This window comes from Odontesthes bonariensis, chromosome 12 (genome assembly GCF_027942865.1).
Source record: "Odontesthes bonariensis isolate fOdoBon6 chromosome 12, fOdoBon6.hap1, whole genome shotgun sequence".
Classification (NCBI taxonomy): domain Eukaryota; kingdom Metazoa; phylum Chordata; class Actinopteri; order Atheriniformes; family Atherinopsidae; genus Odontesthes; species Odontesthes bonariensis.
Genome location: NC_134517.1, coordinates 363,004 through 484,119, shown reverse-complemented (window position 1 = coordinate 484,119; position 121,116 = coordinate 363,004). Strand labels below are relative to the sequence as shown.

Genomic DNA, 121,116 nt, shown 5'->3' with positions numbered 1-121,116 from the left:
ATTCCTGGGAGCAAACGTTCTTCAACAGTCACGAGTGTTCTCAGGATCCCTGCAGTTGGGTTTAGTTTGGACTGATTGTAATGAATTTGTGGTTCTTTGGACCAAAAGAGTGTTTGTTCATTTGTAGGTTGTTAAATGTGTCCTATAAAGCAAGAGAAAAAGGGATTTCCTGAGAAATTAGTTTGGTTTTCTCGTCTATAACAATACTCAGCAAAGCTCAGTTATTTTTATTTTTTAAAAAACGAGGTTTTCCAAGATAATTTTTCCATTTTTATTTCTGTTCGACAGCAGTGGGAACAAATGTTTTCTGGGTCATTTTTTAATATTTTTCTTCTTCACTGATAGCTGCTGTTTTTTTGTAATACTGGGACTGCACCTGAGACCAGAGATGAAGCCAAACCTGGTGACATAACGCAGCCTTGTTAAAAAACAGGCAGAGGCAGGAGACTTTGGAAATAATCTTTTTATTTTTCTTAGTAAATACCAGAGGTTTAAAAAATCTGTACATGTGTAAAACAACACATCTGAAATAAACAATGCAAGATATGTGTCTGTGTAATGTTCACCGAAGGAGTCTGAGCTTTACCATTCCCTGAAAATGGCTTTGAATGTTCCCTCTTTAGTCCCTCAGTAGCCTGTAAACTGCTCTCACAGCTGCTGTCTGGGACACAGTCCGTCTCCTAAGGACAGGACATCTACCTGAAGTGGTCCTGTGCCCCACAGCAGACTGACCTGATGGAGGCTTCCACATCACTCTGCTGTTCTGCGCTTCCTGAAACACAAACACTCAGAGTCCATCCATCCAAGTATTCATACAGAGTATAAGATCAGAAACGTGGCTGCACCCTGAAAGCAAATATTTGGCTCCTACCTCATCAAAGCTTTATTTCTGTCTTTCCATGGTTAAATTCTCAGTTTTCTTCTTCTGAACCTGAGGAAAGCGGTTCTTTGTATCAGGATCAACATGTAATGATAAAACACACGAACACACACAGACTTGCTGATATTTCCAACCTTATTCACTGCTTCATCAGTCTGTTTGCGTTCTTCATATTGGTCTCTTGACTCCCGAAGTGGCTGCACCATTGTCTGCTCTATCTGTGGGAAAAGCTTGTTCAAAAACACATACACACAGTGATAATTATTATTTCAAAGCATCGCTTTTAATCTTAAGTGTGATTCATTCCCCCTGTCCTTAACATCCATGGCACACTTCATTTAATAAGAAAAGACCAGCAGAACCAGAACCAAGAAGGGCAGCCATCTGCCAAGCCAGGGATACAAAGAAGAAAGAGAAACAGCAAATTAAAGTAATACTAGGTTTGTGTACTTCTGGTTTATTCTGAAGTACACTGAGGTGTATTTTCCACTTTCCCAGACCTGTAACTGCCCTGGGGTGGCCGGAATAACAGATACCACAGTTCACAGCTTTGGTATCCAGCCCTGCACTAAAATATTTTGCTTTACAGTTGATTTATATTTTTATGGGATATTGATGTCATCTTTGTGGCCTCTTCAACATGACACAAAGTCATGTGGATGGCTGTACATGTGCAGGGTTCACCCAGAGATTTACTGTATTTCTGTGGTGGAACTTCCCTCGGACTGTAGAGAAAACCAAAGAGGAAATCAAATTCTCTAGTTTTACTTTAACTTTTACTTTGACAACAATGATGTCACATGTACATGGAGAGGAAAGAGAGCAGAGGGAGGAGAGGTGCATCATGGGAGCTCCCCCAGCAGTCTAGGCCTATAGCAGCTTAACTATGGGATGTTTCAGGATCACCTGAGCCATCCCTAAGTATAAGCTTTATAAAAAGGAAAGTTTTAAGCCTGGTCTTAAAAGTGGAAAGGGTGTCTGCTTCCCGGACATTTACTGGCAGCTGGTTCCACAGAGAGGGGCCTGATAACTGAAGGCTCTGCCTCCCAAACTGGCAGCTTATTCCACAAGAGAGGGGCCTGATAACTGAAGGCTCTGCCTCCCAAACTGGCAGCTTATTCCACAAGAGAGGGGCCTGATAACTGAAGGCTCTGCCTCCCAAACTGGCAGCTGCTTCCACAGAGAGGGGCCTGATAACTGAAGGCTCTGCCTCCCAAACTGGCAGCTGGTTCCACAGAGAGGGGCCTGATAACTGAAGGCTCTGCCTCCCAAACTGGCAGCTGCTTCCACAGAGAGGGGCCTGATAACTGAAGGCTCTGCCTCCCAAACTGGCAGCTGGTTCCACAGAGAGGGGCCCGATAACTGAAGGCTCTGCCTCCCAAACTGGCAGCTGGTTCCACAGAGAGGGGCCCGATAACTGAAGGCTCTGCCTCCCAAACTGGCAGCTGCTTCCACAGAGAGGGGCCCGATAACTGAAGGCTCTGCCTCCCAAAGTGGCAGCTGGTTCCACAGAGAGGGGCCTGATAACTGAAGGCTCTGCCTCCCAAACTGGCAGCTGGTTCCACAGAGAGGGGCCTGATAACTGAAGGCTCTGCCTCCCAAACTGGCAGCTGGTTCCACAGAGAGGGGCCTGATAACTGAAGGCTCTGCCTCCCAAACTGGCAGCTGCTTCCACAGAGAGGGGCCTGATAACTGAAGGCTCTGCCTCCCAAACTGGCAGCTGGTTCCACAGAGAGGGGCCTGATAACTGAAGGCTCTGCCTCCCAAACTGGCAGATTGTTACACAGAGAGGGGCCTGATAACTGAAGGCTCTGCCTCCCAAAGTGGCAGCTGCTTCCACAGAGAGGGGCCCGATAACTGAAGGCTCTGCCTCCCAAACTGGCAGCTGCTTCCACAGAGAGGGGCCTGATAACTGAAGGCTCTGCTGTGTCTCGGTGTGACTTGTTGAGTTTCTTCTCTTCCTTCCTGCAGCATGTCTGCCTGCTCTATCCTCCACTCATCACCAGTTTGTCAGTTTTCCTCACACTTGTTGTTCATTCATGTCCACGTCTCTTATGGGATTCCCTCAGTACTCCTTTGACCCTGCTCTGGTCTTGGAGGTGTAATAACTCTGCCTCATGGAGAATCTAATGCAACATAAACATGTGTTTAGATGTGCTCCAGATACCATTAGAGAGGAGCTTCAGCCCTTTTTTTGCATTCTTTTGCCTCCACAATTATCCAACAACTTTTTATTGTGTAAACTGGGTTCAATATCTTGCCCAAGGATACTTTGACATGTGGCCCGGGAAGCTGGGAGTGGAACCTTCAACCTTCCAGCAGACGACTGCCCTTCCTGTGAGCTACAGTCGCCTCCTGGGGGATCTCTCTTGTCCTGCGGCCATGTTCTCTCCATGTATCATCTCCTGGCTGGACCGCTCGCCTTTGTCCCTTTTGTTTCTAATTTCTTCCGGTCTGCATTTACTTTTGTCATCTCCGTGAACACAGTCTGGTGACTGCTGCTTATTTTTCCTTATTCACCCTTTCCAGCATGGCCTCAATCAGTCCATCTAAATTTAACAAGCACTCCCTACCTGATGAGAGAAAGTTTTATTTTGGTGTCACGGCCCGAGATTGATGAGCAACCATGTGCAGAACCACAGCTTTTTCCTCGTAAACCTGGAGCAGAAAGGCCACCATCCACATCCCATCCCAGTGGTGTGGTCCAAAGAGTTAATGTGGGAACCAACACAGGATCCAGCCACTCAGTCCACTGCCAGAACCAGAAGAGACCCACCTAAACCTGGTCTGTGTCCGCCTCACTGCAACCCAGAAGACGTTGAGTTCAAGCCACCGCATCCCAGTGGGACAAATGGCCTCTTGGAGCTGATGCTGTCACCACAGAGCTCATGATGTAAAAATCTCATTAGTTTAATTAATTATTTTTTCATAAAGTCAAATATTTCAATTTCTCGTTTAATTCAAGACACACAGCCTGACAGTTGATGTCCTGATTGATCACATTCATATCCTTTTTTGCATTTATGTGTATATATATATATACATACAAATACACTATATTGCCAGAAGCATCGGCTCATCTGCCTTTACATGAACGTCAGTAACATCCCATCCTTAATCCAGAGGGTTTAATGTGACGTCGGCCCACCCTTTGCGGTTATAACAGCTTCAGCTCTTCTGGACAAGCTTTCCACAAGCTTTAGGAGTGTTTATGGGAGTTTCTGACCATTCTTCAAGCTTTAGGAGTGTTTATGGGAGTTTCTGACCATTCTTCAAGGTTTAGGAGTGTTTATGGGAGTTTCTGACCATTCTTCGAGGTTTAGGAGTGTTTATGGGAGTTTCTGACCATTCTTCAAGGTTTAGGAGTGTTTATGGGAGTTTCTGACCATTCTTCGAGGTTTAGGAGTGTTTATGGGAGTTTCTGACCATTCTTCGAGGTTTAGGAGTGTTTATGGGAGTTTCTGACCATTCTTCGAGGTTTAGGAGTGTTTATGGGAGTTTCCGACCATTCTTCAAGGTTTAGGAGTGTTTATGGGAGTTTCTGACCATTCTTCAAGCTTTAGGAGTGTTTATGGGAGTTTCCGACCATTCTTCAAGGTTTAGGAGTGTTTATGGGAGTTTCCGACCATTCTTCAAGGTTTAGGAGTGTTTATGGGAGGTTCTGACCATTCTTCAAGGTTTAGGAGTGTTTATGGGAGTTTCTGACCATTCTTCGAGGTTTAGGAGTGTTTATGTGAGCTTCTGACCATTCTTCCAGCTTTAGGAGTGTTTATGGGAGTTTCTGACCATTCTTCCAGCTTTAGGAGTGTTTATGGGAGTTTCTGACCATTCTTCAAGGTTTAGGACTGTTTATGGGAGTTTCTGACCATTTTTCAAGCTTTAGGAGTGTTTATAGAATAGAATAGAAAAATACTTTATTTATCCCCCAATGGGGGAAATTCAAATTCGTCAAGTAGCTCAACATTTTTTTAAATATTTACAATGATTGAATTAACAACAATAAAAATTCTACTACTAACTAAATAATAATAAATGACTAAATGGCAAAATAAATAAATAAATAAAAATCAATCAATCAATTTGAGAAGAACTCAGCAGTCACTGTTATAAAGCCTTCTGGCTGTGGGAACAAAGGCCCTCCTGAAGCTCTCAGTCCTGCAGCCTCTCACTGCAGCTGCTCCTCTGTCCTGCAGGATGCTGTGGAGAGGATGTTTATTGTTCTCCATCACAGAATCTAACTTCCTCCTCATCCGCTGCTCCACCACAGCACTGAGAGGGTCCAGCCTTCTGCCTACAATAGAACCAGCCTTTTTCACCAGTTAGTCCAGGCGCCTACAGTTTGTGTCTGTAGTGCAACTCCCCCAGCAGACAGCAGCATAGAACAGTGCACTCTCAGTGATAGTGTGATAAAACATACACATCATATCACTGCAGACATTGAAGGACCTGAGCCGTCTCAGGAAGAAGAGACGGCTCTGGCCCCTCCTGTACACTGCGTCTATGTTGGCAGACCACTCCAGTTTATTATCCAGCACCACCCCCAGGTATCTGCAGGTCTGAACAGTCTCTATATCCCCTCCATCAATGCAGACTGACTGGTATGGGGTTTTAGATCTCCTGAAGTCCACCACCAGCTCTTTGGTCTTGGTGGTGTTCAGGAGCAAACCGTTCTTTTTGCTCCAGTCAGTAAAGGCCTCCACAAGGTCCCTGTACTCCTTCTCCTGTCCACCATGCACACATGCCACAACAGCCGTATCATCAGAATACTTCTGAATGTGGCAGGACTCTGAGTTGTACCTGAAGTCTGATGTGTACAGGGTGAAAAGAAAAGGAGCCAAAACAGTGCCCTGCGGAGCCCCAGTACTGCATTCCAGTGTTCCAGAAACACATTTCCCCATCCTGACATACTGTGGTCTGGCAGCCAGATAGTCTATAATCCATGATGTCAGGGAGGGGGCCACACCCATACCGAGCAGCTTGTCTTTCAGTATGGGAGGCCGTATGGTGTTGAAGGCACTGGAGAAGTCAAAGAACATGACTCATATGACACATATGAACCAGGCACATCCAGATAAGCATATGCCCGATGCAGAATGTGCAGAATCGCGTCTTCCACTCCTGTGTTTCTGGTAGGCAAACTGGAGGGGGTCAAGAGCCTCAGCAACCTGCAATCTCATGCGACGAACAAGGAGTCTCTCCAAGGTCTTCATGATATGAGATGTCAGAGCCACCGGTCTGTAGTCATTCAGCTCCACCGGTTGCCCTAATTTGGGCACCGATATGAGACAAGAAGTTTTCCACAGTACTGGGACTTTTTCCATCTGAATGCTCATATTGAAGAGCCTCTGAAGAGGGACTGCTAGTTGACCAGCACAGTCCCTCAGAAGCCTTGGACAGACTCCATCTGGGCCTGAAGCCCTCCCTGGCTTAAGTCTCCTGAGCTCAGCTCCAACCTCCTCTATATTTAGACACAGAGGTTGTAGCGGAGGGATGGCGACAGGAGTGATGTTGCTATCAACCATAGAGATGGGGGTGGGGGTGCAGCTGGACAGAGGGCTAGTGGTGGGAGCAGCCACAGATGTGGAGATGCAGCTGGGCTCTGGATGCCTGGTGGTGGAAGCTGACGCAGAGGTGGAGGTGCAGTTATGGGAGTTTCTGACCATTTTTCAAGCTTTAGGAGTGTTTATGGGAGTTTCTGACCATTTTTCAAGCTTTAGGAGTGTTTATGGGAGTTTCTGACCATTCTTCCAGAAGCTCGTCTGTGAGGTCAGACACTGATGTTGGACAGAAGGCCTGGCTCACAGTCTCTGCTCCGATTCATCCCAAAGGTGTTCTATCGGGTTGAGGTCAGGACTCTGTGCAGGCCAGTCAGGTTCTTCCACACCAAACTGGCTCCTCCATGTCTTTATGGACCTTGCTTTGTGCTCTGGTGCGCAGTCATGTTGGAACAGGAAGGGGCCGTCCCCAAACTGTTTCCACAGAGCTGGGAGCATGAAATAGTCCAAAATCTCTTGGTCTGCTGAAGCATTCAGAGTTCCTTTCACTGGAACTAAGGGGCAAAGCCCAGCTCCTAAAGAACAATCCCACACCATAATCCCCCCTCCACCAAACTTTATACTTGGCACAATGCAGTCAGACAAGTAGCGTTCCCCTGGCAACCGCCAAACCCAGACTCCTCCATCATATTGCCAGATGGAGAAGCCTGATTGGTCCCTCCAGAGAAGGCGTCTCCACTGCTCTACAGTCCAGTGGCGGCGTGCTTTACACCGCTCCATCCGACGCTTTGCATTGCACTTGGCTTGGATGCAGTTGCCATGGAAAACCCATTCCATGAAGCTCTCTGTTCTTGAGCTAATCTGAAGGCCACAGTTGGAGGTCTGTAGAGACTGACTCTGCAGAAAGTTGGCGACCTCTGAGCACTATGAGCCTCAGTATCCTCTGACCCCGCTCTGTCATTTTACCTGGCCCACCACTTCCTGGCTGAGCTGCTGTCGGTCCCAATGGCTTCCACTTTGTTATAACACCACTGACAGCTGACTGTGGAATATTTTACAGAGAGGACATTTCACCACTGGACTTGTTGCACAGGTGGCATCCTATTATGGTACCATGCTGGAGTTCACTGAGCTCCTGAGAGCGAAACATTCTCTCACAGATGTTTGTAGAAGCAGTCTGCATGCCGAGGGGGTTGGATTTATACACCTGTGACCACGGAAGTGACTGGAACACCTGAGTTTAATTATTTGGATGGGTGAGAGAATACTTTGGGCAATATAGTGTATATATTAATATATGTCTGTAATCCGCTACACACCCTCAGGTCTGAAATAGCTCATCCTTTTGCACACAGTCACACCTTCACTGATTTAACCTGTTTCATGCTTTGCATGTTTTAAGTTGTGTCTTCTAAAGCCGTTAGTCCATAAAAGGTTTGATATTACTGTCGCACTCTGTGTTCACACTGCAGTGACTTGACTGATCAAAAAAACTTTCATTAATAAAATTCCCTCTTGTGAATAAGTTATTCCACATGATTAAATATTGAAATAATTCTGAAAGGATTTATACTTTATACTCCCAAACCTTAATTGAAGCTATGCTGCTTCTTCAAAAAAATATTTGTCCTCTTTATTCATTAATTAGTTTCCAAGCTCTGTGGAATATAACTGCTCAACTCTGCTCACGTATGTAGACTCTGTTTAAGAATCTGTTGCCAAGGGGCGGTCGGTGGCGTAGTGGGTTAAGCAGCCGCCCCATGTACAGAGGCTACAGTCCTCGCTGCAGCGGGCCCCGGTTCCAGTCCTGCACCAGACGGCCCTTTGCTGCATGTCTTCCCCCTCTCTCTGCCCCCTGTCTCTCTCCAACTGTCCTATCATTAAAGCCCCAAAAAATATTTAAAAAAAGAATCTGTTGCCAATATTTAGTATATTTATCATCCTGCTCCGTCAGCTTCCTTTAACGACCCTTCTTAACGCTTTGGGAACTGAGGACACTGATTGTTACAGTTTTTCAGAGGAATCTAGGCCATTCCTGCTGAATCCCAGATTCCAGCTGCTCCCTGGTTGTTGTTGTCTGGTTCTCCTCTTCATGATGCTCCAACATGTTCAGCAGGAGACAGATGTGGACAGATGTGGGCTGCAGGCAGGCCGGTGGAGCTCACACACTCTGTGAGGATGAAGATGCTGGAAGTCCTGCAGGAGGTCTGGCGGCGTCCTGCTGAAATAACCACGGAGCTCCCGGGAACAGACGTCACCCTGATGGCAGAACTCCAACTCCAACCCTAACCCTTCACACAGATGAGTGTGTTGCTGCATCAGATTCTATATCTGTTTGTTTCCTAAATATCATGAAGTATTGTAGGGGCTGACCCTGAAACATCCCATAGTTGTGCTGCTTTTGTTTCTCTCTCCTGTCCTCTACACCCCAGCCAGTGGAGGGCAGATGGCCACCCTTCCTGCTGCTTCTTCAGGGTTCTTCCTGTTAGAAAGCAGTTAATTCACTTCACGGTCACCCATTGTCGGACTAAAGAATGAGACTGAAGATTCAATGCAATTCTTTCCTCAGCTACACTACCTTTTATGATTGGCAGTAGAACACAAATAAATCAACTACACCATCATGTGTGAAAATCAACAGATATAAAAGTTCTGTCACAACACAGTGAACACGACGACGCATAGAATGTGTGTTAGATTATGGGATGCAGACATGTAGTGTTACAATGCAAACAATAAAAAGATCATAAAAATGAATCCCAAAGCAGAAACACACTGTTGGTTCTCTGATCAGTGAAATGTATTTCGGTTGGTGGATCCTAAACCTGTGACACATGTCTGACACTGTGTTTCTGACACTATCACCTGGGAATTTCACTATATTTCTCCTGTACTGTTTTGTTAAGACTAAAAAAAGCATAAAACCTCGGTGTTTTCTGTGAATTTCAGTCTCATTCTCATCATTTCTTAAACTAGCCATTTAAAATGACTATTTTGGAGTCTTGCTACACTTGGACACATCGGATGGTCACAGATTGTAAGACCAACAGAAATAAAAGTTCATTTTGTTTTATGAAGTTTGTAGCATCATTAAATAAATAAACTATCATCACTGACAAAGCAGTGCTAACGTTTAAATGAAAGAGAAATAAGACAACCCAACAAATGTGTCAGGTTAAATCACCTTTGTCCTCCTCTTCCTCTCCTCTCCACCTTCTCTTTCTTTTATTTGCTACATACTCAAAGGCCTCATGGTGTAATCATGGCACTGCTGATAGATGATGTGCACAGTCAGAAAACTTTCAGCCTGAAGGAGAAGCTAGCTTACTTTGTACAACCAGAGACATGCTCACCTTCATCACAGTCTCAAACATGGGGATGAGGACCAATGTGATGAATCCAATCTGGGCTGATGGCTTGGTGACCTTTTCTCTGTCCATGAATGGAGCCACAGGAAGCCCCTCAGCCTTCTCCCTGTCACTCTGAGCAGCACAGTCATGTTAAACTCCACAATTCATTTCCAATCGGAGGGAAGAAAATCTTATTCATTGTTCAACTGAAGCAGAACAAGCTACAGCACGAGACTACAGTTCCTGACCCACCTGTGTGAAGTATTCCTCCAGCAGACAGTCCACCCAGGGCTCAGCCACCTCCAGGGGCCGCACCTCGTTGGAGATGTCACAACACTTGATGAGCACCATCTTCAGCTGCACAGAGGCAGTGAACACATGAACAGAGCATGAATGGATGAAAAAATGTGAAGAAAAGGGTTCATTTGTGCACCGTCAAGGGGTGCTGGCTCCTCTGAACCCTCTTACTCTCAAAGGAAAGGAAATAGTTCTGAAAACTGAATCTATGGATTCATGTCCACAGAAACTATTTATGTGTTTCCCATTTTAATAGTAACTCCACCCAGTAACACAGTGTCACATGTCACAAAAACAACAACTGTTGCCTCACATTAACCAGTGAAAAATATCTGGAGATCAGAGGAATTTGATGGTAGAGGTTCACTGCCAGGCTGGACTGTCTGTCCAGTGCATTTCTACCATCTTTACTTTGAGATTTAATTGTTGCCCTCAGTCACTATTTTACATCTACAAACTACTTGGTTATGGTTTCAAACGTTTAATCAACTTAATCCAACCCTGAGTAGGATCTCAGTGACAGTGTGATAAAACATGCGCATCATGTCACTGCAGACATTGAACGACCTGAGCAGTTCTTTTTGGTCCAGTCAGTAAAGGCCTCCACAAGGTCCCTGTACTCCTTCTCCTGTCCACCATGCACACATGCCACAACAGCCGTATCATCAGAATACTTCTGAATGTGGCAGGACTCTGAGTTGTACCTGAAGTCTGATGTGTACAGGGTGAAAAGAAAAGGAGCCAAAACAGTACCCTGCGGAGCCCCAGTACTGCATTCCAGTGTTCCAGAAACACATTTCCCCATCCTGACATACTGTGGTCTGGCAGACAAATAGTCTATAATCCATGATGTCAGGGAGGGGGCCACACCCATACCGAGCAGCTTGTCTTTCAGTATGGGAGGCCGTATGGTGTTGAAGGCACTGAAGAAGTCAAAGAACATGACTCTCACATATGAACCAGGCACATCCAGATAAGCATATGCCCGATGCAACATGTACAGAATCACGTCTTCCACTCCTATGTGTTTCTGGTAGGCAAACTGGAGGGGGTCAAGAGCCTCAGCAACCTGCAATCTCATGCGACGAACAAGAAGTCTCTCCAAGGTCTTCATGATATGAGATGTCAGAGCCACCGGTCTGTAGTCATTCAGCTCCACCGGTTGCCCTAATTTGGGCACCGATATGAGACAAGAAGTTTTCCACAGTACTGGGACTTTTTCCATCTGAATGCTCATATTGAAGAGCCTCTGAAGAGGGACTGCTATAGTTGACCAGCACAGTCCCTCAGAAGCCTTGGACAGACTCCATCTGGGTCTACAGCCTTCCCTTACCCTTTGTTTTTTTTTTTTTTTTTTTTATATATATATATTCAAGATTCAAGAGGGTTTATTGTCATTCCAGCCATATACACAGTACACAGTGCAATGAAATAACGTTTCTCGAGAAGTTTTCAGTGCAAACAAACAGCAACAACAACAAAGAACAGCTGGGACAACAAAGACAATACTAAAATGCTACAAGTAACTGCAAGTGTGGTGCAAAAAAAAATGTTTGTAAAGTGTAAAAGTGTAAAGTGACTGTATAAGTATTTACATGAGGTGCAGTAGTGCATCAGACAAGTACCAAAAAGTGGCTCAGGACAGTATACAACAGAGGTGATCAGATCAGTCTCTGAGCGTTGAGGAGTCGTATGGCCTGGGGGAAGAAGCTGTTTTGTAGTCTGGTGGTGACAGACCGTATGCTGCGGTACCTTCTGCCAGATGGGAGGGGTGAGAAAAGTCTATGTGAGGGGTGGGTGGGGTCTTTAAGAATCCTGGTTGCCTTGCGGATGCAGCGTGTGGTGTAGATGTCTGAGACGGAGGGAGGTGGGCTCTCTTCAGCCTTCTCAGGAAGTGGAGACGCTGCTGACTGGCTGCAGCAGGAGGATCATGTTAGCATCATGTTAGCATTAATGAAGCAACTCCCTGTGACTGTTTAAATGTTCACGTTCCTGGAACCACAGGCAGAGGAGGAGGAGTGGCAGCTATCTTCAGATCAGGGTTACTCATCAGTCCCAGACCCAAGATTAGTTTGAGCTCTTTTGAATCTGTGATTCTCAGTTTTTCCCACGCAAAGTGGAAATCCCAGAAACCTCTTGTGTTTGTTGTTGTGTATCGTCCACCTGGCCCTTATTCTGAGTTTCTGTCTGAATTCTCAGAGTTTTTATCCCAGTTAGTGCTGAGTACAGATAAAGTCATTGTAGTGGGTGACTTTAATATTCATGTAGATGTTGAAAATGACAGCCTGAATATGAACTTTAATTCTATATTGGACTCTATTGGATTTTCTCAGAGTGTTCACAGACCGACTCACTGCCTTAATCACACCCTTGATCTTGTGCTGACTTATGGCATTGAGAGTGAACAGTTAACAGTGTTCCCTCATAACTCTGTCTTATCTGACCATTTTCTGATAACCTTTGAGTTTACATTACTTGACTATACAGTTTCTGAGAAGAAATTTACGTATAGAAGGTGTCTATCAGAGGATGCTGTAACCAGATTTAAAGAATTAATTCCATCATCCTTTTCTTCACTGCCATGTGCAGATATGACAGAGGACGACTACCTAAACTTTACTCCAGCAACACTTGACTCTCTTGTTGACAGCACTATAGTTTCAATGCGTACAGCACTGGACAATGTTGCCCCTCTGAAAAGGAAGGTAATCAGTCAGAAGAGGCTGGCTCCTTGGTATAATTCACAGCTGCGTGCTTTAAAGCAGACTGCAAGAAAGCTGGAGAGACAGTGGCGTTCCTCTAATTTAGAAGAGTCTCAGTTAGTCTGGAAAGATAGTTTAATAACGGATAAGAAAGCCCTTCGTAAAGCTAGAACTGCTTATTATTCATCATTGATAGAAGAGAATAAGAATAATCCCAGGTTTCTTTTCAGCACTGTAGCCAGTCTGACTAAGAGTCCGAGCTCTGCTGAGCCAGGTATTCCTTTAACTCTCAGCAGTGATGATTTCATGAGCTTCTTTATTAATAAAATTGTTTCTATCAGAGAGAAGATTGATGGAGTCCTTCCCACTATTAGTCAGTGATGTATCATCAAGTACAGCAGCTTTAGAAGTATCTTTAGAACCTGATTTATATTTAGACGGCTTCTGCCCAGTTGATCTCTCTGAACTAACAACAGCAATAGTCTCTTCTAAACCATCAACTTGTGTTTTAGACCCAATCCCAACCAGACTGTTCAAGGAGGTTTTCCCATTAATTGACACTTCCATATTGGATTTGATCAATCTGTCTTTGTTGACAGGATATGTACCTCAGCCTTTTAAGGTTGCTGTAATTAAACCTTTACTTAAAAAACCTACTCTTGATTCAGAAGTGTTGGCTCATTATAGACCTATATCCAATCTCCCTTTTATGTCTAAAGTTCTTGGAAAAATAGTTGCAGCTCAGCTTTGTGATCACTTACACAGAAATAATCTGTTTGAAGAGTTTCAGTCAGGATTCAGAGTGCATCATAGCACAGAAACTGCACTGCTGAAAGTTACCAATGATCTCCTCTTAGCCTCTGATAGCGGACTTGTGTCTGTGCTTGTCCTGTTGGATCTCAGGGCTGCATTTGATACGGTCGATCACAGTATCTTATTACAGAGACTTGAACATGTTATTGGGATTAAAGGAACTGCTTTAGGCTGGTTTAAGTCATATTTATCTGATAGATTTCAGTTTGTTCTTGTAAATGAAGAATCTTCCTCACACACCAGAGTAAGTCATGGAGTTCCCCAGGGTTCTGTGCTTGGACCGATTCTTTTTACTTTATACATGCTTCCATTAGGTAACATTATTAGACAGCATGGCATAAATTTCCATTGCTATGCTGATGATACTCAGCTGTACTTATCTATAAAACCAGATGAACCCAATAGGTTGGTCAGACTACAAGCATGTCTTAAAGACATAAAGACCTGGATGACTCAGAACTGTCTGCTTCTAAATTCAGACAAAACTGAAGTCGTTATCTTTGGACCTGAGCGCTTCAGGGAGAAATTGTCTAGCTATATAGTTACTCTAGATGGTATTTCCTTGGCTTCTAGTTCTACAGTGAGGAACCTTGGAGTTATTTTTGACCAGAACTTATCATTTGACTCGCATATAAAACAGGTTTCTAGGACTGCCTTCTTTCACCTTCGTAATATTGTTAAAATCAGGAACATCTTGTCTCAGAGTGATGCAGAAAAACTAATTCATGCATTTGTTACTTCAAGATTGGACTACTGTAATTCTTTATTATTGGGCTGTCCCACATATTCTCTGAAAAGCCTTCAGTTGATCCAAAATGCTGCAGCCAGAGTTTTGATGAGAACTAACAGGAGAGATCATATTTCTCCAGTTTTAGCTTCTCTTCATTGGCTCCCTGTTAAATTCAGAATAGAATTTAAGATTCTTCTCCTTACATATAAAGCTCTTAATGACCGAGCTCCATCATATCTTAAAGATCTCATTGTAAGATATTTTCCTAACAGAGCACTTCGTTCCCAAACTGCAGGTTTACTTGAGGTTCCCAGAGTTTCTAAAAGTAGAATGGGAGGCAGAGCCTTCAGTTATCAGGCCCCTCTCTTGTGGAATAAGCTGCCAGTAAATGTCCGGGAAGCAGACACCCTTTCCACTTTTAAGACCAGGCTTAAAACTTTCCTTTTTGATAAAGCTTATTGTTAGGTCTGTTGAATCTGATAGTGTATCTGCTAGTGTGTCTTGTTCTGCCTCCACCTCTGGCACCCTCTATACTTTCATTACCCCCTACCCAAACCAGGGTTTGAATCCCATTCCCGCTTATCTTACCTCTTTTATTTCTCCCCCTACCCGAACCAGGGTTTGCATCCCCACCCCGCTGTGACTGGTGTGCAGTTGGTGAGAGTGAGTTGTATGGCTTTGTTTTTGCTGGTATTTTTAGTGAATATAGGACTGTTTAGGTGAGTTTGTCTGCTGTATCTGCTAGTGTGTCTTGTCCTGCCTCCACCTCTGGCACCTTCTATACTTTCATTACCCCCTACCCGAACCAGGGTTTGAATCCCCACCCCGCTTATCTTACTTACCTCTTTTATTTCTCCCCCTACCCGAACCAGGGTTTGCATCCCCACCCCGCTGTGACTGGTGTGCAGTTGGTGAGAGGCTGAGGTAGCTTGTGGCTGTAAAAAGATGGTTGTTGTGGTGTGAGGAGCAGATCTATATAGGGAGTATAGGGAATTACTCACTGAGTCTGCTCCTTTATTTTATTATTTATTTTTTCGTTAGCACAAGTTTCTTGTGTTTACCTTGAATAGGGATGGCTCAGGTAATCCTGAAACATCCCATAGTTAAGCTGCTATAGGCCTAGACTGCTGGGGGGCCTCATCTGTCACACTTTTCCTCACTTTACTCTCTTTATGTATATGTGATATTATTTTGGTCATTAACTCGTGTTTCCCTGTTCCAACAGATATCCTTTGAATGGTGTTACAGTGCCGCCACCGCCGCGGCCCTCCGCGCCCCCCCCCCCCCCCCCCCTTCCAATTCTATATGAATGAATTGGATTATTTTATGAATTATGATTATTATTAATTAATTGAATTCCAATTGGCTTGAATTGGACTTACTATCTAAGTGCCTTGAGATGACATTTGTTGTATTTGGCGCTATATAAATAAAAATGAATTGAATTGAATTGCTGAGCCTTCTTCATGGTGGAGCCGGTGTTGAGGGACCAGGTGAAGTTCTCCGCCAGATGGACACCAAGGAATTTGGTGTTCTCCACAATCTCCACCGGGGAGTCTTCGATGTGCAGAGGCTCGTGGTCCCTCTGTGCTCTGCGGAAGTCAACAACCATCTCTTTAGTTTTGTCCACATTCAGAGACAGGTTGTTGGCTTTGCACCAGGTGATCAGCTTTTCCACCTCCTCCCTGTATGATGACTCGTCGTTCTTTTCGATGAGACCCACCACGGTCGTATCGTCAGCGAACTTGATTATGTGGTTCGAGTCATGTAGTGCTGTGCAGTCGTGGGTTAGGAGTGTGAACAGCAGTGGACTGAGCACGCAGCCTTGAGGTGCCCCTGTGCTCAGTGTGGTGGTGCTGGAGGTGTTGTTTCCGATCCGGACTGACTGGGGTCTCACCGTAAGAAAGTCCAGGATCCAGTTGCAGAGGGTAGTGTTCAGGCCAAGCAAGCTCAGCTTCCTAGTCAGGTGCTGTGGGATGATAGTGTTGAATGCTGAACTGAAGTCTGTGAACAGCATTCTGACGTAAGTGTCTTTTTTGTCCAGGTGGGTGAGTGCTAGGTGGAGGGTGGTGTTGATGGCGTCGTCGGTGGAGCGGTTGGCTCGGTACGCGAACTGCAGGGGGTCTAGGGTGGGAGGCTGATGGTTCTTGATGTGCTTCAGGATCCACCTCTCAAAGCACTTCATGATGGTAGGGGTGAGTGCGATGGGGCGGTGGTCATTGAGGCATGACACAGGCGACTTCTTGGGCACAGGGACGATGGTGGTGGTTTTGAAGCACGATGGGACGATGGCACTGCTCAGGGAGATGTTGAAGATGTCCGTGAAGACATCTGCCAGTTGGTCTGCACATCCCCTGAGCACACTCCCGGGAATGTTGTCTGGGCCAGCAGCCTTACGTGGGTTGACTCTTTGCAGAGTCTTTCTCACTTCAGCTGTGGTCAGGCATAGCACGTGTTCGCCAGGAGGGGGGGTGTTCTTCCTTGCCACCACGTCATTCTCTGCATAAAAACGACTGTAGAACACGTTCAGCGCATCGGGCAGGGAGGCATCACTGTCGCAGGCCGGTCTTGTTGTCCTGAAGATAGTGATGGCTTGGATTCCCTGCCACAGCTGCCGTGTGTCTCCACTGTCTCTGAAGTGGCCGTGGATTTTCTGGGCATGCGCTCGCTTTGCATCCCTGATAGCCTGGGCCAGTGTTGCCCGCGCTCTGCTCAGGGTCTCCTTTTCTCCTGTTCTGAATGCTGTGTCTCTGGCTCTCAGCAGTGCACGCACCTCAGCAGTCATCCATGGCTTCTGGTTAGAGCGCGTGGTGATGGATTTGATGACCGTGACATCATCAGTGCACTTACTGATGAAACCAGTGACTGAAGCCGTGTACTCCTCTAGGTCAGTGGAGCCGTTGGTGGTTGCTGCTTCCCTAAACATTTGCCAGTCAGTGCACTCAAAACAGTCCTGGAGGGTAGAGATGGCTCCTTCCGGCCAGGTCTTTACCTGCTTGTTGACTGGTCCGGAGCGTCTGACCAGCGGTCTGTATGCTGGGATCAGCTTGACGGAGATGTGGTCAGAATATCCCAGATGGGGGCGGGGCTCGGCACGATATGCACCGAGTATGGTGGTGTAAACAAGATCCAGCGTGTTCGCGCCTCTCGTTGCAAAATCCACATGTTGGTAGAATTTTGGAAGCACTGTTTTTAGATTTGCCTGATTGAAGTCTCCGGCGACAAAAAGCAGTCCTTCTGGATGTTTGTTTTGGAGATCACTGATGGCCCCGTACAGTGCGGTTAGCGCTTCCTTAGCGTTAGCGCTGGGATGAATGTACACAGCTACAATGTGCAGGGAGGAGATCTCTCTCGGTAAGTAGAATGGTCTGCATCTCACGACCGCGTATTCCACCAGCGATGAACAGGACTTGGAGACTAGGACAGAGTTGTTGCACCAGTCCGTGTTGATGTAAACACACAGTCCCACTCCTCGTGTCTTACCGCACAGCGGGTCTCTGTCGGCTCGATGCGAGGCTAGTCCGTCTAGCTGAATGGCCGCCTCCGGGACGTGGTCGCTGAGCCATGTTTCTGTGAAAACATACACACAGCAGTCCCTAGTGTCCCGTTGAGTAGTCCGTTGTAGTTTGATGTAGTCCAGTTTATTTTCAAGTGAGCGGACGTTAGAGAGCAGGATGGACGGGAGACCGGTCGGCTAGCATTAGCCATCAGCCTAGCACGGACACCGGCTCTCTTGCCCCTCTTCAGTCTTCTCTCACACCGCTTTCGGCGCCTCCTCACCCGGCCCTCGTCTTCAGGCGAGCTCGTATGGAGAGAGATTAGTCTCAAAACCGCTGACAAATGTGTAAATGACTATCCACCAGTTCCACATACATCACAAATACGTTTCATTATTTACAAATAAATATATTTCATTTTGTGTCTCACAGTCTGCGTTTTATACAAATACTGTTAAACTCATTAATACTCATTTTGGTTTTTATATATACATCATGATTTGGATGTGAAAGTGAACGCATTTGTTTCAAATTTTGTTGCATATATTTGTAAAATCAAAGTTACAAAATTAGAATGTATTTATAAATTGGTGCATCTGCATTTGTGGATAAGTCACAAGCCTGTTTTCTGTGCCGTATTTTTGTTCAGTTTCTCTCGTGTTTTTTTGGATTTTGAGACTTTCCTTTCGCCTTTTTGCACCTGATCCACACACAAATGCAGCACCATTCACAAATGTGCCAAGCAAGCGAACGAGCTGCCGCTAGGGGCCGCTGTTGCTAAGTTTCACTGTGGTTGTGGATGGCGGTGCTCAGCCCTGCTGCCAGCAACCAGAGCTATAGATGACAGTAGCAAATTAGGCCACGCCCCCATTCCGGTGAAAACAAAGTGCCGGCTTTGACTGGCGGTAAATACAAATCCCGCCATAGTCTGTCTTCATCTCGCTATCTAACGATAACCAGCCTGAAAACCTCCTGCAATGGCTAACGTTAGCTATATTACGACGTTGTCGAGCGATGATCGGCGACGTTATATAGAAAAAATTAACGATCTAGGGGATGTATGTCCATACAGCTTACCGGAGGAGAAGTGGGTAAACGACCCCACCCAATGGCCAGAGGTGACATACCCAGACATATACTCCTACCTCATTGAATCACCAGGTAGGCTAATGTAGGCTTATGACAACTATTTTTAAATGAAAATTTACAATAACAAAAAAGAAAAGAAAGATAAATGCATAATTTATGTCCACTGAACACATTACTGAAGAAAGCAAATTTAACACTACTGATCCACCCTTCTTTAGGGATTTACACAGCAACCCTGATGAAGAATTGGAGGTCCCTGGATGCTCAGAAATTTAATGATGATGGCTGGGTGGATGAGGTGCTACACCACAGACCCTGTGTTCAGACAATAATTTTGAAAACAAAGGTCAAGCCATCATGGAGGGTGACTGACAAGCCGTACCACCCTTGGGTTGCAGTAAAGATGACTGGGGAAATTGCATGTGCACACTGCAATTGCATGGCAGGGTAAACCGATTGCATTAATACATTAATAGTATCATTACACTGACACACACATAATTCTATCACAAGAGAAGAAATTATCTTCCTAATTGATGACAAAAAACTGTATTCCCTTCTATTTTAATCTAGACTGGGAGAAAGTTGCTCTCATGTAGCAGCTCTACTTTTTAAGGTGGAGAAATTTGTTCGCCTTGGCTACACCAGTGTGACACCAACAAGCATTGCCTGTACCTGGAATAAGGCATGCACTAAAAAGGTTGAGGCTGCCTCAGTGAAGGAAATTCAGTTCTACACAGAGAAGACTAAATGCAAGCAAGCAGTGAGGAGAAAGGAGAGGGCCATTCAGAAGGCAAACCATGACCAGCAACAGCAGTTCCTAGAAATGTTGTCTGCCACTGAGAAAATGCCAATTGGTCTAAGTACTTTTAAAAATTTTGCAGAGCCCTTTAAGCCAAAGTCATGGTTTCAAAATCTGTCAGAATTCTCTGATGACCAAGTGTTGGCAATAGAGCAAAAAACGAGAGAGCAGGCAGCATGTGCAAGGTGGCATGAGGAAAGAGTGGGGAGAGTGACAGGTTCATCTGCACACAAGGTGCTCCACACCTCTCTTGAGAATCCCTCCAAAGCCCTGCTGAGAGAAATAATGAAGAAAGGATCCCCAAAAGACAAACTGAATGCAGATCCGATCATTTGGGGCAGGAATCATGAAAAGGATGCTATTGACACCTACAAATTTGTCCTAGGCCTAACAACCACAGGTATATCACACACTTCCATCACAGTATCAAATGAAATATATAAACCTCACCAGAGACTCAAGATTAAACAGGCAGGCTTCCGAGTTTGTAAGGACAAGCCGTACATTGGTGTAAGCTGTGATGCCTACATCTCTTGCGCCTGCTGTGGGAATGGTGTCATTGAAGCAAAGTGCCCCTGGAGGTGGTCTGAACATGTCTCACCTGCTAACTGGCCAGCAGACAAGACAGGTCATCTTGAGACATTATCATCACTGAGGACAACCCACAAATACTACACCCAGGTAAGACTGTAGGTAGCTAAGTAACACCTCACAAGAAATGTAATTTATGTTTTAGAAATTGTGTAGTGATAGTGAAAGGAGGCTGTGCTGAACTTTTTCTTCAGGTACAGATGGAGATGTATGTCTGCAAAACAGAATATGCTGATTTCATCACCTGGACCCCAAGGCAAACAGTGATTTTCCGAGTGAAAAGAGATGAGGGTTTCATCTCTCGGGCCCTTGACACCATCAGCCGTTTCTGGGCCAGACATGTGTACCCCAAGCTGGCAGGAGTCCCATCAGAGCTGGAGCATCAGGTATGCCTACATTTTGCTCAGAGAATGCAGTATTGTCATTTTTTTTTAAATCGCATCTAAGGATAGAGGGTAGCACTCACAAACTTGAAAAAAGGAAAGGGACAGTGCCTCATGTCTAGCTTTTTTCAGTTTGCGAAGGTGCATCCAATGCCTCATTAATAATAGTCATGTAGTATGTAATAAATATATACCACTGTAATATAGAGAAACACAATTCCAATTAATAACAAATAATTTATTTGTGATATCAGGAGTCCACAGACACCGCTTCAGAACAGGAGTTTCAGGTAAAACACAAAATATAGAAAACACTCCATTACAGATGAACAATGTTCTAAACACTACTTTACAGTTATATAGAAAATTCATGTATTCAGGGTCCTATACTTTCTTAAACATCAAATTAGATTCAATATTGTGTAAGAATGAAAATGTAAAATATAAATAGAAATTAGGTTTATGGCAAGAAGATTTGTAACACAGTTTATCTACATTTACAGGACACCTCCACTGTCAGTTCAGGGTGAAGCGCAGTACAGTAACGTAGATTTGGGAAAGGGAAAGTCACGTAAACACCGAAGAGAGCAAGACTTGACTGACCTTCACATGAGAGTAAAGACTTGACTCAAGATTGACTTGAGTCAAGACAAGACTGACTTGACCTACACATCCCCCTCTCTGTTTTTATTGAACACAACGCTACCTGACATGTTGACTAAGGCAGCACAGACATGTACTATCTTATCAATGGTAACCACATCCCTTTCCTTCACCTCATCCCACAGGGTCTTGACAAAGCAGCGAGGGAGTGGCCCATCCAGTATGCGGAATCTCCGTTTCAGCACACCTATCACCCGTTCTGTAAAATAACACAAAGAGGTTTTAGAGTGTTTTTTAGCATGAAAGTTAATACTGTTATTTTACATGTCTTGTGTTACTTATATTCAAGTACTGAGATCTATGATAGGAATTTCAATTCCAGTGTGTTATTGGTTGTTAACTGGAACAGCTTCTCAATACCTATTCATTGTTATTCTTTGAGCTGCATTGTTGGATATTAATTTATGAGTTTCAATGAAATATTAAGTGCAATCAGATTGATGTATGGAATAGTTTGCTAATCTGTGGAAAATAAATGTACTTGCCAACATGAATCCGAACTTTTGACTTGATTCTGGATTCTTCATTGTCTTTGCCTGTGAGCTGTTTCTTGCCACGAGTGAAGGCTGGGGTTATGAGACTGACACCGAGCACAGAAAAGTCATCCTTCAGGGTAAAGCCCCGATCAGCCAAAATCTGAAACAAGTAATACATTAGATGTACATACATTGTAATACATTTTAATGTTTGTGGTGAAACACATTTACAGTACTTGTCCATAATGACTACAAAAATACAAAACAATACGATACAAAAGCTGTTACATTATAGATTGTTTACATATAGATCTGAAATTTCCCCATTGTGGAACTCATGAAGGAGTACCTTAACTTATATCATCTTAGATTATATATGTACTAGCATAAATGCAAGGTGTAGAGGATTGAATTACCTGGTCCCCACGATGGTGATAGCAGGGTGAAATGAAGCCACATTCCCTTGTTATCTTTACATCTGATGCTCTGCCCCCCCAGGCCTGAGACAAAAAGGTGATGCTGCCTGCAGGACTACATGCAATAAGGTATTTCACTGTAGTCCACTTCTTATAGCTGGAGTATGATTTAGCTCTGTGGGGGTAAACAAAAACACAATAAAACAGGGTTTAAAATGGAACTAGAATTGTTTTGGATATTTAGTCAGGTGTTCAATATGATTAAAATAGTTAATGTTCAGTTTATATTCAAGATCTGTGCAGAAACTGTATTAAAAGCTGCCTGGCTAAGTAGTCATAACTTCCACATTTTTGTGACCTTTACCTAGCTTTGAGGCCCTTTGGATATTCAATTCGAATTTCAAAGCAATCAATAATTGCTGTGAGACGGGGAAAGTTGACCATCATCACTGGGGGTATTGTTTCTCTGATGCACTCCCTGTCAGGCCAGTGGATGAGGAAGGTGATTTTGGCATACAGAATATTCAGCCAACGTCGGAACATGTAGCGGATGGTGGGTTCTGGTCGGTCCAGTACGTGGCTCAGCAAAGCATTGGATGGGTTTTGCCGTAGCTTCAGCAAACAAAGGAAAAGCTGGTCCTCTGTTGAGAACCCAGAAACCTTGGGTGACTTACTGAACTGAGCAAGGTAACGGTGGAGACAATTGAACACCGTCCAACTGAGCCCAGTCAAAGCACAGCATAGACGGTCGTTACCCCGAACAGCATGTGCAGACAAGCGCTCTTTTGTCCAGTTCTGCAGCTTGCTTCTTGCCTCATCTCTTTCCGTCCTTGCCTGGTCTCTCTCTCTTCTGAGATTGGCAACCTCTATGGCAACGGCAACCTGTTCGCTGCGGGACAGAGGCCTGTCACCTGGTGAGCAATCCCCGGGGGGCTCAATGGAAGAGGCTTCAGGAGGAGCAGGTGAAAAGCCTTCAGTGGGCTCTGCCAGTTGATCGTCACAAGAAGAAACCTCAGGGGGTGCAGTAGGCAGCCTTGTTTGTGCACATTTGGGTGGCAGAACCTGATGATGAGCACCAACCTCTCGCTTCCTGGCATTATTGTAACGCCTTAACTTTACCGTGCCCTCCGCCTGCCGCCGCTGCGGAAAGATAGTTGGGACATAGTCCGGATGCTGGCAGTCATTCACATGGTATCCTGAGGCCAGAAAAATACTTGTCAGTTATGGGTGAAAAGAATTTAAGACAGCTTTGGTTAAATTCTCTCATCAAATATGTATGTCATGTTATTTGTGTATTAAGAATACAACAATAATGTACTGTACACACAGAATAGTTTGTGATAATTACTTGGAGCTTAATTCAATCAATAATCATTCCATAATGTTGTATTAAAGGCGCTATACAAGTACAGTCCATTTACATTTACTATATCGTGACATGAATGTATTTGATTACATAAAAAAGGTTTTCGATAACGTTAATCAATAACTTACTCTGTTGTTAGCTAGTGTCATTTCAGTTCAGCATCACTACTTTTACTCTTTAACATTAAATAATAACTTTGACGACTGACATTAGCTAAATTTAGCATCATGATTTAACGTACCTGTGATGAAGTGTTTACCACACACGTAAACATATGGGCCCTCATTTATCAAACTTGCGTAAGACAAAAAACATGCGTAGGTCGTGTGTACGTTCTTTTCTGCGCAAAGGTTGGCATTTATCAAATCCATCGTGAGCGCAGGAAAGATGAAATCGCCACGACAGGTCTGAGGCCGTGTACGCACTTTTCCATTTTGACTTGCGGTGACTGCAATAGCATACATAAACAGCAGCGTCACTAGTGCGTGCTCAGGAGTCGCAACAAATCCCTAGGTTAAAATTACAGACTTATCACTTTAAAGAAGGCCCATGTTTTATTTGACTTCAACATAAATATAAACATAAACGCAAATTAAATAAATTAAACAAGTACAACTCCGTAATTGGAAGAGTGATGGCTCATTATTCAACCGTGCACCCTCACACCGAACAGGAGAGGCGCTTTAACACTGCGCATTCGCGCACGCGTGCCACTGTGGAGAGGTGTATAGGGCTCCTAAAGCTGGATCTGTCTCTCGGCTGCGGGGGGAACCCTATCCGCCCGAAAAGGTATGCAATATTATTATTTCATGCGGGGATCTCCATAACATTGCCCAAAAAAATGGAGTGCCATTTCCAGATGTACATCCAGAGGACCCCGTACCCAGAGATCCCTACCACCTGCCTGCACAGCCAAGAGCGCTCAGGAGGAGAGAGGAACTTATTCAGCGATTCTGACTTTTGGTAAGCATTCTGTTATTCAAGGAAAAAAGAAAGGAGAACAACGATTTCTTTCAGCATTTATTCTGTGACTTCAGTGTTTCATTTATGTCTTTCAGTGTACTGTCGATAGATTGCATGGTGTGTGTTAAAGCCATCATCCACTTCACGATCTCTGTTTGTCTTTCTAGGACCTCTGTGGTTAACACGGCTGGCCGGTGTGACGCTGCAGACCGGGGGGCAGAGGCAGAGGCAGAGGCAGAGGCTTCGGATGTTGAACGCGTATTCGTCGCGCGGGTCAGGTTGCCCGGATGCCACTTCGGATTCATCTGTGAATGAAAAATATTAGTTTGATTAGGAACCTCATTTGTGTTGAAAATTAAAGCAACTGTTTTATTTAAACGTCTTGGGTGTGCAGTCATTCTTACCATTCTCGAGCTCTAGCATGGGCCCATCAGTGTCAAGTTTCCCTGGCACGCCTGATGACGACGTGGCTCCGATCACGCCAGCCACCCTCTCCTCCAAGGCACTCAAATCCAAACCTGGACCCCCCCCCGTTTGTGACATGCTGCGTCGGAGAGCTGCGACCTTCTTTTTTGGCCAATTTCATATCGGACCACTTCTTCCTGATCTTACTGGAGAAAGATTTCATTTAATCTGGAGTTTATCACATTTTATTGACCATCACAGTAGGGGAAAATACATAACTCGTCCGGTCTGCGATTTACATCGCCAACAGCGTTGACAGCCGTTCCAGCTGTCAACGCTGTTGGCAGTGTTTCTTTGCCGCCTTTCGTCTATCCATGTCGCAAACTCTAGAGGTGCGGCCTCTCAACCCCCTTTTGTAGAAGGCGTGGTTAGGATCATTACGATGGATTTCAGCCACCGGATTTATCAACAGCCGCTCGGTCTTACGATGGGATTGGTGTGGTACGCATATTCTGTAAATCTCACTTGAGCCTCTGCGTACGACGAGTTCTCCGCTCAGATCTACGATGCTTTCTACGACGGCTTGATAAATGAGGGCCATGGACTCGCCGGGTCCCACGGCTTGCCATTTCGGTCCATTCGTCGTATGGCCTGAAGCCATAAATCTCTCCGTTTGCTGTCCCGCTGTCTTGAGGGCAGCAGAGAAAATCTGAGTTTGGGTTCTTTAAAGTTGTTCGACGAACAATAAACAACACAGCAACTCTTCGGCATTTTGGTTTTCGTTTTGGCGCCTATAGAACACACCCCTTTGTTTTCACCGGCAAGGGGGCGTGGCCGTTTGAGTGACGCGGGGTTGCGGTCTTGTATAGAACCAGGCATCGCTCCAGGAGAGCGGCATGGCGGGTCAACCGGCGTCATCCTCACATGGAAATTCGTCTACAGTGAGTAAAAATATAAGGATCTGTGGTCATTAAAGTTGTGCAATAAACCACAGATTTTACCGTGAAAATTGTATAATATTTCAGTGAGCCTAATTGTTAGCTAACCCCATCGTTTAGCTAGCTAGTCATCACAGTGAAGACTTACTTTGTGTGAATGAACACACTAGTGTTTTAGCGTTAGTTCTGTGGATGTGTCCTAAACTTGTACTGTACATTCATGTGTTATTATTATTATTGCAAAAAAGACACACACACAATTACGAATTTGTATAATATTGTTTATTAATAATGCATTATTATTAATTAGTTAGATATGCTAGCTAGTTAGGTCTGATGTTAGTAACTAAAGTTAAGCCAGTCTATGCTCAAAATATTATTTTAAGATGATGGTGTTCCAAGAAGTTGAATGTAGGTGGCTCTAATTAAATCAGTTGTACAAACATTTTCCAGTTATATTTGTATTATAGCTATACATATAAAACTTTTTAACAGTGTAATGTACATTTCAGAATATGGTGGAGACTATGGCTCAGGCCCTAGTTACAGCCCTTTCAAGAGAGCTTTCGTCCAACCGTAACACCTCCGTAACTACACCAGTCAGGCCTCCATGTCTCTCAGCTAATACCACCGTGCCTACCACTAACATCACTAGTTCTACTTCTGGAATCAACCAGGCTTTAAAGAGGTAAGACCAAATTTGCAAACAATATACAGTATGGTTTTCCAGATTATTTACTGTACCCAACAACACCAATCAAGTTCAATGACGTACTCTCTTGTCTTTGTTTTAGACAATTTCCTAATATGTTTAAGTCAAAAACAGAAGCAAAAAAGGGTAAAGGCCGGTTTTGTACCTCTTCCCGGACCATTTCATCCAAGCATACAGACCTCACAGTATATGTCCTGCCATCCCCTTCTTCTGTGACACCTAAGGCTTCAAAAGAACTAGAACTTGCCTGTGCAGGTTTAGGGAAAAGGGTGGTTTCAGTTCCAGAAGAATTCAGTCATAAAGAGGTAATGTAATCATCATTATGATAAGATTTCATTTGCTATTCTTGAAGAAGGTATTTCCACTTTGGATTCTGATCTGATTGTATATTTTTGAACACCACATTAGATTATTGAGCCTTTATTTTTGTATGTGTTGTTAGATTGTTACACTGTTGGAGGAGGAGTTCCTCAAACTTCGCCCACTTCAAGGAAGGTGGATGTTCTACAAAGCAACAGGTAAAAAATATTTTCTTAAAAGATGTAAAACTGGTTTCAATTCAATTCAATTCATTTTTATTTATATAGCGCCAAATACAACAAATGTCATCTCAAGGCACTTAGATAGTAAGTCCAATTCAAGCCAATTGGAATTCAATTAATTAATAATAATCATAATTCATAAAATAATCCAATTCGTTCATATAGAGCCAATTCAAAAACAATTTCCTAGCTAAGAAAACCAACAGATTGCACTGAAAACTTTTTGTTTTTCGGTCCAATCTCCCGGCCTGAGCGTGCCTGAGGCGACTGTGGAGAGAAACGACTCCCTTTGAACAGGAAGAAACCTCTGGCAGAAGCAGAACCAGGAAGGGTGGCCATCCGCCTCGACCAGCTGGGGTTTGAGAAGACAGAAAAGAGGGGACAACAAACACTGTAACACCATTCAAAGGATATCTGTTGGAACAGGGAAACACGAGTTAATGACCATAATAATGTCACATATACATAAAGAGAGTAAAGTGAGGAAAGGTGTGACAGATGAGGCCCCCCAGCAGTCTAGGCCTATAGCAGCTTAACTATGGGATGTTTCAGGATCACCTGAGCCATCCCTAACTATAAGCTTTATCAAAAAGGAAAGTTTTAAGCCTGATCTTAAAAGTGGAAAGGGTGTCTGTTTCCCGGACATTTACTGGCAGCTTATTCCACAATAGAGGGGCCTGATAACTGAAGGCTCTGCCTCCCATTCTACTTTTAGAAACTCTGGGAACCTCAAGTAAACCTGCAGTTTGGGAACGAAGTGCTCTGTTAGGAAAATATCTTACAATGAGATCTTTAAGATATGATGGAGCTCGGTCATTAAGAGCTTTATATGTAAGGAGAAGAATCTTAAATTCTATTCTGAATTTAACAGGGAGCCAATGAAGAGAAGCTAAAACTGGAGAAATATGATATCTGCTGTTAGTTCTCATCAGAACTGTTGCTGCAGCATTTTCAATTGTCAAGTTACTGTCCTTGGCGGTGTTATCAATATGTCTTATATTCTAGGAGGAAGTGGCCAAAGGAAGCTTTCAATAATTCCTATGGACACAGAAGGCTATTCTGGTCGGCAGCTCCGGTCTGTTTCAAACAGTGGCAAGAATGTTTTGTTTTTGGCGCCCCTACAAGAGGAGATGGACACTGAGCCTCTTCCATATGATGCAGCAGAATTTGCAAAAATGCCACAGGTTCCTTGCATTACCTGTAAAAGCACCATGCCACTGCAAATGCTGGCTCTACATGCCGAAGAATGTCAGCAAACAACAAATGTTAGTTAAGTTTTGTTATTGACTTAATTTCTTACTTTTTTCCCAACTGTTTCTTACAGTTTCATTAAGGGGGAAAAATTCACACATCTAAAAAAAATGTAGACCAACCTGTTTATCTAAAGTTGGAGTATTTAGGAGTGTACTTTAGTTTTTTTTGTAGCCTGTTGTGGGGTGCGTGGCATAAATCTGTTTTCATTATTAACGCAGGCATTTACTGCAGTTGAAGGTGAACATTTTAACACTATGAACATAATTTGTTAAAGGATCAGACTGATGTTATTGTGGAGGACAGTGACGTGCATGAGACCTCAGAAGAGCTGGAGGGAAATTCCACAGAAACAGAGCTTACAAATGAGGTAATATTTTTTAATTATTCATGGTGTTTATTTGAATGTGTTTTCATTGTCAATGTCCCTTGTGTGTCTTTTTATATTGTTTCTGTTTCTGCACAGATATGTCCTATATGCCAGAAGGAGTTCCCTATATCAATACTCCTTTACCATGGCAGTGTTTGTGCAGAAAGGTAATATTATTGTGTTCAAGTATTTGCTTAGGTATAAAAGGGATAACAGCAATGAAGGTGCATTGTTCTACAGAATTATTGAACAGCCAATCAGAAAAGAGTTGTTTTTTCTCCATGGCATGGATTTATTTTCCGAGCTTATCTTATGATACGCTGATAATCCAGCACTACATTGTAGTACTTTTTTAGTGCTAGTAATTGTGCAGCAGATACACTAAAGAAGCCTAACTTTAATAAAAGAACATTAAAACCACAGATAACAGGAGGAACATCTAAGAATGTTTTGCTTAATATTGTACTCTTCAATGCTTTTTGAACAGTGCCTTATTTTTATGTTTCAAGTTATTTCACTGTCAACACGGAACAACCAGGACCATCATCTGCAGCTCCTTCACCTTCTTCTCCGTCAGAAGCTCTTACAGGTCAAGGAGTAGATTGTAAGTATTGTGATTTTCAGTGTTACTGTATACAGCAACATAGGGTAGATAAAAAATAATGTGTTAAAATCACATAAAACATGCTGTCATCGTAGTAGTTGACTGAAAAGAAGTTGTTAATGAGAAATGTGTCCAGTTTAACTGTAGACAGGTTTTTTGCATCAAAAACACATTACTTGCTTTTGTTCTGAACACAGAAAATAGCTATATTTAAAGAATTTTAAATACACCTTTTGTCAAAGGCTTAAAAGTGTACTGGTATATTGCAGTCCAATTATGTCTAAATTCTGTCTCCTATATTTTTTTATTAGGTCTGTCAGTATAAAAAAATGCTTTTATTGCAGGCCAGCTTTTGCAAAAACAAATTACTGGGCCTTGAAACAGAAGAATTGACATATAGTAAAAAAGACAAAAGTTTAAGACTAATAAACTTGTTTTTATGTTGCTTAAGTATGGAAATCAGTTCAAGACCAAAAGGAAGCTGTTCACCTGTTTCTTGAGCAACTGAAGCAACAAGGAGAAAGCCAGCCATCTCTGTTACTGATATTGGATTCCAGGCATAATGATGAAGAGCGGGATAGTTCCCTGATTTCTTTTTACAAAGAAAGTCATCAAAAGAGCAGATGGGCAGCACCTTTTCGTTGTCGCATTCAAGGTATTAATTTAAATATAACATTATAGATTTAACTTCTTGAACTGAACAATGCATTTTATATCACAGCTTTCTATGAACTCCAGTGTTGGTGTTTACTGTGAAGATCACAAAACACTTTTTGTGTTTTTGTTTTTTTTTCTTTTTCAAACCAGAATACTGAAAGACACAACTGTACAAAGAAAATAATTCCAGGTGATTTGCACAATAAACGTTTTATACCATTTTATAATCTTATAGGGGATGCTGCAATTGGTTCTGGAGTTACAAGACATATCCTGTCATCTGCCATCACCAAATTAAAACATGGATTTAAACTTAATTTGGGTTTGTATTTTTTTATATAACATTTTGCCATGAACTTCAGTTATTACTGTTTCTGTTTTCAGGTATTCGTGTATTGTAAGTCAATAAAATGTTATGGTCTAACAAGTAAGATATGCAGTGTACTGAAACAAATGTGTTGATGACCTTCTCACTACACTCTGCACAACCTCAGCTAATATTATAATACTTGGTGACTTTAACATCCATGTCGACACTCCCTCCTGCCACCTTGCTGCTGAGTTTTTGCATCTCCTTGACTGCCTCACCCTGACACAACATGTTGTTGTCCCAACACACATCAGGGGGCACACTCTGGACCTAGTCATCACCAACTCCACTCTCATAAGCAACCTTTTGGTGTCCAATCTGGGCGTGTCTGACCACAAGGCCATCTCAATGGAGCTTCCAATATTGTTTCCCGCTGACAAACCCAAACGCCAGATCAGCTTCAGGAACTTAAAAAATATCGACCCAGACTCCCTAACCTTTGACCTACAGCAACTCTCTTCTGTTCATTTCCAAACAGCCACTGACTCTGTAAATTTCTACAACGCATCACTGAGCAGCCTCCTGGATCTCCATGCCCCTGTCAAAACTAGAACAGTCACCTTCCCCCACTCAGCCCCCTGGTACACCAGCGAGCTGCGGGCAATGAAGAGAGCAGGACGTGTCCTCGAACGGCGTATCAAAGCTTCAGACCTCACAGTGCACAAATTAGCCTATCGGGAACATCAGAAGGCCTACTCAAAATCCCTCGGCGATGCACGGTCTCACTTCTACTCAAGACTCATCAATAATAACCCTGGAAACTCCAAAAGACTTTTCTCCACTGTTCATAACCTTCTCAAATCTCATATCCCCCCGAAACTGGACACCACACAGGAGCAGTGCAATAAATTCATCTCCTTCTTCAAGACAGGACCCCACAAAGGTAAATAACATCCGTTCCATCCTCTCCACCCCCTCTGCCCCCCCAACCCCTACTGACAGCCCTCAGCTTGGGATGGTCCAGCCTCTCGGCTGCTTCGTGAGCATCACACAGTGTGAGGTTGAGGAAATCATGAGGAAGATGAAACTCTCTACCTGTGCCTTGGATCCTTTTCCCTCAGCCTTGATTAAAACTCACACCTCTGCCATTAGCCCCATGGTTACTAAAATCATAAACTGCTCCCTTCAATCTGGCCACATCCCATCTGCCCTGAAGGTTGCCGTCATAAAACCACTCCTTAAAAAACCCAGCCTCGACCCGGAAGTGCTTGCCAACTACAGACCAATTTCAAACCTTCCATTCCTCTCAAAAGTGTTGGAAAAGGTAGTTGCTGCCCAACTTCATGACCATCTCAAACCAAACAACATGTTTGAAAAATTTCAGTCTGGTTTCCGCCCTGGCCACAGCACTGAAACTGCTCTGGCCAGGGTCACTAATGACTTACTGATGTCAGCTGATGCTGGCTCACCATCCCTGCTCATTCTCCTTGACCTCACTGCAGCCTTTGATACGGTTGACCACCACATCCTCCTTCACCGCCTACACTCCACCATCGGACTCTCTGACTCAACTCTAAACTGGTTCACCTCCTATCTCACCAACAGAACTGAATACGTCTCCCTGGGAGAAGCCAAGTCTGACACTCTCCCTGTCTCCTGTGGTGTCCCCCAAGGGTCAGTCCTTGGCCCCACCCTTTTCACTATATACATGCTTCCCCTTGGCCGTGTCATCAGCCGGCATGGAATATCTTTCCATTGCTATGCTGATGACACCCAACTTTATTTTAAAATCAACCCAGTATCCTCTGAAACTCTGCCCTCGTCCACACTCACCATCTGCCTGGAGGAGATAAAGGCGTGGATGAAGGAAAACTTTCTGCAGCTAAACAGTTCAAAAACTGAAGCAATTCTCGTTGGCACCCCACATCAGACCCGGTCATCCTCCATTACCAGTATCACCTTCGCCGGCCACAACATCCACCTTTCCTCATCAGTCACCAACCTCGGAGTAATAATGGACCCTCACTTGACCTACGACCTCCACATCAAACAGCTTTGCAAAAACTCTTTTTACCACCTTAGAAACATTGCAAAACTCCGCCCATCACTCTCTCTCCCAGATGCCCTTCTCATCGGGGTCCCAAATAAAAACATTCAGAAGCTCCAATACATCCAAAACTGTGCTGCCCGGATCCTCACAAGGACAAGAAAATTCGAGCACATCACACCAGTCCTCAAATCCCTCCACTGGCTTCCTGTTTCCCTCAGGATCACATACAAGATTTCGTTACTGACCCAGTGCCTCCATGGTACTGCCCCAACCTACCTGAAGGAGCTACTCACCCCTCTACCCTCTCCACGACACCTCCGCTCCGGTCAGGCAAACCTCCTCCAGATCCCAAGGACCAAGCTCCAAACCATGGGAGACAGAGCCTTTTGCCACGCCGCTCCCTGTCTTTGGAATGCTCTCCCTGACCACCTGAGAGCTCCACTGACCCTGGACACTTTTAAAAAAGGCCTAAAAACCTACCTTTTTAAAAAAGCCTTCGATTAGGCCATTTTATTATTATTTTTTTTTTCTCTGGAGACGCTCGCTCTCCATGTTCATATTTTTAATGTAGCACTTTGAGACTGTTCATTCAGTGTAAGTGCTCTACAAATAAAATGTATTATTATTATTATTATGTAAAATGCTTGTAATTATTCAGGGAATGCAGCAGAAACTGTGATGTTTGAAGGAGAAATCGACCACCTTGTCCCCAACACGTCAGCAGTGCTGGTTGAGTGTGAACTTTTTCTCATGGCTGGTAGGATGATAGGCCACTCAATCATTAATAATGGTCCTACCCTGTCCGGGCTCAGCCTTGCAGTAGTAAATGCTTTGACAGGAGGGACTAAAGAAACAGCGACGTCGAACCTCAGCCTAGAAGACTGCTCTGACTTAGACCACAGAGAGACCATTCGTCTGGTTAGTATAGCAGGCCTTCTATATTACTTGATTCAGCATATATGAAGATTTAGCCTTTTGTAACGTTTCCTGCCTTTTACTGATTTTGACAGGTAATTGATGAATCAGATCAATTCATGAACGTATAATGTTAAATTCATTAAATATGAATATTTACATTCTGTTAATCAGTGAAGATTACAATACATTTAATTATGAATTGTAATGTATTAAATAATGACAATCTCTTGTTACTAATAGCTACTGAAAGAAGAATGGACTGAAGATGAGGCCTCAAGAGTGACCAACTTATGTTTGGAGTCGTCTTACCCATTTCCTACAAAGGAGACAAACAGACTGCTACTGTTCCAACAGTTACTCTCCCACACTGTAATATTTTATTTAGTATTTATTCTGTTTGTATACAAACACACCAAATATTATCTGTTTTATCTACAATGGGCAAGCATGTGTACAGGCTGTCATTTTACCAAAACATGAGAACATGTGACTAACTCTTTTATGGCTGACGTTTAGGATATCATTACATTATTTTACTGTTCTTCTGACAGATAGATTTAGAAATGCAAAACCAAAAAAAACAAAGTAATTGGATTTTTTTTACTGCACAGGTCCTTGGTCGAGTTAATGCACAAATAAAGCAGCTGAGGAAGGGATTGAAGGAGACTGGAATTTGGCATCTCATTACCTGTAGGCCTGATGTGGTGCCCCTGTTGTTTCCCAGAGAGTCAGATGTTGAACTCACCTCTCAGGTGAGTCAACAGACAAAAGTCTAAAATCAGCCAGGTGGGCTATCAGTGTTTTTCAGTGGTTTCAGTGTTAGGTATTGAATATGTAGACTTCTTGTACTTTCCCCTAGATGGTACTACATTGGATTCAGTGGCTACAAGCAAGACAAAATCATGACAGTGAGGACAGCGATGAAGATACCGGGACAGAGACGCTGACTCTTATAGCAGGGTTTTTCAGAACCTTTGTTGAAGAAGGTATTTAGGAAAAACATTCAAGTATTCTGAAGTGGAAATGTTATTCCAAATACACTAATGTGATATATTTAATTGTTCTATCTGTAGCATCCTCAGAGGATTTACGGCAGCTCATGAGGTTCTGGACGGGTTGGGAAATGCCATGCCACAGGCTCAAACTGGAAGTAGTGCAGTCTACAGGACTGAATCACTTACCCCGCTCATCCACCTGTTACGAGCGGCTGTGCCTACCAAACCACTATTCCACTTACTCAGCTCTAAAGAAAGACATGCTGGCATGTCTGATGTCCGTGGAGAGTGGCTTTGGTCTAGTGTGAACAGATCCACACTTTTTGTGTTTTTTTTCTTAAGTGTGTATCAACAGTCTTGGTTATTGTGCAATTCAGTGTTTAATTAGAGTACCACATGTTTTGCTGTTCCTTTGCTTGTGGTTAAGATCTGTTAATTCTCATAAACCATGTCCTTGTTGTTGAGGAAGAAAGTTTTGGAAGGACAACTCTGATGGCAACCCAGGCTAAATCAACTATCACCTGTTTTTTTATGCAGGCCAGTGCATCTTTAAAAAAGCTTATACCTTTATTATGTTAAAGCCCATTGAAACATTCACAGTTAAATTAGTAAAGAAATTGACTTAAAGGGATATGCCACCCCCAGGCCAAATTAAGTGTATCCCCGCATTCCCGATACATAAATAAGTGTGTGGGAGCGTTTTCCTGGCGACCCAGGCATTGTCCGAATCTCACAGCACTGACCACTGCTTGGTTGCGCGTAATACATACATGCCAGCGTCGCCAGCGTCGCCAATCGAAATATTTCGCCCAACGTGAATTAATTTACTTGATTTACCTTCTAATTACTGTGTGAGTGTTGTACTTTCACATCGAGTGCAAATGACTGTGTAAATCTACACGGAAGGCTTGTTTTGCTCATGTCGGTTTGGGAACTAGTTTCAGGTGCGGAAAACGCAGCCGAAGCACACTCCCCGCTACGTCATTAGATGTAGTGGCAACAGAACAAGTGAATAATGCTGCTGAGGTCCAACAGGCCCTCCTCCTCCAGAGTATGCAAGATTTGGTAGAAGACGCTGGTGACCCCCATCCAAAGATCACGCCACAACCTCTCTATTCTATATTGTAAAAAAGTACACAAAAAACGGAATAAAAAGATAGCATAAAAGATAGGAACTGAAGTACAGAATAATCTGCTGATTTCCTTGTTCTGATCAAATAGATAAACCTAACAATTAAGGGTGATGTTGATTCATATTTAAATTGAAAAATCATTAAATTGCAGAAATGCAGCATTGGAATACTTACAGTGGCTTGAAAAAGTATTCATACACTTTGAACTTTTTTTTTACATTTTGTCACCTTACAACCACAAACTTGGATGCATTTTATTGAGCTTTTGTGTGATAGACCAACACAAAGTAGCACAAAATTGAGAAGTGGCATGAAAATTATACATGGTTGAAAAGTGTGACGCTCAAAAGAATTCGGCCCCCTTTACTCTGAAACCCCTAAATAAAATCCAGTGCAATCAATTACCTTCAGAAGTCACTTACAGTGCCTATAGAACGTATTCATACCCAATTGAAATCCTTTATTTTATTTTTTATTTAACTACAATGTTGTCATTATTTAGAATTCAGCTGACAATGTGAATGACGCTATAAAAGTTTGAAAATCTCGGTAAAGATTGTTTTAGAGACAATTTATGAGTGCTCTAGCTTACCGTTGGTTGTGCACGCTTTTGCCTGCTATAAAGCTGCCACTGTCTGGGCCACGTACAGTAAGCATCAGGCGTGCCACTCCAACATTTTCTCCCCCTTGATCTGCACGAACTCTATAAAACGTACAATAAACCACATATCCAAGAACTAAACAATAGTTATTTTACTCATTTCACAAATAAACTCTTCTGGCTTAGAATGTGTTGGTGTACCAGCATGAACTACTATGGATATGCATTTATTATCTTACCTGAGTGGACATCCAAATTCCTCAACAGCCTGGGTGAAGAAAGTCAGCATGGTGTTTGAACGGTTGTTATCTGCAGCTCTCAAGTACATGATCTACAAAGTTTTATACAGTTACATCAACAAGTCATCAGAATACCTACTTTCCTCAGACAAGTTCCTGTTTATTTGTGAAAAAGAGAAAATAAAGAGACTAACTCATTGTGTCATGTTAGCTCTTTATCAAGCAATACATGTGAAGGAACAAACAACAATCCCCCAATGAAGATCTGTTCTTTTCTTCACACGTTTTGCCTGATGAAGACCCTAGAGGTCAAAACACTGCAAGTAATTTTAAATTGCTAACATAACTCCACTTTTTTCACAGTGTGCGGACATGTTCTGCCTGTGCTTCAGCACAGCTGGATGTGCACTCATCTCTCTCTTTCTACAAGTTCCTGTTTATCCTAATCAGTAAAAAATAAGCATAAAGCCACAACTATTCCTGCATATGCGGAAATGCTAAACAGTTCATGTATAGTACAATAACAAATTAGTAATCACAAACACTTAAAAAATTATTTTTTTAAAAAATCAAATAACATTTAGAAATTGATTAGTGATTGATTTAAAGCAGAATGGCTAATTAGAGGTAAATATTTTTAATTGACATGCAAGCAATGTTTTTGCTCACCTTGCGTGAAAAGCCATCAATACCACCAAAAATGACTATATTATACCTGTTGGAAAAAAAAAACAACTCATTTCTGATGATTCAGAGGAAAACCATGTATTAAAAACAGCTAGGAATTTTGCAGTTTCTCATACACATACTGATAAATTACCTGATGAGCTTATGGTTTGTGTCTATGTGTACCAGATATTTGGGACAGGGCACAGAGTATGTTCGCCTGATGATGCATCCTAACTGTGTCATTCTTGACAGAATCCCTAGACTGTCGACACGATGCATTGATGCTTTGACGCGTTCCCATTGTAGTCGGTGTCCCTGTGCTTCCAAAGCCCCCTTTACTAATCTGTATCCAGCATGTGGCATTGTTTGTTTGATTCTTGACACATGTTCATCTAGTTCGGCATCTGTGTAGGGACTGTACATTCCTCGGACAGAAAGGTTGTTTTCAGCCATTCGTCTGAACAGAGTAGCACGAGACACTCCCATCAGACTTGCAATCGTAGTCACAGGCAGCCCAAGGTCAAGAAGATGAGCAAGGTATTCAGTAGGTATTATTAGGGTTAGGGTTGGGCCGTCCACTCTCGTTTCTTCTTTCAACTTGAATAACTGGATAAAGGTTCTGGTTGTCTCTATAGCGCTGAATTGTGTTGTGCAGCTCTCTTAGCTTTTGTTTAACATCCTGGGACACATGAACATTTTGTGACACAGCATCAAGAAAAACAATTTATTGCCTACATACAAACTCCAGGTAATCAACATCAAGTGTTGTTTGCTGTAAAGCATGTGTCACCCGGTCACGTAATCCCTCCAGGATGTGTTGCTTTAGCAGCTCCTAGACGACGAATGACAAAACAGATGCAGTGCATTTATACATAACTGAAATAAGAGAATTTATTTAAGAGAATATGAGAACAGCATTTGGTTTGGCTGGTAGCTGGTTTGAGGCAAAATTAGGCAAGGCTGGTCAAGGTATATCATAAGTGTACATTAGTCCAGTGTTTCCCAACCCTGCTCCTAGAGGAACACCTTCCTGCACATGTTAGTATTAGCACCACTAGGGCTGTCGCGGTGAGGGAATTCCCACCGCGGTGACTCATAGCCGCTCAACAGCGCGGTATGCGGTGATATCGCATTTTTGTTCATTAGGCTACTTTCCACGACAAGTAATGTTAGATGAAAATCGAGCGTATAATCCGTCTTTTTTTCCCAGCGATTCTGATATTTCACTTTGCTTTGCCTGTCATTTACTCGCTCAGCATATCCCAGTTGTGCAACATTGTTGCCAGTGCCACATGCCAAATATCAACATTGTTGCAGACCTGCGCACATTTTGTTTAGTAATGACGGAGAAAAACGAAGCAGATCAGCACAGCAGTTGAGCTCACGTGTTCGGGATACAGTTTTTTTAAACAGACTGCCGCCGACCAACCAACCCAAGCTGAACTTTAACTGTTTCCGCAAAGTTGTCAGAGCTTATTTCTGGCACGGCACATTTTTTAATTTTTTTTTTTTTTTTTTTTTTTTTTTTAAATAGGCCTACAGACCAACAGCAAATGTGCACACCAAGCTGTGGAAGCTAGTTTATTGTTGATATTAGACGGTCGCATTTACAACGTTAAACATAGATAAGGGAAGATTCAAAGCCATAAGTGTCCGGACTAGGCAGAGGAGTAAAGCCGAGATAAAGGTAGGCCACTGCATTTTATTTTAACTTCTATTGCTACGACACTGAGTAGGCATATTCTTGTAATATCAGCTGCTGAGGGAGAATGAGACCACAACGAGTAGCATGCAGACGTGTGTGCGTGTGCGGTGCCTATATGCAAAGATGACGACAGAAACGCGGCACCAAGCTGTGTTAATGCGTTTCTCCTGCCTTGCGGTGAATATACAATGTATCATTATTACTGTGCTGGCTTAAAAAAAGTATCAGTTCTTTCAGTCGCTTTGTATCTACCGTGCAGTCTTAAAAACTCTTTTAGGCTGCGGCTACACGAAAACGTTTTTCACTGTAAACGATACTTTTTCTTATCGTTTCGCTGTCGCGGCCACACGGAGCCGGCGTTCCCACTACCCCAAAACGATAGTTTTTGAAAACGGGTTCCAGAGTGGGAAAGTTTGAAAACGGCCTCGTTTCGTTTCCATTGTTACAGCTAAAACGTTTTCGCGTCAGTCACACGTTGACGCTGTGAGCCAATTTTAACACTTCTCTATTGTCTCACAGCGTGGCGTGACACAGCGGCGTGTGTACTGCATCGTTTCATCGTTTCCCTCCGTTTTCGTCTGGACAGCAGCGCGTTTCCGTGTGGTCGCAAGAATTTTCGTACCCGTTTTCAAAAAAAAACTCGTTTCGTTCTCGTGTAGCCGTAGCCTTAGTTTCTCGAGTTGTTCTGCGCGTGCAAGGGGGCGTGCGGTGGGCGGTGGTGGCGGTGGCCTGGACACGCACCGCGAAGGTCCTCTCAGCACCGCGGTGATTGCATTTTGCGGTTATCGCGACAGCCCTAAGCACCACCCACTACAACTCTACACGAGATTGGGATTAATTAGTTGGATCAGGTCTGTTGGGAGCAGGGGGATCACTAAAACATGAAGGACAGTGTGCCGCCAGGACCAGGGTTGAAAAACACTGCAATAGTAACAGCAAAAACAAATGATTATCAACTAACTGATTTAACTGGAATAAAAGTTTATCTTGGTTACCCATGTGTTGCTAGACAAACTCAAAATAAAGTCAAATTAATCATGAAGCTTATCACAAAACCCAATAAAACCATAAAAATTAGTCAAAAACATACTTCATGTTGGTCAGTTGTTGAAGTTGGTCAATCAGCTCAGCTAAACCAGCTTAACCAATTTTAACTAGTTCTGCTGTATTTTTCAGCAAAGACAGTGTAAATATTTATTAGCTAGCTAAACTGAGAGCAGGGGGTTATTGCACTATGCAGGATTTCTCAACTGTGAACAAATAGTTTAAGCCTTCAAACAGGAGAGAGTACACCAACAATTTTCCCTTTAGCCAAGTTTGACTTGGTTTAGTTTCTTAGATAAGATGATAAATCCTGTGTTGTGGAATACTCCACTGATCTAGGATCAGTTTTGTTCTGTTTAAAGTTCCCTCCGTTTTCGTCTGGACAGCAGCGCGTCCAGACGAAAACAGCTGTTGTAGCTAGGTTAACCTAGTTATCTAGGGTAAGCTATCTCCCTTAACCAAACACACAAGTCAATATGTAGCTAGCTGGTCACTAATTAGAAACTTGTTATATCTAGGGATACGTTTTGTTAACTAGCATAAGATCTCAACTCACAACAAACAATTTACATGACAAATTATTAGAATTTGCATGAAAATATGCAAATTAGTTTACTTACCCATCCGATTTGCTGGTCCATTAGGATAAAATTCAGTCCGTCTACACGCTGCTACACGGCCGGTTTTACACCATTCCACCAAATGCAACAGCGACCCCTAGCGGCAGCTCGTTTGCTTGCTTGGCACATTTGTGAATGGTGCTGCATTTGTGTGTGGATCAGGTGCAGAAAGGTGAAAGGAAAGTCTCAAAATCCAAAAAAACACGAGAGAAACTGAACAAAAATACGGCACAGAAAACAGGCTTGTGACTTAATCCACAAATGCAGATGCACCAATTTATAAATACATTCTAATTTTGTAACTTTGATTTTACAAATATATGCAACAAAATTTGAAACAAATGCGTTCACTTTCACATCCAAATCATGATGTATATATAAAAACCAAAATGAGTATTAATGAGTTTAACAGTATTTGTATAAAACGCAGACTGTGAGACACAAAATGAAATATATTTATTTGTAAATAATGAAACGTATTTGTGATGTATGTGGAACTGGTGGATTGTCATTTACACATTTGTCAGAAGTTTTGGAACTAATCTCTTTCCATAAGCTCGGGAATTTGCGAAGCAGGCTGAGAGACTGTAGCGCGTCCTTTGTCTCCGTTGGTAACGCCGTTGGGCAGTGTTTAAGTCCCATAAGTAGAATCTGTTGGTAGACTTGTGATACTGCATCTGAGTGTTGCAGTTTAGCGGCCTCTTGAGTGCAGTTTGTAGATTTCAGACACATAACCTAACGATATAAATACAATAATACAGTAAAATTACACTGTTTTTTCCTCGAGGGGACGCTGCGAATCCGATCGCGCTGCCGCCTTATGGTTACCTTCATGTGTGTATATATATATATATATATATATATATATATATATATATATGTATGAGTGAAGCATGACTTGTCAGTCATTAGCTTTTGATTTCCCCATCCCTCCCCAAAAAGTGTACCTGAGCTTCCTCTCAGTGCATGTTCTTTGCAAGCACTTTGAATTGCCTTGTGTTCGAACTGTGCTCTATAAATAAAGTTGCCTTGCCTCTTTTCTCTGCTTCAGTTGAACCAGACAGCAGTTGTAATAACTTTAGACTTGTTTGTGCATGAAATCGTCTTACACAGGTGATGTGCTCCGCATCTGTGTAGTCAAAGCTGTCGACTTTTTGATTAAAGGAACTGATGATCTCTCCATGTCGAGCCATATCTGTTGCCAGGATCAGCGTGATGGTCCCCTGATAAACAAAAGTCAAACACCTCAACATATACACACAAACAAAAGCGTTGCGTGTACCTTTCCTTGGATTTTATGTCACGGAGGTCTAAGTTAAAAGTGACAAGAAAAAAATCTGTGAATACAAGTATGAAATCATACTGTTGTTTTTTTTTCTCTTAATCAATTTTCTCTTAATCAACACTTCCATATTAATTAGATTAATGTAATTTTGTTGCCAGGCTATACAGCACAGATTTTTAAGGTTGTTGAGTTAAATGTCAGAATAATTTGATTTTTACAGTATCTGACAGCATTTAGCATTTAGACTAGGGCTGTGACTCAATTAAAATTTTTAATCGCGTTAACTACAGGCTTTGAAATTAATTAATCGAAATTAATCGCATTTTAATCGCATATACATTATCCTTTAAAAAATTAACATTTTCAACACTATTTCAAACACAGAACATATCCCTATTTGAAATCTGAATGTAGCATGCATGAAAACACAGTATATAGAATCTTGGATGTTAAGCTGCGTTGGGCCCCCGTTAGCTTCCACGCTAGCTGCTACATGTTTAGCGTTGAGGTGATATTTGAGGCTTGATCAGCGGTGGCGCCAGCGATTTTTCGTTGGGGTTGCTATGCAGTTGCTGCATGAATGTGAGGGGTTGCTAGTCAAAACAGCAACCCCGCGCATCAACGTTACTGACCCATTACTCCACCGTCTGCATGCAGCCTTGCAAACTGTAATGTAGCCTTGCATAGTGTAAACTTTAAGTTATCAGCGGAGCTTACTGCTCACAAGCAGACAGATGTCGCACTGTGCGTTGTGGTGGAACAGCTGCATAGAAGGTCCAGGGGCAGACAGCCCCAGCCCGTGTACGCAACCACACACGCACACACAGGCATACCTGTCCATCTCATTCATTCATAGCCCGTTCACTAAGGATAAAATAGCCAATCCACAAAGGCTACTTTGCCCACTGTGTTCCTCAAATAAGTTTTGATCAACTTCATCTTGGAAAAAAAGAGCTGGGAGTGAATGAGCTACAGTGCTGACTTTCTATTTCATCTCATCTGACGCACAGCAGTTGTAGGCGACAACTTTCAAGAGATAGTTCTACCCGGCGGGCTTCCAACAGTAGCCTCGTACAGTGCTAAATCACACAGGCACAACATTACGTTCAAACTTGTTGCTCACACCAGTCTACACATTCTACTCAAGCCAATCTACTCGCATCACATTATGGCAGAGGAAGCACGCTGGCAACCTAACATAAAGTAAAAAGTGTGTCCGTTATTTTCAAAAGATGGTGCTAACTGCACTGACACTAGGCTACTTAGCAAGTAGCTCCAGATAGACTGCAAGCACCTAGAGTCGACTAACAAACCAAGTCACAAGAAGAATATTTGATAATAGTGTTTCGGCGAGCATATGAAAAACAACTGGGATTTCCTACCTTATTTGTGTTACTTGAAGAAGGACATTCTCAAAATCGCCATATTCCATTTAGAATTGCAGTTTAGCTATGTTATGAGTGAATGGGTGCTAAAATGAGAGGAAAACTGTAACATATGACTATTCAAAAACTAATTAAACTGAGAATACAATTAAATAGGGTTTCTATTTATCTCATAAATCTGCTTTATGGAAATATTATTTTAGACCTCCGATTTCCCCGGGTAATTTAGAACAGACGTGATTGGCTGACTGTAGAATGACATCACCACAGCTACTGTAGATCTAGGAACAATGTGGATAGCCGTTTCACCAGTAAAGCTGGTGTTTTATACCTTTCCATATGTATATTTATCAGGGATAGGCTACCACGCAGCAACATACGTGATTCTTTACTTCTTAATATTGTTGTCGTTGTTGCACTGCACTTCTGTTCTTTGTGAGCAGTAAACCTGCCTCTAGCCCCAAAGTTGGGGTAGCTATGGGGTTGCTGAGCACATTCTTGGTGTTGCTATAGCAACCACAAGCAACCCCTTAGCGCCGCCTCTGGGCTTGATACGCTGCGGTGATACGCAAATTCCTTGTTGCATAATCTGCACACAACCACGCTCTTGTCGACGCTTCCATCCGTCTGTATAAAAAATAAATAAATAAATTATAGTGTGCGATTAAAATGCGTTATTTTTTTAACGCGCTAATATGTGTGTAGTTAACACTTTGAATAGCGGCGGTTTTTACAGAATTATGTCGAAGAATCCCAGCGTTCTAAACCATTTTGACGTTTTTTGTACAGTCACAGCATATTATGTGATAGGGCCACTGAAACATGTTGTGGCTCGTTTGAAAGCTGAGACTTTAAACTCTTTGTGGGTCAAAACTGCGTGTCTCTAGGTGCCGCCATTAGCGAGCTATCCTTAGCTAAACCAAGGCGGGTATCCACCAAAATCAACAACAAACTGAGATATCGGGGCTTTTGTGAAACGTGCGCTCTTTCAGCCTGTGGCACTTTAGATACTTACATATCCGGGTCAGAGGATTTGCGTCGTGTCGCATGTTGCAAAGCTAACCTGTTCATAAGACCGCCTCCTTAGACTTGTCGCGTGTCTTCTTCTCCTTCTTGTTGTTTGTTTATGTTACTTTACCGCCACCCTCTGGAAACCGACACGTGCGATTGGACAAAATGCGGAAATGCACAACAATCAATGCAGCGTTATCAAAATTGTTCTTGAGTTGACGCAAAGCCATTGGCGTAATGATCAAAATGTCCAGATGATGACACCAGTTTTTGACTGCCATCTGTGTCAGTTCTGTTCATCACATAATTACAAAAATCACACAGAATGTGCATTAGAATGTATAGATTCAGAATCCATAAAAAAAAACGTAAAAACGTATTTTTACCATGTGGGATCCAAAAAAGGTAGTTTTACGTGACTTGGGAGTCAATGTGTTAATTAATCGAAATTAGCGCGCTAAAGTCCCAGCCCTAATTTAGACCCAATCTATCTTTATGACTGCATAGTTTAATCATAGATGCCTGGTTTTCCATGTCAGTTTTTCTTTATTTAAATCCCTTTAAACACGTAAGACCCACCACTTGGACCCAACAAAACACATTGGAGTGTAGAAGGCTCCTTGGTTTTGGACCTTATAAATGTAGAAAAACAGGGACACACAAACACACACCTACCTGTCGAATCTGTTTGAAGGCCTCAGGGTGGAAGTTGGAGAAGATGTTGCAGTCGGGCTGAGAGAAGATCTGGAAGGCCACAGCACAGTGGTGGTTCTCCAGCGGAGAGAGATCATTGTATCGAACTGCGAGCGCCGTTCTGGCATTGACCTGGTACCTGGAAGAGGAAGAGATGGGACAGATGAGGCCTGGGGGCAGATGTGGAGGGGTTGGAGGGATCAGAGAGAGTGAAAAGTAATGTTGGTAAGACAAGAGTAAAAGGGGGAGATGGAGATGGGTAGGAAGGAAGACAAAGAAAAAGGAAGATTTCCAAGGTTGACAAAAGAAAGGACAGACATGCAGAGATATTGTAAAAACCAAAGACAGATGCATTTATGAAAAATGAGATGGAGGAACAAACTATGCAAAATAGGGACAGATGAGCCCACAGTCTCAAAAGCAAATAGATGCAACAAGTTTCTGGATTTCTGTGAGTTTGCCTCACGTGTTGTTGAAGCCGGGGTGATCGAGGTCATGGCACACAGCAGCTGTCATAAGAATCAAAATGTCCAACTGGGTGACCTTCTCCTAAAAACACAACACACGAGCACATAGACTTCAATGTTTCAGTTTAGGCTATCAACAAAACAGAGAAGAAAAACATAAAACATATAATAATTGATGTCAATCTGTGTACTGTTGTGTATGTAAACCCATTTTCATAAAAAAGAAGAAATTCCCCACATTAGCCAACATGCCCACGTTTATACTTCCCACTGAACTGAGAAGCTCCGGGTCAGGGTACAGGTAGCTTAAAGGAGAAGTTCACTATTTAAGACCTTGAGTCCCAGTTCCAGCTTGTTTTTCAAGAATAAGAAATGAGGAGACCATTTTCACAACAATAGCTCATTTCTATCCATTTTGGCTGTTTTCGCTGGTCCATCCTGCTGCTACAGACAGGGTTCCATTGGACACTCTGTTCAATGTCTTTAAAACAATACTAATGTTAATTTCAAAGAAAAGGTCAACTCACCGGGTGGTTAGTGGATGTTCCCGTGTGTCCCCAAAAAATTTGCGTTGCGAAATAAAAGTTATTTCTTGCTTTATTTAGCATTTTGTAATCCAATTGTATTCCGTTTGGAAGACTTTTCACTTTCACTGTCAGATCTCTGCGCCAGGGTGCGTTCTGGAGCTTCCAGCGGCCACTCGCTCATCCAATCCGCTCTCCAGCACCCTCCTCGGACTCATGCTCTGCCAAAGTCGGCCTCACATCTTCCAGAGAACCACCCTGGAGCTTCCAGCGGTCACTTGCTCATCCAATCCGCTCTCCAGCACCCTCCTCGGAGGCTAGAGCCTCAGACTCAAATATAGAGCGGATGTTTACGTGCGTCGTGATTTAGCATGAAAAAAAGTTCCTGAACAGCAAAGAACACGGATTACACGGATGGAAAACCATCCGACATTTTTTTTTTTAATACCACTAACCACCCGGTGAGTTGACCTTTTCTTTAAAATTAACATTAGTATTGTTTTAAGGACATTGAACAGAGTGCCCAATGGAAGCCTGTCTGTAGCAGCAGGATGGACCAGCGAAAACAGCCAGAATGGATAGAAATGAGCTATTGTTGTGAAAATGGTCTCCTCATTTCTTATTCTTGATAAACAAGCTGGAACTGGGACTCAAGGTCTTAAATAGTGAACTTCTCCTTTAATGTTCAAAGGGCAAAATCACCAAGTGAATAAAATTCCAAATGGCATTCACAATTACAAAATATATAAACAGTTGTAGAATTGCCCCCTTAACATGGTCGTGGGGTTGTTGTTGGAGTTCTTCCCAGTGAGTAGGAGGGTGGCTTTGTTGCAGCTGAGAGTTGAGGAGGTTCAGACTGTGGTTTGTGTGTGCAGCAGCTCAGATTACCAGACCTTCTTGGAGTCTCTAGGAGTCCTGGAGGAAGGGCTGCCTAGGGATGTTCTCCTGGGGTAGGAATTTGGAGGCAATGGAGAAATTTCAATTGGCCTCAAGGATGTTCTGGCAAACCATCCAGTGGCAAAGAGAGGGAGAGCTTGGCCCACCTGAGTTGTGCTTGGTCTGGGTGGGGAACTGCTCACCCAAAATGGGGATGTCATCTAGCGATGGAAGGAGGACTGTGAAGATCTCCTCAATCCTGCCAACATGATCTCCACTGAGGACACAGAGTCTAAGGACTCAGGGAAAGATGTGGCCATCACCTTGGAAGGTAAGGAGCTGGGTATGGAGGATGTTCACCCTGTGATGCTGAAGGCACACCGTCTTAGCTGATATGTCTCTTCAGTGTTGCATGGATGTCTGGGATGATGGCTGTAGAGCGGCAGACTGAGATTGGTGTCCCCATTTTTTAAAATGGAACGGAGAGTGTGTTCCAACTAAAGGGAACTACTCAGCCTCTCTGGGAAACTTTACTCCGTGGTGTTCAAAAGAAGACCAACTGTCAAACCTCAGATTCAGGAGGAGCAGTGGTTTTTTTTCTCCTGGAAACCATAGACCATATCTTTGCCCTGGCAGAGTTACTAAGGGGGTCATGGGAGTTTGACCATTCAGTTTATGTCTGTTTTGTGGACTTGGAGAAGGCTTGGACCTGCAGAAGGTCTCTGAGGTGGCCCTGAGGGGCTGCAGCTGTAGTGCAGGGTCCTGGAATCACAGTTTAGGGCTATCCTGTACAACCAAAGCAAGAGCTGTCTCCTTATTCCCAACACAAAATAAGCTTGTTCACGATGCGATGGATTCTGCCAGAGCATACCAGAGGCATAGTTGAGGAGAGGAGGATGTCTGGTTTGGGAACCTCAGGGTCACATCTCTGCTTTCTGTAGACTTTTTGTAGCCTACATGTGGTTCTGTAGGCTTCTTCAAGCCATGGCCTTCACCACACTGGAGGGGTTCACAGCAGGGTGTGAAGCCAAAATCAGAAGCCATGGTCCAGTTTGTTTTTGTTAAGTGGAAGCTGAGTCAGAGGCGAAGGTTTCGATTTACTGGTCCATCTTTGTTTCAACCCTTACCTATGGTTATAGGATAGTGGTTGAAATAGTTAGGTTGTGGATACAAATGGCTGAAAGGGGTTTCCTTCAGAGGGCGGCTGGGCTCAGCTTTAGAGACTGGGGAGGAGCTTGACCATCATGAGGGAGAAGAAGGAGTCATATGACGTTGTTCGGGCTCTGATTAGTATGCCTCCACCTATTAGAGGTTTTTTGGGCATGTTCAACTGGAAGAAAGCCACCTCTCAACCCGGCTTTAAGACTATCCGGGCAGACAGAGACTGCAGACAGAGCGGTAACAGGAAAGGAGGAGGATCACAGAGGTGGTTAACAACAGATGCTGTAATCCTGGACCTGGAGTCTCTGCACCCCAGATGTTGAACAGCTGGCTGTGAGTTTCTGTCCATGTTGTCTGCTGAGAGAGTTCACCTGAGTTACCTGCTGACGCTTTGTGTGACATCATCGGTTGAGTTGTTGCTAAGCTACAGAAACAACAGCTCAACCCACTGATGGCGACCTCTGAAGGCTTCTACCACACCTTCCTCTCTGCTGCACTTCAAAGTTCTGCATGTTTGTCAGCTGGTTTATATTCTATTTAGTTACCTAAACAACACTTCTAACAAACAGTCTGTCACTTCTTCCAATCCTCTTCTTCTATGTGTCTTGCTTCACATGTTTAGAGAAGCACTGTAGTTATAAGAGAAAGAACAGCTCTTGTTCAGCATTTGTGTCTGGTGTTAGTGGAGTTTTTAGTTTTAAGTTTTATTAGGCTATGAGTTAGAGCGGCTGCTGAAACAGATGCACGTTTGGACACTACATTACAACTTCAGCTGATTACCTGATTAAAAACTGATAATCAGCTGGTAATCATTACCTGTAGGCTGCAGAGGTGGATCATGCTGTACATCATCTGGGTTACACAGAAACAGTGGCGGAAGTTGTGGAAGGGATTATTTCTGTAGTTGTCACGAATACACAGCTACACGCAGAGAGAAAGAAATGTTATGCAACAAGAAAAGAATGTAAATCATTTAACAAAGGTAGTATTTCACTGTTTTGTCTGTAAAAGCTCATTTGATTAGGCCACTGCTGGCTGATAGAAACAAAAAGACTGGACTTTTCAGGTGGTACTGCACTGGTCCGGCTCTCACCAGCCATCTCTTGAGTGTGATGGGGTTGATGTTGAAGTCTTTGACCAAGCCCAGGTCATGGTACATGTGTTCCAGACAGCTCAGCATCTGGAAAGGGACCATATCATGAGAAGAGCTTCATTGTCCTCTGTATGTCATCAAGCAAGGCTTGACTGTTTAAAGGGGAACTGCGGTATTTTCAACATTAAGCCTCTTTTATGAGTGGTCTGCAATGTTTTAGAACCCCCCTCACCGCTTTTTTGAATTTTACTGCTGTCTCAGGTATTTGCCTAATTTTGATTCATCTCAACCTGCTTCAGAATGGCAAGTCATGTGCATGTACAAAAAGGTCCGTAAAAGCACCATAAACGTCCGTTTTCAAAATTATCAACTCACCGGAGTGGTTACTGGTGTGCACTGGTAATCCATATCAAATTTCGTTGCGAAAAGTTGCTTCTGTCGTGTTTTATTTGGCAGCTCGTTCATGCTCGCACTATTTTCTTAGCCACCTCACAGCCGTGAATAAACTTCCGCTCAGCAGTTGAATCTGACTTGCTATACTCCACACCACTTGATGGCGGAGTAATATCAACGAACATCCAGTCTTCCATAGAACTCAATGGGATTTACAAAATGTCACATAAAACACGACAGAAGCCACTTTTCGCAACGAAATTTGATATGGATTACCAGTGCACACCAGTAACCACTCCGGTGAGTTGATGATTTTGAAAGCAAATACCGGAGACAGCAGTAAAATTTAAAAAAGCGGTGAGGGGGGTTCTAAAACATTGCAGACGACTTATAATAGAGGCTTAATGTTGAAAATACCGCAGTTCCCCTTTAAAGCAGTGCTTCGAGAAATCATAAAAGCGAAGAATTAAACACGGATTCAAACTGCGAGTGTTACATGTCTGCTTGGTGCTCAGATAAACTGCGAGTTGTACCAACAGCAGTGCCCACTGGCCTGATGTAAAATGATCTTGAACAACACAATCTTTGTGCTTTATCTCTCGATGTATTTTCTACTGAAGCAATCTGTTTTTGGGATTAAATCACCAACAGGTTTTGAAGCACTGTTTCTCCAGTAAGAATAAACGCTGCACTACTGCACATTCAGTTCACTGAAAGCTTTTAGGAGCACTCAGCTGCTTCAAGCTCCAAACTTCCATTCAGCATCATTAAAGTGAAAAGACAGCTTCTGTCAGGCATGTTTTTAAATCTAAAAAGAGGCCTTACCAAAGAAAATTACTAAAACTACACTGTAATGGATTGTATTTATGGAGTTCTTAGCTCATTACAGCACCTCGAGATGAAGTTTGCAGTGAACTGGCACTCATTAACGGTGCAAAGGATTAGGGTTAACTTCACTATAGGGTTAGGGTTAGGGTTAACTTCACTATAGCATTTGAAGTGTGGACAGGGCTGAAGTTGGCATGCAGCCATGTGGTGTACCTGTGTTCAGGGGAGGGTTTTTAGAGAGGGTCTTTAATTTAAAGAGGGTTGAGGGGCTGTGGTTGTCAGTTCTGACATTCTGAGGCCTGTGGGTGAGAAAGTCCATAATCCACGAGCAGACTGATGAAAAGACAGCGTCTTAGTTTAGGAGGGTTTATTGTATTAAAAGCAGAGCTGAAATCAATGATCTGTATTCTGATGTAGGTGGCTGAATCTGGTGGAGCTGAAACTACATCATCTGTTGATATAAGAAAGGACAGAACAGACTGTTCTTCTTCAGGAAGCTCAAGTCCTTCAGTGTCTGCTCCAAGATGTTTCATATCTACTATCAGTCTGTGGTGGAGACTTCAGGCTGCTTTGCATCTACAGTCTGTGGTGGAGACTTCAGGCTGCTTTGCATCTACAGTCTGTGGTGGAGACTTCAGGCTGCTTTGCATCTACAGTCTGTGGTGGAGACTTCAGGCTGCTTTGCAGCAGCATCAGAGCCAGAGACTCAAAGAAACTGAACAAACTGATAAAGAAGATTGGAGCTGATTGTGTAAAGAAGAACACTGCAAAGGTGGTAGAACATAAAGGGAAACAACACACGCCTCCTTAATGTTCTGCACTTCAGTCAGAAAAATTTAGATACTTTATTTGTTTGAATTTTTTCATTCAGGAAACCAAAGCTGGACAGAAGAATCCCTTTGGAAAAACCAATGGAGGAGTAGTGTGGGTCTTTTAAATTAATCAGCGGGGGGGGGGGGTGTCATACAGTATATTTTTATTAATAAATCATCGTGTTTAATTTTGAACTTGTTCACATGAATCCATAGCCTGGCTGACGCGTCCACAATCTCGATGAGATGGTGGTCTGGGAACTAGTTGTGCATTTTCTCGTATTTGAGGCGTGGTTTACGAATGCCTAGAGCCGTTTATTGGGCGCTACGAATGTCTATCAAATGACGTCTGGTTCTTCCCATGCTGCTTTGCGCACGATTCATAGCCAATTGTATCACTTATACCAGATGACGTGTGTAGAGTGACAGAAATTCGATGAGGAAGAAGAAGAAAAAAAAAGTCAAATAAAAGTAAACTTGCGTTCTAAGCTACTTAAAACACTTTCTAAGGCTGCATCGAACGGTAACGTTGTGTCCGCTGCCATGTTGGATTAACACTCTACAAGCTTCAGTGCCGCGCACAGACGTCGTCATCGTCTTGCTGCCCCCCCCCCCGTTCTGTGATTGGTTCCCTAACTCAGGCAAAAATAAGGGCGGTGGTTTCCAGGCTGCCTTTGCAGTGTGAATGAAATCGCGGGCAAAGCAGCATGGGAATTCCCAGGCTAATGAATCCATGTTTTACTTGATAACAAACTTTGTAGTTGTTGATTTTTTATTTGTTTTTTTTCATGCTTTTTTGTGTCTTTTATAGATTTGTTTATATTTCTTAAATACAGTGAATTTGTGAAGTTGGCTAAAAATTATTCTTTGTTCTTCATTCATTTTCTATATCCATAATTCAGGGTTGCAGGGGGGCTGGAACCTATCCCAGCTGCCATTCAGCAGCCTGTCCAGGGTGTCCAGTCCATCACAGGGTCCCACATGGTCCCACAGGGGCAAACAACCATGCACACTCACACTCACTCCTGTGGGCAGTTTGAAATAATCAGTTAACCTAACATGCATGTTTTGGATGGTGGGAGGAAGCCGGAGTACTTATCAGCCACACATGCACAGAAAGAGCCCTGGTAGCATTAGAACCAGCAACCTTCTTGCAGCCCTTCTTTTCACTTGTGTCTGTTAAATTAGGCTTCAAAAGAAGTAAGAAACTACAGATGTATGTTTTTATGAATGGAAGAAAACTTCACTGATTTCCACAATAAAGGGCTTGTACATTTTATTCAGAAGCTGTAAATTTAAGACCCTTCCTCTAAACTGGATGTGAATCCCCTAAAATTAAGCAGTCTGAGATAATACACTTTATGCAACTGGAATTTTATCTAAATATATTTCTGTTAACAGCTAAAATAACAACTGGAAGTTTTTAACATCCTTCTTTTTATTTGTCCAAAGTAATCATTTAATCTGTAATAATAAATAGACATGAACCTTTTTTTTTGTAGAAAATCTACCAGTGAATTAATCTGGAATAAGGCTCACCTCATTAGGTTCCCACTGCCAAGCATCAAACGTAGGAAGCCTGAGCGCTTCTATTGTGTCCTTAGACAGATGGTACTGCAGAGAGAGGAGAGGAGAGAGGGAGAGGTTTAACTGTTTATTCATTAGAATTGTATCCTTACAAGCAGAAAAGACAGTAACATAATATCTACAATTTAAAGAATGTTTTTTCATGAAACACTCTACATCCCACATTACCATCCATCCACTTTCTACACACGCTTAATCCAACTCAGGGTGGTGGGGGGGTGGAGCCTATCCCAGCTGTCATTGGGCGAGAGGCAGAGAACCAGTCCATCACAGCGCCATAACACATTGTCAACTCCCCAAATGGAGACAAATTCATCTAAATCAGAAACCTCTTCATCATTGTGAATTCAGCTTTCAAACCTGTAAAACTTGAGATCAGTATTTACAGACCCTTCCCCATTCATTCTGTTCGTCCTAGTGAGCCATATGCTTATTTTGGCTTGACTTATTAGAAAATTAACCAAAGAAGTTATTGTATTTTATCCTATGAACGCCTTGGTTAGCGCTAAAGACTGTAAATAGTTAATTTGTTTACATGTACTTCTATTGTATTTTTATTTTTCCCTATGACATCTTCTGTTAAAAGGATTCTGTAAAAAGGGAATAAAAACAGTACTGATTGTTTTCTGGAGGACATTTCACAGAATGTGATTTGTAGATGTATATTAAAATCAATAAAAAGTTAATTAAAAAGAAGAAAATGAACCAAACAAACCTTCCAGCACTGTACTGTACAATGTCTGGGTCCCAAAACAAAAAAGCCCTCATCTAAAGTACAACCTAAATCATTTAGCCACTGTTTCAGCACGGTGGAAAATGAAGGGAATCTGGGACAGCTTAATCAAAGATGTTGCAGGCTCTGCTCCCCTTGACAAAAAACCTATCTGCCCTATGATCTATATATCTATTATGTTATTAACTTATGTTTTATCTACATTGGTTTAGTACTAAACAAGTGGTGTCATTTTTTTCCATTTTTAAAAAAATGCAACAAGTCATCACAAATAAAAAGGGAAGCAAAGGTAAACATTATAAAAAAAAAACATTATACCCCCAGCCCAGGACCATCTGTAATGAGCCATCATTCAACAGCAAGGCAGATGCAGACACTGCCAGTGAGAAGAATTCTGAGAGCTGATACAAAATCCCATCCCAAAAGTTACCAGGTGGATATTCCCAAAACGAATGAGAGGCACCGAGGGAGCATAGAGGTGAGGAGGCAGAGGTGCGCATTTCAGGTGAAAGCACCATTCAAAATCACAGGTAACTATTCAACCACCTTACAGTAATGACAATTCCCTCATCCCTATTACTGCACCCTGTGGCATATACACGTGCATGTGAACACACACAAAAAGGCGAATAACAGCCAGTCACTGTAATGGCACTATAATCAATATCGTGCAAAATGTCACAAGGGAGTGGGTGAGGTAGGACACGGATGCAGACTCAGATTGGTAAAAAGCAAAGTGGGATTTATTATTCAAAAACAAAGGACAAAACTTAAACTGTGAAATCAAAAACATTAACAGGACTATGACCAAAAACAAAAGACTAAGCATGGCATGGATAAATACTTAACTGGCATGGCATGGCATGGGGGGGTGAAAATCAGGAGCAAGGTAGGAAGGTAAGGATCTCACAAACTGAAAGGGGAGACTGGAAACTAAATAGGGAAGTGGGAGTGATTAGTGACTGGGTGCAGCTAGTGGGGAATGAACAGATGCAGTGAATGAACTAATGATTAGAACATGGGGACTGAGGGAAAAACAATGGCAAAACTTAACTAAACCTGGACCCAAAAAGCAAGACGTGATTAACACATAAAAAAATCTAACTAAAAACATGGGCAGAGTCTCGTGGGCGTGACACAAAATGTGTCATACATCGCCATACTAGTCACAAACTGTCTTATACATCAGTTTAACAGTGCTAGGTGCTTCTATCTTAACTAACAGTGCATAGTAGTAGTAAATGTATGGCCTAGTTAACCTAGTAAAGCTAACAGTGAACCTAAATTTTTGGTGTTTTGAAGGAGATTCACACAGAAACTCACAGAGCCAGATATTCTGTACATCAAGTACTTTTCTGTTGTTGTTTTCATGGAAAGTGTAAACATAGTAAATTCCCTCGAAGTACCTTGATTGGTTATGAGTTTGGGATATATGTGATGTTCGATGGTTGGTCCCATAGAAGTTCTTAACCTTTGAGGGGTAGGCCTGATTTGTAAATAAAAGAAAGAAGATGTGCCTGGGAGGAGGCTCCATCCTTTTAAATCATGGATATTGACAGACAGATTGAGGCAGCGTCCGCAGTGACGCCAACGTTGCACTGGTCTGTTGTGGTGAGGACGGAGCTGAGTTGGCAGGTAAAGCTGTTGATTTATCAGTTGATCTACGCCACAGCCATAAAACACTGGTTAATGGCCACCCTTCCTGGTCCTGGTTTTGATGGTGGTCATTTCTCTCCACAGTCGCCTCGTGCACGTTCAGGACGGGAGATTGGACCAAAGACAAGTTTGGGTGCAATCTGTTGGTTTCCTTACTTAGGAAATTGTTTTTGAATTGGCTCTATCTGAATGAATGAATTAGTTGGATTTGATTGGATTATGATTACAATGAATTGGACTCTAATTGGCTTGAATTGCACTGTATTATTGAAGTGCCTTGAGATGACAATTGTCATGATTTGGCGCTATATAAATAAAACTGAATTGAATTCAATTGAAAAATGTTCACCAGCGGGTAATGACTAAAAGACTGAGGATGCGAATACAAGCGTTGGAAATGAGCTTCCTCTGAAGGGTGACTGGGCTCACCCTTAGGGATAGGCTGAGGGGATTGGTCATCCATGAGGGGCTCAGAGTAGAGTTGCTGCTTCAAACCAGTTGAAGTGGTTCGGGCATTTGTTCAGGATGCCTTTCAGAGGCCTCCCTGGTGAGGTCTTTCGGGCAAGTCCCAATGGGAGGAGGCCTCAGGGCAGACACTGGACCTGTTGGAGACAATATGTCTCTTGGTTGGCTTGGGGGCAAGTCGGTGTCCCCCCAGAAGAGCTAGAGGAGGTGGCTGTGGAGAGCCACGCATACCAGATAAGTGGCAGAAAATGGATGGACAGAAATGCCTGGGTAATACCCTTTAAAAATCACGTAATGAGCAAAATCCAGTGTCACAGTATTCGTCACCTAAGATGTAACAGCTTTTTTTTTTGCCACAGAGGGAAAGAAATAGGTCTCTGTACAATCAGAGTGTTGTTCAATATCAGGATATCAATATGCCATTCAAAAAATGTGTGATGCTGTAGCTGACATTGTTTAGTAGAAATATTAGCAAAGTCACCAAGGAGAGTCTAACTCCGGTTTAGTCAGTTAATCAGAGGTCTGAGTGAGTAAGATAAGAGGTATAGTTTAAAATCGGGAATGGCAATCCCCCATTCAGCCCTGAGTCCCTGAGGGCACTTATTGTTCCAGATAAGTTTTAGGCAGAGACCCTTGGCTGGAGCTAAGGGAAGCACTGAACTGATTAACTGATTAATGGTTAATGTATTGATTGTAATAATTGAAGCACATGCATGTAGTGATTGGGTCTATGACCATCTATTTGGGTCTTGAAGGACATTTTATGGGTTTAAATTTGTCTAAAAAATAACTGCAAATGCACAGGGTGATCTACAAATATGCCTTGAGTTGCACACGTGTTTTGCTATCCACAATTACAAATTTCCTATTTGTAATTTGTGTGTTGGTTTTTACAAATATATGTGTATTTGTAAATATATAATTTTCCATTTGTAAAACTGAAAATTCTGTTTGTGAATCGTGACTCTGCATTTGTGGATCTCCAATCACACGTTCGTATTTTTGAGACATTCTTTCCACAAAACCAAACAGATCCACAAACAAATATCTCGTGAGTCACAAAACATCATCCAGTAGATGGCACTGTTGTTCACTATCTATTGCATATTACATGTATTTGTATAATCAGGCAGATTTTCTCCAGTGATTTTCTCCATTTTCTGAAGCAGCTGGGGAACTTATGATAAAGAATCATGCATAAAATTCAACACATCATTTGCTTGGAAGGAAATATGAAGAACTGTGCTGCATGTAGTTATGGGACAGATCTCTCCCGACCGTCGTACAAAGTGAGCCAACCCAGCATTTGTTCAATCTGATTCCTAGAACCACAGTGTACGGTGGAGAGCTCTTATTTCTTAGTACTACCAAGGCCAAGAGAAAGCCACAGCGATGTGACGTTGTGCGGGTTAACTTTGTAGGAAACCTTACCTTGGGGTATAAAGGCACATCTCTGTGAGGAATCAGCTTCTTACTGTCTTCCAGGAAAGTCCTGAAAGGGAAATAACAGCTTAGGAAAAACAAAAACAAAAAAAATAAGTGACATTAGCACCAGTGTTATTACTTATATTTAGTATTTATCCATCAGTAGCTCAAAAGTATAACTTTTATTTTCCCATTAGTTATTCTAAGTACTAATCCATCTGATTATGTTACTGTGAAGCAAATCAAAAGTAATCTTGTAGATGGTTTGAACTAAACAAACTTGGACTGAACTGAATAAATTTGGATGTGTGGAGTCACCAGAGGTGGGCGATATAGGCAACGTTGTTAATGGTTTTAAAGCTCCTCCTCAGAACTACTTTCATGTCTGGGAAAATCTGAGATATTATGTCATGTACAGAAAGACGCTGGTCAGTCACTGAGTATATTTGCTGGCTCAGACCAGTTACAGCTGGGGAGTCACGTCATTTTAAAATTTGCATAGACGAGAAGTTTTGAAATTTTGCTTGATTAACGACTGATACAATTAATCAACTATCTGAATAGTGGTTAATTAATCTTTTACTAAGACCCTAACTGCTTCTGGGTTTGTACCAATAATGCCATAACTACTCCTATTCCTATGGCAAGAACACTAATAATACTGTAATACTTAAACCTGTGCGGGACTCCATTTTAGAACCATAAGGAACTGTAAAGAAGACAGCTTCTTGGAAACCACTCATCCGTCTGGTTGTCTAATCGCAGATCACTCCGATGTTCTCACCTGTTGTTTTGGGATGCAATCTCCTCACGGAGCTTCTGGATTTCGCTGCGACATTTCTCAATCTCCACCACTTTCATGCCCTCCACTGCAAACAGACACAGTCATTTAACAGTAACTTCCTTACAACTTTTACAGATTTACAAGCCTCTAACCTCTCCAGAACATTTTTAGCAGCACAGTTTGATCTCAGAGGAGTTTTTGGTTTGTTAGTCAATCCATCACTAAAAAAAAGAAACCTGTCCCTCCTATTAACACATACTCTCATTAGATAAAGAACAGTGATTAAAGGTTGATATTCAACTCTCATTTCCACTCTAATTTTAGTTTTAAGCACTCATCTCTTTTTAGCTGCTCTTGTGATAAAAAGTATGCTTTTCTTTTTTAGAAGACCAATGAAGCAGAGCAGTAAAGTAGTAAACGGATAAAGAATGAGCTGAAGCTGTGCTCTGTGAAGGAGCCACAGACTCAGCTGGTCATTTTCAGAGACACCCCTCTAAATGTGAGACAGTTTTTACATTTCATTGCTAATATTTTCATCTTAGCTCATCATCAGAACATTTCCAGATGGTGGTTTATGTGTTTATGTTCATGCATTTAGCAGAGGCTTTTATACAAAGCGACTTACAATTAAAAAAATATATAACATTACAGCGAATATCAAAGCTAACAATAAGCTACATAGAATGAAACCACAAGTCGGACTCTGTCAGGGTGACGGTGTAGAGATAGAGTGCAGGCATAGAGGGAGGTACAGAAAGATAAAGTGCAGTAGAGGGGGTAGGGAGGTACAGGGTCAGTGATAGGATAGGAGATGCTCTCTGAAGAACTGGGTCTTCAAGAGTTTCTTGAAGATATTCAGGGACGCCCCTGTTCTGGTAGAGCTCGGTAGTTCATTCCACCATCGTGCAAGAGCATTCAAGTAGATGGGAGCCGTTCCATTAAGGACTTTGTAGGCTAACATCAGTGACTTGAATCCATGTTCCAACAGATATCCTTTGAATGGTGTTACAGTGTTTGTTGTCCCCTCTTTTCTGTCTTCTCAAACCCCAGCTGGTGGAGGCGGATGGCCACCCTTCCTGAGTCTGGTTCTGCCAGAGGTTTCTTCCTGTTCAAAGGGAGTCGTTTCTCTCCACAGTCGCCTCAGGCACGCTCAGGCCGGGAGATTGGACCGAAAAACAAAAAGTTTTCAGTGCAATCTGTTGGTTTTCTTAGCTAGGAAATTGTTTTTGAATTGGCTCTATATGAATGAATTGGATTATTTTATAAATAATTATGATTACAATGAATTGAATTCCAATAGGCTTGAATTGGAATTTATTTTTAAGCGCCTTGAGATGACATTTGTTGTATTTGGCGCTATAAAAATAAAAATGAATTGAATTGAATTGAATTTGATGCGGCCGGCTAAGGGTAGCCAGTGGAGTTCAATGAACAGAGGGGGGAGGTGTGCCTTTTTAGGCGGATCGAAAACCAGACGCACCGCCACGTTCTGGACCATCTGCAGCAGTTTCACAGCACAGGCTGGGAGAGGAGACCAGTTAGGAGACCAGTTAGGAGAGCGTTGCAGTAGTCAAGGCGGGAGATGACCATGGCCTGCACCAGGAGCTGGGTGGCGTGTTGGTTTAGGTACGGCCTGATCTTTCTTATGTTTAGTAACGCAAAGCAGCACGATCGAGCAACGGAGGCAACATGATCTTTAAAGGTTAGTTGGTCATCAATCATGACACCCACGTTTCTAGCTATCTTTGATGGAGCAAGAGATGGGGATTCAGTTTGGATGCAGATGCTGTGGTGTATGGTTGGTTTGGCTGGGAAGACAAGCAGTTCAGTTTTAGAGAGGTTCAGTTGGAGGTGATGAGCCTTCATCCATTTTGATATGTCAGAGACAGTCTGAGATTCGTGCTGAGACCGTGTGGTCGGATGATCTAGCCCAGTGAGGTGGTGTATATGGCAAAAAGAAGAGTTCCCAGTACTGAACCTTGGGGGACCCCTGTGGTGAGGTGGTGCGCTGCAGAAGTGTGACCAGGCCAGGACACTTTGAATGATCGACCAGTGAGGTACAATTCAAACCAGGAGTGTGCTCTCCCTGTGATGCCCATGCTGGAGAGCATGGACAGAAGGATTCTGTGGTTGACAGTGTAAAACGCAGCCGATAGGTCGAGTAGGATAAATTCTGATGATTTAGCTGTCACTCTGGCTTCTTTTAAGGCTTTTGTCACAGCCAACAGAGCCGTTTCAGTGGAGTGGCCACTGTTAAACCCAGATTGGTTTGGATCAAGGAGGTTGTGTTGTGAGAGGTAATCAGGGACCTGCTTAAAGACGCCCTTTCAATGGTTTTAGACAGAAAGAGAGACCGGCCGATAGTTCTCCACATGAGTCGGAGGGAGGAAAGGTTTCTTGAGCAGCGGTGTAACCCAAGCTTTGTTGAATTTTGTAGAAAATGTGCCCAATGTCAGTGCAGCATTAATCAGATGTGTGACCACTGCAGTTACAGCAGGAGCGATAGACTGGAATAGATTAGTGGGAACAGGGTCCAGCGGGCAGGTAGTAGGACGGCTACATGTGAGAAGTTTTTACCCACAGTCCTCAGTGAGAGGGGTGAATGAAGAAAAGGATACAGTCGGACTTCTGCATGCTGAGTTAGTGGCACAAGGTTCGGGTGTGGGCAGCTGGGTAAACTGTTTGCTTATAGCTGCACTTTGTCAGTAAAGAATGAGGCAAAGGTGGTATACACAATCTCCTGCCTATCAAAGAGACACACATTACATGAGGCCCAGACTGTGTCCTATACTGTTACTGCAGAGATAAACACCAGCCATTCAGGGTAGAAATCTAAAGATACACCTCTTGCCATAGATTATAATGAAATATCAGATATCCATAGTGTTGTCAGGCTCTGCAATGTCACGTGCCCCCAAATACTACTCCAGTCTTCAAGTAGTGTGAACTGGAGCAGTACCTTTGTAATGCCTTACTAACAGTGGCAGGAAACAGAAAGAGGTTGACAAACTGGATAGTTTCTTCCTACTGTACGAAGGGAACTGATCCTGCAGCCAGCTGCTGCACTCTTACAGATGTCTGACCTACTGGCTCCAACACTCCAACTCCCACTGATCAGGTAACCATGGCAACCAACGGGATGAGAGCATTTAGATTGGTGCGGGCTCTGTGCTGTTGCTGTAGCAACCAGGTATCGCGGCAATCGGTTTACTTGTGTGAAGTGGCTGCGCATCAGAGGTGAAGCTACAGCTTTTGTGCAGGTCACGCAGAAGCTGAAAAAATCTTTTGTTTGAAATGTTTGAGTGGATTTTGCATGTGTGCTCTTCATGCTGTGAGATCTTCAATGTTTTGATGTGGCATTTTGATTCGATGTGCCTTAAATCAGAGTAACAAAACCTTATACAGTGACTACCCTGCAGGATCAGAAGTAATTCTGTTCATTTTAAAGAACCTGCAACTATTATAGAAAGCAGAAAACATGGGGTGAACAACCTATGTGACTACGTAGTAATACAACTTTTCACGTGAACTATCTGTGAGCATTACAGTTTTATCGAGACAAGCCTGTCTCTCTCCACAGCTTAGTCCTGTGGGTACTAAAATTAAATATGAACCCTTTGAAACCATTATTTTAACCTGTCAAAGGTTTTGAGCAACATGTTGCAACCCATGCTGGTTACCACACTTCCACACGTTGTTTTCCATAATGCAGTTTCATTCAATAAGAACTCACACCAAATGGAAACTGTGTAAAGGTGTGTACACAGTGTTACAACTGTGCGTTGAGATACTAAAGAAAATCAGACATGTTCTGTAGTGCTGCAGAAGACTTAAAGTACAAACATGGCTTCTGTCCCACTTACTCTTAAAAAACACGTCCTCTCTTTGAAATCAAATATTCAACTTGACCTTTATCCTTAATTACTACCTTGGTAAGAACGATGTGAAGATTGCAAAACCATCACTGATTAAATGTTCCTGCCAGACAATTCTATAAAAGAGAGCCCATTCAGAACACTGCAACCCACATGATAAAGGAAAGAAAGTAAACGCTGATGACACAGGGCAGCCAGCCAGGCTTCCACAGTTTCTTCACTTGGGAGAACTGACCAATCTGACACATTCGACTGCCAAAGTATCATCAGACAATCAGGTGAAACTACAGTACATACAGTGCAGCAATGCAAGTGGGTCGTAAACCCTGGAAGCTGTCAGCTGAGGGGAAAGAGACTTTCTACATACTGACTAAATGTAGAAATGGCAATAGGTTCCATTAGCTTGAACCAAGTTTAAATATGTTCAGTGTTTAGAGGATTAAAATAAGAGCATGGGGTCAACAGTCTGACTGATATGATCACATAACTTGTGCAACTTTAACTTATCTAATCATAGTCATAAATTGCACAGGGACAGGTTCAGACAACATGCTCTGCAGGCATGCAGTTCCAGTTATCAGTTTCAGCTCCAAAAACTTTCTTTCCTGCTGGATCTGCTTTTAGGAGTGCAGATGTTCATATTTAAATATGTGTTCATCTGTCTTGCCACCATATGTTTTATACCTTATATGTCGTAGCTAGCAGCACGAGTTACTGGTTACTGGAATCTCTTGATAACAACTATTGGCATTTCAGAGACATTCTGGGTGTCCAGGAGAGGAGGAGATTTTTCTTAGCCCTTTGTCTAATATATAAATGCCAAAGTAAATAGATTAAAATTGAACAGAAGACATTCCCACTTGCCTCAACTGCACATCTTTTTTATTTTTATTTTCATTATTATCTCTCTACTGTCACCTGCCACCCCATGCAAACTCAGACCCAGGGATTCAATGGGATCTGTTGGTGTTTTAATAAGGTTACTTTTTAAGAACTGGCATAATATGAATACGGTTATAACGAATTGAACTGTATTTGGATTTATTTGGGTTATAATTAAAGGAGAACTGCGGTATTTTCAACATTAAGCCTCTTTTATGAGTGGTCTGCAATGTTTTAGAACCCCCCTCACCGCTTTTTTGAATTTTACTGCTGTCTCAGGTATTTGCCTAATTTTGATTAATCTCAACCTGCTTCAGAATGGCAAGTCATGTGCATGTACAAAAAGGTCCGTAAAAGCACCATAAACGTCCGTTTTCAAAATCATCAACTCACCGGAGTGGTTACTGGTGTGCACTGGTAATCCATATCAAATTTTGTTGCGAAAAGTTGCTTCTGTCGTGTTTTATTTGGCAGCTTGTTCATGCTTGAACTATTTTCTTAGCGGTGGCGGAGTAATATCAACGAACATCCAGTACAAAATGTCAAATTGTATGCAAGACCATAGACTAAGAAGTGCTGAAAGAATGTGTGTGAGAATTAATGAATGGAAGAGGCTTATAGTGTAATAGCTGGTTGAGGCAGCAAGCACATGCTTTCTGGATCAAGTCATCATTTTTTCCATTTCTTTTAGAAACCTGGCTCAGGGCCAAGTGTCGAGGCCAACTTCAGCTTTAGGCTTTTTAGAGAGAAGTGGCTTTCTCCTGCAACTCTTCCCAACAACCCTTCCCAGATTGATGGGCAGCAACAGCTGCTTCTCTAAGATCATTTCTGATGTCTTTCCTCCTTGGCATCGTGTTAACACACACCTGAACGCTCCAGACCAGCAAACTAACAAAACTTAAACTCAATTAATTAGTGCACTGATCAGCACCACCTGGCTGTCACTTCATTTCCTGTAAAAAACAAAGCACTGATGCTCCAAATCAGCCTTCAAATTCCTCTGGTCAAAAAAGGCATATGTGAGTAGAATTATGGTAATTTCAATGTTCTTTGTTTTGGCACTTGGCACTCTGGAAAGTGTCCTTTAGAAAGATTTGCCTAATTATGTGCAATGCTCTAAATAAAGTGAGTAAAAGATAAAGTCAACTGAACTAAATGATGTGTCATTATGAATGCTGAATTCATAAAACGTTATGTAAACTTCAGGTATATCATAGAATTTGTTTCAGAGTTGTTAGTCATGATTAAGATAATTTAGTTTTATCCCAGTTTATTTGGGCATAAATTAAAATATTGACATAAACCCAACTAAAATGCAACAACACCATTTTTTACCCTCATGATGTGACAGTGATGATGAATAAAACAGTATAAGCCCTTTTCAAGGCACTCACACTCAACTCTCTTCTCCAACATGGCGAGACGGTTAGTGACGTCGGTCTTCAGCTCATTGATCTTGAACACCCTGTGAACAGATGGATGCAGGTTGTCCCCTTTAATCTTTACACTTTCTTCCTTCAGGTGCATATTTACAGCTGTTTGTGTGTGTTGCTTAATTAAGTATTAACTGTTCTTTAAAACGCGACTTTGCAAGCTTTGCATCTTTGTAATTTAAACACTGACGACATTTAACCTCCTCATCCAGCACCATCATCAAAAATTCTGCAGCCCTAAATGAATTCATCCTAATGTATCACTGTATATCACCCTCTGCACACAATGTGGGACAGGAGATAAATCATAAGAGAGCTGCAGCATTTCATGTTTGAAGCCAGTGGGAATTGGCAAAAGTCAGTATGCAGATGTGAATAGAGTGATGAATAGTTACAACACCGAGAGTAGTTCCACTAACAGAACTATTAGAAAGCACAGAGTGAAAAGCTTCTAACTCTCATACTGATGGATTACTAGTAGCTCTAGTTAGAATAGAAGCAACTTTCTTGGGATCAGGAACGACTGTTTTCTTCTATCTGAGGTTTAGAGATACATGATTTAGTCCTTCCAACACAAAACCAGAAGAATGGGCAAACTGATTATGCAAAGAATCTAAAAGACAGTGATACTGAAGGAGCTAAATGACTCAGTCCAGCAACGATTACACAAAACCACAGGAGCCAGTAACATCTCTACATTTAACAAGTGTAACATAGTGATAACAAGTTCAAAGTGAAAATCTGCTACTGTGTGAATACATCCAGCCATCTGCTTACCTTGAAAACTGCTCTGCAACTTGTGTCAGTGCATTCTGGAAGAGTTCCTCTTTATCTGACGAGAGAGCAAGCATGGAGCTGTATTACATACCCATACACACACCTACACACACACATCAATAGATTGCAGGACCATTGACACACACACATTTCAGGCTTAACAACTTGAATTTATCAGGAGCGACCTGAGGTACAGAGTATCCACCAACACAGATATGAATACAGGCAGGGGTTATGTAAGCCAGAGGCAGAGGTCTATATGATTTCCCTCTGGTCATGGCACTGGTAACCACCTGAAAGTCTGTAGAGAACAGGAATCTGCTGACAGCTATAACAAGCCTTCTCTAGCCCCTTTCACACTGAGGAATAACCTGCGTTTAATGCGCGAATTTAGCGTGTCCGCTGTTGCGTTCACACTGCCGACCCGGGCTGCCGCGTCAACTCGACTCACCTTTCGACCCGCGTCGGACCCTAGTCTTTTTGCCGAGCCGAGTTTGGTGGGAACGCAATTGACGCGGGTCGGACGTGGGCGTGGCGTGAGGAGTTTAAAAGACAGAATGGACAGCTGATTCAGAATGGACAGCTGATTCAGAACAACAGCGACAGGTGAGGACAAGTTTTACTCTGTTTTACATCAAGTTGGAGACATTATTGAAGATGGCCAACTGGGGAGACAAGGAGGTCCTCAGCCTCCGAGCAGAGGACGTTATTTACCACCACATTTCGGGGACTATAGTGCTCTTGTATTCTCCGCATATGTTCTTCGGCGGCATCCCACGTTGTAACCATCCACACCCCGTAAAATAACATCTCCATGAACTGCATATACAATTGCAAAAAGGAGTCCTCAAGGTGTATTTAACCCTACCTCCGGCCCATGGCTTGTGCCTACGTCATTGTACACGCCCAGCATTTTATGTGTTTCGTGTGACGCTCTGCCACTAGGCCACGCCCCCTGAACTCGGCTTCAGGCGACACGGATCACCAACACGCCAAGCATTCACATTGCTTGACGCGGGTCGAAGGTGCAATTTAGACCCGCTAAGGTAGCGGGTCGCAGTGTGAAAGACGCTCTTTCTGCTCAAACAAAGTTCAATTTTGCTAAAATTGAGCTGGGCAGAGTTCAGTGTCACAGAGTAATGAACTCCAATAAGAACATGAAAAAAGTTAGTACATCTTATCACTCACATTCGTGCCTTCCTGCTACATTCACAGGAGGTATCATATAAACAATTGCTCATTGATTAACTAAGTCCATAAAGCTAAAGCACTTCAGTAACAGGCAACAGCTGCTTCAGGAGCTCAGTCTACACAAATGATCAGTAAAATAAGGCATCAACCTCACATGCATGATCTCATAATTGGATATTTTCCAAACAGAGCACTTTGCTCTCATATTGCATAGCAACCTGTCCACATTTCAAACAGATTTCCCCCACCAGCGACACCATAGTAAAATGCATTCCAGGGGCCAGAGCGGGCGACATAGAATCCTATTTAAAACTGCTGGCTAAGGATAAACGTAAATATGGTAAAATAGTTATTCACGTCGGCGTTAATGACACCCGGTTACGCCAATCGGAGGTCACTAATATTAATGTTGCATCGGTGTGTAATTTTGCCAAAACAATGTCGGACTCTGTAGTTTTCTCTGGACCCCTGCCAAATCTGACCAGTGATGACATGTTTAGCCGCATGTCGTCCTACAATCGCTGGTTGTCTAGATGGTGTCCAGCAAACAACGTGGGCTACATAGATAATTGGCAATCTTTCTGGAGAAAACCTGGTCTGATGAGGAGAGACGGCATCCATCCCACTTTGGAAGAAGCAGCTCTCATTTCTAGAAATATGGATGAATTTATTTGCCACCCTAAAACATGACAACCCAGGGTTCAGACCAGGATGCAGAGTTGTAGTCTTACACACTTCTCTGCAGCTTCCCACCTGCTGATGAGCCCTTGAGCAAGGCACCATGCCCCCATGCTCCCCTGGCGCTGTGAATGGCACTGGGCAGCCATTCACAGCAGCCAAGTAATCTTAATCGTATGCATGTGTCAAATGTCTGGATGAGAAGAGATGTGTTGGTGCTGATGGTGCTAGTTTGGCCAGGATGCTCTTGCAAAAGATTCCAAGTTAAATAAAGGTTATAAGTAAATAAAAATAAATTATATGTGCAACCTTAAAACTGAAAGAGCATGGAATTTCTTTTTTCACATTACTGTATAGATTCCTGTGAAACTGTTTGATCTACTGTGACAGTACACCAATATATTCTTGACTAAAATTGTTTTGGCCTGTAGCAGAGGAAAAAAAGAATACACAGGAAATACACAGATTAGCTCTTTACCGCCTTGACAGCAATGGGAGGGGGATTATAAATCAGACACACCTGTGAGTAGCAAGTGAGAGAAAGAACCAACAAAGGAAACCTGGAGCAACTCCAGATGTAGGAGTGAGAGTGGCTATAAGAAAAGACAAGTAACAAAGTCTAATCCATTTTCTGAACATATTTAGCAACCACATAATACCTGAAAACAAGAAAGAATAGAAGTTGTTCATGAACTGGCTGAATTTGGAAAGGGCCTTCCTTTCCAACCCTCTTTGGTACAGTGTGGAAGTCAAACTGATCCCTGGAGCAGATCTTGTTAGGGCTGAACGATATATTGCATTTGCGATAATATTGCGATATGACCAAGTGCAATTTTCTAATCGCAAAGGCTGCGATTATACTCTGTTCACGTGACATGCGCGAGTAAAACATGTGATATGATCAAACGAGACTGTCTAACCACAGAGGCTGCACTCTGGTCATGTGACACGGGGAGCAAAGTTATGAAACAGTCTACCGGAGAGAACTCGCAAGCAAAGCTGTAACCTACGCAATGGCCTCAGGCTCAACAGAACCAGACCCTGCGGGGATGCTAGTTTCAAAGAGGAACTGCACATCAGTCGTGTGGGACTGTTTTGGTTTTAAGAAAGAAGATGTTGCACAGAGTCAGGTACTGTGTAAAACCTGCCTGGTCAGCGTTGGTACATCACGGGCCAACACTACCAACCTTTACCAGCACCTAAAAACGCAGCACAAAACAGTGTGTGTATGGCTAAAAAATCAAGCAGTGTGCAGAATAATCCTAGTAACGTTACTCGGCAAAGGATCACTGACCGAACTGTTTGAAGGTGTTACGCCATATCAATCAATCAATTATACTTTATTAATCCCCGAGGGGAAATTCCAGTTTCGGTCAGGGTGACCAGGCATCGCAGCCCGCGGGCTCACGGCCACGCAGGCGCCGCCAAATGAACGCACTTCAAAACGGCACGCGGAAATCACCGAAGCAGTAACCCAATGCATCGTGAAAGACATGATGCCCGTCAATACGGTGACCAAGCCTGGGTTCAATAACTTGGTAACTACACTGGATAAGAGGTACAGAATGCCCTCCCGCACGTATTTCGGTCAGACTGCCCTACCGGAGCTACATATGCAGTGTAGGCAGAGAGTGGCAGCAGAGTTGAAGGCTGTTGAGTTTTTTGCAGTTTACAGATGTCGAAAAACTGAGTGTGGTAAAGCCACAGGTTTTTTTTTTATATATTTACATGTATATTTCTGCAATCTGCACATTGTACTTGTGATACACACTAGTGTGAAAACACTTGGTCACTTTTTGTTCAGTTGCAGTCAAAAATCTGTTGTTTATTTGTGTGGATAACTTTACACAGCACTTTAATATTGCCAGTAATAACTAGCTAAAGATTCAATGATTTAAAAATACTATTGTGGGAGGCAATGTTGGTGTACAGAAAAAAAAAATGGAGAAAGCGGAACCGAAGTGCGGTAATCGTTGCACCGCGACGTCTTAGGTGGGGAGCCCCTCCCTCTGCTCTCAGACCGAGATTCGGGGAAGAAGATGGCGGCTCGCTCTTTCACTTACAGATGCAATGATTCTGTTTTCCAGGAAACATCCAGGAGAGTTGACAGCAGTGAGCCAGAATAAATATAATTTGTTACTTCCGGCTACCACCTTTGAAACCCGTAACATACTGACTTTCATTTTAATGTTTACACCAGGGTTCCTTGTCAGCACTTTATGCTCAGATGTTTGTAAGCTCAAAATATACTACTGTGTATGTTCAAATATACTGTTTTGTTAAATAAAAATGTCAGTCATCAATTCATGCATCACCTCATGTCATCATAACAGAGGTCTGTCTTCCAGGAAAGAACAGTTTAAAATGAATGTAATATAGTTTTGGCCATACTATATGATGTATTGCTTGTCTTTGTTTAATAATACAGAAGACAAAGTCCTTAAAAAATAATCGCATATCGCATCGCAATCGCAATATTGGCGCAAAAAAATCGCAATTAGATTATTTTCTATAATCGTTCAGCCCTATTAATCACTGACCTGGTCAGATGCAGTACTGGGTTCTGGTGGCTTGGTTAGACCTGAATTTCTCATTTACTCAACTCGCTTGGCTTTTCTTACTTTTTCTCAGGTTGTCTGAACTACTCCAGTCGCACCACCATACAGGATATACAATACACATCATATTTTGTTTGATAATTGATTGATTTGACTGTATGATATTTGAGTTCCTTAAAGAACTTACTTTCAAAGTAAACTGAAAGCTGTTCTTGAACCATGTGGAGTAGAGGCCTGGCTGAGGTCTCTTTTGAAAGAGAATTTTTACCAACAACAATCTGAATCTGTGTAAGTGCTACTGTCACAGAGTAATATGAGCTTAAATACACTGAAAAAGATGTCTGCCTAATTTTTCTTCCCAAATCTGTGCCTTAAATGTACCTTTAGCATAGGGCTCCTTCGTTATTGAACGACCCACTCTAACCAGTACTGAGCCAAGGCCACCCAATTACTGACAAAGAGTAACGGAAGCACAAACACATTGTGTCTATAAACAGAACTTTTTGCATACAATAAAGACAAGTCCAAACAAATAGTATGGTCTAAAACACAATTATTTTATATAAAAAAATAATTACATAGCAAACAACACTGCATGCTATTTACAATTGGTATTTACATTATTTGCTGTTGGCAACATGCCAATAATTGTATCAGTCTCTGCTCAGTGTCTGCACCTCAAGGGCCCAGCTGTGCCGTGTCCTGATATGTGCACAGGTTTGTGATGACTGGCAAGAAATGGTCCAGATTCAGCTGTGGTGGTAGACTCCGCCACTGCCAACTCCAAGGCTAAGGTCTCCCTGAAGGAACCTCACCTCTGCTTCTGCCATGTTCTTTGTGCAAGATGAAGGCATTCACAAAAGCAATGTCCATGAAGTGGTAGAAGAAAGTCTACTTCTGTGTTTTGTGCAGGACTTTGTAGTATCTTATCAGGCCATCTGATAGGTCAACCCCCCCATGTACCTAAAAGGACAGTTGGAAAAGAAAAATTGTATCAAATTATGTCCAGCACACAAATCATTAATTCAATTCAATTCAGTTTATTTATAAAGCGCCAAATACAACAAATGTCATCTCAAGGCACTTAGATAATAAAGTCCAGTTCAAGCCAATTGGAATTCAATTTTAATTTAATTTAATTTAATTGTAGTCATAATTATTCATAAAATAATCCAATTCGTTTCAAAAAGCAGAAAAAACTTGTTTACATAGTACCTACCAGATGTACTCCTTTACTGATGGTGGAACTGGAATGTCCTTCAGGGTCCACTGCCCATCTCCACCTTTGACCTTCCTCTGGACAGTGTCCTCTCTGTGGGCTGTGTGCAGAGTGGAACACAGAAAAACATCTCTCGTGGCTTTCCACTTGAGGAACAGGGTGGAGTCACAGGGTGGTGCAGCCACCTGATGCTCCTTTGTGGTGATTTAGAGTTCAGGCTATTTGCCTTAAATTTCAGATAGCCAATCCGGGTAGTTTGGTCCCACATGCCCAGATCTTTTGCTGAAGCAGGTCACGGAAAAGCATTGGATTGTCTCCAAAAAGTTTATACCCAGTGCCCAGTAGGTTGGTGTTGAGCAGCTGAATTCAACTTCTTCTGATCATTAGCAGCATCCTGTGGCCTACTGCTAAGGTGCAGGGACCAACGTATTAAGAGGAACATTTTACAAGACATTGCTGATTTTGGGAATGGAAGGCTGTACAGTTTTGCCCTTCTCCAGTAATCTCTGAATGAACAGCAGTTTACAAATCCCATATATATATATAAATATATAAATATATATATACACATATATACACATATATATAGATAATCAAAGCCAAGAAACTGAACATGTTCTGTAGGGAAATATCAGTCCATGGGGCTGTTGGTGTTTATATGTGTGCGGCACCAAACCCATTTGTGTTCCACAATTTCCTTTGGGGACAATAATCAATCAATCCATCAATCTATCTGTATATCTATCTGTATATCTATCTGTCTATCTATCTGTCTATCTATCTGTTTATCTATCTGTCTATAATGATATTAAGTAAAATAACAATAAAATATAAATAATACTTACTTGTCGAGAGCAATGTTACCGTCTTCAGACAATGCTTCTTCTCCAGAGTCAATGAAAAATCACTGTCCTCCTCTGCCAGAAGCATCACTGTCCCGTCGTAAACTAACCTCCGACGCTTCCTCCTATTCCTCCTGACTATTGTGCCCCAGCAAACAGGGTAAACAGTCATCTATTGGAGCAAGTCCGGTGTCAATCAAAAGTTTAAAGAGCTGTTGTGGTATCATGGTGTGGCTAATACGTGCATCCCCCCTGAAGGAAAATATACGCATCTGACAGAGTTTTCGACAGTTTGTCGCTGCAGACTATGTGTCTTTGTGGATGTAAGACTTGTTACAGACTAATTAATTTACTGGAGTACATGAACTGGACCCTTGCCAATGTAACAGGACCATTTTTGTTGGAGTTGGAGCAACGTCGCCCCGGTGGCATGTCAGAACGTTAAGAGGTTAATTTGATTTGGTGTTCGCTAAATTTGAACTTTTTATTTTCTTGCTGTACCTGTTGTTTTAGGTCCTTATTCAAATGAAACATTTGACTGAAAAATGGTGATGTTATGTTTTATTTTTGCAAGTTTTTGTAGTGTGGGTTTCAAGTTGTCAGAGTAAACCCTTTAGTTAGAAATACTTTATGAGCCATGTCTCAATCTGATATGTGCCCATCACTCACCAGCAAGTTGTCCACCAGTTACAGGCACCACTCGGTACGGTGACCTGAAACACAAAGCACACATATGCACACATTAGTTTTTAAAGCGTAGGTAGTATGAAACTGTCCTCTTGACACCCTTTTCATTCACTGTCTCAACCATCTCAATATGTAGAGACGATAGGACTCTGAGTTGTTCTGGAGGTCTGAGGTGTTCAGAGTGCAGAGAAACAGTGAGAGTACAGTCCCCTGTGGTGCTGCTGTGCTGCGGACCACCTTCTCAGGCACACAACCCTTCAGCCTCACAAACTGAGCTCTGTTTGTCAGGTAGTTGATTATCCAGGTGGTTGAGGAGGCAGCCACCTGGATTATCTGCTGCTTCTTCTTCACACACAGGCTGTATTGTATTAAATGCACTCCCACAGGGAGTGGGCTTGTTGAAGCAGGTAGTAGATAGAATAGAATTCCCTTTATTGTCATTATACATTGTGCAACAAAATTGGAGAGCTTCTCTTGTGCTTAGTGCAAAACAATTACAAAAAAGTGCAGTTTTACACAATGATAATATAAGAGACAAAAAGTGACAAGTATTTAAAAACTAAAGTATTACACACAGTGTTCAATGAGAACAGTAGAAGTAGTTTTCATGTAACTGTACATGTTATTTACAAGTGAGAGTTCAGATGTCTCGGTGAAACACATAATACTGTGTTCTCCTGATTGCTCAAAGCTCATTTTTTTTTTCTAATGGATATTTTTTGGGCATGAGTTAGTATTTGGAGGGGAGTGACTCTGGGACGCCAGTGATCACTGTCTAACCTCCTGGAGGTGTCGTGGGCCCACTATATGGAACACTGATGAAAGGGGGTTCCCACCTGATGACCCCAATGACATGTTGGTCAGCACTGCTCACTGATCTATATAGGGAACAGACAACAGGTGGAAATGAGAGGCAATTAGCAAGACAACCCCTATAAAGGAGTGGTTCTGCAGGTGGTGACCACCGACCTCAGGTCGTGCAGCTCATCCAGGATGGCATTTCAATGCGAGCTGTGGCAGGAAGGTTTGCTGTGTCCAGAGTATGGAGGAGATACCAGGAGACGTGGAGGGGGCCTAAGGAGGGCAACAACCCAGCAGCAGGACCACTACCTCCTCCTTTGTGCAAGGAGGAACAGGAGGAGCGCTGCCAGAGCCCTGCACAATGACCTCTAGCAGGCCACTAACATGCATGTTTCTGCTCAAACTGTCAGAAACAGACTCCATGAGGGGGGTATGAGGGCCCCACGTCCACAAGTGGGGCTTATGCTTACAGCCCAACACCATGCAGGGAGATTGGCATTTGCCAGAGATCAACAAGATTGGTAGATTCGCCATTGGCGCCCTGTGCTCTTCACGTTTCAAGTCTTTTATTGTCAGATGCACAGAACAACAGTCGGACTGGGCACTGAAATCCTTAGGACAGGACACCGTACAGCAACTACCATAACAAGACATAACATGCCATAACATGACATGACATAAGTACTCTAACAATAACAATAAATAGGCAATATGGATACTGCACTTTTTCTGTACTTTAACATGGTCTAATTGCACTACTGTAGATGATAAATATCCAATTGATGTACTCTGTAAATATTGTAAATCATTCCCCACTGCCTGTATGATTGTACTAACCGTATAGTAATAGTCCACTGTACATACCTGCACTTTTGTATATATCCTATTATACTACAATTACTGCGTATGCACTTCTGGTTAGATTCAATCTCCATTTTGTTGCCTGTTCCTGTGACATTGCAATGACAATAAAGTTTAAACCAATCTAATATATATATATATATATATATATGTCGCTCCCCTCAGCTTATTATTATTGTTATTATTATTATTATTGTTATTATTTCCTCAGTTTAAAGATGTCCGTCATGATTTTTCTAAATCATTGGTCATTGGAGACGCTGTGACGCTTTGCGGTAAGACATGTTGCATCACTTCCTGTTACCTTGCTTGTGCACTGTGGAATTTCTTGCACCGCTTGGAGTACTGATAATCACTTTATTTCGATCTATAACTTACACAATTTTGCATAGTTAAACTCTATAGCTTACTGTTCTGTTCTAACACACTCCTACAGATCTTTAATCTTTATTCTCAATTTTTTAACGGTGTGTCTGGTTCTCTAGCGTAGCATGGCTACCGGTTCTCTTCCTCCTTCTCCTGCTTTCACCTGCTCCGTGTGTCAGATGTTTAGTTACTCCTCTGCCTCCTTTAGCGATAATGGTACATGTAACAAATGTAGTCTTTTTGTAGTTTTGGAGGCGAGGTTATCTGAATTGGAAGCTCGGCTCTGCACTGTTGAAAATCAACCGATAGCGAGCCAGGTCCCTTTAGCCAGTGTGGAGCCACCTAGCGTAGTTAGCTCAATTAGCCTCCCCCTAGCAGAACCTGAGCAGCCAGGATTACAACGTGGCTGGGTGACTGTCAGGAAGAGGCATAGCTCTAAAGTCAAGCCCGTTGTTCACCATCGACCTGTCCACGCTTCAAACAGATTTTCCCCACTCAGCGACACACCCGCTGAGGACAAAACCCTGGTAATTGGCAGCTCTATAGTCAGAAACGTGGCATTAGAGACACCAGCGGCCATAGTCAAATGCATTCCAGGGGCCAGAGCGGGCGACATAGAATCCTATTTAAAACTGCTGGCTAAGGATAAACGTAAATATGGTAAAATAGTTATTCACGTCGGCGTTAATGACACCCGGTTACGCCAATCGGAGGTCACTAAAATGAATGTTGCATCGGTGTGTAATTTTGCCAAAACAATGTCGGACTCCGTAGTTTTCTCTGGACCCCTGCCAAATCTGACCAGCGATGACATGTTTAGCCGCATGTCGTCCTACAATCGCTGGTTGTCTAGATGGTGTCCAGCAAACAACGTGGGCTACATAGATAATTGAAAATCTTTCTGGAGAAAACCTGGTCTGATGAGGAGAGACGGCATCCATCCCACTTTGGAAGGAGCAGCTCTCATTTCTAGAAATATGGACGAATTTATTTGCCACCCTAAAACATGACAACCCAGGGTTCAGACCAGGATGCAGAGTTGTAGTCTTACACACTTCTCTGCAGCTTCCCACCTGCTGCTACCCACCCAATCAATTAACACAAAAGGAGCAAATCCTCTTGTGCAAAAAGAAATTATTAAAACAAAAACTTTAACTGAACAAAAACATCAAACTATTAAATGTAGTTTGCTGAATATCAGATCTCTCCTTTCCAAGTCTCTGTTAGTGAATGAGTTGATTTGTGATCATCATATTGATATATTTAGTCTTACAGAAACCTGGCTGCAGCAGGAGGATCATGTTAGCATCATGTTGGCATCATGTTAGCATTAATGAAGCAACTCCCTCTGACTGTTTAAACGTTCACGTTCCTGGAACCACAGGCAGAGGAGGAGGAGTGGCAGCTATTTTCAGATCAGGGTTACTCATCAGTCCCAGACCCAAGATTAGTTTGAGCTCTTTTGAATCTCTGATTCTCAGTTTTTCCCACGCAAAGTGGAAATCCCAGAAACCTCTTGTGTTTGTTGTTGTGTATCGTCCACCTGGCCCTTATTCTGAGTTTCTGTCTGAATTCTCAGAGTTTTTATCCCAGTTAGTGCTGAGTACAGATAAAGTCATTGTAGTGGGTGACTTTAATATTCATGTAGATGTTGAAAATGACAGCCTGAATATGAACTTTAATTCTATATTAGACTCTATTGGATTTTCTCAGAGTGTTCACAGACCGACTCACTGCCTTAATCACACCCTTGATCTTGTGCTGACTTATGGCATTGAGAGTGAACAGTTAACAGTGTTCCCTCATAACTCTGTCTTATCTGACCATTTTCTGATAACCTTTGAGTTTACATTACTTGACTATACAGTTTCTGAGAAGAAAGTTACGTATAGAAGGTGTCTATCAGAGGATGCTGTAACCAGATTTAAAGAATTAATTCCATCATCCTTTTCTTCACTGCCATGTGCAGATATGACAGAGGACGACTACATAAACTTTACTCCAGCAGCACTTGACTCTCTTGTTGACAGCACTATAGTTTCAATGCGTACAGCACTGGACAATGTTGCCCCTCTGAAAAGGAAGGTAATCAGTCAGAAGAGGCTGGCTCCTTGGTATAATTCACAGCTGCATGCTTTAAAGCAGACTGCAAGAAAGCTGGAGAGACAGTGGCGTTCCTCTAATTTAGAAGAGTCTCAGTTAGTCTGGAAAGATAGTTTAATAACGTATAAGAAAGCCCTTCGTAAAGCTAGAACTGCTTATTATTCATCATTGATAGAAGAGAATAAGAACAATCCCAGGTTTCTCTTCAGCACTGTAGCCAGTCTGACTAAGAGTCCGAGCTCTGCTGAGCCAGGTATTCCTTTAACTCCCAGCAGTGATGATTTCATGAGCTTCTTTATTAATAAAATTGTTTCTATCAGAGAGAAGATTGATGGAGTCCTTCCCACTATTATCAGTGATGTATCATCAGGTACAGCAGCTTTAGAAGTATCTTTAGAACCTGATTTGTATTTAGACGGCTTCTGCCCAGTTGATCTCTCTGAGCTAACAACAGCAATAGTCTCTTCTAAACCATCAACTTGTGTTTTAGACCCAATCCCAACCAGACTGTTCAAGGAGGTTTTCCCATTAATTGACACTTCCATATTGGATTTGATCAATCTGTCTTTGTTGACAGGATATGTACCTCAGACTTTTAAGGTTGCTGTAATTAAACCTTTACTTAAAAAACCTACTCTTGATTCAGAAGTGTTGGCTCATTATAGACCTATATCCAATCTCCCTTTTATGTCTAAAGTTCTTGAAAAAATAGTTGCAGCTCAGCTTTGTGATCACTTCCACAGAAATAATCTGTTTGAAGAGTTTCAGTCAGGATTCAGAGTGCATCATAGCACAGAAACAGCACTGCTGAAAGTTACCAATGATCTCCTCTTAGCCTCTGATAGCGGACTTGTGTCTGTGCTTGTCCTGTTGGATCTCAGTGCTGCATTTGATACGGTCGCTCACAGTATCTTATTACAGAGACTTGAACATGTTATTGGGATTTAAGGAACTGCATTAGGCTGGTTTAAGTCATATTTATCTGATAGATTTAAGTTTGTTCTTGTAAATGAAGAATCTTCCTCACACACCAGAGTAAGTCATGGAGTTCCCCAGGGTTCTGTGCTTGGACCGATTCTTTTCACTTTATACATGCTTCCATTAGGTAACATTATTAGACAGCATGGCATAAATTTCCATTGCTATGCTGATGATACTCAGCTGTACTTATCTATAAAACCAGATGAACCCAATAGGTTGGTCAGACTACACGCATGTCTTAAAGACATAAAGACCTGGATGACTCAGAACTGTCTGCTTCTAAATTCAGACAAAACTGAAGTCGTTATCTTTGGACCTGAGCGTTTCAGGGAGAGATTGTCTAGCTATATAGTTACTCTAGATGGTATTTCCTTGGCTTCTAGTTCTACAGTGAGGAACCTTGGAGTTATTTTTGACCAGAACTTATCATTTGACTCGCATATAAAACAGGTTTCTAGGACTGCCTTCTTTCATCTTCGTAATATTGTTAAAAATCAGGAACATCCTGTCTCAGAGTGATGCAGAAAAACTAATTCATGCATTTGTTACTTCAAGATTGGACTACTGTAATTCTTTATTATTGGGCTGTCCCACATATTCTCTGAAAAGCCTTCAGCTGACCCAAAATGCTGCAGCCAGAGTTTTGATGAGAACTAACAGGAGAGATCATATTTCTCCAGTTTTAGCTTCTCTTCATTGGCTCCCTGTTAAATTCAGAATAGAATTTAAGATTCTTCTCCTTACATATAAAGCTCTTAATGACCGAGCTCCATCATATCTTAAAGATCTCATTGTAAGATATTTTCCTAACAGAGCACTTCGTTCCCAAACTGCAGGTTTACTTGAGGTTCCCAGAGTTTCTAAAAGTAGAATGGGAGGCAGAGCCTTCAGTTATCAGGCCCCTCTATTGTGGAACCAGCTGCCAGTAAATGTCCGGGAAGCAGACACCCTTTCCACTTTTAAGACCAGGCTTAAAACTTTCCTTTTTTATAAAGCTTATAGTTAGGTCTGTTGAATCTGATAGTGTATCTGCTAGTGTGTCTTGTTCTGCCTCCACCTCTGGCACCCTCTATACTTTCATTACCCCCTACCCGAACCAGGGTTTGAATCCCATTCCCGCTTATCTTACCTCTTTTATTTCTCCCCCTACCCGAACCAGGGTTTGCATCCCCACCCCGCTGTGACTGGTGTGCAGTTGGTGAGAGGCTGAGGTAGCTTGTGGCTGTAAAAAGATGGTTGTTGTGGTGTGAGGAGCAGATCTATATAGGGAGTATAGGGAATTACTCACTGAGTCTGCTCCTTTATTTTATTATTTATTTTTTCGTTAGCACAAGTTTCTTGTGTTTACCTTGAATAGGGATGGCTCATGTGATCCTGAAACATCCCATAGTTAAGCTGCTGTAGGCCTAGACTGCTGGGGGGCCTCATCTGTCACACCTTTCCTCACTTTACTCTCTTTATGTATATGTGATATTATTGTGGTCATTAACTCGTGTTTCCCTGTTCCAACAGATATCCTTTGAATGGTGTTACAGTGCCGCCGCCGCTGCGCCCCCCCCCCCCCCCCTTCCCTTTCTGTCTTCTCATACCCCAGCTGGTGGAGGCGGATGGCCACCCTTCCTGAGTCTGGTTCTGCCAGAGGTTTCTTCCTGTTCAAAGGGAGTCGTTTCTCTCCACAGTCGCCTCAGGCACGCTCAGGCCGGGAGATTGGACCGAAAAACAAAAAGTTTTCAGTGCAATCTGTTGGTTTTCTTAGCTAGGAAATTGTTTTTGAATTGGCTCTATATGAACGAATTGGATTATTTTATGAATTATGATTATTATTAATTAATTGAATTCCAATTGGCTTGAATTGGACTTACTATCTAAGTGCCTTGAGATGACATATGTTGTATTTGGCGCTATATAAATAAAAATTAATTGAATTGAATTGAATATATTTATATCATATATATATTTTATACATTCAGATATGAAGCTTCTCATTTTGTCAAACAGCAATGACGGTGGAGACGGTGTTCTTAGGTGAAGTAAAACACCACATTTCTCTCCAGGTCAACCAGTTGACTAAACAAATGTTATGTTGAACAATCATATAATCATAAAGAGATCAATAAGATACCTCTCTGTGTTGTATGGCATGGTGGGGTCGATGGACACCATGGCTCCAGACGAATCCAGCAGAGACAAATTAGTGTTTCTGCATGAAAACAAAAATACAGTTTCAAGTTTTACAAGTTTTACTAGTTTCCATTTCAGAGCTGATATGTGGAAGAATGGGAGAGAGACCGATGAGAACCAAAAGCTCCAACTCCAACCTTCCATCAGAGCAAAGTATCCTTGGTCAGCAAAAATGAGGATGCCTTATGGGTAGAAAGAAGGACTGACTTCTCCTTCTGTTTTACATGAGTAACAATGTCAGATTCTAACACTTCAATTCCAGAACAGTTACAGAACGGAAGGATACTGTTTCTCAAGAGCGTGTAATTCATCAGAAAATAACTTTTAGAGGAATAGGTAAGAGCAATGGCTTTAACAACATTATCAAAATTAGTCGACCATTGTGAATGCATAGGAACATACCAATTGTCTAAATAATTTTATAAAGTGTGCTGCATAGCTTTATAAGTATGGCTATTAGTTTGCAGTCATCTTCTTTATTTAATTGGATTTGAAATATAACACTTTATATTTTATGCTTTGTTATGCTGATGATACTCAGCTGTACTTATCCATAAAACCAGATGAACCCAATAGGTTGGTCAGACTACAAGCATGTCTTAAAGACATAAAGACCTGGATGACTCAGAACTGTCTGCTTCTAAATTCAGACAAAACTGAAGTCGTTATCTTTGGACCTGAGCGCTTCAGGGAGAAATTGTCTAGCTATATAGTTACTCTAGATGGTATTTCCTTGGCTTCTAGTTCTACAGTGAGGAACCTTGGAGTTATTTCTGACCAGGATCTGTCCTCTGACTCACATATAAAACAGGTTTCTAGGACTGCCTTCTTTCATCTTCGTAATATTGTTAAAATCAGGAACATCTTGTCTCGGAGTGATGCAGAAAAACTAATTCATGCATCTGTTACTTCAGGATTGGACTACTGTAATTCTTTATTATTGGGCTGTCCCACATATTCTCTGAAAAGCCTTCAGCTGATCCAAAATGCTGCAGCCAGAGTTCTGATGAGAACTAACAGGAGAGATCATATTTCTCCAGTTTATTTTTCTTTTGTCTGAAACTAGGACTAAAAATCAGCCCAATAAGACTACTGGTGATCCCTGAAAGCATTGCCAGACTGTCTCTCTGCTCGAATAAAATCCTAATTTTACATATACCATGATGTTCCACAGAGAAAGTTAGATGCAGCAGTGTAAGAAAGACTCTGACATTGACGTCTAGCCCCGCCCCCTTCCCGTGCAGTTTCAGTTTAGTTTTACACGGAGCATGGAGCACATCAGCTCTGCTGCTTCAGTTAAGGCCCCATCCACACGTAGCCGGGTATCTGCTAAAACGAATATATTTTTCTACGTTTGGACCTGTCATCCACATGAAAACGCATAAAAACGCATCGTAAACGAATGTTTTTAAAAACTCCGGGCAAAGTGAAGATTTTTGAAAACTCCGTTTATGCAGCTGCGTGTAGACAGAGATAACCGGAGTTTTGCGTTTTCGAACGTCACAATATGCGCCAAAACAACAACAAATCTGCTTTAAAGTCTAAAGTGCGACCTTTGTTTACTGAAGAAGCATGGATGCCTTGAGAACTGTGGTGGTTATTATTGTGCAGGCGCTGTTTACTGCCTTGATTTTACACGCCCAAGTCACTCCCAGAGGAATGGCGTGACAATTTCGCACGTCCCGGTCCTCAGTCCTCTCGCCGTCGGAATTATTACGTCCTCATATCGAGGGGCAGTCCACTGTCATGCGATCACCTGTCAGTGTGCTCAAAAAAGTTGCGTGCACACTTTATTATTTAGCTGATTGGGCAGATTGCGCAAAACAGCAAATTGCATTTGGGTTGTCAAGACAGGTGAAAACGCAGATGTTCGTTTATGTGTGGAAGGAGTTTTTTTCGAAAACGAGGTAATGTGGAGACAGATTATTTTATAAACGGAGGGTGGGGAAACATTCGGTTTTAAAAATACCCGGCTACGTGTGTACATAGCCTAAGTTACCACTTCAGGTTGGCTGGATCACAGCCTCAAGATAATAGCATGTGAGGAGTTGTGTGCTGCATTCCAACCAAGTAAGGGTTGTTAAGTGTCAAGATAGTTAGTTAGTAGGTAGTTTTCAGAGTTTGTATGTCGTGGTGTTGATGTGCAACTATTGTTAGATTAGCATGCTAACCGCGATTAGCATGCTAAGCGGAGAATCAGCATTGTAGGTTTACTGTATAGGAAAACGGCAATGTCATGCTAATTCAGCTATGTTTAATTGAAGTAATGCTGGAAGATTTATTATTTCAGTCAGTATATTTTGTTAGTTTAACTCAGTGTGTTGATTAGCCTTATTCTGTGTTTACAGACCACACACACGGCCAACTGAGGCTCTTGCACATGTAATTGAAGTGTGAAGTTTAATAAAGGAACAAAAGGGAGACAACTGCTTCATGGTGTTCTGACCGACACCCCCCATACAACACAAATCCCAACATCAGAACCAGCACAAATACAGTCCTTTATGGTCCTCACCAACAAGCAGAAAGTCTTAAAGGTTTTCTCACACAGTCCACAGCGTTCCAGAATCGGGTTGATAACTGAACTACGCTCCAGTGCATCTAAACTGGAGCAATAAAACCACATAGCCACGCTGTAACAGCCTGGTCCAAATGAGACAAAACTTCAATACTGGTTTTTGGTTATGGTTAAACACAAGGATAGGGTTACAGTTTGTTGATGGTGGTAAACGTGTGTGTCTGTGTACTTTCTGTTTACCTCGGAACACCAACAGCTGAACAGAATAACTCCTTAATGTCACACGGGCTGCAGAATCTACTGAACACCACCTGAGGAAGAACAACACGCACAAACATGCAACAACATATATTAGAAGAGGGTCTCAACATGATGGTTGGAACCCCTGAGAGGGTATGGGGGAGGGGTTGAGAGGCAGAGAACCATTCTGTTAAATGACCCAGACATCTGACAGACAGACAGCTGACAATATGACACTCTTAGATTCTAAAATGTCAGATTACGTTCATAACTCTGCATCAGAGGATAAGAAATTGATGTTTTGATCAAGCCAGCCCAGGTCCATCCATCCATCCATCCGTCCGTCCATCCATCCACCCATTCATCCACCCATTCATCCATCCATCCATCCATCCATCCATCCATCCATCCATCCATCCATCCATCAGTCCACCCACCCATCCATCCATCCGTCCATCCACCCATCCATCCATCAGTCCACCCACCTATCCATCCATCCATCCATCCATCCATCCATCCATCCACCCATCCATCCATCGATCCGTCCGTCCGTCCGTCCGTCCGTCCACCCACCCATCCATCCATCCATCCAACCATCCATCCATCCATCCATCCGTCCATCCATCCATCAGTCCACCCATCCACCCACCCACCCATCCATCCATCCATCCATCCATCCACCCATCCATCCGTCCATCCATCCATCCATCCATCCATCAGTCCACCCACCCATCCATCCATCCATCCATCCATCCACCCATCCATCCGTCCATCCATCCATCCATCCGTCCACCCACCCACCCATCCATCCATCCATCCATCCAACCATCCATCCATCCATCCATCCGTCCATCCATCCGTCCATCCATCCATCAGTCCACCCACCCACCCACCCATCCATCCATCCATCCATCCTTCAGAGGGAATCCTGACCGGATGCCTCAGCTTTTGATGCGAAGGAGCAATTACTTTACCCTGGACTACACCTTATTGTATTTGCGGTATCACACACTGGGTTTTTAATTCATAATCAAAGCAAATCATTAAATGGTCTTTTGAAAAAAATCAAATATGTTTTCATTCTTATTCATATCTTTGTAACTGTTAATCAAAATGCCACAGAAACCTGGTTATTATTCTGGTAACGACCTCCAACTTGTAACAGAAGGTAAAAGTTGAAATGTAGATAAACTGGATCAAGAGGACCAAGCAAAACCCAGGAAGACGATATCACAGCAGTGGAGAGTGGCAGAAGGGGTACAAATCCTGAAAGGGGAAAACTCCACCCAGACAAACCCAGTGTACTTTTCAAATTGGCTGAGAACCTATCAAGTAAATACCATCCATGTTAACACTGAGGGCAGCATTTTATGGAGGCCAAACTGTCTGAAGCAGGCAAGAGTGACACATCTCATCAGAGAGGCCAGAGAGAACTAGGAATCAAGTTACAGGGAGCTTGGGTAAGATAGGAAACTAAGGTCAGGGGGAAACGACCACGGACCAAGTCTGAGCAGAGTAGGGTACATGACTGATTAAACAATCATCACAACACAAAATTGGCTTTAAAAATGACTCACAAGTAATAAAGCATTCAGACACTGTCCTCTGAAGATCCTTATCAACGGATCTCTGATCACCTTACATGAATGAAAAAGCTCATTATTATAATATTATGTTTGTATTTCACTCAAAAACCACACCGTGTTGCTTCATTAACCTAACGTTTACTTCTCTACCAGCCTTACATTTTGCTACCTTTTGCCGTAAGCCCCAGCTATCAGCCTGAAAGACAGTAACCTGTCGCTCACAGTGTATAACATAAGGACACAATCAGTGTTTTCCAGAAATAACATATAATCAAACCAAATTTAGTAAAACACAGTTCTCTGCCTTTAAAATGTTTTAAACTATTGTCTAACAGCTATAACATGTTTTCTGTCATCTTGTGTTTTTGTCATAAGATCAGCTGCTACTCCGAGCCCCCTCCTCCCACCCAGTTTAGGGATGTCTGGAATCTGTCCCTTGAGGGAGGGCCTCTGTCATGTTCAGCATCTTATGTTTTGTCTTTAGTTTTGCCATTTCTCCACTTTTGCCTCAGTCTTTCTTCTGCCCTGCCATCAGCTCCCTTCATCATCAGCTACACTCCCTCACCCATCACCCTCCTCAGTATTTAGTTTCCCGGTTTGTTGGTGCCAGTTGTCAGATCCTTACCGTCACCCATGTTGTCAGCTCAGGTTTATAGCTGCCACCATCACTGACGTTGTTTAGTCAGGTTTGCAATTGTGACCGTTACTCTCACCGTCACTGTTCATGTCAGCTTTGTCATCGTTCAAGTTAAGTTGTTCATTGTCACAGTCAGGTTTTTGTCTGTTCTTAGGATTTTGTTTTGTCAGTTTAGGTTTTTGGAATTCCGGATTTGCCTGTGGTTTAAAATATTAAAATAAATCAAGTTTTTACTTTAATATCTGCATTCGGTCATTTCATCTCCTCATTCCGTGACAGTTTCCATGCACATCTCTGAAATATCCAGACTTAAAGACCCTTGATGTGCAGTAAACAGTTCAAGTTTTTTTTTATCTCCTCTCCTTCTACAGATCCATAAGGAAGCTCAAGCACTGTCATTGAACATGGCAAATGATTTGTGTCACGCTGCAGAAAATAGAAATCGATGACCCACATAGAGAGCTTTGCATATAATGGCATCAAAGACAGGACGCAACCAGGATGCAGTAAACGGTAAAGAAATGACGTGAGGAGGCTACGGGCAAAGGTCACACTTAACAAGTGCTGTCGAGAAGAAGAAAGAGGACTAAGGTCAAGGAGCACGTGAGCAGCCGAGGAATGAAAACCTGTGGCAGGCAGGGACAAGGATAGGGACTGGTGAAAGTCCAAAGAAAACTCCAGAGCTACACACACACACACGACTCATCTTTAACATTACATTACATTACATGTACATGTACATTACAGTCATTCTGCAGATGCTTTTATCCAAAGCGACTTACAATAAGTGTGTTCCACATCGGTAGGCAAAAGAACTTCAGGTCACAAGAAATCATCAGTGCATTTCCTTCCAAAACCAAACAGCTAAGAGCATAACTAGTGCTAGAGTAAGTGCAGTAAGTTAGGTACAGAGACAGATGGGAAGACAATTTAGGAAACAAATAAGTGCGTAAGGAGCTGGGAGGAAGCAGGTGATGTCCTCAGAGGGCGGAGCGGGGTAGTGTTTCCTGGAGAGATGGGTTTTCAGCCTGCGGCCAAAGATGGGCAGCGACTCGGCTGTCCTGACATAAGTCGGAGATCGTTCCACCATCGGAGGGCCAGAACAGAGAAAAGCCGTGACCGTGTGGATGGTGCGCAGGGACCGCTGAGTGAGGGGGGCAACCGGCCGCCTGGAGGCCGCAGAGCCAAGTGGTCGGGCGGGGGTGTAGGGCTGGACCACAGCCTGGAGGTATGAAGGAGCTGTTCCTTCCACTGCCCTGTAGGCCAGCACCAGAGTCTGAAACTGGATGCTGCAGCTACAGGGAGCCAGTGTAGAGAGCGGAGAAGGGGAGTGGTGTGGGAGAACTTGGGGAGGTTGAACACCAGACGAGCAGCAGCTTTCTGAACCAGCTCCAGAGGTCTGATGGCAGAAGCCGGGGCGCCAGCAATCTTTAAGTGTCCAAAACTGTAATTACATGAGCATATGCCTACATTTGACAGGACAAAGTCTGATAAAATGTATGTAATGCATGATTTAAAAAAAAACAGATTCATTAATCTAATCTAATGTATCTATCCTGTGAGCGAGGCAGGCTCTACACAGGGGCAAGAGGGGGCATCGCCCCCTCAAATCAAAATTTTTGGAAGCACATTTTAATATAACCCCAAAATTAATACATTACAAGTTGACAAAAGTAACTGCAGTAGCAGAAAAATCTGCCGAAAAAGGGACAGGATACAGCTCCCTCTCATCTCTCTGTCCCAGTCTTCTCAGGCTGCGCAGCACAGAACCGAAGTGGCCAATCGGGAGGACTGGGACAATTTCCAGTGGGCCAGCCTGACGTTGGCGCTGCAAGGACCGGTGTTCAGTCAGTGGGTTGATTACGTACGCTGCGGCCGCTGTCCCTGGGCTGCTGCCGCTGTCCCTGGGCTGCTGCCGCTGTCCCTGGGCTGCAGACGCTGTCCCTGGGCTGCAGACGCTGTCCCTGGGCTGCAGACGCTGTCCCTGGGCTGCTGCCGCTGTCCCTGGGCTGCAGACGCTGTCCCTGGGCTGCTGCCGCTGTCCCTGGGCTGCAGACGCTGTCCCTGGGCTGCAGACGCTGTCCCTGGGCTGCAGACGCTGTCCCTGGGCTGCAGACGCTGTCCCTGGGCTGCAGACCCACCCTGACGTATGAACACAGCCGGCTTACTTATTTTCCACTCCAGCTTCCAGCAGCTCACAAAGAGGAAGTTGATGCTGTGTGATGCATCCGTTTGTCAGAGTTTGTAAGAAATGCAGTGCTGCTCCTGCCTGCACTAATAGGAGTAGCAATGATGCTGCTGCTAGTACATCAGAGTCAGCAGCTAGCTTAACTACAACTTTACCATCAGCAAGCACTGCTTCTGTACCCCCCCAACAAGTGCTGCCCCAAAGCAGCCTGCTCAGCTACCCAGTGACTTCAGTGGCAATGCACCATCTCAGCCAGTTCTGGGTAGCTAAAAAACAAGCCGAAAAAATATATAAATGTTCTCTATATCTGTTGTGTTTTATAAATTAGTTTGAGAAGGGATTTTTTTTATTTATTTATAAGACTACCCTTCAGTTTTGTAAATACTGACTATAGTGTGTGAATTCTTCAAATTTATTTGAGAATTAGGCCATCCAGTTAAGATAAAGGTTAAGTTGTTGGTTGTTAAAATCTGGATGAAGGATATTTAATTTAATTTAATTTTTTATTTTTCAGTCCCCCCTCCCCTGAGGGATTGCCACCTTATTGTGGTCAGGGGGTTTGCGTGCCTCAGTGACCTTAAGAGCTATACCAGCCGGAGCTCAGTCTTCAGGTGGGACACCCAAGTTGGACAGGTCTGAAGGTGGAGACCTGACAAAGAGCAGTCCACTTCTCCAGGTTGGGGTTGGACACATAGCTAATTCCATGAAGAAAACACTGTTACTATAAGCACAGAAAAAAAAAGTTCTGGAGCCTGATATTTACGCATGATGCCCCCTTCACATTTCTGACTGCCCCCTCATATATGCCTGCCTAGAGCCGACCCTGCCTGTGAGGATATCGGTGGAGTTTATTTTGAGTTCTGTTCAATGAATGCTGTTCATGTCGATTTCTTGTGACTGAACAGGATAATCTTTTTACTGTTTTCACCAAGTCTTAGTCTGCATCAAATACAGCATAAACTGCTGTCCTATGATAAGAAAAAATAGGAGACAGAGAACAATTAGTTATTCATACCAGTAAAATAAACTGTTTCACATTTCTGCTAAATGCATAAACATAAAAAATTACTTATTTATACCACTAAAATAAGCTGTTTTACATGGAGCACAGTGGGGGGAAAACACAGCCTTTTTCTACACAGCTGACAAATGGAATCAGTTAGATTCTCTACATGAGAAAATCTGACATTTAATCGATTATTTTCTATGTTTTTATTTGATTATGTTTTGATATCATTTTCATTCCACAGTATTCAACACATTAATGACCTCCATTCAAGGTGCATCAGCTGATTTGAATAATTTTGGCATAATCCTTCCCCTGATGCTGCTGTTGCTGTCTTCATCACACAGGGTGATGACACCACTTTTATCTTTTTGAAGTAGTTGCCATACTCAAGCTTCATCATACATCAGGACACATAAACCTGAAGCTGATGAGCCTGTGTGGACTTCAGACCACAAAAGAAAAGAATCATAGAAAAGGACAATGACAGAGCTCAATGCATATTAATAACATGTCTTTGTAACATAAGCTCTTCACCACACTGAATATGCAACAGGTGTTTGGAGAACATTCTATAGCCTCTGCCTCCCAGGAAATCTCTTCAGTCATATTTCCAAGGCTGTCGCCAGGTTTCCCCCGGTATTTTTCTCATTTAGAAAGAAAAAAAAGTTTATAAAATCTCTTGAAGTATTTTTCCTGTTTGACTTGATGCACATTTGGTAAAATGGAAACAAACAACTTTGTGGAAAAGAAACTGAAAGCATGTGACTCACCAGCTGTTTCTGGTCTGAGCCAACAAACAATAAACTTTCCAGAGCTGATATAATATTCCAGATATTACCCCCTCCCCACCCCCATGGTGACACTACACAGTCAAGTTTATTCACTTCAAGTCATCAGTCAGATTCATGTTTGTTTTTCAAACATCCATTCATCTTCACATCACTGGTGATTGGACACCTTATAGGGTTCGGCTTGTGAGTCTGTTCCACTCATGGACATCTTTCTACACTTCTTATCCATCTGACCTGTTCAACATGGCAGCCGTCTGCACCTCTGTTATCTAAACTCACACTAAGCTTATTTGATCTAAACATCAACCTTTCTTATCCTTGGAGGGTGCTTTGCATCCCTGTTCTTACACCCATGTGTCTCCATGATCATGTTGGCTCTCAGTGGTTTTCAGTGAAAGTGCTGGTGGGGATAGTGTGTTTTAGTAATCATCTACAGCAAGCATTTCCGACCGAGTAATAAGTGACAACTGTTATACTGACACAAATATTGACTCAAAACTACAGACAGCCAACAAAGAAGCTTTGGTTGACGATGAAGCATCAGATACAAGCAGACAGCTGCATGCAAAGCAGTCACAGAAAGCAGAACATTCAGGTACAGCCCGTTAGCATCAAACTTAGCATCAAACAAAAATCTAACTTACATGCAGCTGTAACTGATACCAGTGAACAAAGAACAGATAAAGCAAATTCCTCTCTCTATTTCATCTGTGTCACACAACCAACTAAAAATGCAGAAGCCTGGTGCACAGAAGTCATTATACTTCCACCCTGTTGAATATTTTCTGGCTTGTTAAAATGACATGAGTTGGAGCAGCAGACACAAACAGACTCCCTGTGAAGTTCATAAAGAAGTTACAACACAGTAAGAGTGAAGCAGGGTAGGGGAATAAAACTCACTATTTGACCTTTTATGAGCTATTGTTAGTTCTCGATCATAAAAAGAATGCTTCGCTCTTTGGCCTCACTCTGGTGTGGAGATAGATACTTAAAGCCTTCAACAGCTGCATGCTTTACAGCCCACTTCAAGAAAGCTTGAAATAAATGTTGTGACACTAAGTAAGAACAATCTCATTTAGTCTGAAAATATTTACTAATTATTATTATTATTAACTTTATTTGTTATAGAGGGACAGTGTACACTAATTGACATTTTACAAAGAAAATGTAAATGCACCCAATTATAGCCAAAAGGCTAGTTTCCATTGGTAGTCCCCCTGCCAGAAGGAGCATGGCAAAATTACCTATTAATTAAAAGAATAAATTACAGCAAAAAAAAAATCAAGCAAAAAAAAATAAAACAATTACAATACATATAAAAAAACAGATGTGTTACACATCTGTCTACAACCCACCCAAACCCAACACACACACATCCACAAAAGATACCCTCCCCCACACACACACACACCAGAGATCCGCATACCACCCCCCCCACACACACACACACCCCTCTAATCTCATACACTAAGGCTGCGGCTACACGGAAACGTTTTTCACTGTAAACGATACTTTTTCTTATCGTTTCGCTGTCGCGGCCACACGGAGCCGGCGTTCCCACTACCCCAAAACGATAGTTTTTGAAAACGGGTTCCAGAGTGGGAAAGTTTGAAAACGGCCTCGTTTCGTTTCCATTGTTACAGCTAAAACGTTTTTGCGTCAGTCACACGTTGACGCTGGGAGCCAATTTTAACACTTCTCTATTGTCTCACAGCGTGGCGTGACACAGTGGCGTGTGTACTGCCTCGTTTCATCGTTTTTGTCTGGACAGCAGCGCGTTTCCGTGTGGTCGCAAGAATTTTCGAACCCGTTTTCAAAAAAAACCTCGTTTCGTTTTCGTGTAGCCGTAGCCTAATGCTGACAGACTTGGTTGTCTATCAGCCATTTCTTTAATTTGAATTTGAATGAACTATAAGAACTGGACTCTCTTATGTTTTGCGGGATTGTATTCCACTGACCAGCTGCTTTATAAGTAAAAACTGACTGACCAAAAGTTGATTTCATGTAAGGCACTACACAATCACCTCTAGCAGCCCCTCTAATAACACTGGTTACAGATGATCTAAATTGCAGCAGGCTGCAGAGTGGTGGTGGAGCTAAGCTGTGTCAGATTTTATATACAAGACAACAATTTTTAAACATAACAAGATTGTTCCAACTTAGAAGCCTATATTTGTTAAGTATTGGACAGTGATGAAAAGATCTTGTTTTTTTATCTTTAAATCTTGACAGCTTGTTTATGTAAAGAAATTATTGGCTTTAATGTTGTGGAGTTTGCAGTGGCCCATGTTGGTAGACAGTAATTAATATGTGACATTATAAGAGAGAACATGTACATTTTTGCAGCCTCTGTTGACATATAATTTCTAAGATGCCTAAAATTTTTAAGTGTAAAGTTTGTGATCCTACTCACCTTTTTAACATGTTGCTTGAAAGTCAGGTTACTGTCCAAAATAATGCCTAAATATTTATATTCATTTACAATTTGAATTCTCTGCCCTGAAATGAAAACATCAGGCTCTGTATAAGATTTTTTTGTTTTAGCAAAGAACATGGCTACAGTTTTAGAAGTGTTAAATGACAATTATTCAACCAATTTGAAACATTAATCATAACTTTTGTCAGCTGTACTGCAACCTCAGAGTGATTTTTACCTTTTATAAAAATGACAGTATCATCTGCATACATAAGGATCTCACTGCCTTGGCACACAGATGGAAGGTCATTTATATAAAGACTGAAAAGAATTGGACCCAAAATTGAGCCTTGGGGTACCCCTGTTACAAGATCTTTAAAGGAGGATCTTGTATTTTGTATTTTAACACATTGAGAACGGTTAGTAAGATATGATTTAAACCAGTTAGATGTATACTGAGAAAAATTAAACTGAACAAATTTTGACTGAAGAATATTATGATTAACTGTATCAAACGCTTTTTGTAAATCCAGAAATATCGCCCCAACCACACCCCCTCTGTCTATCAAAGACTTAACTCTTTCAATAAAATAAACAGTTGCCGTTTCTGTTGAGTGGTATGCCCTAAATCCATGTTGCATCGGATGTAGGAGTTGGCTAGTATTTAGATGAAGAATTAGTTGGTCCGCCGCTAACTTTTCTATGACTTTGGACATAACAGGGAGAATACTTATTGGTCTATAATTTGAAACTAACTGCGGGTCATCATTCTTAAAAATAGGAACAACAACTGCAGGCTTCCAATATTGAGGGAAGCTCCCTCGACCCTGAGTCAGAGAAATATTTACAATATGTGTGATTGGTTTAATCAATGAACCTGCACACTCCCTGATCATAGCGGAGTCCATTTCATAAACATCTTTTGAAGATTTAGATTTGAGTGATTAGTATTAGTTCCTTGATATCATATTGCTGGTTTAAGGAAAAACTGTTGGCAATGGTGGCTACCGAATCAACAAAATAATGATTTAATGCTTCAGCTACATCCATTGCCTCATTTGTTAGTGTGTCATTAATTCTCAGTTCGATCTGTTTTCTAGCATTGTTTTGTCCAGATAGTTTCTTTATTTGCTGCCATGTCATTTTAGAGTTTCCCTTATTATTTACTATTATTTCAAGGAAGTAATTTGCCTTGGCTTTTCTAAGTTCTTTTGTCACCTTATTCCTTATTGATGTAAATTTAAGTCTGTCAGTTGTCAATTTAGACTTCAATGATGCTTTTAGGATCTGATCTCGTTCTTTCATCATTTGAAGTATACTTTCATTTATCCACGGAAGGGAAGCCCTTTTATTTTTATTTCTAGACATTTTTGAAAATTCTTTAATACGTTTATGCAGTTTATCCACAAAGTACTGGCTAGTAAAGTCCAGATTATCTGATTTCATTAATTCATCCCATTTTATATTCTGCACATCATTTTTAAAATCTTCCTTTTTATTCTTTGGTATCTTCATATAATCCATGCTCTGTGCAGAAACAGAGCCTTTCTTTCCATTTACTTTTCTAGCCATTAGTATCAGATTATGATCGGAGAGTCCAGTTATAAAGTTATAAGATTTAATTATTCTTTCAGGTTTATTGCTAAAAATTAGATCAATCTGTGTACTAGAGGAATTGGTAATTCTGGTTGCTCCGCTAATTACTTGTGTTAAATTAAAACTGTCAGTTACTTGTTTCAGTTGTTTTCTTGCAGACTTATCTTCCCAATTCACATTCATATCTCCTATAACAATCACCTCTCTATTGAAGTCACACTGTTGCAACATTTCTCTAAATTTTTCATAGAAACTGACATTTGATGAGGGCGGACGGTAGATTACAATTAGGGTTAATGACATTTCTGAAGAGAGTACAATATTTAAACCCAGACATTCTAGTTCACATGCCATGTCTTTGATTACATTAAATCTAATTGTGTCCTTTACGTAACACATAACCCCCCCACCTTTTCCATGTTTACGATCATTCCTAAAAATATTAAAACCAGGCACATTTATAGCCGCATGAGGCGAGTTTACATTTAACCATGTTTCAGACATTGCCAAGAAATCCAAATTTGATTCTTGTAAAAGATGTTGTACTTGTTCACATTTAGAAAGAACACTTCTTATATTTATGTGACCACCTAAGAGTCCTTTGGGTTTGCTACGTGAGTCCCAGATTAATCTAGAGTTGTTCACAGTTTTAAACACTTTCCATTTACGATGCTTAATTATGGCTTTATTTATGCGTCGTTTAGACCTAGTTGCCCGTAGGACTTCAGTTACCACATTCCCATGATTAACAATATCCTCCCAGCGTTGAGTTGCTTCAGTCTTCACCCGTGGATGTTAAAACAGCAGAAATATCCGCGTTAGTTGAAATGCAAGCAAACCTGACGGAAGAGCCCCATTCCACCGAGCTTACTTGAGGGATCACAGCGGTGCTCCTGATGTTGTTTTCAGGTAAGCCTATATGGCATCTGCTTTGCACGTTTACATATTGGTCTCTCATTTCACATGTGGGAGATGGACCGGGGCACTGATGTATATCCCAGGACATCAGAAGGCAGATGGTAATTATAACTGCTTCGAAGCTTTGGCGTTTAGATGCGGTTTTGATCGTTTTCATACCGTGACGTTTAAAGGTTATCGCTGCATGCCAACCTGGATATATGAAAGTGGACAGTAGCGTAAAACTGCCATACCCAAAATGTTTGTGATTTGATTTGCCGAGTTTACTCCGTTCCTGGGAGAAACATTGATTAGAATACGGTCCTGAATCAACAAATTTTGTTCCAGTATCTACAAACTTTGAAAGCAGACAGTAAATTAATAGTGCCAGGAGTATTCCTGAGCCACCTGCACCTGAACTACCTGTTGCGGCCATCTTCAAGATTTTGTTTCATTAGTTTAATAACGTATAATAAAGCCCTTTGTAAAGCTAGAACTGCTTATTATTCATCATTGATAGAAGAGAATAAGAATAATCCCAGGTTTCTCTTCAGCGCTGTAGCCAGTCTGACTAAGAGTCCGAGCTCTGCTGAGCCAGTTATTCCTTTAACTCTCAGCAGTGATGATTTCATGAGATTCTTTATCAATAAAATTGTTTCTATCAGAGAGAAGATTGATGGAGTCCTTCCCACTATTATCAGTGATATATCATCAAGTACAGCAGCTTTAGAAGTATCTTTAGAACCTAATTTTAGAATTTTAGACGGCTTCTGTCCAGTTGATCTCTCTGAACTAACAACAGCAATAGTCTCTTCTAAACCATCAACTTGTGTTTTAGACCCAATCCCAACCAGACTGTTCAAGGAGGTTTTCCCATTAATTGACACTTCCATATTGGATTTGATCAATCGGTCTTTGTTGACAGGATATGTACCTCAGACTTTTCTTTGGACCTGAGCGTTTCAGGGAGAAATTGTCTAGCTATATAGCTAGTTACTCTAGATGGTATTTCCTTGGCTTATAGTTCTACAGTGAGGAACCTTGGAGTTATTTTTTTACCAGAACTTATCATTTGACTCGCATATAAAACAGGTTTCTAGGACTGCCTTCTTTCATCTTCGTAATATTGTTAAAATCAGGAACATCCTGTCTCGGAGTGATGCAGAAAAACTGCTCCATGCATTTGTTACTTCAGGATTGGACTACTGTAATTCTTTATTATTGGGCTGTCCCACATATTCTCTGAAAAGCCTTCAGCTGATCCAAAATGCTGCAGCCAGAGTTCTGATGAGAACTAACAGGAGAGATCATATTTCTCCAGTTTTAGCTTCTCTTCATTGGCTCCCTGTTAAATTCAGAATAGAATTTAAGATTCTTCTCCTTACATATAAAGCTCTTAATGACCGAGCTCCATCATATCTTAAAGGTCTCATTGTAGGACTTCCGGCCGGCCATGACACGGATGGCAGCATAAAGAAGTAGCTCCCGAGCAAATTTATATTTTTAAGCCCTCAATCATCGAATATCAAACAGGAAAAATAAGAAAACTTATCAAGGGGGCAAAGATGCCAGCTAAGGGTAAAAAGGACTCCAAAGAAGAACCTAAAGCTCAAAGGCAGACAGGGATTCAAGATAATGCTAATCCTGACGGGGAGCCCATGGCTAATTTGGATATGATACTACGAGAGCTAAGAGAATTTCGACAAGATAACAAATCACAAATGGACGAACTCAAAGAGGAAATAGCAAGAACTAACACTAAACTGGAAGAGGCAGAGGGTCGAATCGAAAAGGCAGAAGAAAGAATACAAAATGTCGAGGACTTTATGTCTGAAATGCTAAAGCTCCATGCTCAGATGGAGGCGAGGCTAACCGACCAGGAGAGCCGCTCATGACGCGAAAACATTCGACTATATGGGATCCCGGAGGGGGCTGAAAAGGACAGTCCATCAGTGATTGAATTTGTGCAACAGTTGGTGAGAGATAATCTTGACATTGGTGATACAGCTCTGGACATTGAGTGAGCTCATCGCTCGCTAGGGGACCAGCCCCCACCTAATGCTCAACCAAGATCTATCGTTGTCAAATTTGCCAGCTTCCGTACCAAAGAGATGGTTCTCAGGAAAGCATGGCAAAATAAGGGCTTGATTTTGGACACAAACCGAATCAACGTGGATAATGATTACCCTCCAAGGATCCTGCAAAAACAAAAAGAATACGCGGAGGTTCGGAAGATTCTCAAGGATCACCACATTAAGTTGAACACGCTGTTCCCTGCCCGGCTAAAAGTGTGATACCAAGAAGGAGAGATGATCTACGAATCGGCCGAGGAGGCAACAGGAGATTTTGCTCGGAGAGGTTTCGACATCACCGCCCCTGTCAATCAGCCAGAGACGATGATGGAGCGCCTCAGAAAATTGACCTGGCAGAGAAGCGGGAGAGCCCGCCGACGAGGGAAAAACCCCGGCACTGGAATACCAAACTACAAAGAGTGTTTACAAGCTTTCCGAAGAGATGAATCCCCCCAAAACGGGGGCAGTGGTTAGCAGCACGAAGTAAAGACTCAATCCCCTCCAAAATGGTGAGTTCTGCTTGTGTGTAGTTCATAAAAGATCACTGGTTCTAACCTTAGCTGTAAAGGGATAATATTATAGGACCTATGCTCGGGAATACAAATGGTCATGGAACTTTATGTGGATACTTCAGAGGGCCCTCCCACTTACCGAGAGGGAGGCCATCCCTCAAATCCACCTACCTCCACCTGGTGGAGGGTCTTTAGCAAGACTCATGACGTGGAAGATTTTTCTCATTTTTTCTTGTTTTCTGTTCATTGTTTATATTGTGTGTTTGCAGTTGTTCTATACTGTGCAGGGGTCGTTTTTCACTTAAATGTAGGACATGATCATTGATATAAGCCTTAATGCAGAACATGAAAGTAGCCACGTATAATGTTCATGGTCTGAATAACCCAGTAAAAAGAGGGAAAATATTAGCACAGCTTAAAAAAGATAAGGTTCAAGTAGCCTTTCTGCAAGAAACTCACCTCAATACCACTGAGCATGCCAAACTTAACAGAATGGGTTTCAAATATGTTTTTGCTTCATCCGATAGGTCAGGACATAAAAGAGGAGTAGCTATATTGATAGCAAGAGGTGTGAATTTTGAACATATGTCAGAAATCACAGACACAGAGGCCAGGTATTTGTTGATTACAGGTCAATTAGAAGGGTCAATAGTAACTCTACTCAATGTTTATGCTCCTCCAGGCAGTAGATGGATGTTTTACAGGAAATTGTTTGATTTGATGACAACTAAAGCACAAGGGGTGGTCATTTGTGCGGGGGACTTTAACATACATCTCCACCCAACACTAGACGTTTCAAATGGCAAGTCTGAGACAAAACCTGTAAGTAGAAGAATGATGGGCTTGATGAAGAAATTAGGTATTGTAGAAATATGGAGAGAATTACATCCTACTACCCGAGATTATACTAACTATTCCGCTCCACATTCAGTATACACCAGGATAGATTATTTCTTTACTTTCAGTAGAGATCTACACAAAATTGAGAGGTGCAACATAGGCCCAATAACTCTTTCTGACCACAGCCCTGTGTTTATCCACATGTCTTTGAATACGGAAAAAAAGATCTACACTATGGAGATTGAACTCAAATATACTGAACAATCCAGATATGAATAATTGTTTATTAGCAGAAATTGACATGTTTATGGATTTAAATGATAATGGGGAGGTGACACCTGGTATCCTCTGGGACTCACTCAAGGCTGTTATGAGGGGTAAAATCATTGTCATCTCCTCTTTTCTACAGAAAAATAGGCGCCAAAAGCGGCAAGAATTGGAGAATAAACTAAAACATTTACAGAGTTTTGATGAGAACTAACAGGAGAGATCATATTTCTCCAGTTTTAGCTTCTCTTCATTGGCTCCCTGTTAAATTCAGAATAGAATTTAAGATTCTTCTCCTTACATATAAAGCTCTTAATGACCGAGCTCCATCATATCTTAAAGATCTCATTGTAAGATATTTTCCTAACAGAGCACTTCGTTCCCAAACTGCAGGTTTACTTGAGGTTCCCAGAGTTTCTAAAAGTAGAATGGGAGGCAGAGCCTTCAGTTATCAGGCCCCTCTATTGTGGAATAAGCTGCCAGTAAATGTCCAGGAAGCAGACACCCTTTCCACTTTTAAGACCAGGCTTAAAACTTTCCTTTTTTATAAAGCTTATAGTTAGGGATGGCTCAGGTGATCCTGAAACATCCCATAGTTAAGCTGCTATAGGCCTAGACTGCTGGGGGGCCTCATCTGTCACACCTTTCCTCACTTTACTCTCTCTATGTATATGTGATATTATTGTGGTCATTAACTCGTGTTTCCCTGTTCCAACAGATATCCTTTGAATGGTGTTACAGTGCCGCCGCGGCTCCCCCCCCCCCCTTTCTGTCCTCACAAACCCCAGCTGGTGGAGGCGGATGGCCACCCTTCCTGAGTCTGGTTCTGCCAGAGGTTTCTTCCTGTTCAAAGGGAGTCGTTTCTCTCCACAGTCGCCTCAGGCACGCTCAGGCCGGGAGATTGGACCGAAAAACAAAAAGTTTTCAGTGCAATCTGTTGGTTTTCTTAGCTAGGAAATTGTTTTTGAATTGGCTCTATATGAACGAATTGGATTATTTTATGAATTATGATTATTATTAATTAATTGAATTCCAATTGGCTTGAATTGGACTTACTATCTAAGTGCCTTGAGATGACATTTGTTGTATTTGGCGCTATATAAATAAAAATGAATTGAATTGAACAGAGGGTCCACAGTACCACCTCAGATGAAGGTGAAAAACAAAAAAATCAAAGCGGTTAAGAGGGAGATAGAGGAAATGAGTACACAAGAAATACAAAATAAGCTTCTATTTCTAAAACAACGTTATTATGAGGCTGGAGGGAAGGCAATGAAACTACTGGCATACAAATTGAAAAAGCAGCAAGCAGACAATACAATCTCTAAGATTCGAAATCCTGACTCTGGGGAAATCGAACATGGACTAGGGAAAATCCAGCAGTGTTTTGAAAAGTTCTACCAAAAGTTATATTCTCAGCAACATATTGACAATTCTTTACATATTGATACATTCTTGGCCTCACTTGACCTCCCCTCTGTCTCTGCAGAACAAAATGAACAATTATCAGCAGCAATCACAAACCGATGAGATAAATGCAGCCATCTCAAGGTTAAAAGCAAACAAATCACCAGGCCCAGACGGTTTTACTGGGGAATGGTACAAATCGTTAAGAGAAAAATTAGCTCCTATACTATTGGATACTTTCAACTGGGTCTTAAGGGAAAACAAAATTCCACCCTCTTGGAAAGAGGCAACAATTTCATTAATCCCCAAGGAAGGGAAAGACGTGTTGGAGTGTGGTAATTTCCGTCCTATTAGCGTATTAAACATAGACTACAAATTATTTACATTTATATTGACACACAGAATTGACAACATTTTACCATTGTTAATTCACACCGACCAGACTGGTTTTATAAGGCAAAGGCAAACTCAGGACAGTGTGAGAAGAACACTTCACATCATTAATCATATCATACAAAAAGATACAGAAGCAATGTTGGTAAGCCTGGATGCAGAGAAGGCGTATGACTCTGTCAGGCTGTCCTTCCTGTACAAAGTTTTAGCAAAATTTGGATTCCATAACTCAATCATTAATACTTTCAAAGCCTTATATGATAAACCCACTGCCAGGATTAAGGTAAATGGAGCTCTCTCAAAATCATTTACCCTGGAACGAGGAACAAGGCAGGGTTGTCCAGCCTCACCTATGCTTGTTGCATGATTTATCGAACCCCTGAGTCAGTGGATACGACAGAATAGCGACATCAAAGGAATAACTATACATAATGAGGAACACAAACTTGCACTTTTTGCAGATGATGTTTTAGTTTATATAACAAAGCCCAATCTGACACTTCCTAAACTAATGACTGAATTAGAGAATTACGGTGCTCTCTCTGGTTATAAATTAAACGTTCAGAAGACCCAAGTGCTAACATTTAATTTCGACCCTTCCAGCTCCTTAGTAGGAAAGTACAAATTAAGGTGGGAGGCAGACCATATAAGATATCTTGGAGTAAATCTCCCAAAAGATATTAAAAAACTAACCTGTTTGAATTATGGACCACTAAATGACAACATTAAAGCTGACATGCAGAGATGGAGCAATATTCCCTTCCTTGGTCTCTATTCAAGGGTAGAATCTATAAGAATGAATGTGCTACCAAGGCTACTATACCTCTTCCAGAGTCTTCCAGTGGACATACCTACAAAACAGTTCACGGAATGGGACAAAATGATATCAAGATTTCTGTGGCAAGGTAGAAAGCCCAGAATTAGGTACAAAACTCTCCAACTGCATAAAGATTATGGTGGTCTTGGCCTTCCTTGTCTGGGGGAATATTATTTTGCAGCCCAGTTAAGACCTTTACTGTGCTGGAGCAACTCATCATATTCCGCAAGATGGAAAGATATAGAGAGCAATATAAGCCAGATTCCTTTAGCAGCCGTAACAGCAGACATTAAATTAATGAACAATATGATTGGAAAAAACAACCCATGGATTAATAATACATTGAGAGCATGGCAGAAAGTAATACAACTCTGTGATTTGGAATATAGCTTAAAAATACTACGCTGGTGCGCCTATGACACAGATTTCTCCCCTAACACTTTGGATTCTAATTTTAAGACCTGGACTAAAGCAGGGCTTACCACCTAGCACACTTTTGTAAACAAAGACAAACTTAAAAGCTTTGAGCTTCTGCAGCAAGAGAATGCATTACAACCTCAAGATTTCTACAGATACATCCAACTAAGACGTTATTTCCAGGAGAATATAGCTAGAGCACTAGAGGGGCAAAAGACAGGTATCTTAGAGGTGTTCCATGTGACAATTAGTTCAGGAACTTGCAAGAAGGTTGTATCTAAACTTTACCATGCATTACGTCAAGCTAGCCCAGACAACACTCTGTACATTAAACATAAATGGGAAAAGGAAGGTAATCTTACAATATCTGAAGAAGAATGGGGAAATCTTTGGAGATTACAATGGGGAACAACATGCTCGAACACATGGCGTGAATATAGTTGGAAAAACTTTTCCAGATTTTTTATAACACCACTACAGCAGCATACACAACTATCAAGCACTGGCTGCTGGAGGGCCTGTGGGGCAAGTGAGGCCAATCATTTTCATATTTTCTGGGATTGCCCAATGATAACACCATACTGGAGGGACGTTCACGGTCATCTGAACAAGATATTTGATGTAGACATTCCTTATAGTTTTGAGACTTTATACTTGGGAAATATTTCAATGGATGTCTGGGATTACTGGGATAAAAAGCTGTTACTTATTCTGCTGGTAGCAACCAAAAAAACAATATCCAGAAGATGGTTAAAGCCAAACCCCCCCTACAATAGGAGAATGGCTGGATGTAGTTCATGACATTCAATATAAACACAAGAAACTTGTGCTAAAGAAAATAAAAAATAAAATAAATAAAATAAAGGACCAGACTCAGTGAATAATTCCCTACACTCCGTATTATGTAGCTCAATGAGCAGTGCTGACCAACATATCATTGGGGTCATCAGGTGGGAACCTCCTTTCATCAGTGTTTCGTCTAGTTGGGCCCACGACACCTCCAGGAGGCTAGACAATGACCACTGGCGTCCCAGAGTCACCCCCCTAATGCCAGCCAACACTGCCCCTCACACCACAACAACCATAATCTACCTCAGCCTCTCACCAACTGCACACCAGTCACAGCGGGGTGGGGATGCAAACCCTGGTTCGGGTAGGGGAAGAAATAAAAGAGGTAAGAAAAGCAGGACTGGGATTCAAACCCTGGTTCGGGTAGGGGGTAATGAAAATATAGAGGGTGCCAGAGGTGGAGGCAGGACAAGACACACTAGCAGATTCAGCAGACAAACTCACCTAAATAGTCCTATAATCACTAAAATACCAGCAAAAACAAATCCATACAACTCACTCTCACCAACTGCACACCAGTCACAGCGGGGTGGGGATGCAAACCCTGGTTCGGGTAGGGGGAAGAAATAAAAGAGGTAAGAAAAGCAGGAATGGGATTCAAACCCTGGTTCGGGTAGGGGTAATGAAAATATAGAGGGTGCCAGAGGTGGAGGAAGGACAAGACACACTAGCAGATTCAGCAGACAAACTCACCTAAACAATCCTATAATCACTAACAATGCCAGCAAAAACAAATCCATACAACTCACTCCAAGCCAACTCACCCAAAATGGCCGCCTGGTTTCAAAAGGATCACATGTGCCAAACCCTCCACTTAAATAGCTTGAACTTCTTCTTTGCTTTTTCAAAAGTCTGTTTTACCCTAAGTGCCCCCCCTGCTGGGCCCCCAGTCGCTATTGCATCTTCTAATCCAAATCCACTGGCTGGATTTTACTGCTTTATCTGAAACCTCCTGCACTATTTTTCTCACACTCTGTCCACTTACACCCAGCTCCCTCAACAATGAGACAACAGACTTTGCAACAAATCCTCTACATCCTACTTCCACTGGACAGATTCTAACCTTCCATCCTCGCTGCTCTGCTTCTGCCCCCAACTCCACATATCTAAGCTTTTTCCTTTCATATGCTTCCTCTACTAATTCCTCCCAAGGAACAGTCAGCTCTATGAAATAGACTCTCATTCTACTCCTAGACCACAAGACTATATCAGGCCTTAGGTTTGTAGAGGCTATCTCCTGGGGAACAACAAGCTTATTTCCTAAATCTACCTGCATCTCCCAATCACAAGCATCCTCCAAGCTGCCGTGCCTCCTTATCGTCTTTTTAACTTTCTCCCCCTCTTGAACAAACTGAATTGCAACTCTCTGTACCTTGGACCCTCCTAAGTTTACCTGCCTTCATTTATCTTCAATACCTGCAGCTAAACTTCTTAATACTTGGTCATGTCGCCATGTATACCGGCCTTGTGACAGACTAACCTTACAACCTGACAAAATATGCTTTAGAGTTGCAGTACCTGAACATAACGAACATAACGGGTCTCCATTTACCCAGAGTTTTAGGTACATATACACAATGGAAAAGTTGACCTACTCTCTCAAAATAAAGCCAGGAGATTTTTCTAGGATATGGCATAGATGGACTGTGTATGTTGAACAAGTGGGTTTAAGATCAGATTTTGCTTGAGGCATCTTTCTGTAATATATGTATGCATGTCTTTTATTTTCTTTTTCATAATTCTTTTTTAAGGAATACAGTGAAACTTCCCCTTATGTTCATTTTGTTTTTTCTTTATTTGTTTCCTTTTGCATATGGGAAAAAAAAAAAAGGGGGGGGGGGCTAGGGTAGGGGTGCGCGATCTGACGATATAAAATCGTGACTGGCGAGGAAGAGTGGAGAATCGCAGGCGATCTACCAAATTAGAGAAACCGTATAGATCGCCTTTGCCAATCAGCGCAATGATTTATTTATTTTATTTTTTTAATGCTGGTGTATGGCGTGTGTCCCCGTTAAAAGACACGGATACAGATGTCCAGTTTGTGGTGGATTTATTTGGCTGTGGTTCTTCTGGCATTTACACACAATAAACCCAGGGTGTACAGGCTAATGTTAGGTGAAAACAGCAAAGGGAAAATTACAAGCTGTTCACTGCTGCCACAGCCCTTTCACAGACAGCCGTTCCACTTCCTATTCGCCCCATTATAAAAAATTTGGCTGCAGTTCAGTTGATTTTCTTTGGGGGCGCTGGCGAGCGAGTGCAGAATGACCATTTTCCATAGGGCTGGCGCTAATAACTCAAAAAATGTCCCCGCTAGCGGCTGAAACCTGAAAATAATACTATGATTTCTGACAGAGGGATGTGGATTTATATCAAAAGTACAATAACCTGGGAGTTATAGCTTTCTGTTTTCTTACAGGTCTGGCATTTGCGAGTCAGTATCCGCTAGCATCTAGCTAACGGAATCTGAAGAACGCACGGCTGATTACGACCGGCTGCTTTATGGCACTCGTCCACTGTGCCAGAGTGCTAACCTGGTGCCGCTAACAACAACCAAAGCTAAACCAGAGGCTAGTCAGAGAGTATGTAAAAGGGCTGTGCTGAAATCTGTAACTATTTGAGCTAGCCCCTCTCTGCTAGCTCAGCGCTAGGACTGACCATAGAGCTTGAAAGTCCCGCCTCCTTGACGTCATTCAACTTCCTCCCCTCGGGACCACGGAAGTGTAATAATTTGCAATTCAAGTCAATGACGGAGCCAAGACGGAATAAAACTATTTTTTGCGCTTGATGGAATTGAGTCTTGCATTTCACATATGTTGTGTAGGACATTTTTTAATATTTTTTCATACCAGTAGCGTAACAGTTTAGCGGGCATAAGTGCTTCATTGTTAAGTTATTTTTCTGAGCATTTCTCGAACTACAGCATGTAGCGTTTGGCACGGAAAATAAACGTCATCACGTTTGGGCGCGCGGAGGAGTGGAAGAATGGCGCTGTCGTTGGCCAGTTTCACTCAGTTTTTCGAGGGCGAACGAAAACTTGTGAGCCGAGGAGAGAACCACTACCAGTCGGGGCACGTGGAGAGCTTCTGCTATGCTGGTGGTGATATGTCTGGCTTCGTCTATGCCAGCCAGCGAGACCGCCGGTATACAGTTAATGTGGGATCAGTGACGTAGCATATGCGACGCCATGTAGTCTTTTTACCCTAACTTTTTTTTACAACGTTTAACCAGGCACTCCTACGACAAATCGCCAATGTTTTTGCATGAACTCATCCATATTTAACCCCAGAACATCATGCGTGTACTGTAAAAAGGCATATAATGACTGGGAACAGAAGACATCATCCTGCCCATGTTAATAGATCCAGGCATGAGGTCCCATGGGGACGACGGAAGTAGGAAGAAGAAGCAAAAAAGGGGGCGGGACTTTCAAGCTCTATGCCGTAAAGTGATGCCACATGCGTGACGTCACTCGGGATGCAATACTGACAATAAATGTGTATTTTAAACAAATCTAGTGAGTCTAAAAAATCAAACCAAGTGCCGTTTGAAAGGATAATTTATCCTGCCTTTAGGAAAATTAAAATGAAAAAATATAAAAAATTCTATCAAAAGTAATGGCTGGATCTAAGGTGGATTTCATAGTACCACCATAGAGTTCGGCGTGCTCTGCACTGCTTCGTTGGCGCCCCTAGAGTGCAGTACCACCCGGAAATAGCCGCCAGTTTTCCCTCTCCTCATAATAGAGGCTCTCTGCTGCTGCATCGGGAGGAGAAACGAAACTTTACAGCGACATCGTCTCACGCACAGGTGCGGTACATTCAGGAACATCGGAACGTCTATGGTGCGTTCATGAACGTTGGACGTATGAAAACTCACCGTAAAACACAATATAAACTAGAAATGCACTCAGAGAGTGCAGACCTCCGCCAGGTCGCGCCACTTTGTGGCAGGTCGCAAGATTGCAGCACGAACAGGCGAACATCCAGACAGACAACCAACAGACTCGGGCGATCACATAACCTCCTTGGTGGAGGTAATTAATGTATTTAACTGAAAATAACCAAACAACATGGGCTTTCTAACAGGTGGAGTCAAGTCGTCATCAGTGGTTCGTTTTTCTAGTTCTGGTTGCTTCACTCTCACTGTGTCAGATGTCATCAATTAGATCATTATTTTTCATCTTGAATTGGGTTACAGTTGAATTACAATGTGTTGATTGCCAAATTCTTTCTTTTACTCCTTAGCTCTTCTGTGGTTCAGCATGTCAACTTAACTCTACTGTAATTGGTCTTTCTTTTTTTTTGGATGGAAGATCGTGATAAAAAATCGAAATCGTGATTTTATGCAAAAAAATCGTGATACAACATTTTTTCCATATTGCCCACCCCTAGTCCAATATATTAAAAACAGCAATAAAAGAGGAAGTTGTGACACTGATGAATCACATCTAAATAGTTCCAACTGACCTATAATACCATCTGTAAGGATTTTATAATCCAGCAATCTAACTCTTCTTACAGCTGAGTTCAGTTAGTCCAGAAATCATGACAAAAGACTGCTTCAAATGTAGAATGCAAAGAATCAGTAAAAATACTTGGTGGTATTTTGCAGAATCCCCCCCGACATTACCAGCTCTCCAGTTAGTACCGTCAAAATGACAGCTGAATGACTCCATACTATTTTAGCTTTGTTTAATGAATGCAAGGATGCAGATTGCTTATGGAGGTTATATTCACATTTGAACTTTTTAAGTCATCCCATCACACTGGTGTAACAGTGATAATAAACTAGTAAGTACATCCTGTTTGAAGTTGAAGATCATCAGGAGACGATGAATCATCTGATCCTCACCAGCTAAATACAATATCAGATGCACTGCACCAAATTGAATTGGATTGAATTACATATTAGTTCCAGAAGAACATTCATATTGATGCAGTATAATACATTGAGAAAAAAAATTAAAAAATCTTTTGAACAAAATAATAAAATAGAATAAAGATTTCAAAATATAGGAAAGTTGAAGTGTAGCAGAAATTGAGACATGGTTGAAATCTCCACTGATAACCAGGAATGAATTGGGTCGTTGTGTTCGTAGGTTGGCAACAACTGAGCTGATGATGTCATAGACAGATAACACAAGTGAATATTCATTTGGCACATAGGTGGAAGCTCACAGCCAATAATGAAACACAAGCAGAGCAGCAGATGCTCTCCTTCTCAGTGACAGGTCCAGGATTACAGCATCTGTTGTTAACCAGCTCTGTGATCATCCTCCTTTCCTGTTACCAGTCTGTCTGCAGTCTCTGTCTGCCCGGATAGTCTTAAAGCTGAGCAGAGAGCTGTCAGAGCTGTTCCTACAGCCAGGTCTCTTCCTGATATTTCTGCTGCATCATTAGCCGCATTCGGACTGTAGGACCCTTCTGCAGTTCCTATAACCTTTTAATCCACGGGGCCGTTTTCTCCCGCATTTGGACATACAGGAACTCGGGGCCATCGCCCTCAGTTCCTGGAACCATTTCAGCTTCTTCTCCTCAGCTGGGTCTGTTCTGGGTTCTATAGAACACATCTGACGGAGGTGTTTGGTGGTCGGTAGCTCCGCCCCTTGGTGGTCGGTAGCTCCGCCCCTTGTCATGTTGTCAGGCTGAAATGTTTCCTCATACGACATGGACACAACCTTGGCGTGTTTAATAAGTTAAACCTCCACGTGGTCTCCTTTGTCTGCGGCGCTCTGCTCTCCTTCCTTCATGAAACCAAGAAGTACGGCCTGCGCTCCATCCTGCGTCTCCTGACTCTCTCTGTGAGCTCTGCCAGCCTCCATGTTAGACGCCCCATGTGATCGTCCATGATTAATATCACCATCATGCAGACCATGAACACGGTGGCCTCCCCGCTCTCCATGTTAGCTTCTTTGTGGTGTTTTTTCTACTCTCCTTACTTTTACCGGGTTTTGTTTTGTTCTGTTTTGTTGTTGAATGTGGCGCTAAAGTAACACGTCGCTGTCGCAGACGGCTGCGCTGCATCAGTCCCGACTCATGTGGGAATGCAGACTGAAACAGTTCTGCTGGGGAAGGACAGTTATCAGAACGGAATTCGAGTAGGACAGTTCTTAGAACGGCTCTGTCCGAATGCGGCTATTGTTAGCTCACAAAGCTCATCTATTGTATCTGCCAGAGATTTCACACCTCCAATGAGGATCAAGGGAAGAAATGGTTTGAGCTGTGCTTTGGAAGGCTCAATCAGCTGCTTCCACATGCAAACAACTTTCCTGTTGGCATGGTTACGCATCATAACACATAAAATGCCAGCAGTACAAGCAGAAATCCTTCCAGCAGCACAGCATCCAAACCATCAGAAGAAATGGTTTTGAAAGGAATCCCTCACTATGGTTACAGGACCACCTTCCTGTCCCAGTATACATGCATAGGAGCAGCATCCAGTTACTGTGTGACGCTGCAACGCTGTGAGAAAACCTCCAAGACATTCTGCTGCTTCTAACTTTCTCTGTTATCATTGTTTTCAGCATGACTAAAATGACATAGAATTATTGATAGAAATACATTTACTTTCGCACACACACATGCATCCATTTTCTTTACCCGTTTAATCCAATTCAGATTTGTGTGTGGGGGGGTGGGGCTGGGGGCTACACACTGGACAGGTCACCATTCCATCACAGGGCCCCAAAAAGAAATACAACCATACACACTGACTCCGACAGTCAGTTTAGAGTCACCAGTTAACCTGACAGGCATGTTTTTTGGACCGTGGGAGGAAGCCAGAGTACCCAGAGAGAACCCACACATGCATACACACACATATATAGAAATATTAATCAATATATATACAAATATGTATTTATTTAAAGAATGTTTTGGACAGTTTTTATCAAGATAATTTGTTTTGGATTGTTGCATGCATAAATATCATTTACATTTGCAGAAAGAAAGCACATTTGTCTGCTCCTATTTTGATAAGAGTATTAAAAAATATTCCTTTCAGATGCATTTAGAACACATAACATATATAATAAGTGCAATTACTTTGCGATTAATCATGACTTAACGATCAACAATTAAATATTAGGGGCGGTCGGTGGCGTAGTGGGTTAAGCAGCCGTCCCATGTACAGAGGCTACAGTCCTCGCTGCAGCTGGCCCCGGCTCGAGTCCCGCACCGGACGGCCCTTTGCTGCATGTCTTCCCCCTCTCTCTGCTTCCTGTCTCTCTCCAACTGTCTATCCATTAAAGGCATAAAAAGCCCAAAAAATATTAATAAAAAAAAAAAAAAAAAATATTAAATATATAGATAATCATGGTGTGGATTTAGTTTTTCACACACTGCTTCTGCAATTTGGAATCATTTTGTTCATTTTTTATGCCCTATTACTTAACATATAAAACATTTAAACAGGGCAGAGTTTATTTTCTCAGGACTCTAGATGTTGTACTGAGAAGCAGCTTTAAGGTATCATACAACACAGCGGTGCCATGTTTTTCAACCTTTTGCATCATCTTAGACTGTCTCCCATAATCTAATATTGGACAACATTAAACTGATGAATTACTAATGATCAATAGCATAAAGACAATGAATACCACATCATTTCATTGAAATACAATGGGGTCAGTTAAATGTAACATAAAGAACACTGAGAGTGTTGTGCTTTGTGTAATTGTCTTTTTACTTTGTGATAATTGAATTTTAGGTTAGGGTTAGGTTTTCCTAGAACTCTAAATGTCACATTAATTGTTGACCAACACTTTTTAGCCCTAATGTACTTTGACCTCGTCTTGATATATAAGAAGTTCAGTAATAATAATAATAATAATAATAATAATAATAATAATAATAATAATAATAATAATAATAATGATGAGATGCCTTAGTATCAAAGGTGTGAGTCGTACCTTCTGAATCCTGCCGTCCACGTCCAGGTAAATGACCCGGTAAGCCGACGAGGCCGAGCCCATGTTCCACTGTGCTCTCCCGGTGTGCGCTGGTGCTCAGAGCCGCTGATCGGAGCCGCTGCTCCGGTTCACCGCCGGCAGAGGTGAGTCATCTGTGCGACAGCATCCCACCTGCATGCCCCCCAACGAGCCAACACAAAGAGTCTCCTCCGTTTTTTCCACGCAAACTCTGCGCTTTGTAACCTCGCTCATACAGCCTGTACACGCGCGCTCCCGCCAGTGTCAGTCACTCCAAACTCTCTGTGTGTGCGCGTTCACCGGCATGGAGGCACGCGCTCTCAAACACATAGCCTACAACTCCCAGCAGAAATCTATTTTTTTCTTCTATGAAGTGGAGGGGGAAAGTTTGTCATTTGAAGAAGAAGCACGTGCCCAGGTGTGAATATGGAGATGAATCTGCATTTAAAACAAAAAAAACGGCTTCCTAATAAAATAATAAGATGTTTCAGCCTTTAAGGAGCAGCTGCTGACTGACAGGAAACAGCTGGCATTAGAAAACAGCTGTCAGGATTGTACAACTCATTCATTGTTAGAAGATGTTGCTTGTTCCCAGTAAACTGTGTCAAATGTGGAGTCAGCTTGGTGCTAACGGCCAGAAGATTAAACAGAAGCTGTGATGTGATGAGGGAGCTGAGGAGTCTTTATATCCAACCATTTCTTTTGACCTGTGCAGGGTTGTTTGCTCTGAATTTACTGGGCTGATCAGCTGTTTGTGTTCTGTTTCTGATCCTAAAATAAAACGGATTTATTTTCTCTGGTTCAGGGTGTCAGGTTAGATTCAGTAAATCTGCTTCTTCTCTGTCTGTTTAGTTGTGTTGAAAACAAATGACAAACTAAAGGAGTCTCTGCATCCATTCATGGCTAAATTAGAGTGGAAATGAGCTTTCTGCCCGTGTTTATAGTTTATCGATGATTGAGATTTATAAGATAAAACCATATTTTCACATAGCTTTAAAAAAAATGCATATGAACATTTCTGTCTTTGTATTTTATGCTTCCGGCCCCTGGAGAGACCATTATTGACTCACCTCTGTTGACAACTGAATACCTTTCAGGACCCACTACAGTTTGCTTATCGTCCTGGGGTTGGTGTAGAAGATGCCATCATCTATCTGCTTCAACAAACATTAAAGGATAAGACCGGTTTTTTGACATTGGGCCCTTGATTTCACATTATAACATGATGTTCTACTCACCCCTGCTTGTTGTTGGTAATTTGGAGCTGTTCCGAAGATATTCGCGAGGCGTCTGGCTGCTCTCTTGAGATATTCGGCCATGAAACGGTTTCCTATGGGCAAGCTTATACAGGCACAAACTACGCTGTTTATAATTTATTAATTACTCTACACTAGCACTGATAACGTGGAGGTGCGTCGCTCACTTAAAAAAATCCGGGTTACTAATTTTGAATTTTAGCCAAATGAATAAATAGGCAGCAGGTCTGTGGGCTGTCTGTGGCAGTAGCACGACGAGGACGTCAGTAACACCCACTTTACGACAAAAAAAATCAAAATTACAGTAACCCGGATTTTTTTAAGTAAGCGACGCACCTCCACGTTATCAGTGCTAGTGTAGAGTAATTAATAAATTATAAACAGCGTAGTTTGTGCCTGTATAAGCTTGCCCATAGGAAACCGTTTCATGGCCGAATATCTCAAGAGAGCAGCCAGACGCCTCTCGAATATCTTCGGAACAGCTCTAAATGTTCAACAACAAGCAGGGGTGAGTAGAACATCATGTTATAATGTGAAATCAAGGGCCCAATGTAAAAAAAACGGTCTTATCCTTTAAAGCTGCCGTTGGCAGGTTTTCAAAAAACCTAGTATAAAGTCGGAAAATTTGAACTGATACAACTTTCAGGCCCCTCCCCCTCTGTGGACGAGGTTGTGCACGTGAGTTCACACCAGTGTGCGTGCACACAAGCTGGGGGCAGACTCACGCTCAGCATGGAAGACATGGTTGGTGACTGTTCTGCTCAGATAATAGATAAATAATAAACCTAACGTGATTGGTTAAAAACAGCCGGGAGCGCTCGATTTTTGTAAGCACGATTACAGGCTTCAGAGGGAGGTACAGAATTCGGGATTTTTCCTAAACAGCCTATTTAATATTCTACTTCCACAATCCCATGACAGTTCAAGCTAATATGACTAAAAAAAAGTTGCGCACGGCAGCTTTAACATTCGAGTTGTTCTGGAGGTCTGAGGTGTTCAGAGTGCAGAGAGTGCAGAGTTCAGGCTGAATTATATCAAAAGCACTGGAGGAATCAGAGAACATGATCCTCACAGTGCTGCCTGCTTTGTCCAGAGGAGAGTGGAGCACAACTTTCTGTAGTGGTCTGGTAGATGGAAGTCTGTTGCCTCATGCACGCTCAGGGTGAATCAAAAATAAGTTTTGATGAAATCTGTTGATTTCCTTAACCAAGTTTATAAAATGGAGGAATTTGGTTTTCATGAATAATTGGTTAACAATAAATTGGATTATAACAGGTCACGACGTGTCGAAAGTTGAGAGAGGCTCAACTTTATGCAGATGAGCAGCGGCGGGACCGCGGTGACAGCCAATTGTGGGCCGCAATTGTGGATTCCAAAGGCGGAAAAGAGCGGGAAAAGCCAGAAAGAGAAGAAAAAAATGGAGGAGAAATTAATCATTGCCATCTCCAGTTTCCCAAAGCTGTATGATACAAGCCGGTTTGTCTACAGAGACAATAATTCTGTTCTGCTCTTTGTAGTGAATCCAGTTTTTTTTCCATTTGCTGCTCAGGTTTCACTTTCAGTGCCCAGTCCCAGCTCTGGTTACAACAGAGCTTTGTTATGATTGGCCAGCATGGCGACCAGCATGCGGCATTCACGTGAGAATTAAGGATGTGTAAACAGAGGGGGCAGACATTTTTTTGTTCATTTGTCCAATAAAAAAGTTTAATTGAGGACATTATTAATGTTATCTTGAGTTTGGTTCTGTCCTGTGGATTTGTTTGAAGTTTATTGTTAATTTGTGCAATAAAAAAGTTTAATTGAAATACACAAATTTAAGAGTGGTTTCATCACAGAATAAATGCACAGAATTACGCAATTATAAGGTCTCATAAAAACACTGAGAGCAAAAAGGTTTTCAACACATAAAGCATGATCTTTTTTTGCAAAGTTAAGGTAAAATATAGGCTACAAAAGATCCTAAATAAAGAGCCGTTCGGGAGTCGAAAGAGCCGGCTCTTCTTTGGGAGCCGAGTCACAAAAAGAGCCGAACTTCCCATCACGATGTTGAATATCGTTGGTTTTCAGGTTTGAATCCCAACTGAGGAGTTTCTGTGTGGAGTCTGCATGTTCTCCCCGTGTATGCGTGGGTTCTCTCCGGGTCCTCCGGCTTCCTAATAAAATAAAAATAGAGCTTCCGTCCTTTTGTTATCTCAATCTGGCTCCCCTGTGCTGGCCTTGGCTGCCAGCTGCAACTTTTCCTGTATGTTATGTAAATAAGACGCTCTGCCCCCCCATGTGCTCCCTCCCGTTCCTGAGGACACCTGTGGAAACTGTTTAGGCTGGTTGATAAACTTTCCATCGCATTATCAAGGACAATAGCCTCTGAGACAGTGCTTCATGGACTTACTTGCACACACTCACACGCACACACACACATGCTCATTGATTAACATGCGCAATTCCCACACCTCCTCACCGGTCCAAATGCTTGATGGTGTGTGTATGTGTTGCTTTTTCTTTTTTGTGCTGAGGTTTTTCTCCTCCTCTCCCCTAATGTGGTATTTCTTCTGTCATTCTACCCTTATCAAATAGATTTGTCTTATTAATGCTTCACTAGGAGGAAAACTTAGTCACATTCAAATGGTCTATTAAGACCTATTATCACTGTATAAACCTTAATATTTCCTCTCAGATGAAAGTCTTTTAAAGATTTGTTATCCTTCATTATGTCAACCGTTCTGTTATTAGCTATATTTTTAAATGCCTCCTCTTAGAGGAAAGTTTATCCATGTTTGTTAGCTTTTGTTAGTTTACTCAAATTACCTGTTATAGTTTTACCAATCCTACTATTAGCTAAATTTACTTTTGCTCTGTTATAGTTATACCAATATTACTGTTAGCTAAAATGACCTGATTGATGTTCTGTATCTGTATTTCTGTGTTTGATTTTTTGTTCCATGTTGTAAAGCACTTTGGATCGCCTTGTTGCTGAAAAGTGCTATATAAATAAATTTCACTTCACTTCCTCCCACCATCCAAAATCATGCATGTCAGGTTAATCGGTGTCTCTAAATTGTCCCTAGGAGTGAGTGTGAGCGTGCATGGTTGTTTGTCTTGTCTCTGTGATGGACTGGCGGCCTGTCCAGGGTGTACCTGCCTCACGCCTAATGACAGTTCGGATAGGCTCCAGCCCACCCACGACCCTAAATTGGATGAAGTGGGTATAGAAAATGGAGGATGGATGATCTTAGGTTTTTGTTTTGCCTCATTGGACACCCAACAAAATGAATATTTCATCAGTTCTCAAGTGTATCTACACCAACTAGAAGCCCACACTTTCAGGTCTACATATATCAAATAGAGAATGACCAAGTTTCCAGTATCATGTTATTTTATTTATTTTGATGAGTTTTTATGCATTTCATTCAGAGACGCTGCAGTTTCCCATTAAAAATCCCTGAGTGGACACAAGTCTGCAACCCCCATTTTTCAGACCAGCCACACCAAATTTCCAAAATATTTCCATGACTAATGATTGATTTTTTTCCCCAGAATGCTTTTGGAATGAATCCACCCCAGAACACATAAATATGTGATGATATTCGTTTTAAACAAAAATCAAGTGCAATGTGAAAAAAACAATAAAGGCACAAAATGTTTCAAGTAGAGCTTCTACCACCATCACATCATCAGTGTCTACGCCTGGTCTGCTTAGGAAGACAGCTGTGACTCAATGCTCCCACCATGGCAGGAATCGTCACATAATTAACATGAACAGAGTCCTTATATTCTGCTAATAGAACATAAATTAACAAAATATAATAATAAATATTAAAAAAAAAAGTCAAGATCACATGATAACAAATCAGAAGATGTTTCAGCTGGATCTGACATCCAGCTTAGTCCCCCTAAGCACTCATATGTCAGAGCTGCACTGCAGAATACATCCAGGACGTCCCACTTGTCAGTCATGTGACCCGACCTACACTTTACATTCATAATACGTCAGATCCCAAAATCCCACAAAGAACACACATATCACTGTGTGCAACTTAAAAAAATAGAGCTTTTAACCTTCATTATAAAACAACGATAAGAAAATAAATCCCTCCCAACAGATTTCATCTGTTGAACCCACGACCCCATCATCATCTCTTTGGTTCAGTAAGGCAGAGGTGAGAGTCGTTCATGGAGCTGCTCACAGGTGTGCGGAATCAGGCAGGAAGAAACCGGCGCTCAGTTTAGAAACAAATGTTGGTTTGGTGTTTTAAAACCAAACCAACATCTTTGTGTCTGTGGTTCAGGTGAAAAGTTTCCAGCTGCTGATCCGGAATAACAAGAGATGATGTCAGCTGACTGTTAAAGGGAAACAGGTTTTTACAGCACTGGAATCAGACTCATGATATGTGGCAGAAGTTAATGAGCTGACCCATCTACGAAGTTCACATCTGCTCCTCCTTCAGGAATCCAGGCCAACTTCTGCCCAACAGACATACTTCCATAGCTCCTGAATGGAGCAAAAGTCCTAGAACAGCAGTGGATGTTTGATCTGGGACACACTGGTGTGCAGATCCTACTAAAGCTGCCCTTAGTTGTAAAGGTGGAAAAGTGTCAGTTCAAATAGAAACTTGATAGATTTAAGGTCAGACTTTGGGTTTTTAAGGATTTGTAGGAACAGAAGGTGTCTCTCCAATACACAGAAGTGCAAGTTGCTGTTTACATACTTCGCTGATATTAAGTCCAGATATACACAGTAAGGCTGATTTTCTATCCACAGGTTCAAACTCAGTTTAAGGAGGACGGTGTGCACGCCGTGCACAGCAGATGGATGATCCAGTCTGTTCAGGGTGGTGCAGCAGCTCAGAGCAGCCTGCTCAGTGCTGGGCTCAGACAAGTGGTTTCAGTGGATATGTGTCAGTGAGTGCTGTGCAGGGCAGCAGGGCAGCAGGGCAGCAGGGCAGCAGGGCAGCAGGGCAGCAGGGCAGCAGGGCAGCAGGGCAGTTAGAGAGCTCAGTGCTCCTTCAGCCTGTGGAGAAGAGACAAACATTAACACAGCACCGACAGGTTACATGTCAAGGAGTTTCACAGTCCAACTCCAACAGGAATATCCCACTTCTGACGGGGTTTGGGTACGTCAACATCAGAGTCAGCACAGGACTGGACCAGTTGTCCCAGTATCAATGCATGGGAGTGAGTATGTGAGAAAACCTTCCAGACATCCTGCTGGCCCTAACCTCCTCTGTGGGAGACCCTGGTCCATGTGAGTCCAGCTGAAGTCAGAGACGCTGTCTTTAAGCTACTTTAATGGTGATTCGGTCAGATGAGGCTATAAAATCAGGACCGAGTCTGACAGCTGACTCATAGTTTAATGCAGTGTTTCCCAACCCTGGTCCTCAAGGCACACTAACCTGCATGTTTTCCATGTTTCCCTGCTCCAGCACACCTGATTCAAATAATTGGGTCAGGTCTTAAAGCTCTCCAGAAGGCTGAGGACGACCCATTCATTTGAATCAGGTGTGCTGGAGCAGGGAAACATGGAAAACATGCAGGGCAGTGTGCCTTGAGGACCAGGGTTGGGAAACACTGATTTAATGGACTGATTTTCAGTCCCAGTTTCTGACTAAACAAACAGAAAAACATGTGAATGAGAGCAGCTTTATGGGGAATTCAGCTGGATTAATATTCACTTTACTGTTTTTACTGAAAGATGCAGAGAGATGGAACTTGAACATATGGGAGGGATTTGATCTTCATTCAATCTGTATTATGTGAGTTGTGTGTGTTTGAGAAGCTGGTTTTCTGTTGGACTAACATGCTGACAAGTTCAGTTTCTGTTGGAAAAACAGAATCATCTTGGTTGAGTGTGATGTAAATGTATTTAGAGAACTGGTTGAGTGTGTTGTAAATGTATTTAGAGAGCTGGTTGTGTGTGTTGTAAAGGTATTTAGAGAGCTGGTTGAGTGTGATGTAAAGGTATTTAGTGAGCTGGTTGAGTGTGTTGTAAAGGTATTTAGAGAGCTGGTTGAGTGTGATGTAAAGGTATTTAGAGAGCTGGTTGAGTGTTGTAAAGGTATTTAGAGAGCTGGTTGAGTGTGTTGTAAAGGTATTTAGAGAGCTGGTTGAGTGTGATGTAAAGGTATTTAGAGAGCTGGTTGAGTGTGTTGTAAAGGTATTTAGAGAGCTGGTTGAGTGTGATGTAAAGGTATTTAGAGAGCTGGTTGAGTGTGTTGTAAAGGTATTTAGAGAGCTGGTTGAGTGTGTTGTAAAGGTATTTAGAGAGCTGGTTGAGTGTGATGTAAAGGTATTTAGAGAGCTGGTTGAGTGTGTTGTAAAGGTATTTAGAGAGCTGGTTGAGTGTGTTGTAAAGGTATTTAGAGAGCTGGTTGAGTGTGTTGTAAAGGTATTTAGAGAGCTGGTTGAGTGTGATGTAAAGGTATTTAGAGAGCTGGTTGAGTGTGATGTAAAGGTATTTAGAGAGCTGGTTGAGTGTGATGTAAAGGTATTTAGAGAGCTGGTTGAGTGTGATGTAAAGGTATTTAGAGAGCTGGTTGAGTGTGATGTAAAGGTATTTAGTGAGCTGGTTGAGTGTGTTGTAAAGGTATTTAGAGAGCTGGTTGAGTGTGTTGTAAATGTATTTAGTGAGCTGGTTGAGTGTGTTGTAAAGGTATTTAGAGAGCTGGTTGAGTGTGTTGTAAATGTATTTAGTGAGCTGGTTGAGTGTGTTGTAAAGGTATTTAGAGAGCTGGTTGAGTGTGTTGGGTCACACATGCTGAGGTGCTGAGCTGAAGCCAGGCAGTAAAAGTTCCATCTAAAAGCCTCTCACACTGCACATCATATCAGCTTATTTTGGCATTAAGATTAAAAGCAGCATTGTTATGTGTGCTGTGAGCCAGATTGGCTCCATAAACATCTTTCAGTTGTAAAGGACAGACATCTTAAAAGTGCTGATTATTGAATGTACACGGTCCCAACAACATCCCCCAAAGCCAAAGCCAAAGCCAGAGGAGAGGCCGGGCAGGACTGCTGCTGAGTCCTTTACACTTCTACCACCCCACTGTGTGTGTGTGGAGTTACATGGCACTGAAAGGATCGGATTATTGGCTAAATCACAATCAGACTGAGTTATTAAGTTCATGTAGACACCTTGATCTGACTAAGAATTGGATCGGATCTGGTTAAGATCCCGAGATAACTGGGTTGAAAGTCACTCTAAACCTGTTTGTAGACGCTGAAGCACGTGGTGAATCAGACTTTGCGTTCTGTGCATGCTCCAGATGTTTTCCCGGGGTCATGACCCGGAAGTCAAAGGAGACGATATTCCTGTTGTTGTTGCCGTCAGAAAGAAAGAAACAACGCGATGGAGAATGCTCCGTTGGGCATCGCGTTTGTGCAACAAGCAGCTCATCACAGAGCAAATGTAGAGGGACGTAGCTTCATCTGGCTCTGCGTTCTCCATCTTTCTCCAATGCCTGAGTTTGTTGTTGTTGTTGGTGGTGAAGAGGTCAACAGGAAGTGGCTCCATCTTTCTAACCTCCTAAACCTGCAGCGCAGGATTTTAACTTCATCCATCTGCAGCATATCGTGTGTCCTCACCGTCCCCACGTCCCCGGTGGCTGCACATGGTTTAAACTGCATAGTGTGCATCCATCACATCCATCACCATGCTCACTGACTCCACTTCAAAGTCAAAGTGTCCCTAACTCAGTGAGAGTCTGCTGTGTTGTAGAACCCATTCTCTGTCCCAGCTTTCACACCGCAGAGTGGCTCAGATGTGAGTAGCACAGCGTTCAGTCAGCCGTCACAGATCACCATGTGTCAACACTTCACTGAGGAACTCCCACAATGATCAGATATCCAGCATGCTGACATTTTGGAGAACTTGGCAGAGAGCCAATGAGAGCACAGGAAACAGGATCAGAGACACATTAGCCTCGTTTCCACTCTACAGTCCGGTACGGGTCGGTACAGAACGGTTCGCTTATTGCAGTGTTTCCATTACCACCAAAGCGTACCGGTCCCATGGTACCCGTTACCATGGAACCCCATGGTTACCATGTCTGTAACCCTTCTGCTTGGGGTACCGAGCACACAGGACCGGTTCCAGGCTCTGCTCTCCGGTGTTGGTGAGGAGGCTGTGCAGCGGGAGCTCGATGACGCTGTGCCAAACCAAAAAGTTTTCCAGCTGATTGCCGCAGAAATGTCAGAGAGTGGTTTCACCCGGACCGCGAGCCAGTGTGGCATTAAGCTGAAGAAGCTGAAGAAGCTTCGGAGCGATTACCGGCGTAGTGACGCTCCGCCCACCCCTGAGGGTCTCTTTGTACAGTGGGAACGCAAGCTGACCCCAAAGAGACCCGTACTGTACCTTTCTGAACCGACCCGTACCGTTCTGAACCGACCCGTACGGACTGACAGTGGAAACGAGGCTATTGGGGGAACCCAAAAGAGATCCACCACAACATGACAAAGCATGAAGGAAGTCCAGTCTACTTGGGAAAGTGAGCAGCCACTTCCAGATGATACTGAAAACTCTGAATTTAAGAGGTTATTCCTGCTTAAGATTCAAGATTCAAGATTCAAGAGGGTTTATTGTAATTCCAGCCATATACACAGTACACAGTGCAATGAAATAACGTTTCTCGAGAGGTTTTCAGTGCAAACAAACAGTAACAACAAAGAACAGCGCAACAATAAAGAACAGCTGGGACAACAGAGGTGATCAGATCAGTCTGAGCGTTGAGGAGTCGTATGGCCTGGGGGAAGAAGCTGTTTTGTAGTCTGGTGGTGACAGACCGTATGCTGCGGTACCTTCTGCCAGATGGGAGGGGTGAGAAAAGTCTATGTGAGGGGTGGGTGGGGTCTTTAAGAATCCTGGTTGCCTTGCGGATGCAGCGTGTGGTGTAGATGTCTGAGACGGAGGGAGAGTGGCTCCAATGACCTTTTCAGCCGTCCTCACCACACGCTGAAGGTTTTTGCGGTCCAGTTGGGTGCAGTTACCGAACCAGGCGGTGATGCAGCTACCCAGGAGGCTCTCTATGGTCCCTCTGTAGAAGGTGGTGGGAATGGTGGGAGGGAGGTGGGCTCTCTTCAGCCTTCTCAGGAAGTGGAGACGCTGCTGAGCCTTCTTTAAGGTGGAGCCGGTGTTGAGGGACCAGGTGAAGTTTTCCGCCAGATGGACACCAAGGAATTTGGTGTTCTCCACAATCTCCACCGGGGAGTCTTCGATGTGCAGAGGCTCGTGGTCCCTCTGTGCTCTGCAGAAGTCAACAACCATCTCTTTAGTTTTGTCCACATTCAGAGACAGGTTGTTGGCTTTGCACCAGGTGATCAGCTTTTCCACCTCCTCCCTGTATGATGACTCGTCGTTCTTTTCGATGAGACCCACCATGGTCGTATCGTCAGCGAACTTGATTATGTGGTTCGAGTCATGTAGTGCTGTGCAGTCGTGGGTTAGGAGTGTGAACAGCAGTGGACTGAGCACTACATTTGCCAGTCAGTGCACTCAAAACAGTCCTGGAGGGTAGAGATGGCTCCTTCCGGCCAGGTCTTTACCTGCTTGTTGACTGGTCCGGAGCGTCTGACCAGCGGTCTGTATGCTGGGATCAGCTTGACGGAGATGTGGTCAGAATATCCCAGGTGGGGGCGGGGCTCGGCACGATATGCACCGAGTATGGTGGTGTAAACAAGATCCAGCGTGTTCGCGCCTCTCGTTGCAAAATCCACATGTTGGTAGAATTTTGGAAGCACTGTTTTTAGATTTGCCTGATTGAAGTCTCCTGCGACAAAAAGCAGTCCTTCTGGATGTTTGTTTTGGAGATCACTGATGGCCCCGTACAGTGCGGTTAGCGCTTCCTTAGCGTTAGCGCTGGGATGAATGTACACAGCTACAATGTGCAGGGAGGAGATCTCTCTCGGTAAGTAGAATGGTCTGCATCTCACGACCGCGTATTCCACCAGCGATGAACAGGACTTGGAGACTAGGACAGAGTTGTTGCACCAGTCCGTGTTGATGTAAACACACAGTCCCCCGCCTCGTGTCTTACCGCACAGCGGGTCTCTGTCGGCTCGATGCGAGGCTAGTCCGTCTAGCTGAATGGCCTTTCTGTGAAAACATACACACAGCAGTCCCTAGTGTCCCGTTGAGTAGTCCGTTGTAGTTTGATGTAGTCCAGTTTATTTTCAAGTGAGCGGACGTTAGAGAGCAGGATGGATGGGAGAGCCATTCAGCTAGCATTAGCCCTCAGCCTAGCACGGACACCGGCTCTCTTGCCCCTCTTCCGTCTTCTCTCACACCGCTTTCGGCGCCTCCTCACCCGGCCCTTGTCTTCAGGCGAGCTCGGGAATTTGCGAAGCAGGCTGGTAGACTGTAACACGTTCATTGTCTCCGTTGGTAACGCCGTTGGGCAGTGTTTAAGTCCCATAAGTAGACTCCGTTGGTAGACTTGTGATACTGCATCTGAGTGTTGCAGTTTAGCGGCCTCTTGAGTGCAGTTTGTAGATTTCAGACACATAACTTAACGATATAAATACAATAATACACTAAAATTACACTGTTTTACACGTTTTTTTCCTCTCGAGGGGTCGCTGCGAAAACAATCGCGCCACCGCTTTATGGTTAAGGGGGGGTTATGATGTCAGGGTGCACTCGGTTTGCACAGAAACACAACATCTGCACACCTTGTTTCAGCAAATGATAGAAAAACTGTTCAAATTGTGTTTTTTTTTTTTGAATGATGATAGTTAATTTAAAACACTGCTGAGCATTTCCACCAAAACCACAGGTTAGAAAAATCAATCAATCCTTCCACCTGCATGGTGGGCCGGATCTCTCAGAGGAGGTTTAACACCACATCATGAGCTGTGTGCTCATACTGACATATAGAAACCTGATATTATCTTCTTACTTTAGTTCATTAGAGTTGATGGAGGGTCCTGGATTCAAAATGCCAAAGAGATTCATGACATGAGCACAAGAGTGTAAATGAATGAGAGCAACAGCCAATCAGAGAGTGTAATCATGATGAAGACTTACTCAACAGCAGAGATGGGATGGGATTTGGATGAGGTCAACTCCTTCTTCACAAGCCGTACCAAAAGCTACACACAGAGTTAAAAACAAATAAAAGCATTTACAATACATTTCTGAACTACTAAAGTGTTTACTCAAAGATCACTCATTAATTTACTGACCAGATGAAACAGCAGCAAACATGAAAACTACTCCTGACATGTTTTTAGGACATTTGAGCAGCTGGAGTGAAGCTAAGAGAACAGTGAACTATAACAGTCCAGAAACTCTTCAGAGTAGACCCTAACCCTCTGCAGAGTAGACCCTAACCCTATGCTAAGTAGACCCTAACCCTCTGCTGAGTAGACCCTAACCCTCTGCAGAGTAGACCCTAACCCTCTGCAGGGTAGACCCTAACCCTCTGCTGAGTAGACCCTAACCCTAACCCTCTGCAGGGTAGACCCTAACCCTCTGCTGAGTAGACCCTAACCCTAACCCTCTGCAGGGTAGACCCTAACCCTATGCTGAGTAGACCCTAACCCTATGCTGAGTGGACCCTAACCCTATGCTGAGTAGACCCTAACCCTATGCTGAGTAGACCC

General features: G+C 42.5%; 3 protein-coding genes across 12 annotated transcripts in view; all 3 read right to left on the bottom strand.

Moving 5' to 3' along the window:
- Positions 1-446: 446 nt before the first annotated feature.
- Positions 447-108,574, bottom strand: pde9aa (phosphodiesterase 9aa). 7 transcript variants are annotated; one of them, XM_075478866.1, is made up of 19 exons: positions 108,254-108,574; positions 81,648-81,718; positions 78,831-78,908; positions 71,579-71,622; positions 64,422-64,476; positions 63,606-63,676; positions 57,455-57,539; positions 56,677-56,737; positions 52,344-52,418; positions 48,772-48,858; positions 48,495-48,599; positions 45,117-45,199; positions 44,633-44,789; positions 41,386-41,499; positions 9,978-10,082; positions 9,729-9,857; positions 1,015-1,110; positions 872-931; positions 447-772 (listed from the first exon to the last, which is right to left on the bottom strand). In XM_075478866.1, exons 1-18 carry the CDS (start codon positions 108,314-108,316, stop codon positions 884-886), a joined length of 1,527 nt encoding a protein of 508 aa, XP_075334981.1. In that variant the 5' UTR covers positions 108,317-108,574; the 3' UTR covers positions 447-772; positions 872-883. The 7 variants fall into 7 exon arrangements, 5 of the variants coding, with proteins under 5 accessions (XP_075334981.1, XP_075334982.1, XP_075334984.1 ...); XM_075478867.1 differs by having other exon boundaries at positions 1,015-1,098; XM_075478869.1 differs by lacking the exon at positions 81,648-81,718 and having other exon boundaries at positions 108,254-108,327.
- LOC142396304 (uncharacterized) lies at positions 19,570-27,458 on the bottom strand. 2 transcript variants are annotated; one of them, XM_075478865.1, is made up of 5 exons: positions 24,918-27,458; positions 22,549-24,818; positions 22,185-22,359; positions 21,778-21,928; positions 19,570-21,491 (listed from the first exon to the last, which is right to left on the bottom strand). In XM_075478865.1, the coding sequence occupies exons 2-5, from the start codon at positions 22,725-22,727 to the stop codon at positions 21,295-21,297; spliced, it is 702 nt and encodes a 233-aa protein (XP_075334980.1). In that variant the 5' UTR covers positions 22,728-24,818; positions 24,918-27,458; the 3' UTR covers positions 19,570-21,294. The 2 variants fall into 2 exon arrangements, with proteins under 2 accessions (XP_075334980.1, XP_075334977.1); XM_075478862.1 differs by having other exon boundaries at positions 22,549-27,458.
- A 4,315-nt stretch (positions 108,575-112,889) lies between the features above and the next one.
- The window catches only part of slc37a1 (solute carrier family 37 member 1), an 80,951-nt gene continuing 72,724 nt past the window's right edge, over positions 112,890-121,116 (bottom strand). For all 3 annotated transcript variants that reach the window (XM_075478861.1, XM_075478860.1, XM_075478859.1), the window contains 2 exons: positions 120,539-120,603; positions 112,890-114,535 (listed from right to left, as the gene is read on the bottom strand). In XM_075478861.1, the coding sequence (XP_075334976.1) occupies positions 114,520-114,535; positions 120,539-120,603 (81 nt within the window). In that variant the 3' untranslated portion in view covers positions 112,890-114,519. The remainder of the gene's footprint in view (positions 114,536-120,538; positions 120,604-121,116) is intronic.

Bases quoted from the DNA above. Each gene is read 5' to 3' on its own strand.
- LOC142396304 (XM_075478862.1), bottom strand. From the start codon at position 22,727: ATGTTCCGACGTTGGCTGAATATTCTGTATGCCAAAATCACCTTCCTC. The intron at 22,360-22,548 runs GTAAAGGTCACA...TTACCCCCACAG, and splicing joins CCAAAGGGCCTCAAAGCTAG to AGCTAAATCATACTCCAGCT. The intron at 21,492-21,777 runs GCAAGTACATTT...GTTATTTTACAG, and splicing joins AAAAGTTCGGATTCATGTTG to AACGGGTGATAGGTGTGCTG.
- pde9aa (XM_075478866.1), bottom strand. From the start codon at position 108,316: ATGGGCTCGGCCTCGTCGGCTTACCGGGTCATTTACCTGGACGTGGAC. The intron at 56,738-57,454 runs GTGAGAACATCG...TTTCCCTTTCAG, and splicing joins ATTGCATCCCAAAACAACAG to GACTTTCCTGGAAGACAGTA. The intron at 932-1,014 runs GTTGGAAATATC...CGCTTTCCTCAG, and splicing joins CTGATGAAGCAGTGAATAAG to GTTCAGAAGAAGAAAACTGA.